We start from the raw sequence: 144,179 nt of genomic DNA on the forward strand, positions 1-144,179 counted from the left end.
GAAGGGCGGTATAGAAATATTATTAAATTAAATTAAATTAAATAATGTGGGTTGGTTAGTTGTGTGAAACCCAACTGCTGAAATGTTTAATCTTGGTTCATGATGGTTTTGAAGAGCCTATCTCAACTTTGGAGTGCTCCAGATGTTTTTACTTCAAGTCCCAGAATTCTTACCAGTGGACATGCTGGTTAAAGAATTCTGGGAAATGAACTCTATACAGAATAACAAGGTTGAAGGAGCCTTGGAGATCTTCTAGTCCAATGCCCTGCTCAAGCAAGAGAATTCATACCATTCTAAACTAATGGCTGTCCAGTTTCTTCTTGAAAACCTCTAGTGATGGAGCATCTGTAGCTTCTGGAGGTAACTCTATTATTAATTGTTTTCATTTCCTTTGTTCTGTGTTGCTTCTCTTTTTGATAGGTTTTCATCCATTACTTCTTGTCCTGCCTTCGGATGTTTTGGAGAATAGGTCAACCCCTCTTCTTTGTAGCAATCATTTAGATATTGGAAGACTGCTTTCATGTCTCCCTATCCTTCTCTTTATTAGACTAGACAAATCTGCAACTGTCTTCATATATTCCTTCAGTCACCCACTAAGTGGCCAGGATCAAAGCCTGACAGCGATATGAAGCTAACATGGTTTTGGCTGAGTCATTACCTCTCAGTCTAGCCTACCTAACCAGATAATATGGGATGTGTCCTTCTGAATTTGATGGTATTTAAGTAGCATTTTCTTCCCCGTAAGCTATTGCAAACAAGAGTGCAAAATATGGAATTACAATGCTTTATTATCAAACCCCAGAAAAGTTCAGTTCAAGTCTACCAAATCTAGGCAGTAGATACTCAGTTAGCCACTAGAGAGCAGCATGGAGATACAGGAAACTCATATTTTTTTCTTGCCCTCTAGTGGCCACTTTATTTATTTTACTTATTTATTTTAAAAAATTATACAGTTGCCCAACTCACAAACTCTGGGCAGCTTACAAAGTTTAAAAACCCACCATAAAAACCTCAACCCAGGCCCCAGTGCAGCAACCACATAAACAAATCAAGCACTTGATCAAGCCTTGGTGGAGCAGTAGGCTAATGCCTCCTTAAGTAACACCAGCTGCCTGCAATTAGTGCAGGTTCGCATCCCACCAGGCTCAAGGTTGACTCAGCCTTCCATCCTTCCCAGGTAAGTAAAATGAGGACCCAGATTGTTGGGGGCAATAAGCTGACTTTGTAATAATGCCGCTTGGGGGGGGGCGAAAGCCCTAATAAGCAGGCATATACATAGAATGAAGGCTATTGCCAGGCACATTGGTTTGTGCTTAAAATTGTAAGTCGCCCTGAGTCTTCGGAGAAGGGTGGGATATAAATGGGATTTAAAAAAAAAAAACTCCATTTGTGGTCCCTAGGACTGCTGAAAAAAAACACAGTTTTAGGGCCTTTTGGAAAAGCAACCGGTTGGGGTCCAACTGTAGCTCAAAGGGAATGATATTTCATAACGAAGGGACCACCACTGAAAAGACCCCTTTTTGTGGTCCCATCAGATCTATATCTCTAGTCGCCAGGACCGGTAACAAGCCCGGCTTTCCCATCCTGGTGGGTTGGGTGGATGTAATGGAGGAGAGGAGATCCTTGAAATAATCTGGCCCAAAGCCATGTAGGGCTTTAAGGGTGATAAGCAGCACCTTGAATTGGACCCAGAAGAAGACAGTTGGGTATCTACCAGCCTAGATCTGATGGGCCTGGCTCAATGGTCACAAGTTCTTGCTGCAACAATTCACTTAAAAACAAAGCCATGTAGTCGTTGAAAACAGCAGAACCATTCCTTTCGTGAACATTTGAAGTTATAACAGCACTGAAAAAAGTGACTTAAGATCGGTTTTCAAACTTACAACTGTTGCAGCATCCCTATGGTCACATGATCAAAATTCGGCACGTGCTCGGTGACTGGCATGTATTTATGACACCTGCAGTGACTCGGAGTCATGCAATCACCTTCCCAGCCAGTTTATGACAAGCAAAGTCAATGGGGAAAGCCAGATTCACTGAACAACTGTGGCAAAAAAGGTCATGAAACGGAACACAACAACTGCCTTGCTTAGCAACGGAAATTTTGGGCTCAGGTGTGGCCCTGTCATATGAAACTATATTATAAGGAAGTACAGATATTCAGAATTATAACCTGCCATTTACTTTTCACAACATTTTTCCTGAAGGACCTTTTCTCCTGTCACACAACACACACAGTATAAAAAGGGGCAGGAATTTGATCATGCCGCTGTGGTTGCCACCTTGGCTTTTCTGCATAGATGCTCACACTACATAGAGCCACATAAAAGGTAAAGGTAAAGGTTCCCCCGCACATGCATGCTAGTCGTTTCCGACTCTAGGGGCCAGTGCTCACCTCCATTTCAAAGCTGAAGAGCCAGCGCTTGTCCGAGGACGTCTCCGTGGTCATGTGGCCGGCATGACTAGACACCAAAGGCGCACGGAATGCTGTTACCTTCCCAGCGTAGTGGTCCCTATTTTTCTACTTGCATTTTTACGTGCTTTCGAACTGCTAGGTTGGCAGAAGCTGGGACGGGTAACAGGCACTCACTCTGCTACGCAGCACTCGGGATTCAACCCACCAAACTGCCGACCTTCTGATCAACAAGCTCAGCGTCCTAACCCACTGAGCCACCGCATCCCTTAGAGCCACATAGCCATCCTCATTTTTAACCCAGACCAGCTGTTCTCTGAATGAAGCCTCTCCTTCCTGAAAGGAGGCTTGCAAGCGCTCTCTGCTAACCCAGCTTTCACCATGGCTCTGCCAGGGAAACTGCATGATGCTAATCTTGAGTTTAGTTGCACCCAGCAAGTTCTGATTGAGTCTGAATCCAGATTTGAACCCAGTTCTCTCTGGTTGATAAAACTTCAGTCTCTCCCATTTGGCTTTGAAATGCAGCTGCTCAAAAAGCAAAGTCTAGCAAGGCACCAAAATAAGACAAAAAAACTTTCTGATGGAATACCAAAACATATTCTTTTCCACCCCTGAATTCCTTCCTAAATCAATCCTGGAGGACTTTACTCTTTTTTTCACTCTTTGCTTCGAAATAAATCAATATATATCCCTTCATTTTTTTAATTCCATATAGTTTGTTAAAATATACATATATTCCCCTCCCCCCCCCCAAAAAAATCAATACTATTTGAGGGAGTATTAGTTATCTAAAATGTGATTTATTGCAGACAAAAATATGTTCATGCATGAAGCAAAAGATGCCAAAAAAATCAAAAGTTTTAGCAAATGTTACAATAAATGTTGCCCTCATTCCCTTTTCTGCACAATTATTGTTCATACCAGAATCTCTTATACTTTATTCAGTACCTAAGTGGATTTCTAACACACAAACACATTAAACGTATACACATATCAAAATTTTTGTTCATGTCCTGCTGTCAAAGTTTGTTTTAAAACCACAAAGCCATACCAGGAGAGAGCTAGACTATGTAGATGTGAGAAAATTAAAAATGCTAACAAGAATAATGAAGACATGAAATATTCAGAGGCTTCCTCAATGTACATTACATTATGTTAAATTATAAAAACATACATAACTTGCAGCTGAAAACTGATTTCTGGGTAATGCAAACATTACGCTTAGCATGTCCACAGATCAGGAGACAGGATCCATTCACTTTTACATCCAAAACTGAACTTAAGCAACATGAAGTTGTCAGACAAGCAGAATGATTAAAGCTATGAAACCATTTTCTTGTGCAAATTGTCATAAAGAACAATAATCTGCATGGGAAGTAATTTGCGTCAGGAAACCAGGCAAGGGGTTAAACTCTCCTATTTAAATATATGAATAAATTCACAGGAGAACAAAATATAGGAGCACTCCAGCTTAGTTCCTGAACTTCAGGAACTCATATTATTCGGTTTACTGGCATTCTCCAGACCGGGAGAATCTGCAGGGAAGGCAATTCCCATAATCCACAGCCATTGTCATCTTTGCTGACTTCTGCTCTATTGGAAGGATCCCAACCAAGGCTGATCTCTTCAGCGCAATGCTGTTGATCTGATCTCAGCAGCAGATTCTGGGCTGCTTCTTCAGTATTGCCTTCATCCTGAAGCTAGTGTTCAGAATGAAGGGATGTCTAAACCATTTTGTTAAAGAACCCTAGATTAAAGTCTGTGGTGCTCCAGGGATCAACTCACCATTTGTGACCCTGGGTGAAATTAACAGAATAACAAAATGACAGGGACCTTGGAGGTGTCCCAGTTCAAACCCTGCTCAACCCCCTTTACCATTTGGGACAAATGGCTGTCCAATCTCTTCTGGAAAACCTCCAGTGTTGGAGCACCCACAACTTCTGGAGGGAAGCTGTTCCACTGATTAATTGTTCGCACTGTCAGAAAGCTCTCCTTAATTCTAAGTTGATTCTCTCCTTGGTAAGTTTCCATCTGTTATTTCTTATCCTGCTCTCAGGGCTTTGGAGAATAGGTTGCTCCCCTCTTCTCTGTGACAGCCTCTCAAATATTGGATTACTGCCATCACCCCTGTTCCTACTCTTCGTTAAACTAGAAATACCCAATTCCAGCAACCATTCATTATGTTTTAGACTCCAGCCCCTTAATCATCTTTGTTGCTCTTCTCTGCACTCTTTCTAGAGTCTCAAGATTGTGTTTTTGCTTTTTTTTTGGGTGGTGTCTAGAACTGGATTCAGTATTCCAAGTAAGGTATAAAAAGACCACACTTGAATTCCTGCATCCAGTTGGCATCCTCAAATATACGGGATGTGCAGATTCTAGGTAGTCTAGCCAGTTATGTAACTTTCAGGAAATCATGAGCAAATACAATGGTTGATATACACATATATATGAGTAACTGTACTTCTCACAGTAGGTTTAATCAACCTATTGTTCAATCAATCAACATCTTCAATATCAACAAAAAAACCTTGCATTTTTTATTTTAGGAGCACCCCAAAATGCAGTCCTACCCATGAAAATTGGTCCTTCTTCACCCTTTAAAATGCACTCTTTCCCCCAAGAAGTCAATTCACACATTCAGTAATCAAGTTAGGAAGAAACAGCTTCTTTCTTTTTGTACCACAGGAAAAGAGGTGGGGGGTAGGGAACTTACCATAGCCCTTAAAGAAATAAAGACTGTATTGAAAATGTATAAGCAAACCCAGAAGGATAACCCATAGTTGGGGCTGAGTGCCAGCCACCATTAAACAATCATGAGGTCACTTAAATTTCTCCATCACTTAAATATTCTCAGTTTTGCAAAGTGCATAAAAAGCTATTAGCCTAGAAGGATTGTTACTAATCTGCCTGGTTATATATTCCCCATTAGCGATTGATAGTACCAAAAACAGGGAGAAGCAGGCTGCTTGCTACAGGCAGCCCTTAGTACTAATTCTATGGAAATCTGGGTACAGTTCCTACCTCAGTCTCGGAGTTTTCAGGGCAATCTTGAGCCAACAGCAATTTTCCTTATCCCCTCAACAAGAAATAAAAATAGGCAAAGTTATTGCGTTTATACTATCTTGAGCAGCTGAAAGAAAGATAGGATCAGCTAAATCAAATAAACCATAAGTTAGATGCTTTGTTCTTTTTTTTACTGCTGTTGGACTCTTCTGAAACGGGGATGAAAAATAAGGAGAAAATTAGTTGCCAATAACTACTCATCTTCCATGCACATTTAATAAATGTATACAGTTACTTTTTCTAGAGTGTATCCCACATCTGTCCTCATTTTATCATCCCAAACATCCTGTGAAGTACATTAGTAAAGGTAAAGGTAAAGGTTCCCCCGCACAGGCGTGCTAGTCGTTTTCGACTCTAGGGGCCGGTGCTCATCTCCGTTTCAAAGCCGAAGAGCCAGCGCTTGTCCGAGGACGTCTCCGTGGTCATGTGGCCGGCATGACTAGACGCCAAAGGCGCACGGAACGCTGTTACCTTCCCACCGGAGTGGTCCCTATTTTTCTACTTGCATTTTTTACGTGCTTTCGAACTGCTAGGTTGGCAGAAGCTGGGACGAGTAACAGGCGCTCACTCTGTTACACAGCACTCGGGATTCGACCCGCCAAACTGCCGACCTTCTGATCGACAAGCTCAGCGTCCTAACCCACTGAGCCACCGCGTCCCCCTGTGAAGTACATTAATCGTGCATAATGGGCCCAGTGAAGTTAATAGCCTGCATGGGAATTTAATCTCATGTTCCTGTCTGGCCGACTAATCATTACGTTGACCTGGGAAGAGGGGTACATGCTGGCAGCAGAGTCATATGATCACAGTGCCAGCTCTGTCCCTTTTGTGTATGCATTTTGATAACAATCGGACACTCAAAGGTAGTGGGAGTTTGTATCGTGACAACTTGACACAGCTTTTGTCAATCTGATAAAAGCTATTGATCCTGAGGATGTCATTAATTAGTTTCCTGTCCAGCTTTGTGATTCCAAACAGCATAATAAACACGCAAACATGTACAAAGAAACACAATCAATGGTTTGGACAGTACTTCTCATTTTTAATTCTTTCTTGGGTACCCCCAAATGTTTTACTCAAGATAAAAGTCATCCTGTTTGCTAAGCATTTGCAAAATGTAAAAAAAAAAGGGGGGGAATGAGAGAGGGATATAAAATAGGGTCCTTATAAAAATGCACATGTAATTATCTCTTAGATTTAGTTCCATGTGAGTCAATATTATTCCTCGCATTAACTCTGACCTGCTAAGTTGAACCAATTCGGGCTCTTCATGCTGAAATCTTTTCATCCGCAGCTCTAAAAATACCTCAACTCCTACCCAGGCCAGTATTTCAGTGTGTAATAAAAACTGGTCATCTAAATAAACAGGGTGGGATGCAAACAGGGTTAGAAAAGGAGGAAGAACAAGAAATAATGAGCGTCATCTTCCAGAATAGGAGTGCAAAAAAGACAGCCAGGATCCAGAGTGGATCAGCCAAAATAAATGGTGTGTTGGGTGGACATTTGGAAACACTTTGGGGAGGTTTGACTCAAAATGGAGGTTCTAAAACCTACACATTAGGAGGCTCTTTTCAACTCTTGAGACTCCTTCTCCAAACTGTCCTGGCTTAACCGAATTTGGAATGTGGCCTGGAAAATGCCACATAAACCTGGCACCTATGGTGCCCCCCCCAGGAAGGAGGGCATCATTTGCTTTGCAAAGGACCTTCAGACGGAGCTTTCCCCTCTTCCAGTCCAGAGTTGCTTTGCTTCAACTTCCCCAGGGGATTAAGAAATTACTTCTTAGTTTTGCAACATGGAGCCAGGAGCATGCACAATTTTGTTCTACTGCCTTATTCCTCCACACCTGGTTGACCTTTGAGCTGTTTACATGTGTGTTTGGTTGTCTGTGTGTGGTTGTTTTTTTTTTTGAATGGATGCTTTATATCCTGCCTTTATAAATGACCCAAGGGGATGAACATACCTGATTCTCTTTCCTTCTCCTGTTTCCTGCAAAATAACCCTTTGAGGTGGGTTAGGCTGAGAGAGAGAACGACTGGCCCAAAGTCACCCAGTTGGCTGTCCTGATTAAGGAAGGACTAGAACTCACCATCTCCTAGGGATTGGTCTAAAGTCCCCCCCCAGCTGGCTTTTTTTTCCCCTAAGGAAGGACTAGAACTAACGCTCTCCTGGTTTCTAAGCCAGTTCTTCTCACCATTACAACACACTGGCTCTCGACTTGCAGCGCCATCTCTATCCAGGCCTAAAACACGGATCAGTTTTTACGTGTTCAGAAACATTGGCCTTCTCTCTCCCCGCCTCCTCCTCCCCACCCCACCCCCACCCCCACTTTCACTTTCATCCAGGCCAATTTAGGACCGGGTCGGGCATAGGCATAGGCTCGTTCGCTCGCTCTCTGGCTTCCGAAGAGACGAAAGCGGGCGAGAGGGTTTCAGCACCAAGGGCAGCGCTCGGGGTTTTAAAAATAAACGAATAGGCGTGCCAGCGACCCACTCTGCCTGCATCATTCTTGAAATATCGTTGAAACTGGACATGTGCCTGTTAAAGACATTTGTGGGTCTGTTTATTTTTAGTGTTGACAAATCCTCTTTGGATCCTGCAGTGTTTATGCCGCTAGAAGCCCTGTCTTTCGGGAGTTACTCATTCCATCTTGCAGGGAATCAGATTGGATCCTTCAGCCTTTAAAAAAAAAAAAACTCGACTCGAGGGAAATAAATAAATAAAAATAAATAAACAAATAATAAATAAATAAATAGGGAGGGGAGGAAGGGTTAAAAAGAAAGCATGAAAAAGCTTAGGCCAAAATGTCCCAGGTTTCTTTCGTTAGACGCTTCTGCTCAAATCATTAAAGTGGGGACGGGGGGGGGGAGGGAGATTCTAAACCTGTTGCTCAGGTTTAACAAAAGGTCAGTCAGGGGTTTGTTCCCTAGTAGCTCAAGAAAATTAAAAAGAATCGGAACTCTTGTTTGCTTCCATCGCGATGGTGCGAGCACTCCGATAGGCTTACGATGCGGAAGGGAAAGGCTCCTCCACCTACATTCACCCCAAAATGGTGATTTGGGTTTTTATGGTACATTATTTTGGAGGAGAGGTAACCTTAACCAGCCTGGATCTCATGGTAGAATTCCAGATTCTGAGTAACAGTCTTTAGAAAAGGAGCAATATATGAATTAAACGTCTTTTGTGGAAGCTGCACAGAAGGCAATATCCCTGAGCTTACGAGGAACAGGGCAGGTATCATTCAATTTTTATTATTTATTTTTCAAAAGTCGTCGATTAAAACCAAATTAAAAATCTCGCCTTCCCTCTCTTCTCTCACGGCAGGTAGCTTCGTCTTTAGAATCCGCTCCACCGACGGGCGAGCGATTCAAACTTGGCCGTCTTGCCAGCCCTAAATTTCTTGTCGGGTTTGGAGATCTGGCGGAGAAAGATCGACAGTGTTCCCTTTTTCCGCCAGTTACCCACGCTTGAACGCTGGTCTTAAATCAGCCCTTTCCCTCTGGGCAAATCAGAAAATTCAGTGGCGCGTTTCCCCCGAAGAGAACCGGCCAGATTAGGAGGCATTAACTTGCCAGTCGCCGGAGCAAACTTTTAAACCGGCCGGGAGACGATCGGGGAACGCGGCGGCGAAGCCCGCTACCCGGGTCTTCCCCGCTCTCCAAGAACAACTCGCTGTCCCCTCCAGGAAGGTTTCCCCTCCTGAGAAAAAAGCCCCGCGCTTACCGCTTTTCTCCACTCCCAAGACAGGCGGACTTCCAGTGGGGTGGGCGACTTTCGCCAATCCGGGCCAATAGTTCCACAGGGCGCTAAGCAGTAAGTCCGCTCACCGCCGCGCTTCTGGCCCTCGGCATGCTGGACGGCGGGTTGCTCTCCTGGTGGGATGCCGAGAGACCAACCGGCTGGCCGTCGGACTGTCTGGCTGCTGGCTCGCCGGCTGGGTCCAAAAAGGGAAGAGAGAGGCGGGGAACTCCTCACGTACCGCCTCCTCCGCGCCGCGCTCTTTCTGCGCCCTGCCCGCCCGCCGCCCCTTCGCAGGGCGCCCCGAGCGCTCCGCCGGCGCTGCAGCTGGGAGGCAGCGGCCTCTGGCGGCCTCTTGCCGCTGGCGCCCGCCCGGCCTGTTTCTCTGCCCCCCACCCCACCCCACCTCTACCCCGCCCCCCAGCTCGCCTGCCTGCCTGCCTGTCTGGCGGGGAGGAGAGAAGAGGAGCAATCCACGCCTAGAAAAACTTTGGAAGCGCCGGGGAGGGGCCGCGCGCGCGCGCGCAAGCGAGCAAAAAAAAGGGGGATCCCCATCCTCGAACAAAGCTGGGCAGCGGGATCGAGCCCGATCTTTGAAGGGGGCGCAGGCTGGGGCTGCCCTCAGCTCGGCAGCTTGACCGGGGAGTCATCGTGCTTGGTCGCCTCTGTGTTTAAGAGAAGCCTTCCCCCCCACACACACACACACACACCTCCCCACCCCTTCCGCGGCTTCTTTTAAGCTCGGAAATCCGGGTGACAGAACCGGGGTGACTGTTCGTCATTTGATCTTAACGTCGCGTTCCGGTCGGTCTGACTGTGATTTAGATGCGCCAATTCTGTGGCCTGCTGAATAAAGAAGGTCAGCCAATCCTGACCTTCTTCTGGATGGCAGCCTTTCAGTTCCAGGTAATACTTGACCTGCAACCATGTGTTTAGCCACTGTTCCAAGTTACAGTAGCGGTGAAACGACTTGGGACCCAACTCACAAAAGTCGCTACATTCCCACAGTCACATGAACAAAATTCCGGGACTGGTAATCAGCACGACAGCTGCAGCTTTCTGGGGCCTGTCATTGCCACTTGTGACCCTCACAGCTGGCTTCTAACAAGCAGAATCAATGGGGCGCGGGACTAGATTCACTTAACAACTGCATTGATTCACTTAGCAACCCTGCCCCAAAGAAAGGTTGTAAAGTTTAGGCACAATTTACTTAACACCCACCTTGCTTAGGAACAGAAATTCTGGTCCCAGTTGCAGTCGGAAGTCAAGGACTACCTGTCCTTGAATAGGACTCTCTTCTCTCTCCACCCCCCACCCCAAAAAAGGCATTCCCAATTCCTTGCTTTTTTTTGCCTCCATAAAATTATTGTCTAAGTTCCCTGAATTTCCTGATTAACCTTCTCTGCACCTGGCCCAGTTTTCTGACTTATTCTCAGGATAATTCTAAACAAAGGAGTCCACAGGTCTTATCAAACCAGAATGAAGTGTGTTTGTGTGTGTGAAAGAGAGTGGGGGGGGTGTGTTTCTTTGTTTTATTTCTTGCACCACGTGCTTTCTATATGGTAGCCAAATTCATTGTTATTGACAGGCATATTTTGTCTGAGTCTGGTAAAGATGAGCAGTCTCAGTCCGAGTTAAGACTTGAACAGCAAAGGAAATCACGAAGAAATGCCACCTGCACTTTGGTCTAGTTGTTAAGATTAGATAGAAGTTGTTGCTAAAGACCAGATGACTGCAAGGAATATAAATCTTTCGATTCTCCACCATTCACTCAGAACTGAAGAAGCTTCTTGGATGAGAAGTGAAAGGCCTTCAAGCAAAAGCAAAAGAAGTCCAGTTGCCTTTTGAAAGAAAACACTTTTGGGACTGCCAGGAATCTACACACACACACACACACACACACACACACACACACACACACACACACATATGGGACGCGGTGGCTCAGTGGGTTAGGACGCTGAGCTTGTCAATCAGAAGGTCGGCAGTTTGGCGGGTCGAATCCCGAGTGCCGCGTAGCAGAGTGAGCGCCTGTTACGCGTCCCAGCTTCTGCCAACCTAGCAGTTCGAAAGCACGTAAAAATGCAAGTAGAAAAATAGGGACCACTACGGTGGGAAGGTAACAGCGTTCCGTGCGTCTTTGGCGTCTAGTCATGCCAGCCACGTGACCACGGAGACGTCCTTGGACAATCGCTGGCTCTTCGGCTTTGAAACGGAGATGAGCACCGGCCCCTAGAGTCGGAAACGACTAGCATGCATGTGCGGGGAACCTTTACCTTTTACATATATATATATATATATATATATATATATATATATATATATATATATATATATATATATATATATATAACCATAAGGATTGGATAAATATAAGTAAATAAAATATATCTGCTTTCTGCTTGAGTAATCAGTAGGCTGGGGTGCATTAGCCCCCTCCTCTTAACCATCTAACCCACCCCTCCCTCACAGGGCTGTTGTAGGAGAAACAGGAGGGGTATTAGATATGCCTGCCTCCTTGAGTTATTTATAAAAATAATAAAGTCAGGAAGCAAGCAAAGAAACAAATACAATTAACAGAACTTGTCTGATCTTGGAAATATAAGCAGACTTAGTCTTTAGACAGAGGGCCATCAGAAAATTCCAAGTCTAATCCTCCCCGAGGTAGGTAATGATAAACAATTTTGCTAAAAAAAAAACACCACCCCTAAATAAGTTGGTATGGGCATCAGAAGCAAAAGGGGGCTAATCGAGATAGGACTGAAAGGTCTTGGTGAATATACTGGTTCCCATGCTAGATTTAAAAACAAAGTGAATTATATAAACCCTTACTTATAATCCCTCATGGGGAAAATCTATGTAGTTGCCAACAGTTGCCAACAACTTGATGGCATATAATCAATCAATCAGTCAATCAGATGTAATCCTGAGCTGAGTTCATCTTACCCTAGATTGCAGCCAAAGGGACTTTTTTTCCCTAAAACTACCAGCTCGCTTTTCATAGGAAAACTAGACTTAACTCAGACAGAAGATAATTTTTTTTTTCAATCTTCTACACCAAATTTGTGGGTAGAAAATATGAACATACAATTTATCTGGGAGGAAAAAGCCATGATAGATAGGTAGGTAGGTAGGTAGATAGATAGATAGATAGATAGATAGATAGATAGATAGATAGATAGATAGATAGATAGATAGACAGACAGACAGACAGACAGACAGACAGACAGACAGACAGACAGACAGACAGACAGACAGACAGACAGACAGACAGACAGCTCCTTTAAAGCATTGTTGGCAATATTATGATGGGAAACATTCCAGGTGCCATTGCCATAAATTTATTTTCTAATTACCGGTAGTTTGTTTCCTTATTTGTTCACAAAGTGTCAGATTTATGTCCCACCTTTAATTCAGGGGCTCAAAATGGCATATGCTCTTTCTTCCTCTTCTTCACCACAAGGTTGATTTGGCCAAGAAAGAGGCTTTAACCCAAAGTCTTCCAAGGAGTTTTTTTGGCTGAGGTGGAACTTGAACATGAAATGCACCAGGGCCAGCCCAATGCCTTCACTATTGCAACATCTTTCTCTTCCTCCTCCTCCTCCTCCTCCTCCTCCTCCTCCACCACCACCACCACCACCACCACCACCACCAACAACAACAACAACAACAACAAAAACAACAACAACAACTGGTGCAAAAATGTGACTACATGGATAATAAACAGTGCTGGCTACACAGCATGGGTAATGCCAATATTCCACAAACTGCATTGGCTGCTGATGTGTTTCCAGGCGCAATGGAAGGGGCTGGTTGTCACTTGTAAAGCCTTGCAGGGATTGGGACCAAGTTACACGAGGGACTGTCTTTTTTCCAAGAGTATCTACCCATCCAATTTGATCCAGCAGATTGGCAATGCTGCAGATCCTATCAGCCAAAGAGTGTTGATTGGTAGGAATGAGAGGGCGGGCCTTGTGCTGAGGCCCCTCCCAGATGGAATACTCTCCTATCAGAGATTAAGGCATTGCTGACCTTTAAAAAGTTGGCTGCCTGTATTTGTGCCTGGGGTTCAGAATGGGGTAAGGGCCCTGTTTCCTGGCTGTAGTACTATTAATTGATTAAGCATTACAGTTGTTGTTTGTTCTTATTTATTTTGTGGATGTTTTTCTGTTGTTTTAATGTTTTTTCATTGTTTTCTAATTTTAGTTTTTAAGCTGCCTAGAACATGGTTCCCCAACCCCTGGTCCATGGGACAGTACCGGGCTGCGGCATGCCAGCAACCGGTCCACGCAAACAAGGAAAGCCCCATCCGTGGGATGTAGGCAGTGCACAAAACCACACCCTCTCCGGTCCGCAGAAAAACCTCTCTCCACTTAACCGGTCCCTGGTGCCCGAAAGGTTGGGGTCCTCTGGCTTAGAATCCCTTGGCTGAGCTGAGCAACTATAGCAACGGAATGGAATGGAAACAAACAAATAAATTTGAACCCCGCAGTTTTTATCCAAATGCAAACCCGGAGAGAGAACGGAACAGCGCAAAATGTCGAGTTCACTTTCACAGGGTGCTAATCAGAGAGCTGCCCCGCCCCGCCAGATAAAAGTTTTGTTTCGTAGCATAAGAGGGGAGGCCAGAAATAAATCATTGGATAATAATAAATCATTTGTGGCACTTCTGGAACAGCTCTCGCCTCCTTCCTTTCTGTTGCTACTTCAAATGCACCTTGTGCTGAAAAATGTGGTACCAAAGAGAGAAACGAAAGCAGGCAAGGTGACCTCTTTCCTTGCTCGCGCGACGTGGCTTGCTTTCTGTTGTTGCGATAAGACGGATGGGGAAACTATAGCCTTCTTTCATGGCATCTCCAGGGAGATATGATACGGTTATTTAAGCCTTATTCTGTTAATTAAAACCCAGGAACAATCTCTCCTCAAGGGATGGTAATGAGCCATTTGTATCGGAGGAGCTAATAAGAGAGATCACCCACATTTGGAGCTGGAAGGGAGCCATCCCACGGCTCCTGCGGTTGACTTGAAGCCAGGGTGACACTCACAAACTGGTGTTTTATTTGTACACCGCCCAGGGCCCCTCTGTGAGGCAGATGGACGGTTTCTAAATGTGATGAATAAATAAGAATAAAATAAATTAGAGGAATTGAGGGAAAAGGCTGTCTATCGTTGGACAAGTCAAGGAGCAACACGGATAGTCCTCAACGTATGACGATAACTGAGCCCAAACTTTCCATTGCTAAGCAAGGCAGTTGTTACATGAGTTTTGCCCCATTTTGCAACCTTTCTTGGCACAATCGTTAAGGGGATGACTGCAGTCGTTAAGTCTGGGACACGGTTGTTAAGTGAATCTGGCTTCCCCATTGATTGTCTGAAGGTCGCCAAACATGATCACATGACCCCGGGGATGCTGCAACTACTAGCTTAACAACTGAATTGATTCATCTAACAACTGTGGCAAGAAGGGTAATAAAAAGGGGCAAAACCCATTTAATTTAATTTAATTTAATTTAATTTAATAATTTGAATTCTATACCGCCCTTCTCCCGAAGGACTCAGGGCGGTGAGCAGGACAATACACAATAAAAATCGAATACAAAAATTAAAAAGCCATTAAACATCATGCCCATAAAATCAATACATATTAAAGTTAAAACTAGTTTTAAAAAACCCAACCCCATCCCGTCAGACCAGGCCAGCTTGTTCGAAAAAGAATGTTTTGAGATCGCGCCGGAAGGAGCGAAGGTCGGGGGCCATCCAGAGCTCAACCGGTAAGCGGTTCCAAAGGTTCCAAAGGTTCCAAAGGTCTGGCGTGCCCACAAAGAACTGTTTAGCTGGGCTGAGGACTCCTTTCAACTAAGGGTGGATGAAAACTTGCCATTCAAATGGTCTTCCAATCTGCAAGGTCACCTATGCTTCATTTACTGCAGATGGGAACTTTAAGATGGGTGGACTTCAACTCCCAGAATTCCCCAGCCAGACTTACTGACTGCAAAATTCTGGGTGTTGAAGTTCACCCATTGTAAAGTTGCCATGTTTGGAAAACACTATTTTACTCTACTTCTTAGGCACAGCTCTGCATGGTAGATCATAATTTTGGCATCCTAACATTCTTCTCAAAGGCTAGGGTTATGCCCAAAGGACAAAATGACTTCCCAGCCGTTCTGAGGATTGACATGGGTCATAAAACGGTCACATACCCTTCCCCCCCAAAAAAAACTTTCAATAATTTTTCTTGTTATTTGCAGAATTGCACAGACCAGAATAGCTTTTGCCCAAAGCAGGTATTCTCCAGATGTGTTGGATGAAACTGCACATCTGGAAATTAGTGTTGGCCTGATTTCCCAAATCTGCTGCCCAATTTATGAAGATTGGCGAAACAAGATTAGCTTCACAGTTAAGGCGATACCGCCCTCTGCTGGCTAAATTGAATATTACCACTTTCTAACAGGTAATAGACTTGAATGGCTGATGTATATATTAACTAGTCCAGGGGTAGGCAACCTTGGCTCTTTTATGACTGGTCGACTTCAACTCCCAGAATTCCTGAGCCAGCATGGCTCAGCTTGGAAACCTCTCCCTTTTCCCTCAGCATGGCTGGCTCAGGAATTCTGGGAGTTGAAGTCCACGAGTCGTAAAAGAGCCAAGGTTGCCTACCCCTGAACTAGTCCATTCAAGAGTCAACTCTATTGTAGCACGTGACGTGTCAAGGGTCAATCAAACATTGCAACCCACACGGTTAATTTAATTATCTTTCGTGCTCCTGGTTATTATTTCTTTTAATCCTCTCTTTTCCCCTTTATCTCTCCACTGGCATCTTTTTCTAAGTTCTCTTTTTTAAATCCCCACTTAAATTCCTGCTTTAATATTATTTTGTTCCATAATACAAATGGGTGTAATCTATTTATCTGTTTCTTACAGACCACCCCTCTTTATAATTTCTTGAGGCTGTGTACATCATTTTTTCCCCCAACCCAACCAGATCTTCCCAACAAGCTCGAGATGAAGGTTTTGTGACTGGTGACGGATTTGACAGCCTAATATTTTGATAAGACCACCGTGATGGCAATCCAGATTAGATAGGAAGGGATCATCAGAGGATGTGGGACAAACACAGGTTTGTGGGTTTGAACTGAATGACAGCCAGGAATGATAGGGTCTCCACCTTCAGCATAGGAGTGGACTAGAAGACCTCTAAGGCAGGGCTTTTCAACCGGTGGTACTGGTGGTACGTGAGCACCTGGCTGGTGGTACGCGACATTGCCTTCCTCCCCCCCCACACCTCCCACACCCGCTCCGCTCCTTCCCAGCTCACTTGCTGCCGGAAAACATGCTGCTTGGCGGCGGCCTGCAGGAGCCCTCCCAAGGGTGCGTGAAGAGCTCAGGTGCAGAGCAAGGCCCCGCCCTCCCTAGGGACTCATTGTGCAGTAAACGGTTCGAACTCTTCTCGTGCAGGATTCGTGTCGTCCTTGCCCCCTCTTCTTACTTCAGAAGCAAGTGCGAGCGTGAAGGGGACAGAGCCATCCACTCCCTCGGCAGGTAGGTGTTTGAGACTACTCGCGTCGCAGCCCTGAGCACCAACCTCACAACCGCCCCTCCTTCTTTTCCCCCTTCTCTCTCTCTCTCTCTCTGTTGCGGCCTCACTTTCTTCCATCTTCTTTTCCTCTCCCCCATCCACGCTCCCGATACCCCTCACGGCCCTCACGTTGCCTCCCGGGGCTCGAGACTTTCCCCCCTCTCTTCTTCCCGAGGTGCCCAGCTTTACGGAGGGGGAAGCAAAGCAGCCAGATGGTGCGCATCCTCCCCGAGGACTCATCCCGCAGCAGCAGGTGGGAATCGAGGCCGTTTGCTTTGCTGATGCGCGCCATGCAAAGCCATCAGAACATGGGTGTGGAGGGGAAAATGCGCCTGCCTAACTCCCTCCCCCCCATTGGCAACACCGTACAGCTGGCCCCGACCTCTGCCAATGGACTCCAGTCCACGGAGAGTTCCTGGCAGGTCGATGCAGCAAGGCTGGTGCATGGGTGCGACACCGTGCGCCCATGAGGCCTCATCCAGGGCCGCCAATCACCTGGCAACTCCGTAGGGCCATCCCCGACCTCTGCCAACGGGCTCCAGTCCACGGAGAGCTTCCGGCAGGAGGAAGGAAGGGACAAAGAGGGAAGGGAGGAAGGAAAGGGAGGGAGGGAGGGAGGAAGGAAGGAAGAGACAAAGAGGGAGGGAAGGAAGGAAGAAAGGAAGGAAAGAAGAAATGAGGAAACCCCAGATGCAGGGCAAGCCAGGGAAAATGTGTGTGGTGAGGGGGGAGAAATCCCAGGCTGCAATTCCTGTGCAAGTTTTCCTGCTTGCAAAAGGAAGGGACAAAGAGGGAGGGAGGGAAGGATGGAGGGAGGGAGGGAGGAAGGGAGGGAGGGAAGGAAGGAAGGAAGGGAGGGAGGGAGGGAGGGAGGGACAATGGGAGGGAGGGAGGGAGGGACAATGGGAGGGAAGGAAGGAAGGGACAATGGGAGAGAGGGAGGGAAGGAGGGCAACCATCCCAGTCCCACCCCCCTCCACCAGAGACCCATGGATTCCCACACACACAGGCACCCTGCAACCTGAGTGATGAGCTGCCCCACACACACCCCAGCCATTGACTTCGCTTGTCAAAAAGTTGCAAAAGGTGATCTGATGACCCTGGGACACTGTGACCGTCATAAGTATGAATCAGTTGCCAAGCATCCAAATGTAAATTACATGAACCTGGGGATGCTGCAACAGTCATAAGTGTGAAAAATGGTCATAAGTCACTTTTTTCAGTGCTGATGTGATGTGACTTTGAACAGTCACTAAGTGAATTGTTGTAAGTTGAGGACTACCTGTACTTTATCATTTTTTTTCCTTTTTTTCTGGTCACGTTTTTGACACCTTGCTGGGCGACTGGTGGTACTCAGATATTGCCTTATCCTAAAAGTGGTACAATGGGTGAAAAGGCTGAAAAGCACTGCTCTAAGGCAGGGCTTTTCAACCAGTGGTACGGGTACCACCTGTGGTACATTGGCATGTGGCAGGTGGTACGCGACTATCCTAGAAAAGTGGTAGCCTGAGCAAGAGACAGTTGGAGCTGCAGGGCTGTCAGGGCTCAGTGGAAGCACCAGGATCAGTGCCAGGATCCAGCTGGCGCTTCTGAGCCCAGAAGAAGCGCTGATCGGCTGGAATGTTGCAGCATCTCCAGGGTCTTGTGATTTACACTCAGATGCTTGGCAACTGATTCATATTTATGACGGTCACAGTGTCCCAGGGTCATGTGAAGTGACCAAAACCTGCTGCAACCACCCAGCAGAGGGGGGGGGAATAAAAACCAAACACCCCCCCACCCCACCCCCGCTACCAATCCTCAACAGAAATGCTCACAACAATGAAACCTCAAACAGGAGGAAGAGCGCTGCCGGGTGGGCAGGCAGGTGTCTTGCTCGGCTGTGGCTTGGGGAGGGGCACTTTTTCAAGTGCCATTGTAACTTCGAACAGTCACTAAGTGAACTGTTGTAAGTCGAGGACTACCTGTACTTCATCACTTTTTTCCTTTTTCGGGGGGTGGTGGTGTCATCCACGTTTTTGACACCTTGCTAGGCGGCTGGTGGTACTCAGATGTTGCCATATCCTAAAAGTGGTACGGTGGGCGAAAAGGTTGAAAAGCCCTGCTCTAAGGTCTGTTCCAACTCTGATTTTCTAGGTTCTATACATTTTATGAATAGGCAGGACACAACTATTTTCCTATCACTGCCCCCAAACCTAGACAAATAGCAAATAAATTATCTAGCGTTCCTTACATTAGACAGAGCAGGACTATCCATGAAGGTTAAAAAAAGTCAAGGTGGTGACCATACTTGTAGGGCTTTTATTACACAGCACAGCTTTTTGACTTCGCTCAGGTTTGTGGTTTTCTGAGCATGAGCACATTTGCATAACCTCTCAGACAAATGCGTACAGGTCAAGGACTATCTCTATATTCACTGCTAATCGTTTTATTGTGCTTCCTAAGCATTCTCGCAATGTTTCTCAAAGCTTTACACATCTCCGTGACTTAATTTTCTGAATAAATCTAGCTCTCAGTGTAAATGCAGCCAAGTGGTTTCACAGGTTAATTATTGCTAATTTTTGTGTATTTGAAAGTTCCGTACATCTCAGTACCACTCCAATTAACAACATGAATAGCTGTTCAGAAAAAGTATTTTTCCCCTCTGTCTTCCTCCAGCATATTTTCTGTCACTGTTTGCCACTTAAAGTTGTGTCACAGTGACCACTTCTTTCTTTTGTGCGTTTCTTTGTCGGATGTTTCAATCTAGCAGCTGAAGATAAAGCCAAACTGCTTTATATCATGTGTTAAGTCGCGGAGCAATGAGATGTGTAGGCGATGGCTGCAACAGAATATTTATTGGATGGCAGGTTGGAATAACACGACTGGGGAACTGGGGTTACCTGGGTCCTCTTATACCTGTCCAGGTGGGCGCTAACCAATAGATTCAAACCTTGGTTTCCCGCCTGGCTGTCAGCCAATAGGTTTCCATGGTTTTCCCGCCAATGCTGCTCCTTACCGGAGCTGTCCAGCAACAGCGCCTCCTGTAGTTCTTGTACTGTAGTCAGCCCCATACATTACACCCCTTCCCCCATAAGAACAGACAATGCCAATCCACTTAAACTTTTCCCCTCCCAACATAACTATTTACACCTTGTTTGTTGACCCCTTGCTTCCCTCACGTCTGCACATAGTCCATGAGGTAGGCCGGGGGCCTGTGCTCCAAGCCTGAATGCCTCAGTGTTCCCCCCGAGTCCTGTGTGGTGTTGTCCACATTGCTGGTTTGACCAGGAGTCTGGGGAAACCCCGGGACAATGGTTGTTTCTGGAGCCCGGTCCCCCTGGCCCTGTTGTTGCCATGTCTGTGTGGGTCTTATTGTCCACAGGTCATTGTCCCCGCTGGTCTCTTCTGTTTCGGGTTGGTCAGGGTGGTTGGAGTGCGTCACTGGGCCCACCCGATGTGTGCTGCCTGGTACGTTATCAGGAGCTCTCCTCCTGACCTGGTCTACATGTCTTCTCCACTGACAGCCCCCCTCCACCCTTACAATGAACGACAATGGCCCCGTCCTTTCAACCACCTCCCCCGGCACCCATGCATGCCCAGGGCCGTAGTTCCTTGTCCAGACCAGTTCTCCATTCTTGAGGTGTCTGGGGGGTTTGGGTTGGTCTGTGTCAGCTGCCACTCTGTCAGGGTGGAGTCTGTCTAGCTTTGTTATGAGTCTTCTGCCCCAACGCAGTTCCGCTGGGCTCTTTCCCATGGATGTACAGGGTGTGGTGTGTTGATGGAGTAAAAATTGTGCTAACCTTTGCTTCCAGTCCCCTTGGATGATGCGTTTCAGAGTTTCTTTGGTTGTGCACACCATACGCTCTGCCATTCCGTTAGATGACGGGTGGAACGGGGCGGCCGTGACGTGTCTAATTCCGTTGGTCTTTGTAAACACCTGGAATTCCGTGGAAGTAAATTGTGGACCGTTGTCAGAGACTAACACGTCAGGGAGGCCATGTGTGGCAAAGAGTTCCCTGAGCACTTGGATCATCCTCCCCATGGTCATGCTACTTACTGGCACCACCTCCAACCACTTCGAGTGGCTGTCCACTACCACTAAGAATGTTTGTTGCTGAAATGGTCCCGCATAGTCAATATGGACTCGGGACCAGGGAGTGTGTGTGGCCTCCCATTTGTGGACTAGTGCATGGGGCTGTTCCGGCCAGGACCTCTGACCGGTGTAACAGCCAGCTACCTGTTCCTCTATAACCTTGTCTAACCCTGGCCACCACAGGTAGCTTCTGGCTAAGGTCTTCATTCTAACAACCCCGGGGTGCCCTTCATGTAGAGATTGTATGACTCTGTCCCTCAACTTCTCTGGGATGATTACACGGCACCCCCATAACAAACAACCCTTGTGTGTAGACAATTCGTGTCACCTGATGAAGTATGCTTGAAACTCCGGCCCCGGGGACTTGTCCTGCCACCCTGTGCTCACCCACATCTGTACCCTTCTCAGTATTTTGTCGGCAGGTGTTGCTGCTGCAATGTCCTTTGCACTGAGAGGGCACTCAGGAAGATCCTGCAATGCTAATATTTGAGATGCGGGAGCTGGATCGGGTTCAGTGCTGGCTAAGGGCAACCTGCTTAACCCGTCAGCATGGCCCATTTCCTTGCCTGGTTTATGGACCCGTTTGCAAGAGTATGCCGACAGGAAAATGGACCACCTGAGCATTCTGGGTGACAGAATCTGGGGGGGGTCTGTTTATTTGTGGTAAAGAGGCCTAGTAGGGGCTTATGGTCAGTGAATATGGTGTATTCTCTGCCATACAAGTAATCATGGAACTTCTTCACTCCAGCAACCATCGCCAGGGCTTCTTTGTCTATCTGGGCATAATTCCGCTCTGCCGCTGACAATGTTCTGGAGTAGTAGGCAATGGGAACTTGTTTCCCTTTGTCTTCTAAATGGCCTAGGACAGCGCCCACTCCGTAAGGGGATGCATCACAAGCAATGCAGATGGGCTTGGATTCTATGAAATGAGTGATTGTGGCATCACTCACTAAGAGGTCCTTTAAAGCCCGGAAACTTTTGTCATGAGCAATTGTCCAGTTCCATGCAGTGTTCTTATCCAGGAGTCTGTGTAAGGGTTCTGCTATGGATGCCTTGTGGGGTAAGAATGCATGGTAGAAATTGAGCAGACCTAAGAAGGCTTGTAGCTCTGCCTTATTTTGGGGGGTGGGAGCTCCTTTAATTGCCCCCACCTTAGATGCTGCAGGGTGGATGTCCTGAGCATCTATCCTGAATCCCAGGAACTCAGTTTCTGTCACCCCAATGCTGCATTTGTCTCTTTTAAGTTTGAGACCTGCAGCCCTGAATCTTCCCAAAACAGCGTTTAAACGCTCAGCCAATACCTCCTCATTGTCCCCTGCAATTAGGATGTCATCAAAGTAAGGGCATACTCCTGGGATGCCCTTGAGCGTTCGCTCCATGACCTCCTGAAAGATGCCTGGAGCTACACTAACTCCAAACTGCAACCGGTCTACCCGGAACGCCCCCTTGTAGGTGACTATGGTCTGTGCATCGGCTGTTTCCCTGTCGACTGGGAGCTGCAGATACGCTTGCGCGAGATCGAGTTTGGCAAAGATGGCACCGTCCTGCAGGGACGTGAGTATGCTGCTGACTGTCGGGACCGGGTAAGCATGCTGATTTAATGCTCAATTTATTGTACATTTATAATTGGCGCAGATCTGCACCTCTCCATTTGCCTTGAGTGGGGTGACTATAGGAGTCTCCCACTCGTCTCTCTCGACTGGTTTTAGGACTCCCTGCGCGACCAGTTTATCTAACTCTTGCTCTATCTTATGCTTCAGGGCAAACGGTACCCTCCGGGGCTTGATTTTAATGGGGAGAACATTGGGGTTTAATTTGAAGGCGATGGGTGGCCCTGTGTATTTCCCTAGAGTCTCATCGAATACGTCTGCAAATGCATTGCAGACGGATTCGATGTTGTGGGCTTGGGTCTTATTGATGCCGGTAATGCCGATGCCTAGGGCCTTGAACCAGTTCAATCCTACGAGGCTAATCCTCTGGCCCTCGACCACCAGGACATCCAATTGCCCCTGGCCCCCCCGTACCACACTGTAAGAGTAGCCTCCCCCCTGATTTTGATCAGTGTTTGTTGGAAGTCAGTTAGCGTGAGACTGGATGGCCTCAAGTTGGCCCTCTGCTTGCTCTGGCTGCATATTTGAGTAAAAGTCTCGTGTGAGATCACCGAGACCACTGAGCCGGAGTCAAGCTCCATTTTACAGAGGACACCTTGTAGCCATATGTCCAGCCTGATTTTTGGGGTTAACGGTCGGCGGGTCCCTGTGCTATAGACGGCCCGCCAGCCTTCGTAACAGTCAATTGCTGTGATCTGTTGTCGGGCCCCAGTACCTGTCGGTTGATGGTCTTCTGCATCCATGTCGTGCAGGCTGTTACGGTTATGGTTCCGGCAGATGGCTGCAATATGGCCAGTCTTGCCACAAGCCCTGCACTTAGCCGTCCGGAACTTGCAGGTGGCCCGGGGGTGGTTGCCACCACACCCGGTGCATTTCTGCTTGGGGACGCAGCAGCTGCATTCGGAGCACTTCCGCTCCTGGTTGGTCGCCGTCGACTGTTGGCCCCTCTGGTTGTCACGCCACGCCGGTGGCTAGCCCTGCTTCGGCTGAATCACGTCCACTTCGACCTGGTCATTGGTGTCGCCGCCTTCCCTGAACACACTTGCCTGGTGAACATCTCCACCAGGGCTGCTGGTGTGGGCTCCGATCTGTTCTGGTCCTTCAGCCATGTCGCAGGCCAGAATTTCATCTTGGACCTCCTGTAGTGTCAGCTTCGGTCGCGCGAAGAGTTTCTGCAACAGTTTTCGGTCCCAGAGACCGAAGATGATCCTGTCCCATAACCTCTCATCCAGGTTATCGAATTTGCACAACCAGGCCGCTTGCCGGACCCCTGCGATGAAGTTAGCGGCCGATTTGCCTGGCTGCTGGTCTCGCTTCACGAACTGGAACCTCCATGCCAGTTCTGACATGCACAGGCTGAAGTGCTGGTTCAGCTTCGCTAGGAGATTGCTGTAAGTGACTTCGTCTGGAGCTGTCGGTGCACACAACCCCACTGCTATGTCATAAATGGCCGAACCACTAGGGCACAGTAGGGCTGCCACCTTTAAGTCATCGTCCTTGATGCGATTTATCTTCATGAATAGTTCGACTTGACCCACGTGTGACTCCCATCGCTCCGGGTGTGTGATGTCGAACGCCGGTATCTGCCCAATTTGTGCCATAGCGTCTGATCCGTCCACGATCCTGCTCCTGGGTTCCAATCCTGCTTCTAGCCTTTGTTGGGGTGACCGGTGAGTGCGGCTGCCGCTGCGGCTGTCTCAGTGTAGATTGAAGCAGGATCCCATCCTCGTCGCCACTGTTAAGTCACGGAGCAATGAGACGCGTAGGCGATGGCTGCAACAGAATCTTTATTGGATGGCAGGTTGGAATAACACGACTGGGGAACTGGGGTTACCTGGGTCCTCTTATACCTGTCCAGGTGGGTGCTAACCAATAGATTCAAACCTTGGTTTCCCGCCTGGCTGTCAGCCAATAGGTTTCTGTGGTTTTCCTGCCAATGCTGCTCCTTACCAGAGCTGTCCAGCAATAGCGCCTCCTGTAGTTCTTGTACTGTAGTCAGCCCCATACATTACATCATGAACTCTATTAAATGTTCTTTGGAAAACAATTAGATCTCTGACTGTAATATATCTGAAAGTAAATCAGATCATAAGCCAGCATATAGAAAGTGGAAATGTGCTTGATAGGGACAAATTGATATCTTAGTGCCTGATTTTGAGGATGGGATAGGCTTTATTCCAAAATCATCACAGTCTAAGATATTGCAGATCAAGTGTCTCCAAACTTGATAACTTAAAGATTTTTGGGCATCAACTCTCCGAATTCCCAGCTAGCATGGCTGACTGAGAAACTCTGGGAGTGTGAATCCACAAGTTAAAGTTGCCCAGTTTGGAGACATCAGCACCAGATGGATCTGTAGCTGGCTGACAAACCATACTCAATAAGTAGTCCACATGGAGAGAAGTAAGCAGTGGGGTACCACTAGGTTCCATCTTAGGCCCAGTACTTTTCACTATCTTCATTAAAGACTTAGATGAAGGAATGAAAGGGGAACTCATCAAATTTGCAGATGACACTAAGCTGCCAGGAGTAGCCAACGCCCCAAAGGAAAAAATCAGGATCCAAAAAGATTTTGACAAACTCAAACAATGCACCCTATCCAACAAAATGAGTTTCAACATGGAGAAAAGCAAAGTCTTACACTTAGGCAGGAAAAACCAAAGGCCCAAATACAGATTGGGTGAGACCTGGCTTAAAAACAGTAAGTGTGTGAGGGACCTTGGAGTCCTAGGGGATGATCACTTGACTATGAGCCCGCAGTGTGCAGCAGCAACCAAAAAAGCTAATACAATCCTGAGTTGTATAAACAGAGGCATAGAGTCAAGATCACGGGAAGTACTAGTACCGCTTTACAAAGCCCTAGTAAGACCACACCTGGAATACTGCAGCCAATTTTGGTCACCATATCACAAAAAAGATGTTGAGAGTTTGGAAAAAATTCAGAGAAGAGCAACAAAGATGATCAAAGGCCTGGAGACTAAAACATATGAAGAACGGCTACGGGATTTGGGTTTGGCTAATCTAAGGAAAAGAAGAAATAGGGGAGACATGATAGCAGTGTTCCAGTATTTAAGGGGCTGCCACAAGGCCTCCAAAAGTTGTGGGTGCTCCATCACTGGAGGCTTTTAAGAAGGGACTGGACAGCCACTTGTCTGAAATGGGGTCAAGGGTCTCCTGCTTGAGCAGGGGGTTGGACTAGAAGACCTCCAAGGTCCCTTCCAACTTTGTTATTCTGTATTCTACTCTGTAGCTAAGATCAAATGATTCTACAGATGTGTGTTGTGTGTCAAAAAGAAGGGGGGAAAGGCAGCAGCTGCAACTATCTGATCCCCTGTTTTTATGAGCATTATAACACTTGGGAGATGGATTTTAACTCACATGGTCAAGGAGATCCTCTTGACATTTTTAACCTCTTGTGAATGTTCCTGACTGAGAACATTCTGCCCATTTTCAGTATTGTGTATTTCCAACTCTTGAATATGCTAATAAAACTCCTAGCAAAATAAATACAACACAGGTAGTTCTCGACTTATGGCCAAAAATGGGGCTGGACTTTTCATGGCTAGGCAAGACAGTTGTTACTGTTTATGACCTCTTTTTTTTGGCCATGGTTCTTGAGTGAATCACTGCAGGGTTTTGTTGTTGTTTTTTTAAAAATTACTTTTAAGTGTCTATGATACCCATCTCATTGATACAGCAATTCTGGGCAGCTTATAATATTGTAGAAAATTAAAAAGTGCTTTAAGAAACCAATTAAAATGAGAAAAACTGAATGTGAGTTGAAGTCTACAAGTCTTAAAGTTCCCAAATTAGGAGACCCCCTGTTGTCACTTTGAGCAATCATTAAACAAAGAGTTGTAAGTCAAGGACTATTTATCTATGGAGATACTCAGTCATCCAGGTCATAGTTATCCCGAAGATGCTTTTTCATGAGGCAACTGGAACAACAAAGTCCAGTTGCCTCGTGAAAAAGCATCTTAGGGATAATCAAGGACTACTTAGATTTAGCTAGTTGGAAGATAATTGGCACTGAAGCAGAAAGAGCACATCTCTACATAGGCTTACTAAGGTTTGTTTGATCTACATCAGGAATTAATAGAATAGAATAGAATAGAATAGAATAGAATAGAATAGAATAGAATAGAATAGAATAGAATAGAATAGAATAGAATAGAATAGAATAGAATAGAATAGAATAGAATAGAATAGAATAGAATAGAATAGAATAGAACAGAACAGAATAGAATAGATATAGAGAACAGAACAGAACAGAATAGAATAGAATAGAATAGAATAGAATAGAATAGAATAGAATAGAATAGAATAGAATAGAATAGAATAGAATAGAATAGAATAGAATAGAATAGAATAGAATAGAATAGAATCTGGAAGGGACCCTAGAGGTCTTCTAGTCCAGCCCCCTGCTCAAGCAGGAGAACCTACACCATCTCGGACAGGTGATTGTCTAGTCTTTTCTTAAAAATCTCCAGTGATGGAGCACCCATGATTTCTGGAGGCAGGTTGTTCCACTGGTTGACTATCCTCACTGTCAGGAAATTTCTCCTTAATTCCAGATTGCTTCTCTCCTTGATCAGTTTCCAACCATTGTTTCTCATCCTTCCCTCTGGTGCTCTGGTGAATACCCTGACCCCCTCTGCCTTTCCGGGGTCTCCACAAGATGCTGAACTTGGCTAGGCAGGATGTTGAGATCCAGCATCTGAGATGCTTAGATTTAGCTAGGCAAGATGTTGGCCATTTTAGTAAGCTGAAATGCAGCATATCTTCTCATGCTATTTTAAGGCCATGCATGGAGGAAAAAATATCCCTTTCCCATTTTTGGATTTCTGTATTGCTTGCTCAAACTTATCAGAAAAGTTTAGAAAGCCTTGAGTTCTGCTTCAGAGCAATATCATTTGCTTCAAACTTTTTATAAATATTAATGTCTGATTTTTAAATGATCACAACAAAGATAAGAACATCACTTTGTCTTCTCTTCAGATGACCTTCCTTGTTTGACAGGAAAAGATTTGTCAAAAGTCCAAAACGACAAAACTTTTCATCAGAGTTAGCTGCATAACCTATTTGTGCCAATTGTCGGCTGTTACTCTGGAGATGGAGAGCATCCCAGCGACTAATCTGCTTCTAATTAATTATTAATTGATTAATTAAATATTAATAATGCAAGTTATGGTGGAATATGGTAGGCTATCAAAGAATGTGGTCCAGAAACATTAGCAGGATATGATTAGGTTGAACCCTAAATTAAAGAAATGTTTGCATGAATTACCAATAGCACTCAGTTGCACATACGTGGAAGTTTTTTGTCTAGCCAGGAAAATAATTGTTTGAGTTTTTCTGCTCTTCACCTCTACTCTGACTTCTGATTCATAGCGAAAGTAGTCCAGACAACCAGTGTCTTGCAGCCCTTTGAAGTTACTACATCCCTGGAAAAAAATATTTATGACCCTTGTAGCATCCCATGGTCACATGATCAATATTCAGACACATCTGGCAGCCAGACATGCATTTACAACAGTTGCAGCATCCCATGTGATCATCATTTATGACCTTGCTGGCTGACTTCTGACCAGGAAAGCAAATGCGGAAAGCCGGATTCACTTACCAGCTGAAGCGATTCGCTTAATAACCACAACAAGAAAGGTCACAGACTTGGGTGAGATTCACTTAACAACTGCCTTGCTTAGCAGTGGAAATTCTGGCTCCAACTGTGTTCACTAGTTGAAGACTACCTGTAGAATCCCAAGTGTTGGGTTATGCACTAGGCATGTGCTGCAGCCGCTAAGAGGGCCAACGCAATCCTAGGCTGCTTTAACAGAGGGAGAGAATCAAGGTCATGTGAAGTACTAATACCACTTTACAAGGCCTTGGTAAGGCCACACTTGGAATGCTGCATCCGGTTTTGGTCACCACCATGGAAAAAAAAATATTGAGACTCTAGAAAGAGTGCAGAGAAGAGCAACAAAGATGATTACAGGGACCAGAGGCTAAAATATATAAAGAACAGTTGCTGGAATTGGGACTGACTAATCTAATGAAGGGAAGGACAAGGGGTGACATGATAGCAGTCTTCCAATATCTCAGGGGCTGCCCCAAAGAAGAGGGAGTCAAGCTATTCTCCAAAGCGTCTGAAGGCAGGACAAGAAGCAATGGAAATGAATCAAGGAGAGAAGCAACCTGGAACTAAGGAGAAATTTCCTGATTGAACAATTAATCAGTGGAACAACCTGCCTCCAGAAGCTGTGTGTTTAGTTCTGATAGACGAGGACTCAGAGTGGTTTAACAAGGAATGAGTTTATTGAATACACAAAGTCAACTGCCAACTGTCAAATGTTGCAACCCTTTTATAGGGAAAGCGTTTGAACTGTAACCAATACAAACAGTCTCTTTTCCCGCTCCTTGGTTGTGGCGTCCAATGATTGCACCTTATTTTCCCGCTTTAAACCTTGCAAAGCTGCACTATGTTTGCAATCTCTTCCAAGGCCTATTGCTAACTATTTACATACATAACACCCCTTACCCCCCAGTTGATGTCATTTTCTTACAAAATCCCTTAGGTATTTTGGTGGCCTATGTAATCTGGACGGGTATCTGTTGCTTTGGCTATTAGGGACCCTTCTTTCTGGTTGACTGCTAGGCTGCAGGTTACTACTGGACCTGGGCTCCGGGTTACTGTCTACAGATGTACTGTCTTGAATAATAGGATGTGTTTGGGATTCAGTGGTCACTGGCCTACTTCGCAGGGGTATTCCCCAATCAATTGGACTGAATTGTTGTTGTTGGGCATCAGGGAATGAGTTATCATGCCCAACCCCCACAACGCTTTCAGGCCTAATGTTGTCTGTACTGTTTCCCCTTACTAATCCTTGGTCCCCCTCAGCAGGCACACACCCACTAGATCTTTTCCTCAGTTGGTCTATGTGTCTTTTACAAATCCTATTCCCTTCCCCCTCAATGATGTAAGATAGGGGACCCAAGATTTCAGTTACCACCCCTGGAATCCATTTGTCCCCTTGGGCGTAGTTCCTGGCCCAAATCAAGTCCCCCACTTCAAATGTTCTGTTAGGAATGTCAAATTCAATGTTTGGTTGGAGTCTGTCAGGATGTAATCTGTCCAACTTGGTCAATATTTTCCTGCCCCACCTCATTTCAGCTGGGCTTTTCCCTGTAGCCGAACAGGGGGTTGTGTGTTGAGCCAACAAGAACTCAGCTAGTCTCTGATGCCAGTCACCTCGAATGATTCTTTTAAGCGCGTCCTTCGTGGTCCTCACATTCCTTTCAGCCAATCCGTTGGTGGAGGGGTGGAAGGGTGCAGAAGTCTTGTGCTTAATCGAGTTGGCCTTGAGGAAATCCTGAAATTCAATAGATGTGAATTGTGGCCCATTATCAGACACTATTAAATCTGGCAACCCATGAGTGGCAAAGAGGCCCCTTAATGCCTGTATTGTTCTGCCTGCCGTTACTGAACTGACCGGTATTACTTCTAGCCATCTAGAGTAACTGTCGACCACTACAAGGAACGTTAACCCCTGGAAAGGTCCCGCGAAATCAATATGAATCCTGGACCAAGGATTCCTAGCTAGCTCCCATTTATGTGTGCGGATGTGTTGTTGTTCAGGCCTGGAGCGTTGGCACAGATGGCAATTGGCAACGCATTCCTCAATGTCGTGGTCCAATCCTGGCCACCACAAGTGACTCCTAGCCAGGGCCTTCATCCTTACTATTCCAGGGTGTCCCTCATGCAATTCAACTAGGATAGCTGATTTGTGGATTTCCGGAATTACTACACGAGTTCCCCAGAGTAAGCACCCCATATGAACTGATAGTTCATCTTTCCTTCTGAAAAATGGACTGTATTTTACGTCCGGGTTGGCGTTGGGCCAACCACTCATGGCCCAAGCCATTACTCTTCTTAAGATGAGGTCCTTATTGGTTGCCTCAGCAATGTCTTTTGCCGTTAATGGCAAATCAGGAATATCCTGTAGGGACATTATTTGTCCCACTGGGGCAGGGTCCTCCTCTGTTGTGCTAAGGGGCAATCTGCTAAGAGCGTCTGCATGACCCATGTCCTTACCTGGCCTGTATTGGAGGGAAAATGAGTATGCTGAGAGGAAAATGGACCACCTCAGCATCCTGGGTGACATAATCTGAGGAGTCTGTTTATCTGTGGTAAACAGTCCCAGCAAGGGTTTGTGGTCAGTCAGTATAGTAAAGTTCCTACCATACAGGTAATCGTGGAACTTCTTAACTCCTGCCACAATAGCTAATGCCTCCCTGTCTATTTGCGCATAGTTCCGCTCTGCCTTGGTTAGTGTGCGGGAGTAGTATGCAATGGGTCTTTGTATTCCACGGTTGTCTAAGTGGCTGATTACCGCCCCTACGCCATAAGGCGAAGCATCGCATGCCAGGAAGATTGGTTTGTTTTCAATAAAGTGAGTCACAGTTGAATTACTGGAAAGGATGTCTTTTAGAGTTTGGAAACTCTCTTTGTGCTTGTTCTGCCATTGCCAAGGGGTCTTCTTATCTAGGAGTCTGTGCAGAGGTTCTGCAATGGCAGCCTTATGTGGCACAAAAGTGTGATAAAAATTTACCAAGCCTAGGAAGGCCTGTAGTTCTGCCTTGTTCCTTGGTTCAGGAGCCCCTTTTATTGCTTTGATTTTTTCAGGGGTAGGATGGACTCCACTATTGTCAATCCTGAACCCCAAAAAATCAGTGGATTTAACCCCTATGCTACATTTTTCCTTTTTTAATTTTAACCCAGCCTTTCTAAATCTGCCCAGTACCTGTTCCAGCCGCTCTACTAACATTCCTTCATCTTTTCCAGCTATTAGGACATCATCAAAGTAAGGGCATACTCCAGGTATGCCCTTTAAGGTCCTCTCCATCACTTCTTGGAAGATGCCTGGAGCTGCTGCAATTCCAAATTGCAGCCTGTGGACTCGGAACGCCCCCTTGTGGGTAACAATTGTTTGTGCCTCTGCAGCCTCCTTGGAAACAGTTAACTGTAAGTACGCATGCGCCAAGTCGAGCTTGGCGAAGATGGCGGCGTCCTGGATCGTGGCGAGGACCTGCTTCACCGTCGGGACCGGGTAAGCATGTTTTTTCATCCCAATGTTGAGGGTGGCTTTATAGTCGGCGCAGATTCTCACATCCCCATTGGGTTTGAGGGGTGTGACAATCGGCGTCTCCCATAAACCGCCCTCAACAGGTTCTAAAACTCCGAGGCCTACAAGCCGGTCGAGCTCGGCCTCGATTTTTTCTTTTAAGGCAAAAGGTACTCTCCGGGCCTTTAGCCTGATCGGGTTTACTGAGGGGTCTAGGTTAAAGTTAATGGGGGGCCCTTTGTACTTGCCTAGAGATCCATCGAATACGTCTGCAAATTCTTTGCAGACGGATTCGAGGGTCTTATTTCTAATCACAGAATTTATTCCCCCTATCCAAATTCCTAGGGCTGGAAACCAATTAAGCCCTATTAAGCTGGTCCTATTCCCCTCCGTAACTACCAAATCTAAGACCCCCTTAAACCCCTTAAAATTTACTTTAAGGCTGGTCTTCCCTTTTACGATTATTGGACTTTTTTGGAAGTCCATTAATTGGATAGTTGTTGGTTTAAGTGGAATTCTTTTTCCACTTAGTTGTTCAATTTTCTCAAGGGTTTCAGTGGAAATTATCGACACTGAAGCCCCTGAGTCGATTTCCATTCTGCAAGGGACCCCTTGCAGAAGGACCGTGATTTTTAATTTTCCGTCCGGAAAATTGTGCCCCCTTCCCCGCCGTCTCCGATTGACGCGGGCCACCTCCCTTAGAGTTGGACTTTCCACCCGGGGTTCAGGGGTCTCCTTGCCACTAGCATTAGGGGTTACCTTACCCTCTGGCCACACATCGACTTCGTTCAGACGGGTGTCCCGACCGCGACTTCTGCAGATGGCCTGGATGTGGCCAGTCTTGCCGCAAGCCCTGCACTTGGCGGTACGAAATCGGCAGGAAGCGCGGGAATGGTTGCCGCCGCAGCTGCCACATCGGTTCTGGGTTTCGTTGTCGCGTGGTCTGGTTGCGGTGTCCCGCCATGGTCGTTGTGCCCCGGTCGGTGGTCTTTGCGGTGTTGCGGTTTGTTGCCGGCGGCCTGGGTCAGGCCCCTCGCTTCTGAGTTGTTTTGGTGCCATCTTTCCGAATCGCCTGGAGACTTCGGCGATCTCTTCCTCCCACTGCTGATCCACCTCCCCGCAGTCCACATAGCCCTCTTGGTTAATTTCGGGTGCTGTCGCCATGCTACTGCGGGGGGGGTCGCGATACCCGGTTGACTCATACGTGAGGAGTTCGTCTAACACTTCCTGTAAATCGCCGGTAGGTTTGGCGATTATTCTATTCTGTAATTGTTCATCGCGTAAACCCAGCACGACTCTGTCCCTAATTCTAATCTCTAAATTGTCGTATTTGCAACGAACTGCTGCTTCCCGGACGGCAGCGACGAATTTCTGTATGGACTCCCCCGGTCTCTGATTCCTCTTCTCGAAGATGCGCCGCCAAAAGAGTTCGGACCTTCGGGGAGTAAAGTGAACTTTTAATTTTGCGAGGAGGTCGGCATAGGGCACGCTGGAGACTGGTTGAGGCTGGCACAGCCCGACAGCAACTCTGTAGACCGGTGTGCCGCAGATTGTCAAGAGTGCCGCCGCTTTTTTCCGGTCGTCGGTGATTCCGTTCACTAACAGGAATCCTTCGACCTGCCCGATGTATTCTTCCCAATCCTCAGGGAAGTTAGGGTCAAATTCCTTCAGTGACCCAATCTGCGCCATTCGGAGAATTTTTTTATTCTGCCGCGGCCGCTCGGTTGACTTGACACGTATTCGAATTCCGCCGCCTTTGCGCGACAATTCTGCCGATTCTCTGGTCTTCTGTCTATCCCACCTTCGTCGCCAGTTGTTTAGTTCTGATAGACGAGGACTCAGAGTGGTTTAACAAGGAATGAGTTTATTGAATACACAAAGTCAACTGCCAACTGTCAAATGTTGCAACCCTTTTATAGGGAAAGCGTTTGAACTGTAACCAATACAAACAGTCTCTTTTCCCGCTCCTTGGTTGTGGCGTCCAATGATTGCACCTTATTTTCCCGCTTTAAACCTTGCAAAGCTGCACTATGTTTGCAATCTCTTCCAAGGCCTATTGCTAACTATTTACATACATAACACTGTGAATGCAGCATTGGCAGTTTTTAAGAAGGGATTGGACAACTATTTGCCTAAAATGGTATAGATTTTTCTGCTTGATCAGTGGGTTAGACTAGAAGACCTCCAAGGTCCCTTCCAGCTCCGTTGTTCTGTGCCTCCATATAAACCCATTAGGATTATTATTTCAGTATTTAAACTGCGCTATATAAAAAAGAAGAAAGCCATTTTAGGAGTCATTTGCCAAACATAGCATATACTGAGAGTAAATCCATACCAGCAACCTTGCACTTTTAGACTTCTGCTAGTAAAAATGCTCAAATTCTTGGAAAAATGTGTTTTAATGGGAAAAAGCACACCAAATCTTTCTGTTGTATTATGAAAAATAATTATTTTCCTTGAAAACATGTTCTAGACTAAACAAAGATCTTCCATATACGTGCAAATTAGTACTATTGCACCTGGTAATTCATACAAACATTTCTTTAGCTAAGATTAGATATCCCACACCATCTACTATTTGCTGATGGAGGCCTTCTCTTAAACTACAAGTAATCTTTGACTTACAACCATTCATTTAGTGACCACCCAGTTACCACAGCACTGGAAAATGTGTCTTATGACCATTTTTCACACTTACGACCCTTGGTCATGTGATCAAAATTCAGACACTTGGCAACTGGCTCATATTTATGGCAATCTCAGTGTCCCCGAGTCATGTGATCCTCTTTTGCAACCTTCTGACAAGCAAAGTCAGTGGGGAAGTCAGATTCACTTAACGACCATTCACTAACTTGTTAGTTGCAGTGATTCACTTAACAACTGTGGCAAGGAAGGTTGTAAACTGAGGCAAAACTCACTTAACAGCTGTCTCACTTAGCAACTGAAGTTTTGTGCTCAATTATGGTCGTAAGTTGAGGATTACCTGTATAACATCCAGAATTTCTGGATACTTGTATGTAAGTCAAATCTAGGATAGGAAAGAACTCAAGGCCTTTTAGGGGAGTTTTAAACAGTGTGAGGAAGTGGAAAGTCTGCACTGTGGGAAAATAGCAAAGAAATTATGCAGAACATTATTTGCTGTAGACAGAATAGCAAATGAGAGACGCACACACAGACCCACATATAAACATTTCATGTGATGTGCTTCAACACGAACAAGCACCTTCTCATACGGCATGCAATTATTCTGAAAAATCCTTCATGTTTCTCTTGATGTTTACCTAGATAATTCAACAATTTTTACAGCAGATGGGTGCATAAGACCTACGTTGCTAATGAGAGAGTCCCACCTGCTGATCAGTGAAGCAGAAACTGGTTCTTAAGGTACAGGGGGGAAAAAACAAAAGGGATGTTAAAAAGAAGGCAGATGTCTACGAAATCTGGCTGACAATTTCTGAACTGTTGCCGAACGGAAAAGCCAGTCAAGGCTCCAGAGAGGAGAGATTAAAAAAAAAACCTTCCATTCCATCAATCTGTGAGTGATTCAATGTATATATTTTTTCTTTATCTTTCCATTTCCAAACTGTTCACAAACCATATAAAATAATGTAATTGTGGAGTGTTTGGTGATCCCAAAGCTTGATTCTTCACTTAGATTCTTATTAGTTTGCTGATGATGCTACCTAGCTGGGTAACGAAATGTCTACAAATAGACAGCTGATCTCAGAGAGCACCAAGGACCCCACAGTTCAACTGTAAACTACAGAAGTTCTCTTCTATTGAAAATAAACAATATGCACCATCCAGGGGCATCATGTGATCTCCATTTTCAACCTTCCCAACCGGGAAGCCAGATTTGCTGAAAGATTGCTTGGTAAATTTTAAAAACCATGGCAAAAAGGTTATAAAATCAGGTGTGTTTCACTTAACAGCTGCCTTGCTTAGCAACAGAAATTCTGGCCCCCAACTGTGGTCATTAAATCAAAGACTGTCAGTGCAAGATAAAACCTGCTTAGCTATCAAAGAAAGTTAAAATAGTATTATTTTTTATTTATTTTTTATTTTAATTCCATTTATATCCCACCCTTCTCCGAAGACTCAGGGCGGCTTACAAACTTAGCAGTAGCCTTCATTCTATGTATATGCCTGCTTATTAGGGCTTTCACACACACACCCAAGCGGCATTATTACAAAGTCAGCTTAATTGCCCCCAACAATCTGGGTCCTCATTTTACCTACCTGGAAAGGATGGAAGGCTGAGTCAACCTTGAGCCTGCAGGCAGCTGGTGTTACTTAAGGAGGCATTAGCCCACTGCTCCACGGAGGCTCTTAAAATATTGAGTTTTTTAAAAAAGCTATTGACTGCTACAAAATGCTTCTGGTGGGTTAGTTTTGTCTACACAATACAAGTTTGATTGTTGGTATGTTTATTGTTTCACAGCAATGGCAGTAACAATACTTGATATACATGCCATGATGATTTAAGATACGTTTGCCATATTAGCCTGTATATTAGCCAGTAGAAGTATCCAATCAGTAAAATCATGCAATCTATATTGGTCATAAAAGGAGAACACTAAAATTAAAATTTGCCTGGGGAAGTTAATTATCATTGATTGATATTTGCTGTTCTGTAAAGAGCCGTTACATTTTATTACCCATATAACATAAAATGAAAATGATCAGAGCAGCAATAATAATGGCAGCATTTTACATATCAATTTTAAATCGGCAATTAGGTTGCAGCGTTGCATAACCGGTAAATGAGGGTCTGGTAAATGAATGGCAAGTCTGTCTGTCCTCTGCTGACTCCATTCAAAATTATTTCAGTTCAGTTCAAAGGATTACTCTTTTAGACTCATTCTGAGATTTAAAAAAAAGCCTTCCAGGGCAGCAACCTGGCTGACCTTAGTTGTCTTCTTGGAGATTCCTTTTTCATACATGTGCCTTTTCCCCAAATTTACTTGTTTTATTGGCAGAATTTATTAGCTGTCAATCTGACCACATAGTTACCACAAATAGATGCAAAAGAAGGACGCTGAGAATTGAGAAGTTTTTTTTTGTTGTCAAAAGAGCAGACGTGGACCTTGTTTTTTTTCCCACTGAAGACAAAAAAAAGTATGGGGAACTATCGTTCAAAACTGTGTAGAACTCAGGTGTCCAAAGGTGGTTATGATAGTCATAGCGTGTGTCTTTCTGTATCAAAACTGTTCCTTGGTTAGGAGTTCCAGAGAGTCATAACTATGAGTCGGAAGCTGATCAGAAATTAAGACATTTGAGAAAGTTCTACGATTGCCAGCCTGATCCATGCTGAACTGAGGTCAAGAAGCTGAGTTTGAGTTCAGGGGTAGGTAGCCAGGAAATTATAACCTCAGCTTGATCACCAGATTCCCAATAGATCAATTAGAAATACGGTTTGTAACATCTTGCTGTCATACTTCCAGAAACCTAATATGGCCAAAAATATTAAATGTTTTAATGTTAGATAAACAACTCTTAGATAACAAGGAGTTCTTCTCAGTATGTGTTCCACCTTATCTTTGTTTTAATACTATGCTCAGAAGTCCTTTTTTAAACACTGGGTTTCTTGCCTTTGTCAGGAAAAAGCTGACCTCTTCTAAGCCTGTCACTCTTAGAAGATTCTGCCGTTTTCTGCTCACTCACTCCCTCGTGGTCTTCACCCTCCTGGTCTCCTGCAACACTGTGGTAAGAGGGAGGGATAGACTCCAAGGATGGCGTTTGAGACTCTTCCAGCTGTCGGATATAAGTTTCATTCATCAAAAGGGCAATGAGGCCTCCCTTTTCTGGAGCGTCCTCTTCCAGGATGTCACCGTCGGAGTTTTGGTGACGGTGTAAGAAGGAGGCCTGCTTCAGGGAACGTTGAAGCAAATGACTTCGAAAGGCTCTCTGGATGACCATAGCTGAAGCTTCCTCATACTTACGTCGGAGGGTGGTAGTGATTGGTTCGTGGGAAGCCCTGGATGGGTTAGCAGCCATGAACTTTTCCTCCATCTGTTGCTTGAGTATGTCCATCTCTCCGGAGTCCCCCAGAACCCTTTTGGTAAAAGCAAAGAGAATGTCCAAGCAGTGGATTCTGTCTTCACTGACCATGGGGAGATCCATTGCAATCAACTCAAGTCTGTTTGGCTTAGGGATGCGCAAGGGATCCACTAAAGCGTGTGCAAAGTCGGACAGCTCGGAATATGAAATAAATTGGGTTGCCTTGGGGTCAAACTTCTCCCATACCTCGTAAAATATTTCAAAGTCATCGTCCCCTAAAGGCTCCGTGCTTTCTTCTGTGGCCACGTTGAAGTTCTCCAGAATGACAGCGATGTACATGTTCACAACAATGAGAAAAGATATAATGATGTAAGTCACGAAGAAGATGATCCCCATTGCAGGGTTTCCACAATCTCCTTTGGAAGACGTTGAAGGAACGTTGAGCTTTGGATTACAAAATGGCGGTCCGGTGTTCAAAATGGGGCTGAGGAGCCCATCCCAGCCAGCAGAAGTTGTGATCTGGAAGAGGCAGAGCATGCTGTTCCCAAAAGTTTCAAAGTTAAACATGTCATCAATCCCAGCTTCTCTGACGACGTACGCGAAGTTGGCCATGCCAAAAATGGCATAAATGAACATCACCAGAAAAAGCAGGAGGCCAATGTTGAACAGGGCAGGGAGAGACATCATCAGGGCAAAAAGGAGGGTACGGATTCCTCGAGCAGATCGAATAAGCCGAAGGATTCGTCCAATCCGTACTAAACGGATCACCCGGAAAAGCGTGGGCGAGAAAGAGACTACAATCCCAGACAGTACATTACCTGAAAGGAAGACAGAAGGGATCAGATCCTTCCTCAGTGGGTGTTGACATAGGGAAAGAAAGAAAGAAAGAAAGAAAGAAAGAAAGAAAGAAAGAAAGAAAGAAAGAAAGAAAGAAAGAAAGAAAGAAAGAAAGAAAGAAAGAAAGAAAGAAAGAAAGAGAGAGAGAGAGAAAGAGAGAAAGAGAGAAAGAAAAAGAAACAAAGAGAAAGAGAGAAAGAAAGAAAAAGAGAGGAAGGAAGGAAGGAAGGAAGGAAGGAGAAGAAAGAAAGAAAAAGACAGAGAAAGCAAGAGGAGAGAGAAAGAGAGAAAGAAAGTGAGAGAAAGAGAGAGAGAGAAAAAGAAAGAAAAAAAGAAATAAAGGAAGGAAGGAAGGAAGGAAGGAAGAAAGAAAGAAAGAAAGAAAGAAAGAAAGAAAGAAAGAAAGAAAGAAAGAAAGAAAGAAAGAATCCTACAACTCTCTCTCCCTCTCTCTCTCTCTCTCTCTCTCTCAGAGACAGAGAGATTTTTATCTATCTATCTATCTATCTATCTATCTATCTATCTATCTATCTATCTATCTATCATCTATCTATCTATCTATCTAATTATCTATCTATCTATCTATCTATCTAATTATCTATCTATCTATCTATCTATCTATCTATCTATCTATCTATCTATCTATCTATCTATCTATCTATCTATCATCTATCTATCCACCATCTATCTATTTCCAGCGTAACCTACAACACTGAGAAGTCTCTTGTGCAAATACTAACAAGACCAAAACCGCATCTGATCCCATAGAACAGGGGTCTTCAAACTCAGCCCTTTTATGACTCATGGACTCTCAGAATTCCTCAGCCAGACATTAAAGGGCTGAGTTTGCCATAGAACAGGGGTAGGCAACCTCGGCTCTTTTATGACTCATGGACTTCAATTCCCAGAATTCCTGAGTCAGCAGAGCATAGCTGACTCAGGAATTCTAGGAGTTGAAGTCCATGAGTCATAAAAGAGACGAGGTTGCCTACCCCTGCCATAGAAGGCCATCCCAGTTCTACCACTAATGGGGAGCTTTATCTGCTTCCTTTGACTAAGTGTTGGGGACATCTTTGGGTCTTTGAAGAAGTCTTTGCAGGGTTTGGACCACAGCACCAGGTGCTACTGTCTCCTGTCTCGTTGGGAGAGAAGTGGACATCAAAATGCCTTTGAAGGTATATGGCTTACGTTGTCCAGTTGGGCACAGTGAAGAGCTGCAATAGAGATGTTTATTTAACTCTTGACACCACTGATTTCAGTAGGCACAATTTAGCAGGGGACTTGAAAGGTTTTTAGTGCTTGATTCTAGCTGGCATGCCAATAATAATAATAATAATAATAATAATAATAATAATAATAATAATAATAATAATAATAATAATAATAATAATAATAATAATAATAACAACAACAACAACAACAACAACAACAACAACAATAATAATAATAATAATAATAATAATAATAATAATATAAGATCAACCTACCTACAATTGACATGATCACAACCACCAGATCAAAAATATTCCATCCATTGATAAAATAGTAATGTCTCAAGGCCATCAGCTTCATGACACACTCAGTTGTGAACAGAGTGATAAAGAGGATGTTGATCTTGTTCAGCACATAGATCTTCTCCTGAGACTGCTCGTCCGCCTCCACCATCATTGTGACCATATTAAGGCAGATAAGAGTCATGATGGCAATATCGAACACTTGGTGAGTCACAATATCAAAAAGGAAGCCTTGGTACTTGTTCTAGAGGCCAGGGGAAGAAGAAGAGAAGCAAGCTTGCTCAGAATTTAGTGTAAAATTATTTGTCAACAGAAGTTCAGGAGTTGAACTGTGGAAGTCTTGGTGCTCTCTGAGTTTGGTTGGGGTTTTTTACAGACATTTTATGACCTAACTAGATAACATCATCAGTGGTAGAAGGGAATGGGGTTTTGCAGAGAGGAGGAGGAGGAGGAGGAGGAGGAGGAGGAGGAGGAGGAGGAGGAGGAGAAGAAGAAGAAGAAGAAGAAGAAGAAGAAGAAGAAGAAGAAGAAGAAGAAGAAGAAGAAGAAGAAGAAGAAGAAGAAGAAGAAGAAGAAGAAGAAGAAGAAGAAGAAGAAGAAGAAGAAGAAGAAGTTGTTATTGACCTACTCAAGACTGTGAGGTCCTTGGTGCTCTCTGAGCTTGATTGCTTGCTTGCAGATATTTGATGATGTTACCTAATTGGGTAATGTAATGTCTTCAGGCAAACAACCAAGCTCAGAGAGCACCAAGGACCCCACGGATTAGCTTGGAATAGGGCAGTGCCCACCAGAAATACATTTGGGGGGAAAAAGTGCATTGGACTTTGCACAAACCCAAATCATACAAAGCACTTTTCTAACTTTCCTTAGAAATAGTCTTTCATTTTTCCGTCTCGCAGAACAAAAAATAGTTGCGACTACTTTAATAACTCTGCTCATTAAAATCATGCTGAAAATGCTTTAATGATAGCACCGGCCCTCTGTGGTTTGTGCAACACCCAAAATAATTTTTTCATATTCTTTCCAAAGCAAGCACAGCTGCACTCATTATTTTCCAAAACCGACCCCCAATAATTTATGTTACAAATGAATGCAATCAGGGAATAAACTCTTGGTGCTTCTAGTGTTACTTTCTTATCTGTGTAACAAAGAACAGTTCTATACAGGTAGTCCTCAACTTATGACCACAATTGAGCCCAACAATTCTATTGCTCAGGGAGATATTTGGTGGAGCAGTGGGCTAATGCCTCCTTAAGTAACACCAGCTGCCTGCAATTAGTGCAGGTTCGAGTCCCACCAGGCTCAAGGTTGACTCAGCCTTCCATCCTTCCAAGGTAGGTAAAATGAGGACCCAGATTGTTGGGGGCAATTAAGCTGACTTTGTAATAATGCCGCTTGGGGTGTGTGTGTGAAAGCCCTAATAAGCAGGCATATACATAGAATGAAGGCTACTGCTAAGCTTGTAAGCCGCCCTGAGTCTTCGGAGAAGGGCGGCATATAAATGGAATTAAAATAATAAAAAAAATATTTATTGAGTGAGTGCCCCATTTTACGACCTTTCTTGCCACAGTTTTTAAGTGAATCACTGCAGTTCTTAAGTTAGTCAGACGGTTGTTAAGTGAATCTGGCTTTCCCATTGACTTTGCTTGTCAGAAGGTCGCAAAAGGGCATGACCCCAACATACTGCAACCGTTATAAATATGATCCAGTTGCCACGCATCTGAATTTTGAACATATGACCACGGGGATGCTGCAGCAGTTGTAAGTGTGAAAAATGGTCATAAGTTACTTTTTTAAGCGCCGTTGTTACTTTGAACTGTCACTAAATGAAATTTGTTTGTTGAGGACTACTTGTTATGATGCAAAAGAAAAAAAAACCCCACTGTTCTTCCTTAGGGCAAATCATCCCTCTAAATGCAGCCTTGGAAAAATGTCTCCTGAATTGCTTGCTGATGATAAACTTGATTATCCTGTCTGTACTGAAATTTCTGCCGCTTCTAATGTATAGTCTTAACCCTAAGATTCATTGGTTACTTCCCATCTAGATTACTGCAATGCGCTCTGCATTGGGCTGTCCTTGAAGACTACCCAGGAAGTTTAACTTTCACAGCAGGGGCACCTAGGTTTGCCCATGTAACGTCTATGTTGCGTGAGCTGCACTGATTTGAGGTTTTAAGGCTTAGGATTTTGTGATTATAGAAATGGCTTCAAATTTTGTGAAATGTAAAGCAAAAGGTGGAGCTTGCATTATCTTTGTAATCTACTGCACCCAAAAAAAAACCCCAAACCCCTGAGTAATCATTTTTTCTCTCTCTCCTCACCCTTTTCTCTTTCCGTTTCTTATTTTGCTAACTCGTATTTCTTCAATATTTTTAGCTTATAATGATAATTAATAAAAAAGTATTTAAAAATATATCTCTACCAGTCCATTAAATATGAATAATAATGATAAAATTATACTAATAAATATAATAGAACACAATAACAGAATAACAGAGTTGGAAGGGACTTTGGAGATCTTCTAGTCCAACCCCTTGCTCAAGCAGAAGAACCTATACCAGGGGTAGGCAACCTTGGCTCCTTCATGACTTGGGGACTTCAACTCCCAGAATTCCTGAGCCAGCATGTCTCAGCTTGGAAACTTCTCTCTTTCCCCTCAGCATGGCTGGCTCAGGAATTCTGGGAGTTGAAGTCCATGGGTCATAAACCGGCCTAGGCCTAAGCCAGAGGTAGGTAACCTCGGTTCTTTTATGACTCGTGGACTTCGACTCCCAGAATTCCTGAACCAGCGTGACTCAGCTAGGAAACCTCTCCCTTTCCCCTCAGCATGGCTGGCTCAAGAATTCTGGGAGTTGAAGTCCATGAGTCATAAACCGGCCTAGGCCTAAGCCAGAGGTAGGTAACCTCGGTTCTTTTATGACTCATGGACTTTAACTCCCAGAATTCCTGAACCAGCATGGCTCAGCTAGGAAACCTCTCCCTTTCCCCTCAGCATGGCTGGCTCAGGAATTCTGGGAGTTGAAGTCCACGAGTCATGAAGGGGCCAAGGTGGCCTACCCCTGGCCTATACCATTTCAGGTAAAGTAGGCTGATTTGAAGTGGGCAGCCTTATGCATTTTTGCAAGGGTATTCTAATGGTAATCCTTTGGAGAGTATTCTTACCGTTGGCCTTGGTATAGGCTTTTGAGGTTTCTTTGATCCCAGTTTTTTCATAGCATTATAGTACTTTTTTTGTTCTTCTGTCATAAAGATGTCTTGTCCACCAAAGTACAAGGAGAAAACACAACAAATATTACTGACAGTGCATTTTGCCATTGTTTCAAAGCCCACAGTCTATTTTTGAAACATCACTCATGTTTCCTTTCCTCTGAAGTCATGCCGAATTATTACAAACAAATCAAAAACTCTTTGCTGACCATATCGAAATCCTTAAGTTGTCCTAAAGCTAAGTTGCTCATTGCTCCAGAATTGCTATTTTGAAAACTAAGAATTAAAAACATGAAAATGTTTTCATCCCAATAGGGTTTGCCTCCTGGTATACATGTCCCAATTTTACTGCTCTACAATAGAATTGAAATTTTCCCATTTCCCCAAGCCCTGCCCCCCCCCCCGCAAAAGAGAACAAAACTGAGAAGATTTTCTCCTCTGATATTCACAGAAAACTGAGCATTTTCCAAAACTTATTGCAAAACTGTGGAGGAAGAATCTGCATGTACTGTATATATAAAAAAACTAAGTTCCTTTCTGCTAACAGGATAAAAAATGAATATAAATTGATACCTTCCACCTACAGAAGGTCACTCAGGGGTGGCACCCTACTAACTCTTGAAATTCTCTTTCCCGTTCAGCGAGCACAAAGCGAGACAAGAAACGTGGCTACTTATCTTTTTCTTTTGTTGATTAAAATTGTCAATAATGACCCCCACAAAAAGATTCAGAGTGAAAAAAGAGCCAAAGATGATGAAAATCACAAAGTAGATGTACATATATTTGCTGTACTCCCATTTTGGCTGACGCTCAACCTGCAAAAAATGAAGGACAGAGATGTGGCTTTTAGACTGGGTTTTTTTTAAAAAAAAAAATCCTCTTTATAGCTAGTCAAGAGCTGTGCTGGCTAGAGAAAAATCTCTTGGTGCAATCCAATATATGAACCAATACAGATATTAATATTTTTTCCACAGGTTGCAGTTACATAAAGATGAGTGCTGTCTCTCATTGTGAAACATCTAGAGGCGAGAACCAAACACTTCAACAGTTCCAGGGGTATCAAACTCAATTTCACTGAGGGCCGCATCAGCATTGTGGTTACCCTCAGGGGGCCAGGTGGGCGTGGCCAGGGTGGGCGTGGCCAGAGTGCGTATGGCCTACTGGGTGGGCGTGGCCAGCTCTGCATCGTTCGCATCAAGGTTGCCTATGAGGGCCTGGGCAGGAGTGGGACAGATCTGAGGGTCTCTGGGCCAGGGCCAAGGCAGTGGGGGGGCGTTCCCTCACTGTTTCCAGGATGGCTTCGGGGGCCGCATGAAACCACTTTGCGGGGCGGATCCGGCCCCCGGGCCTTGTGTTTGACATGTCTGCCCTACAGTTAGTCCTCGGCTTACGACTGATTGCTTAACACTGTACAGAGTTATGATGGACTCCCCCAAAAGATACTGATCATCCAGATTCAAAGTTCCAACATCTGGACCCCCACATCCCTGCTCTCATGTGACTGCACATTTGCTGCACATTTCTGCAGTCATATGACCATGATTTGCTATGTTTTTTTGCAGGAAACGGCCACTTACTTCAAATTTCTGGCAAAAATCTTCCCATTGAGTTCAATGGGTCCACTTAACGACCATGGTATTTAATGACCACAAATATAGTTAACAATGTTGTCAAGTTGGGTTGGTCATATGATGACCCACTTGATAAATTCCTAACAATGAGGACAATTAACCAGTGGAACAGCTTGCCTCCAGAAATCGTGGGTACTCCATCACTGGATGTTTTTAAGAAGAGACTAAACAGTCACTTGTCTGAGATGGTATAAGTTCTCCTGCTTGAGGAAGGGGTTGGACTAGAAGACCTCCAGGGTCCCTTCCAGCTCTATTCTATTCTAATAACAGACGTAACTTATGATTGCAATTCCAGATTCAATTTTACAGTCTTAAGTAGAGGACCATCTGTACCCCCTTGCCATTGTTCCAGGAAATTAGACACAATAAGTTTGGTTAGATCTCCTTGTTCCTGCAGAATACAAGAATAACTTATATTAAATCCAAAATGCTTCACTTCAAAAACAGAGATGTGCTTTATATTTTCCATTAGACTACACGACAACAGCTTCTTTCAATAGCATCTTTTTCAACTCACAAATTTTATTCAAAATTCAAGCTCCCGAAATTATGGTGAGACAGTAATTCAGTCTCAGTTTGAAGAGGAAGAATCTGCAAGTGGGTAATTACTGTGTAATTATTCAATTACTGTAAGGAAGGCTAGCAATGTCAAACTAATTTTAAAAAATTAGCAAGCCCTACATAATAACTTGAATTTCTACTTTGGCTTATCTGAAGCCTTCAGCTTTTCCATTAAGCTTCTCTCAATTGGCTCTTTTATTTCAACCATCTGAACATCATATACACATCTCTGTGATATCAGCTAATCTGGGAAGTTGGAAGAGTTGGGGAAACAACCCAAAATAAAGCAATAGCAAATCATTTCCATATTTCACCAAGTAAAAGACACGGACGTGTCCATGTGAATGGAGATCAGCTCATAGGTGGCATTACTTTACTGAGTTCTAGTTCTGTCTTAGGCATAAAAATGCCTGTGGGACTTTGAGCCAGTCATCAGGAGATTGTGAATTCTAGTTCCAACTTCGAAATGAAATCCAGCTGGGTGATTTTGGACCAATCACAAGGAGGAGGAGTAGTTCTAATCCAGATGACTTTCGCTCATTGACCAGGTGAGATATAGTTCTGCCTTAGGCATGAAAAACCATTTGGTTAACTTTGGACCAGTCCTTCTCTCTCAGTCCAATCTGCCTCATAGTGTTGTTATTGTGGAAAATAGGATGAGGAAGGTATTTTGAACAGGCGTCCTTGAGTTATTTGTAAAAATAATAAAGATGGGGTAGAAATAAACAAAGGAGCAGTTTGGCTTTAGTAACGCTTTGTTTATCTTGGATTCCCACATCACTCTCAACTTGGCTAGTAAGGCTGAAACTGAAGAAGCAGATGTACAGGGATCCAGAATCTCTGCCTTCCTCCAGTTCTCCTTCCAATTGCATTTATGGTGCTGGAGTTTCTGTCATCTGGGCACGGCTTCCAGATGACATATCCAGCCCGTGGGCTGGCAGTTTGACACCCCTGCACCAGGGGCTGAAGAACAGAGATATGCTGGCTTAGTTGTTATGCAGGCAGGAACCAAGTAAAAAGCAGCAAAAAAAAAGTTCTGGCTTTTCAAACCCTTGTTTAGAAACCCAGTGAAGATTCAAGGATGGGGGCATCTCCAGGAAATCCCAGGGTCTGCTTGGTGCATACCCCTTTCCTGAGCCTTCCTAGGACCAAGCACTTCTCCTGGCTGGCTCGCCTAAAATGTTATGCAGGATCTGAGGTGTGGCTTGGTAACAAATGCAAGAAATCAGAAGTTGCCTTTAAGCTTATGTGTTTATTCAGCTGAAGAAAAACGGGCCCCTCTAAAAGAGAGGAAGCCAGCCCAGGATGACAATAAATCCTTGCATTTATACTTTTTGATTACATAAGCAACCCACCCGGCAAGGCTAGCACACATAAAGAATTTACCCAGAAAGGCTGGCACACTATAGATAAGGTAAGGAAGAACAGAAATAGCTAAAGATGTTCTTTTGGGTGTTTCCCTAAGGGCACTGGGTGTTCTTGGGTGTCTTGGTACATTGGGTGTTCCCTTGGGGATCTTCCATGGCCCTGAAGTACCCAGAGATAGTGGGGCCATTTGCACATACAGTATATACTGTTATGTATGGGGTTTAAGCAACAGCTTGGCAAATACCACCAGGTGGCGCTGTACCATTACCATACTGGCTGCTTAGCTTTCGGCGGGAGATTCAGATGAACGGATTGGCCAAGAGCGTACCTGGCAAGGTATATAAGGGGTACAGGTAACCCCCTTTGTTCAGTTCAGTACTACCCACAATAAAGAGCTGTTGCTGTACTCATCTGCCTGCTGTCTTCCATGCAGTCCAGAACCCACTACACAATATATACAATCTATGCTTCCTCCGGATGCTTGGTCAACACAGTGGTAAAAGAAACTATGCTTGGCAGTTGGAAAGCTGACAGGCCAGGTTCAAGACTTGAGTATGACACAGGAGGGTGAGCTCCTGTAACTCGCCCCAGCCCCAGTTCAAAAGCTGCAAATGCGAGTAGATAAATAGGTACCACTTTGGTGGGAAGGCAACAATGTTCTATGTGGTTGGCACATAGTCATGTTGTCCACATGACCATGGACAATGCTGGCTCCCTCAGCTAGGAAAAGGAGATGAGCACCCAGCCCCTAGAGTCAGACACAACTAGACAGAAGAAACTTATTTTTACCTTTACACAGGAGCCATGGAACTTCAACCTTTGACAACTACACTGCCAGTAACTGTAATGGGATATGGAAATAACCTTGAGAGATCAGGCTAAGATGCTACCTAGAAAATGGTCAGATAATAGAGAGCATAGCCCATAGCTGCATAGTGGACAACGCAAGAAGCTCAAGAAGATCCCTCACAAAGGCTTTACTATAAACCAGAATTAGCTTACATGGCCATGCTTCCTGCTTGGTCTACCTGGCAGTTGTTGTGGGTTGTCTATATGGCAATATTTGTAATGGGATGAAGTTGAGGGAAAACAAACTAACTGGGTTCCCACAACAATGTACCACAAACTCTCATACCCTGTTTTAGTCTGCATGTTAGTCACATGTTTTGGCAGTGTGAGAAATTTAATTGTAAATTGCACGGGTTTAGAATGGTTTACCTAAACTACATATTTTCTTTCTCACCGTACATACTGGTAGTTATGTACATACAGTGTGAAGATAGCTTTAGAAAGCATCTAGATATGACTATCCTCCACAGAACCAAGAAACAGCCTCATACTTCATCTGACATTCACAGTGGCTGTGAACAGATTTTTTTTTATTTGATTTACTTTTTAATATCCCATCTTTATTATTTTTGTAAATAACTCACGCTGACAAACATACTCCTTTCTCCCCCTATTTGGGCTAAGAAGAGTGACTGGCCCAAAGTCACTCAGTGTCTTTCATGGCTAAGGTAGGACTAGAACTCACAGTCTCCTGGTGATTGGCCCAAATTCTCCTAGCCAGCTTCCATGCCTAAGGCGGGACTGGAACTCACAGTCTCCTGGTGATTGGCCCAGTCACCCAGCCAGCTTCCATGCCTAAGGCGGGACTGGAACTCACAGTCTCCTGGTGATTGGCCCAAAGTCACCCAGCCAGCTTTCATGCCTAAGGTGACACTAAAAGTCACCATCTAAAAGTCACCATTTCTATCCTGGTGCCTGAACCAATTAGCTCTTGAAAGATGCCTTATAAAAGATGCCCTACATTCCAATTGGATGGAGAAGGATAGTGTTGATTTAACACAAGAAGTAGAAAATAAATTTGTCCAAGACTTACTCCTGTTGAATCAACTGCTGCATACATTATGTCCATCCAACCTTTAAAAGTTGCCTAAAAGAAAACAAGAAAAACATGATGAAATAATTGATGCAGTGTAAAGAAGCTGTTGGACAACAGGCAAATAATAAAAGAGCTGGAGGTTTGCATTAGTCTCCATTCAGGACATCTTGGAGATAATCACACAAGTGGCCTCTTTTTCCTCTTAATATTTTTAAACCATTTTTTTATTATTCAAAACATTAAAATACAAACTCCAAAAGGGGAAAAAAGCATAAAAGCAAAGCAAGGCTATTAAACACACACACATAAATACAGTTAAAAAGAAAAAGACAGATATGGAGAGAGAGAGAGAGAGAGAGAGAGAGAGAGAGAGACCTATATAAACGTACATATTATAAAAAATGAAATAAAATAAATAAAATAAAATAAAAAATAAATATTTATTGGTTAAAAATTAGACACCTGTGGTTTTGAATTAAAAGATATGTCCATAAGTTATGTTTGTCTTCTGAAGATTTGCTTAAGAGTTTATGGTTGCCTTCTAGGATTCTTTTTAATTTCCCAGGCAAATCTACATTTTTTGAGATTCCCAGGCAGGATCTCAACTAAGTACTAACCCAAACTAAACCTACTTAGCTTCTGAGCCCAAAGCCTAGAAGATGCTGACCTTTTAGCTTAGATCAGGGCTGCCCCAGCTTGGCAATGTTAAGACCTGTGGAGTTCAGTTCCCAGAATTTTGATCACATGACCCTTGGGAATGCTGCAGGATCCAGGATCACCACAAAGAATATTGGTGTATGAAGAAAATCTTTTTAGGACTTTCGTGCTATTGGTTGACCAGCTCATCTACTTCTAAAACTTGTGTGAACAATGGAAAGCAGAGCACGAGTTAAATAAGCATGGAACTAAATTATGGCTGAGAAAGGAGGATAAATCTGCAAGAGGCCAGGTAGGATGGGGTAGTTATGTGCGTGTGTATAAAAGGGAGAAAAACCACACAAATTCTCAAACCTACCACTTGAAGAAGAGCCAAATAGCCCAAGCCAACGTTATCAAAGTTCACTTTAACGGTGGTCCAATACAGTTGTCCGGTGCTGTTTTTATTCTTGCAGTCTGACTTCCGCAAAATAATACTCTCATTGATAAAGCTATTTGTTTCAGTCCGGTTAATGCATTTTCCAAATTTTCCGGCAAACAAGCTGACTCCAACAATGCTAAAGATGAGCCAAAAAATCAGGCAGACAAGCAGCACATTCATAATGGAAGGAATGGCTCCAAGCAAGGCGTTGACCACCACCTGCAATGCGGAGGGAGGGAGGGAGGGAGGAAGGGAGGGAGGGAAGAAGGAAGGGAGGGAGGGAGGGAAGAAGGAAGGAAGGGAGGGAGGGAGGGAGGGAGGGAGAAAGAGAGGAAGGAAGGAAGGAAGGAAGGAAGGAAGGAAGGAAGGAAGGAAGGAAGGGAGGGAGGGAGGGAGGGAGGGAGGGAGGGAGGGAAGAAGGAAGGGAGGAAGGGAGGGAGAAAGAGAGGAAGGAAGGAAGGAAGGAAGGAAGGAAGGAAGGAAGGAAGGAAGGGAGGGAGGGAGGGAGGGAGGAAGGAAGAAAGGGAAGAAAGGGAGGGAGGGAGGGAGGGAGGAAGGAAGGAAGGAAGGAAGGAAGGAAGGAAGGAAGGAAATTTGATTTTTTAAAATTGATGCATCTTTTAGTTGCAGTAGCTGTAAATCTAAATCCTCTATTACCAAGATTTATTTATTTTTTTAAATGTTATTCAAATCCAGCTTAAAATTTTTTTTTAAAAAATTCCTATTCATCATTCTTTTAAAGATGTAGGTGTCATTAACTTGTAGTTTTATATAAATAAATATATTTTACAGGTATATTTACAGCAAACATGATAGTCAGGAAAACAGAGACATCATGAGGTAAATCGCAGAACACAGAGAAGAAAAAAGGTGTGTGGGGGGAGGGAAACTGCCCCTCCACACCCACAGAGACCAATCACAGCGCAGGTTGCCTCAGATGGGAGCCCGCCCTCTCCAATCAATCAACTCTAACTGTGTGTTCTGGTTGACTGCACAACCTCACTGCTCCAGCTACTAAATTTGAATTAAATTTCTTAAGAACCTTCCAAATGTAACATCCCAAAACTCTTTTCACTTTCACCACCGGTCGCATAGCGACTGTTGGAAGTTATGACAGATTTCCCCTCCCCCTCCTCCCCATCAAAGTTAGTTCTGATCCAGTTCCAGAGTTCCGATAGCCGGGTTCCCCATCTCACATTCACAGGACCTCATGTCAGCCCTCAGCAACTGGCCCACATTTACAGTCATTTGCAGCATCCTGTGGTCATGTGACCTTTTTTTGTGTGTGTGCCAAAAACTGACGTTTACTTCTGGTTTTCAGTAAAAAAAAACACGCCTCACAGCAAACAGTGGATTTACCTAACAACTTTGGCATTTACATAATGGCCACTACCAAAAAACATCATAAAATCGAATCAGTCACTTGGACAACTGGGTTTATCACCATCACAACTTATTACTGTAACGGGCAGGCTCCATTACTGTCACAAGTCAAGGACTATCTGTACTGCAGTGTTTCTCAGCTGAGGCAATTTTATGCTGTGTAAACTTCGACTCACAGAATTTCCTCTCAGCATGTTGGGAAATCCACCTGTTGATTTAGCATTGTTCTATTTTACCTCTGTATATGCCTCGTGGGTCTGAATGTTGCTCCCTAATGACACAAGTAAAAAGTTCACAGTTGTAGTGATAGCTTGCTTTCTTTACTGGATGCCCCTGAGCTCTTAGGAATCATCTGTCAGGACCATATTTGGCAGCCTTTGTTTAAAATAAAAGCTAAATGGGATCAGGAGATCCCTGGGGAAACCGGTTCTCAGGACTTGTGTTTGTGTTTGTATGTTGTAGCAGTAGAAGGAGGGTGGGCATCACCTCTCTTGTCTGGGAGTAGCTGCATTGGCCACAGTAAGAACCATAATACAGGTAGTCCTCGACTTACAGTCATAACTAAGCCCAAAATTTGTCTGACTAAATGAGTTTTGCCCTGTTTTACAACCTTTCTTGCCACAGTCGTTAAGTGAATCACCGCAGATATTGAGTTAGTAACATGGTTGTTAAGTGAATCTGGCTTCCCCATTGACTTCACTTGTCAGAAGGTCACAAAAGAGGACCATGTGACCCCAGGACAGTGCAACCGTCATAATCATGAGTCAGTTGCCAATTGTCCAAAATTTGATCATGTGACCACGGGGATGCTGCAACGGTCATAAGTGCACAAAATAGTCAAAAGTCACTTTTCCCAGTGCCGTTGTAACTTCAAACAGTCATTAAATGAACTGTTGTAAGTTGAGGACTACCTATACAGGTCTCTGATGGGCTTGGCCTGGTCTAGTGCAGGTAGACCTTAAGTAAATATAATTCTTCTCTTGATAGGACCAAACTAGCATTTTTCAACGTTGGCAACTTTTAAGATGTGTGGACTTTAATTCCCAGAATTCTCCAGCCAGCATCAATGAAGTCTCCACATCTTAATACTGGCAATTTTTGAAAAACTCTGGATTAATCCATGAATGGGGGAAGATCACCTAGTGTTGGAGGATTGCCTCAATTTGAACAAGAGGTTCAAACACATGTCAGAATCATCACTAATTTCAGTGCTTTGATAGAAAGGGTACATTAACTTTTCTGTACTCAAATATTATACAGAGGATCATCTCTGAAGTAGCCTCATTGTCCAGACTACTTTAAAATAATTACTTTAAGGATTGCAGCCTTTAGTTTTTTCCATTTGCAACATCATTTACTCTGACAGAGTTCATAATCTCTGTTAGCACCTTTGATTCTCTGCTGTTTTTCGGGCTAAATTGCTTTAGCTCAGTTATTATATACATGAACATGATCTCGTATCCATCAAACCAGGGTGACCTGTGAGGCCAAGGGCTCCCAATTAAGTATAAAATAATTTAAGGTATCATGATGAGCTTTAAAATTTCTCTGTGGTTTATTTATTTAAATTATCCATTGAATAAACACTGATGAAATGATACTATCTTTTATACAGATGGTATAATTTACTGGAAAGCTGTTTAACACAAGAGAAAAATTAAATGAGGTAGTCCTCATTTAATGACCACTTGTTCAATGACCATTCAATGTTACGATGGTCCTGAACGATGGGATTTATGACCACATCCGAACGTTGCAGTTGTCACAGTGTCCCTATGGTGACATGATGGTGATTGAGGTGCTTGCCAACCAGCACACAACTACAATGGTCCCATCATTTCCAACCTTTACCGCCAGCATCTAACAAGTAAAGCCCTATCATTGGGGAAGCCAGCAGGAAGTTTCAAGCTATGGTCACCACGACATTGTACTTAACAATGATTGCAGCAGGGACTGCCATTATAAGTCAGTATGATGGTTTTTTTCAATTTCCAACCATGTTACTTAGCAACAAAACTGTGGTCAGTGAGAGAGGACTACCTGTGGCTTATTCATTGCATTTTAGAGAGCTGTGGTGGCACAGTGGTTAGAATGTAGTATTGCAGACTAATACTGCTGACTGCCACCAGTTCAATTCTCACCGGCTCAAGGTTGACTCAGCCTTCCATCCTTCCAAGGTCAGTAAAATGAGGGCCCCAGATTTGGGGGGGCAATAGGCTGACTCTATAAACAGCTTAGAGAGGGCTATAGAGCACTGTGAAGTGGTATATAAGTTTAAATGCTGTTGCTATTTTATCAACAGTAGGGAAAAATAACTTGTGGCAATGCAGTATGATTTGAACATCTTTCCAAGTTCAGTTATGGATTTAGTATGCATATTCACCATCACTGCTTTTACCCATTTGTAAGTAAACTATTACAGTATATAAGAGCAGGATCAGCAAGGTATATCTAGAATGGAAAATTCACCTGTTAACCAGTATTATCATCCTTGTTAATGCCATGGTGATTTGTTAGGGGCGTTCTGATATATTGGGATATATCCGAGGCATATCCTCTTAGCAATTTGGAATCAAACTATTAAACACTTAAGTAATCAAAACAGCTCCTTGGAACATATGTCAAAAGCAACAGTAAACTAGGAGAGATAAAGGAAAATCACTCCAAGATTCTGTTGCTGATCTCTATGCTGATGATCTGATGCCATTTTTATCCATGGTTTTAATCAGTCTCGTGTTCACCATCTCCTGACCTGGAAAATATTCAAAATATGCAAAGTAATTGGAAGAAAATGGATGGAGTACTGAAGATTTCAGTTCCTCAGAACTGGAGAAGCTTCTTGGATGAGAAGCAGAAATTCTTCAAGGAAAAGCAAAGGAAATCCAGTTGCCTTTTGAAAAAGCACCTTTGGGACCAGCAAAACCTCTTGCTCACCTTATCTCTGCGTGAATTAGGGAATTTGTCTGAGATGTTTTCTCATGTTACTATCTTGCTGCTCTTTATTCCCTACTACTCCATAGTTCTGATGTCAATCATCTGCTATACATACAGTATATTTGCTGATGCTCTACTTAAACTTACACTTGTGTTTGTATGTATGATGTACTTTTTTAGTGTTGTTTGTCAGTGATCTCTGTAGATGACATATACTAAAAAAACAAACCTGCTATCTACCCTAAAGCTATTAATCCAGGGGGTCCTAGAGCATAACCAAAAAAATAACAGAACAGAGTGATCAAAGCTCTATTCATTTTTTTATGTGTGCTGCATTTGTAAGATTAATCGCACTTTAGGGAAATCTCTGCTCTGATCCTCTGATCATCTCACATTGGTGGCAATAATTCTGAAGCTGCTTGAAAAGCAGCACACTTCATTCTTCTTACCCGCATCCCTTCAAATCGAGATAGGGCTCTTAGCGGCCGCAAAGCTCGCAACGTACGAAGAGATTTCATGGGGCCCATCTCCGATTTTCCAAGCAAAGGTGCTATAAGAGTTATCAAGGAGATCTAAAACAGAAAGTAGGAAGATTAATTTAAAGGCATTACTGCGTGCCTTTAAATACCATGCATTTTGCCTCCTTCTGTGCTAAACATACACCCACCAATTAATTTTCTGCGTAACTTTTAAAAGAGGGCATCAAGAAATGGTACAGTAGGATTTGACTTTACAAAAATTTGGAGAATGGACCAGCGAGAGATTATTTAGTATTTCTCTAATCTTGCACTAGTAATTTAGCATTAATATTCAGATTTTTAAGTATTCTGCTGTACAGATAAATTTCGATTTTCGCCCACAATTATTTCTGTTGTTCAGCAAGATTGTTAAGTCTTACCCATTTTTTTAGCCATGATTATTAAGAAAACAACTGCAGTTGTTGTGAATAATGCGGTCGTTAAGCAACTCCAGCTTTCCCCATTGACTTTGCTTGTCAAAAGCTGACTGGAAAGATCACAAATGGTGATCGCCTGATCCTTGGGACATTGCAACCATGATAAATATGTACTGGTTGCCAAGCACCCAACTTCAAGTTTCGAAGCATGCTTTTTTTTCTGCTGCAACAGTTATTGCTTCTCAGCTTGCCAATGAACTCAGGGGAGAGGAAATCGGACTGGAATGCAGACTTCAAAGATTAAGGAAGCGGACCATGCAAACCAAGGACGTTTACCAGGTGTCTGGCCAGACCCAGAGATACTTTCTCATAACAATATTGCTGCATCCAATTGGGCATCGTGACCTGATCCAGAGGGAGAATTCCATGCTTTCACTATGTAGGGCTTGGGTGGGGTTTTGCCATAGCTGGTTCTGCTTTCATCAGTGCGGAAATAACATACTCAATAAAGTTTTACATTAAGAGATCGCAATGTCTCAAAGGTGTTTGCTTGGTTGGGTTCGTCAGTCAGAACCTGGTCAGTCAAATTTTGATCGTGTGACCGTGGGTATGCTACCCCAGTTCTAAGTGTAAAGACTGGTTGTAACTTTTTTCAGTGCTCTTGTAACTTCGAACAGTCACTAAACAAATGACTGTTTATGGGTCAAGGGGCATTTGTATTCTATTACCCAGTTGGTCAGCTTTTTCATGTTTGACCTCCAGCAGTCCAGATCCACAAAATAGGTGAAAGATACCCTAATCTCAAGCTTGGCTTGAGTGGTTTCAGTAGAGAATTCAGCCAAGTGTCCATGTTAATGAATAGGTGGTCAGAATTCACAATTCTGTTATTCTTCCCCTGGTGGGAATTTCAATCATCTTGGGCCCCATGGCCAAAGAAAGAACCAGATTCTTTCTGAGTCTTCTTTCTGAAGGTCAGGAAAGTTGGGGCAAGATCGTCCCATGGATGAGGTGCTACAGTGGAAGAGACATGCCTCCTGGTTGCCACCAGATGGCGCCCTTCCTCCTTTCTTCATGTCAGAAATCATTTTTGTACAGTACCTCTTTATTCATCTCAATCACTCTCAGCCAATTGCCTTTCTTCAAATTTAAGCCGTCCCAAACCTGTAAAAATGTTCCTTCTCCTTCTCCTCCTCCTCCTCTTCCTCCTCCTTCTCCTCCCCCTCCCCCTTCTTCTTTTTCTACAATTATTGAAGTAAAACAGAATTTCATCAGAGACCATTGGATCTTTTCAGGGATTGAGCTGCAGAGAAGTTTAAAAAAGGAAGACATTTTGTACATTCTCAAACAAAGTTTAAAGGGTGGCCCATCAGGAACACTTAAATGAGTAGGTCAATAAATCCTTCTCCTTCTCCTCTCAAACCAGAGCTTTTTTTCTCATAGAACGCCCAGAACGGAGTTCCGGCACCTTTTTTGGATGGAACCTTGTAGGGTAGGCAAGGCAGGTTGTATGACATGTGTGAGTTCCAGCACCTTTTTCTTTTACAAAAAAAGCACTGTCTCAAACTATACAGAGAATTCCAAACAAGGTTGCATCATAGATGTGTATCAGGGCATTACAATCTGGGTAATCTTATTTCTGATCCCTTTTCATCCATCCCATGAAATTATCTTTTTTTCCAGATCTATGCTCTGAGTCCCTTAAGCATGGATATGAATGTGCTGTGGTTTAGCATGAATATATATGCCATCTAAGCCAAAACCCTCCGCTGTGTTGTCTCCGTTGTGCCAGCTGATTTTGGCAATCAGCTCACGCTCGCTTGGAAAATCAATGAGACCCATTCCATTTCAGCTGCGATACTTACATCTACAATCAGGAAATCAAGCCAGCACCAAGCGCTGGTGAAGTATTTGTGGAATCCATAAGCCACCCATTTCAGCAGCATCTCTAAGACAAATATGTAGGTGAAGATTTTGTCAGCATACTCCAGCATGGTTTTAATATTCTGCCTTTCGCTCAAGTAAATGTCTTCAAAGGCCTGAGATAAGAATGAACATACAAGTATTACATCTCTAGAATATTTTTACATTTATGATTAAGTTTCCTATTTTTCTTATACATCTCCCTCTTTCTTTCCTTTTCCCCCTCTCTCTCTCTCCCTTTCCCTTTTCTATCCTCCTCTTTCTCTTGCAAGGGACACGGTGGCTCAGTGGGTTAGGATGCTGAGCTTGTCGATCAGAAGGTCGGCAGTTTGGCGGGTCGAATCCCGAGTGCCGCGTAGCAGAGTGAGCGCCTGTTACGCGTCCCAGCTTCTGCCAACCTAGCAGTTCGAAAGCACGTAAAAATGCAAGTAGAAAAATAGGGACCACTACGGTGGGAAGGTAACAGCGTTCCGTGCGCCTTTGGCGTCTAGTCATGCCGGCCACATGACCACGGAGACGTCCTCGGACAAGCGCTGGCTCTTTGGCTTTGAAACAGAGATGAGCACCGGCCCCTAGAGTCGGAAACGACTAGCACGCATGTGCGGGGGAACCTTTACCTTTACCTTCCTCTTCCACTCCCTGTCAAACTTTACTTTTTTTTAATAAACCTCCTTTATTATGCTTTCCTCTGACCACAGCAATCCTTTCTCTTTTCTGTTGCTTTAGCTACCATTTTAACACACTTTCCTTTTCCATTCTATCTCTCAATGTTCTCAGGCCATCAAGAATTTCATAACACGTATGATGATGTCACAAAACCAATCAAATTTGACTAACGACTTAAGTCTAGAATTACTGATGACCGTAACATTCTCTGAGTCTAATTTACTCCCCAATACAGATAGTCCTCAACTTATGGCCCCATTTGGATTGGAATTTCAGTGCCTAAATCTGGGGTGTCAAACTGCAGGCCCACGGGCCGGTTGCATCATGCAGAGGCCATGCTCACCCCAGCTCCAGGAATGCGAAAAAAGTTGCCATATGTCACGACACGTCACATGATGCAGCGTGTTTGACACCCATGGCCTAAATCAGGGGTCTTCAAACCTGGCCCTTTTATGACTTGTGGACTTCAACTCCCAGAATTCCTCAGCCAGGCACGCTGGCGGAGGAATTCTGGGAGTTGAAGTCCACAAGTCATAAAAGGGCCAAGTTTGAAGACCCCTGGCCTAAGAGATGCGGTTGTTAAGGAAATTTTGCAACTGCTAAGTCTATTATGCAGTCATTAAGTGAATCAGGCAGTTCCCCCTTGTCAGCTGGGAAAATCACAAACTGTAATCACATGGACCCTGGATGCTGCAGCTGTTGTAAATATAAGCCAAGTGCCAAGTGCCCACATTGCCATTGTTTGAGCATGGGAATGCTGCAATAGTTGTAACTTAGAGGAAGGGTAATATGTCCCTTTTTTCAGCACCTCCAAACTATTGTTAAATAAATGGTCATAAGTCAAGGACTATCTCTACTGTTTTATTATCTTTCTATGTTTGCAGAAAGATTCTATTCTGCTGTTAAAGATGGGGCAATCTGCTTTTTTTTTACACACCATTCATATTATAGGCATGGTTTTCAGAACCATGAAGAATGAATTATTCAAGACAGGTGCAAGTTTTCAGTTGCATTTAACATTCGTTTTTTCCCCCCCATTGACAATTAATAAGGTGCTGAAGCAAATCCTGAACACTGATGAGATGAAAAAAGTTCATTTTGATATGATGGTGCCTTCAAATTAGTGAAAGAACAAAAAACTCAGATTTAAAAGCAGACTACGAAGGAAGCAGGTATATCAGTGGTTTTCCATGAAAACCTGATGAGACAACCAGATCCCCAAAACAATGAGCTTTGTTTTGAAAGGATCATAGAATGGGTAGATCAATGACAGATCAGATTTTTAACAAAGCTAACTACCTTCCTTTTGTTGTCAGGTAGTCCACAAGTGAGCTCAAAATTTATGTTGCTAAATGAGACAGTTGTTAAGTGGGTTTTGTCCCATTTTATGACCTTTCTTGCCACAGTTGTTAAGTGAATCACTGCAGTTTTAAAGTGAGTAACACATTTGTTAAGTGAATCTGGCTTCCCCATTGACTTTGCTTGTCTGAAGGTCACAAAAGGTGATCACATGACCTTGGGACATTGCTATGATCAAAAATATGAATCAGTTGCCAAGCATCTAAGTTTTGGTCACATGGCCATGGGGATGTTGCAATGTATGAAAAAAAAAGTCATAACTCACTTTTTCCAGTGACGTAACTTTGATCGATTACTAAACAAAATGTTGTAGATTGGGAGCTATCCGTATTTGTCTACATCAGCGTTTCTCAGTTTCAGCATCTTTAAGATGCATGGACTTCAAATCCCAGAATTTCCCAGCTAGCCTGGGAAATTTTAAAGCTGTCAAGATTGAGAAACCATGTTCTACATTATTCCTTCCTGGAAATGACACTGTACTTCCCTTTCTTCTGCTTCAATTAATGTTAAAGAAAAAAGAGTTGACATACCAACGCTCCACTACTCAACAAAATCATGAACACAATGAAGCTTTCAAACCAGTTGTGTTCCACAATTTGGTAACATGTCTTTCTTAAATTCCACCAGGTTTTCCCTGGAAACTTAGTAGTATTCACGGAACACCAAGGATAACGGTGAACACATCCTGAAAGAGACATTGAAGTCACAAGGAACAAAATTAATGCACAAAGACAATTCTTGTGAACAGGTTAATATATATATATATATTAATATATATATATATATATTTAGCTCTGCATCCTGTCTTTCAAGAGGCTTGCTGAACCTCTCTGGGAAGACACCACTAATCCAGTTGGCCATCCTGTCTGGGATGATGAAAAGTTTTGACCATCCTTTCTGAATGAAGAAATGTTCAAAATGTTCAAAAGCAATTGTAGCTTGAATTGATCGAGGAGGGGAAAAATGATAAAATTCATAAAAGTACGGGTGGTCCTGGACTTACAACTGACTTCCCATTGCTAAGCAAGACAGTTGTTAAGTGAGCTTTGCCCCAGTTTATGACATTTTCCCCACATTTATTAAGTAAATGATGCGATCCTTAAGCCAATTTGGTTTCTACCATTGACTTTGCTTATTGGAAGCTGGTTGTGAAAGCTGCAAATGACCCCAGGACTGGCATAAACACACAGCAATTGTCAATTTTGATCATTTGACCATGGAGTACATATATATTACCTTACTATAGCAACAAAAGTTGTACAAAGTCAAATATTTATCTTCAGGAAAGTTTATTAGATGGGGAAAAAAGGTGGGAAAAATTGGATTGGTGATATACTTATGAGCTTAGGTCATCCCAAAGAGGCTTTTTCAAGAGGCAACGAGAGGTTGTTTGTTTGTTTTCCTTGAAGACATTTTGCTTCTCATCCAAGAAGCTTCTTCAGTCCTGTCTTCAAGGAAAAAGAAAAACAGTCCAGTTGCCTCTTGAAAAAACACTTTAGTGACAGCCATGATCTGGATGACCAAGAGTCTCCATAGACATCTACCAATTTATGGTTAGAAGTAAGGAGAACCATGTAAATTGAGTCAAGGACTAAATAGTGTTAAGATGTATTAAAGGCTTGTTGAAAAGAAGCAAGTCAGTTGCTATACATTCTCAACTTTTAAAGTCAGAACTTCTCTCATCCCATCTAAAATGCATGGACTGAGATGTGTTTGAGTATTAGTTGAAGATGCATGGATCTTTGGACTGTTAGAAGACAAATCAGCTGGGCAGTCCTTGAAGAAAATTGGATACAGTTTTCAGAGAACCATACTTTAAAAAAAAGTCAAAGTGGGCCATTTTGGTGATGCTCTGATACGTCTGTGAGTCCGTATATCAAAACCTGCATGGTGGTGGGTATGGCATCATGAAGCCTTGCTCCTTAAAATGTAGGTAAACCATCATGGAGTCTTGCCCATCACCGTCATAGTAATCACAGAATGGGTTGTCATGTGACCAGATTTGTTTTTACGACCTTTTTTTCTTGCGGAGGTCACCACAGATCACCACAGACCTAAAGTGACCACCTCAGTTGTTAACTGAACGTTGCAGTCGTCAAGGAAACCGATTATTTGCTATCAGAAGCTTTTTGGCAAAAAACAGAAGTAAATACCAATATTGTAGAACATAGTCACATGACCGTGGGGCATTGCAAATAGGTATAAATCTGGGCCAGTTATCAAAACGCTTGAAATATGGCCACCCTGAGTCCTTCGGGAGATAGGGCGGGATATAAATCCCATCAATAAATAAATAAATAATAAATATTACTGGTGGCGGGAGGGGGGGCAGCCATCAGAACTTCAGAAAGGTTTGTTTTAACTTCAAGAGATTGCAGGCATCCAATCATAAGCTGACCACTTTACATCTGCAGATACATGAGGGGGATGACGCTTCAGTTATAAATGTCATGGCCACCATCTGGTAGATTCTGACCCACAGACCCACAGATATCTCTCGGGACATCCTTATGAATATAAAATCATATACATCTGTCAAGGGGCTCCTTACGTTTTGGGAAACAATCCTCTGGCTGCTTGAAATGCTCATCAAGCTCAGAGATGTTCTTCAGGAATTCATCTGGGTCTGTCAGATCCACAGTGCTGCCTTCTGAACAGCTGGTGGAGTCTGCATTCTACAAAACAAAAAAGTCAGGCCAGATGTTTCTACAGGATCAGCTGTCCCTTGGCATTCCTAGAGTAAATGCTGAGAGAAGACAGCACCATTTTTTTAAACATGGAGTGGAAGCGTTGGGCTTCTGCATGATCTGAACTCAAATGGCAAAAGTAGTTTGAAGAAGGTAACACTGAGGCCATTACCGGATCACAGAACACACCCATGGGTGTGTTAAGCAGATTTTGATCTCTGCACATTCTTAGTTAACACAGGCAGTCCTTGATTTACAGCAGTTCATTTAGTGACCATTCCAAGTTACAACGGCACTGAAAAAAGTGACTTATGATTCTTTTCCACGCTTACAGCCGTTGCAGCATCCCCGTGATTGTGTGATCAGAATTCGGATGCTTGGTAACTGACACCCATATTTGTTACGTACTGACATTCTCCCGGCCGCAGAAGAACAGGGAAACTCCTCGCGGCCGCACTTGACAGTTGACAGCTGTCAAAAGGTCGTCGGAACCAAACTCACATGCGCGCCAGCAGCCGCTGACACTGACAGCTGTCAGAAAGCCGCGCAGGCGCATTACCCAACAGACTGACCGCCGCGAGCTGTCAGAATGCCGGCCGAGGATGCACGCGCTACTCAGCTGGTGCGCCAGCCAGCTGACGGATTCCCCCCGGCCGAGCTGTGCATGCGCCATCACCAGGGAGCTGTCAAAGCTGCCAGCTGGCCATTGGACGCGGGTCTCGCGGCAGGAGAATACGAGTTCCTGATTTGTTGTTGACGTTTACAGTTTACTATATAAAGGCATGTTTTACCGCTTGTCAGCTCGTCCGGAGCTGAAGCGAATAAATCGTTAAACCCAAGCCGGCCGTCTCTTTCTGATCCTTGTCCGAGATAGTTCAATATTTATGACGGTTTCAGTGTCCCAGTCACATGATTCCCTTTTGTGACCTTCTGACAAACGAAGTCAATGAGGAACTCAGCTTCACTTAATAACCGTGTTACTAACTTGAGAACTGCAGTGATTCAGTTAGCCGCTGTAGCAAGAAAAGGAAAGTAAAATGGGGCAAAATTCACTTAATCTCTGCCTCAACCTTGTAACAGAAGTTTTGGGCTCAATTCTGGTCATATGTTGAGTGTAAGTGTGAAAAATTATCATATGCCAGTTTTTTCAGTGCTGTTGTAACTTCGAACAGTCATTAAATGAATTGTTGTAAGTCGAGGACGTACAGGTAGATAACTTGGGCTGAGAAAGATTGAGCGGCTATGTTCCCCAGAGAATCCCCATATGGGAGGGTGAAAGATTAGGTCCACACATGTGAAGGCTCAATTAAACTGATTTAAGCCTATGCCAGGGGTAGGCAACCTTGACTCTTTTATGACGCGTGGACTTCAACTCCCAGAATTCCTGAGCCAGCCATGCTGAGGGAAAAGGGAGAGGTTTCCAAGCTGAGCCATGATGGCTCAGGAATTCTGGGAGTTGAAGTCCACCAGTCATAAAAGAGCCAAGGTTGCCTACCTCTGGCCTAGGCCTAGGAATCTTCTCAGTACATGCTACAAGTTAAATCTGAACTTCACTCACAGATCACTTTGGTAACATTTTTCCTTGCTGTAGATTGGGGAGTGGTATTTACCTCTTTTCCCTTGGACAGCGAGGATCCGACTTTCCCTTTGGGAATAGAAATTTCTGACGTCCGGCTCCAGACTTCACAGCTTTTGGCCTTTTCTCCCCTCAAGCGCAACTGGTTTTCTTGCTGAAAATCACAATAGCTGGGATTCAAAATGAGTTTGCTAAGCACTGGTTGCCTTGGCTACCAATATGCCAGCCACAATCAGCTGATCCAGGCCTTACCTCTCTTTTGTGGGTGCCAACCCTACAGATGCCCCTGCCCAGAGTTTAAAAATCAGGATTCTGGCTAAATTTATTTTTCTTCTTTTCCATATACAGGTAGTCCTCAACTTACAACCATTTGTTTAGTAACCATTTCAAGTTACAGCGGCACTCAAAAAGTGACTTGTGAGCATTTTTCATGCTTACAACTGTTTCAGCATCCCCATGGTCACATGACCAAAATTCATAGGCTTGGCAACTGGCATGTACTTACGACGGTTGCAGTGTCCTGGGACCACATTTTGCAACCTTCTGACAAGCAAAGTCAATGGGGAAGCCAGATTCACTTAACAACCCTGTCACTAACTTAACAAATGCAGTGATTCACTTAACCACTGTGTCAGGAAAGGTCATAAAATGGGGCAAAGCTCATTTAACTGTCTTGCTTAGCAATGAAAATTTTGGGGTCTCAATTGTGGTTGTAAGTCGAGGACTACCTGTACCATTTTCCAACAAATATCCTCGCACCTAAACCTCCTGTCCAGGGATATTCACACACAAAAATCCACAAAAAAGGAGTTGAAGCTTTGACCCCATGGTTGTGGCTGCGTTTTTACTTTTCTCAACACTCCAGCAGATAGGTTGCTGTTGTTTATCCAAGAAAGAAGAATTTTTATTTATTACATTTATATGCCATCCATCTCACTAATTATACTCCCCCTGAGAGGCCTGCAAAATGATTAAAGGATGATGCAAAATATTATGTGCATCTTCCTAGAATTTATTTATCAGCATTTCTGCCTACAGACTTAAGTAGATATTCTCATAGAAAGAGAAGGTGAAGGGAAATAGTATACACTTTAACCTTTAACCTTTTGCCAGATTTGCAATTTCTGACAAAAATTTGGTTCCTAGGTAAGCAACAAAACCAGGACATCTTGATGAACCAGTACTGGTCCTCTCTAAGGCACCTGTTTTTCAACATCAAGATGTTTGGACTTCAACTCCCAGAATTCCCCATACAACCTGCTGGCTGGGGAATTCTGGGAGTTTAAGTCAAGACACCTTAGAGCTGCCGAGGTTGAGAAACACCGCTCTAAGGGAAATAACTGATGAACAATAGCTCCTTGGAATCAAGTTCAATCCTGGTGCTTTCATGGACTCATAATAGCTGTTCTCACATGGTTAGCCACTGTCTTCTTCAAAGATGTAGTTTCAACCTAGAGCACAGGTCTGCAACCCGCGGCTCCGGAGCCGCATGCAGCTCTTTCAGCCATCTCCTGCGGCTCCCAGTCCTCTGCCATGTGCAGTCCAAAAAAAAAAGAAAGGTGCGACTAAAAAAGTTCAACCAATCAATTCAAATATGCAGGGTAGATGCATATCTCGCCTTGGCTCCACTCTTCAGTCAAACCCTGTTCTGCGCATGTGCACACATTTTTTGTGGCTCCCAGTTTTTCCTTTGGGGAGGGAACCGGTTCCGAGTGGCTCTTTCACTGTTTCAGGTTGCTGACCCCTGACCTAGAGCGTCCTGCAGGTCTCCTACTGACCCAACCCGACTTTGTGACCAGCTGACCCAAATCTAGCTCCTAACCTGCTTTGTACACTCTGTCTCCATGACCGAGCCCAGATCTTCTGAGGCGTCGCTATCACTTTCCACATGAGCAATCGGAACACAGATAAACACGCTGGGGTTGGAGATAAAGTCATCTTGGTTGCTCTTCTCGCTTGCCCAAGGGCTGCTGTGACCCTCTTTGGAATTATGAATGTGGCTTCTCATTTCTACCTCACTTTTCTCCAAGTCACACTTTACTTTCTTGGAGGTTGCTTTCCTCTTCCACCCCAAAACTCGGAAGAAAATGGTCAACACAGCCTGTTTTGTAACGTGAAGTCCTCTGTGGATCCTAGCGAAGGCAATCTTCAAGTTGTTGGTTTCCCTGTCCTCTTCTGGCTGCTGAGTGAGGTTATCGGTACTGAAGGAATTCAGCAGAAGGGCAATGAACAGGTTGAGAACCTCAGAGGAAGGACAAAACGAAAGATTAATAACAGATGCGAATTATTATTAGATTTGCTTAGAACAGATTTATTATTATTATTATTATTATCATTTGGAATACTAATGCGGAGACAGAGGTCGTTTACAAGAGGTGTCAAACTCAATTTCATTGAGAGCCTCATCAGCATTGTGGTTGCCCTCAAGGGGCCGGGTGGGTATGGCCAGGGTGGGCGTGGCCTGCTGGGTGGGCGTGGCTAGAGTGTGTATGGCCTACTGGGTGGGCGTGGCCAGCTCTACATCATTGGCATCAAGGGTAACTGTGGGGGCCTGGGCAGGAGTGGGACAGATCTGAGGGTCTCTGGCGGAAGGAGGGTCTCTGGGCCAGGGCCAAGGCAGTGGGGGCCGTTCCCTCCCTGTTTCCAGGATGGCTTCGCGGGCCGCATGAAACCACTTCGCGGGCCGGATCCGGCCCCTGGGCCTTGTGTTTGACATGTCTGGCATATTTGAACAATGTGTTGGCTCTTTTCTAATCTGCAAAAAGTTCATCTCCTGGTGATTTCATAGATACAGGTAGTCTTCAAATTGCAACCTTTCCTTTAGTGGCCGGTTCAAAGTTAAAATGACACTGAAAATAGAGTGTATAGAAAACAGAGAGGTAAATAGAGACAGACAGACAGACAATAAACCCAATAGACCCAGATTGTTGGGGGCAATAAGCTGACTTTGTAATAATGCCGCTTGGGGGGGGGAGGTGTGTGAAAGCCCTAATAAGCAGGCCATATACATAGAATGAAGGCTACTGCTAAGCTTGTAAGCCGCCCTGAGTCTTCGGAGAAGGGCGGGATATAAATGGAATTAAAATAAAATAAATAAAAAAATAAAAAATAAAGAGAAGAAAGAAGCTCAAGGACACTCACCACTAAATTCCCAATCACCATCACCAGCATGAAGACCAGCAGGCACAGCGACCGCTCAGCCACCACCATGCAGTGCCACATGGTCTCAATCCACTCCCCGCACAGGATTCGGAAGATAATGAGAAAAGAATGGAAAAAGTCCTCCATGTGCCAGCGTACTTTGCAAGTGGGATCTAACTTCTTGCAAGAGATTTTATAACTGTTCCCAAACAGCTGCATCCCAAATACAGCAAAAATAAAGACGATAATGGCCAGGACCAGGGTCAAGTTGCCAAGAGCATCCACTGAATTTAAGATGATTTTTATGAGGGTATTTAAGGTGGGCCAAGACTTTGCCAGCTTGAAGACTCTCATCTGTTGAAGACGAGAAGATCAAATCAGTTTCAAATCGATTTTAACAATGGCAGAATAATACAGTATGTCAAGTACCATGTTCAAAGATAACTATTATTTATTTATTTATTTATTTTATTAAACTTATATACCGCCCTTCTCCCGTAGGACTCAGGGCAGTTCACAAGGTTTTTTAAAAAACAATGCAACAAGTTACAAAAATTAAAAACAATTAAAATAATTACACTAACCTTGAAATATAACCCAATTACAATTAAAAAATACAATTAAAACCCCAGTTAATACTCTCAGTCCAGGCCAGAGAGCTCAAAGAGCCAGGTCTTCAGGTCCCGGCGGAATGAGTGAAGGTCAGGGGCAGTCCTAAGCTCTACAGGCAGCTGGTTCCAAAGGGCCGGCGCACCCACAGAGAAGGCCCTCCCCTTGGGTATTGTCCGCCGGCAATCTTTTACCGGCGGTACCCTGAGGAGACCCTCCTTGTGGGAGCGCACAGAACGAAGGGAGCTTGATGCCGGCAGCAGGTGTTCCCTCAGATATCCCGGACCCAAGCCGTTCAGGGCTTTATAGGTCATCACCAGCACCTTGAATCTCACCCGGAGGGCAACCGGAAGCCAATGCAGCTCACGGAGCAGAGGTGTTTCATGGGAGTATCGGGAACCCCCCACCACAACCCACGCGGCTGCATTCTGCACCAGTTGAAGCCTCCAAGTGGTCCTCAAGGGCAGCCCCATGTAGAGAGCGTTGCAGTAGTCCAATCGGGAGGTCACGAGCGCATGAGTGACTGTGTGTAGGGCATCTCGGTCCAGGTAGGGCCGCAACTGGCACACCAGGCGAACCTGGGCAAAAGCCCCCCTGGTCACGGCTCCTATATGATCTTCAAAACTGAGCCGCGAATCCAGGAGGACGTAAGAAGGAAGTAAGAGGTCAAAAAAGTTGAGACAATCGCGACTCCCTTTCTTAAACATTCAAGCCATCTCTGTCAGCGATCCATAAATTTAAAAAATATTGTCCATTTACTGATAGCCCTCAAACTACAACAATTCATTTAGTGACCGTTCAAAGTTACAACGGCACTGAAAAAAAGTGACTTATGACCATTTGCAACATTCCCCCGTGGTCACATGATCAAAATTCAGATGCTTGGCAACTGACTCGTATTTATGACAGTTGCAGTGCCCCGGGGTCACGTGATCCCCTTTGGCGACCTTCTGACAAGCAAAATCAATTGGGAAGCCGGATTCACTTAACAGCCATGTTACTAACTTAAGAACTGCATTGATTCACTTAACAACTGAGGCAAGAAAGGTCGTCAAATGGGGTAAACCTCACTTAACAAATGTCTCACTTAACGACAGAAATTTTGGGCTCAGTTGTGGTGGTGCGTCGAGGACCACCTGTAGCTCCAAAGCCACAGAACAAACAGTTACCAGCCTCAAGGTTCGCAGCACAGAGAAGCTGCCCTTTTTCCCTCCTTTTTTCCCTTTCCTGTCCTCTTTGGCCTCGCTAGACGTGCTCAGTTCAATTATGCTGATCAGGACAATCACGCTGTCAAAGATGTTTGAGCGCTGCTGAAAATAATGGTAAGGGTCCATGGCGATGATTTTCAGGATCATTTCTGCCGTGAAAATTGCTGTGAAAATCTGTCAGATTCAGAGAAAGAAAAAAAAATAGCAGAGTCAGTCCTGAGGAAGATGAGGGCTACTTCATGTTTGTTTCTTTATTAGATTTTTTTTAGAATCCTGCCTTCATTACTTTATAAGTAACTCAAGATGGTGAAAATACCCAGTACTCCTTTTTTCCCCACTTCAAGAACCCTGTGAGGTGGTTGGGCTGAGAGAGTGACTGGATTATCCAGCTGGCTTTCATGCCTAAGGCAAGACTAGAACTCACAGCCTCCTGGTGACTGGCCCAAAGTCATCCAGTCAGCTTTCATAGCTAAGGCAGGACTAGAACTCACAGCCTCCTGGTGATTGGCCCAAAGCCATCTAGTCGGCTTTCATAGTTAAAGCAGCACTAGAATTCACAGCCTCCTGGTGATTGGCCCAAAGCCATCCAGTCAGCTTTCATAGCTAAGGCAGGACTAGAACTCACCGTCTCCTGGTGATTGGCCCAAAGCCATCCAGTCAGCTTTCATAGCTAAGGCAGGACTAGAACTCACCATCTCCTGGTGATTGGCCCAAGTCATCCAGTTGGCTTTCATAGTTAAAGCAGGGCTAGAACTCACAGCCTCCTGGGCCTTCACCACTTGACTAAACTGACTCTCTCTTAGTCTTCCATATATTCAGTTCAATTTTTGTTAATGTTATGTGATCCTTGATTGGTTGTTTTATTATTATCAATTCAAACAAAGAGGAGAATCAACAGGAAGGTTTAAAAAAATCAAGATGGCAGCCAAGACCACACAATCAAAGACTTGCCCTATTTTGATCAGTACAGGTAGTCCTCGACTTACAGCAGTTCATTTAGTGACTGTTCAAAGTTACAATGGCACTTTAAAAAGTGACATACAGTAACTATTTTTCACACTTACAGCCTTTAGAGCATCCCCATGATCATGTGATCAAAATTCAGTTGCTTGGCAACTGGCTCATATTTATGACTGTTGCTGTGTCTCAAAGTCATGTGATCCCCTTTTGGGACCTTTTGACAAGCAGTCAATGGGGAAGCCAGATCCACTTAACAACCGTGTGACTAACTTAAGAACTGCAGTGATTCACTTAACAACTGTGGCAAGAAATGTCACAAAATGGGGAAAAAGTCACTTAACAAATTTCTCACTTAGCAACAGAAATTTTGGGCTCAATTGTGGCCATAAGTCGTGGACTCCCTGTATAGCATCAGGTTTAATATTTTTAAACAAGTCACATCTTTCCACCTTGAAGTACAACCTTGATCATCTGACAGTAAATTAAAACTATCAAAAATAATTAGCAAAGAAGTTGCAACAGCAATCAGTATATCACATGCCAAAGATCTCCTTCTGGTTTTCAAATCAAGAAGAAAAAGAAATCTATAGGGATCCCCTAACACTTCAGCCAAAGGGATCAACCAAATTTTTAGCATTTTATGAATGTAAAACAGGGGTAGATTCTCTTCTGCTTCAGCATTTGCTTACTGTTGTGTAGCTGGTTCTTTGCAGGCAATAAGCGAGATGGAAGGTTGCAAACAGGAACATTGCTTTATTGAGGCAAACAGGAACAGAACTGAAACAGTGGCTGCTGCGCAGCTACTTATACGGTTGGCCACTAGGCGGCGGCCAATAGGTTTAAAGGAACCCATTCCTACCCCAAATCAACCAATGATGTTCTTGGAGACAGGTCTGGCTTAGTCAGTGACCATTACACAGACACACCATTGAGCAACCTTTAAGCAGCATTCAAACAGATACGTGAATCACTACAAGTAAAAATCCCAATACATTACACTTACCATGTTACCACTCGAAAGAGCTTGCTCAAACTCGGGGGTCATTTTGTAGTGGTCCAAGGCCATAAAAAGAGTGTTCATCACAATGCAAAGTGTGATGATGAGATCAGTAAAGGGGTCCATTACAATCACACCCACTTTCTTCTTTATTTTCTGCCACAGAGGGCAACAGTTCCAGATAAAATACTTGCGGGCTAACTTGTTCAAGAAGCCAGGCCATTTTCGATCTGATTCTTCGAGCTCTAAACAAGGGGAAAAGGAGGATGGGGAGAAGAAGGGGGAGGGGGAGGAGAAAGACAAGGAGGAGGGGAAGGAGGAGGGGGAGGGGAAGGGGAAGGAGAAAGAAAAGGAGGAGGAGGAGGAGGAGGAGGAGGAGGAGGAGGAGGAGGAGGAGGAGGAGGAGGAGGAGGAGGAGAAGAAGAAGAAGAAGAAGAAGAAGAAGAAGAAGAAGAAGAAGAAGAAGAAGAAGAAGAAGAAGAAGAAGAAGAAGAAGAAGAAGAAGAAGTTGTTGTTATTGACCTACTCGTTTAAGATTTTTTATGGCCTATCCTTCTAACTTTGGTTGAGAATGTACAAAATGTACAAAACTTCTCTGCAGTTCATTCCCGGAAAAAACACAACGGTCTCTGATGAAATTCAGACATTAGATAAAACATGTTTTACTTCGATAATTGTAGGAATCTGAATGGTTAGGAAAAGGTGTTTTATTTTTCAGCCACTGCTCTTTATGTTTTTTAAGAAACACTTTTGGTTGCAAATTCCATACAACAGAAAGTTGGCATGCAAGCATTTGTAAAAATTTCAAAATAACAGACCATAAACAAATACAGTGGCCCAGAATCACCTTACAGGGGAGATGGGTAGCATAAAAATTTAATAAATACAATAAAAACATTGAAAAATATGACAGATTTTCCTAATTTACAATTTCTACTGGAAAGGAATTGCTACTGTAGTAATCCTTGGCAGCTATTCATTTAGTGACAGCTCAAAGATACAACAGCCATGAAAAAAGTAACTTAGGGCTGACCCTTGCACCCATGATCAAGATTCGGGTGCTTGGCAACTGGCATGTACCTATGACAGTTGCACTGTCCCACGATCATGTGATCACCACTTATAATCTTCCCAGCCCACTTCCGAAAAGCTAAGTCCAGGGGGAAAATTGGATTCACTTAAAAAAACAACACAATTCACTTAACATTGTTCTCAAAAAGGTCGTAAAATTGTCAGGACTCACTAGGCCGCAGGGGTAGGCAACCTTGACTCTTTTATGACTGGTGGACTTCAACTCCCAGAATTCCTGAGCCAGCCATGCTGAGGGGAAAGGGAGAGGTTTTCATGATAAGCCATGCTGGCTCAGGAATTCTGGGAGTTGAAGTCCACCAGTCATAAAGCAGCCTACGCCTAGGCCAGGGGTAGGCAACCTTGGCTCTTTTATGACTCTTGGACTTCAACTCCCAAAATTCCTGAGCCAGCATGACTCAGCTTGGAAACTTCTCCCTTTTCCCTCAGCATGGCTGGCTCAGGAATTCTGGGAGTTGAAGTCCACCAGTCATAAAAGAGCCAAGGTGGCCTACCCCTGTCCTAGACCATCCCCTTGTTTAGGAACAAAAGTTCTGCAAAAGAAAACCTGTACCTTCAAGGACGCTGGTAATAATGCTGACCACACTCGCTGCCCGCTGTCTCTGAAGTGGCTGGTTGTAATAATCAACTGACAGTTGATGAACTTGGACCATCTTGTTAGCTTCATCATACAGAGACATCTGTTTAAAGATGTATGCAGTAGGTTTACTTATAAATATTCCTGCTCTTTGGACAGAAATATGACAATTTATACACCAGGCAAGTCAAAGGATTCTTAAAACTGAAATATGAGTCCTATACAGGTAGTCTGTATGAGAGCAGAGAAGAGTGCAGAGAAGAGCAACAAAGATGATCAGGGGACTGGAGGCTAAAACATATAGGGAACAGTTGCTGGAATTGGGTATGTCTAGTTTAATGAAGAGAAGGACGAGGGATGGCATGATAGTCTTCTAATATCTCAGGGGCTGCCCCAAAGAAGAGGAAGTCAAGCTGTTCTCCATTGTACTGGATTAAACAATCATGTCTAGTGTAATGTCTAGTCTAATGAAGAGAAGGACGAGGGGAGACATGATAGCAGTCTTCCAATATCTCAGGGGCTGCCCCAAAGAAGAGGGAGTCAAGCTGTTCTCCATTGTACTGGATTAAACAACCATGTCTAGTTTAATGTCTAGTCTAATGAAGAGAAGGACGATGGGTAACATGATAGCAGTCTTCCAATATCTCAGGGGCTGCCCCAAAGAAGAGGGAGTCAAGCTGCTTTCTTGAGCTACTGCTTTTCTGAAGCACAGAGCAACTTGACTGAAGTAGAATTTAAACCGAAAATGTCCACATTGCAAAGTGCAAATGTGATTTTTAATGTACAATTCAAGTAGTCCTCAACATACAACTGCTTGAAGTTACAACTCCCCTGGGAAAAGGAAGTTATGAACCTGGTTCAAAAGTTCTGACAGTCACCCACCCCACCCCACCCCCGGTGACTTTGGGTGCTCAGCAACATGGCTGCATTTACAGTGATTTCCAGCATCCTGTGGTCACATGACCTCATTTTATGGCATTTTTGATGAAAAGCAGAAGTTTTTACAAAACCGCATGGTAGCATACAAGGGATTCACTTAACAACTGTGCAATTTATTTTACTACAGTATTCATTGTATGACAACAGCATTTGCTTAACAACTGTTGCAAAATAATAATAATAAAATCAGGCTGATCACATGACTGACCCTGTTTATGACGGCAATGTCCAAGCTCCATTACAGTCGCATGTAAAGGACTACCAGTATTACAGTTGTTAATTGATAGGTGTTTGCAATCTGTCTCATATTAAATCTACATTTGCACAACCAGCTTTTCTTCCTTCCTTCCCTCCCAGTTCCCCCCAACTTAAGTCCTAAATTAGTCAAATTACTCTATGCATATAAAGAAAGCACCTGCAGTTCATTTGTTAGTCATAAAAGTGCTACCAGACTCCCTCTGACATTCAGACTAAAATAATTATAAGAAACACCTCTGAAATTAACAAGAGAAATAGTTATACCACTTCAGTGAGGTTCACACAATGAGTAGCTTTTTTAAAACATGTCTTACGAATTGTAGAAACTGCTTAGTTAAAGATGTAGCCTATAAATAAATTCATTAAATAAATATAATTCATTATAATCATAAAATCTACCTAACAGTGTGGTCCATAAAAGTTGAAAATGACTCACTATTGTTCACTTACCCAATTCACTCTCACTCACTCAATCAAATGATTATAATATACAGATAGTCCTTGATTTACGACCATTTTTAGTGACCATTTGAAGTTACAACAGTACTGAAAAAGGTGACTTATGGCCAGTTTTCACACTTACAACTGTTGCAGCAACCCCATGGTCACGTGATCAAAATTCAGAGGCTTGGCAACTGGTTCGTATTTATGACAGTCGCAGGGCCCCAGGGTCACATGATCCCCTTTTGCGACCTTCTGACAAGCAGAGTCAATGGGGAAGCCAGATTCACTTAATAACCATGTTACTAACTTAACAGCTGCTGAGATTTATTTAACAATGGTGACAAGTAAGGTTGTAAAATGGGACAAAACTCACTTAACAACTGTCTTGGTTAGCGACAGAAATTTTTGGCTCAATTGTCATAAGTTGGGGACTACTTGTATGCTACGAAGTATAATTGATATACTCACACAGAAACTACCTCCTTTTATGAAAATATTAGGCTGTGTTATCCCAAAGGACAATTAGCCTGTGCTCCTTATTTTGGGGTCCTTCAGAAAACATCCCTATCCAATATACAACAATGTATACTACTAATGTATACTAACTACATCTGCATCATGAACAGCCTATGAAGCGTAACCCCCTTTCTTGAAAGAGCAAATAATTGCCAATATTTTCAACCCACCTGGTTACTCATGTTGGGATTTTCCATAACAGGAGGAAGCAACAAGGCTTCTCCTGCAAGAGGTTCCATGTTCAACGACCTCATTCCACCAGGTCCCACCAAGGAGATCAACCCGTTGCAATCATCTCCGGCGTTCCATCTATTGGACTGTATGTAGTTAGGAGTTGCTGGATGAGACCCATAGCTGGCTTGACTCTGGGTGCTTGGACGCCTGACTATGCGCGTAGGCAAAACACAACTACGATGGAGCTCCGTTTCCCCAAAACCGTCGGAATCTTCATCTCCAAATTCAGTCTTGGATCCCGTCTCTTTCCCTGACAGGTAGAAATTGAAGACGCTGCCATGACTTGGTCTCCGTTTTGCTGGGTTTGAAGAAGGTCCATAGCCATAGCTGAAGATCTACAGAGTACAAGGAGGGGAAAAACGAAATGCAACACAATATTGGCATGTGTTGGTTTCCATCAGCTAGGGAAGTTCTTCAAATAAATTGGCAAAAGAGACTGTATAGCTCAGGATTGAACGGAGGGGTCCTTGGTGTTCTCTGAGTTTGGTTGTTTTCTTGCAGACAGTCCATTAGCACTGATGATGTTACCTAATTTGGGTAATGAAATGTCTGCAAGAAAACAACCAAGCTCATATATACCAAGGGCCCTCAAATAAAATTATGGACTGTGAATCTATTGCCCAATGCAGAAAAAATATGAATGTTTTGAGCTCCCTGTCAATAAAGAAAGTTATTTATGATTTATTTCTGCAACTTACTTTAGGGGCATATCTATAGAGATTCTCAATCATTCAGTCATGGTTGTCCCAAATTTGCTTTTCCAGAAGTCAATGGACGTTTTTGGTTTTTCTTTGAAAACATTTCGCTTCTTATCCAGCTTCTGAACTTCAGTTGAACTAAAGAAGCTTCTTGGATGAGAAGCAAAATATTTTCAAGGAAAAAAAATAAGGAAGTTCAGTTGCTTTTTTTAAAAGCACCCTTGGGGCAACCATGAGCCAGATGATTGAGAATCTCCATAGAGGCTTTCAAAGAAAGAAACAAGGAACAACAAGAAACACTGATAGCAGTCTTCCAATATCTCAGGGGCTGCCCCAAAGAAGAGGCAGTCAAGCTATTCTCCAAAGCACCTGAAGGCAGGACAAGAAGCAACGGATGGAAACTAACCAAGGAGAGAAGCAACCTGGAACTAAGGAGGAATTTCCTGACAGTGAGAACAATTAGCCTCCAGAAGTTGTGAATGCTCCAACACTGGAAGTTTTTAAGAAGAGACTGGACAGCCATTTGCCTGAAATGGTATAGGGTTTCCTGCCTGAGCATGAGGTTGGACTGGATGACCTCTAAAGTCCCTTCCATCATCATCACCATCATCATCATCATCATTATTTCCAGTTGTCTTTTGGAAAAACACTTTTAGGGGTTTACTTTGGGGACCTGGCTTTGGGGAAAATATTTTTTTTTATATTTTTTTTTACAAAAATGGAATATCAGATTGCACAGTGTAGTTGACTGCTTTCCTAGGTCACAGAAAAAAAATATCTTGAAAGTCACTTTTTGAAGGTATAAATTTACTAAAAACTTCCATGCAAGGATTTTTGGGTCACCAACTGGTGATTACGGATTGCATATTGCAGTCAGGTTTTTTTCCCCAATTGGTACATTTCCCCCCCACACACACTTTTAAGATTCCAGTTTTGCAAGAGTTGTTAGGTTAGCGACACGGTTGTTAAGTGAATCTGGCTTCCCCCATTGACTTTGCTTGTCAGAAGGTCGCAAAAGGGGATCACATGACCCCTGGGACACTACAACTGTCATAAATATGAACCAACTGCCAGGCATCTCAATTTTGATCACGTGACCATGGTGATGCTGCAACGGTTCTAAGTGTGAAAAATGTCCATAAGTCACTTTTTTTCCAGTGCCGTTTTAACTTTGAACAGTCACTAAATGAAGCATTGTAAGTTGAGAAATGTCTGTACTGTATATTATCATACTGTTTTCCGATGACTGTCATTTGAGGCTGGGCCCGAATCTTCCATTTCTAAGGAAAGTTTCTTCATTCTGTTGCTTCGTTCTTTGTCTTCCTTAGATGCTGGAGACACTTCAAAAGAGCTATGAGACATACTGTCATTTTCTCTGGCGTTTAATTCCTAGATTGTGGAAAGAGCAAAAGGGAACTATACAATTCTATTTTCACATACCTTTTTTTAAAAATAAAGATTACTATTTAAAAGGACAGCTTCCCTCTTACAGCTGCCGGTTTACCTCAACTGTCTAAAAGATTCCCAGGCAATTGCAGTCTTTTCTCAATTGTAATATTTTCAATATATCTCCTTTAAAAATACGTCTGGCATATCTTTGCAAATCCAAACTATATAACCTTCAAAAGCATAACAGAACAGTAGTCCTTCATCACCTTCCCTAGCATTGTCTCCAAATATATTTATCTGAATTTTCTATCCTATTTTTCATGCAGGAGGTTCAAGGCCACATACATCATGTTCCCTCCTTAAAAAACTGAGTCATTTCCTTCTTCCTTTTTTTCCTGGCACACATATAGTATATGTCCTTAGTCTCACTTCCTGGTAAGGTTTAGTTAGACTTGTTATCTCTATCAGAATTTCCTATAAATAAATCTCCTTTCTGTTGTAGTCACCAAACTTGCTTTAACTAGTTAAGCTAGATGATGTGATAAAAGTATTGTATAGGAATCATGGTGGCGCAGTGGTCAGAATGCAGTATTGCAGGCTAACTCTACATTCCCACAGCCAGGAGTTCGATCCTGACTGGCTCAAGGTTGACTCAGCCTTCCATCCTTCCGTGGTGGGTAAAATGAGGACCTAGACTGTTGGGGGCAATAGGTTGAGTCTGTAAGCAGCTTAGAGAGGGCTTTAAAGTGGTACACAAGTGTAAGACCTGTGGGAAGAATCCAGAGAAAGAAATATTTTGGGAAATATTAAAATGGCAGAATATATTTCCCCAAAGGATTTTAAAGGCAGAAACCAACCCCAGCCACCCCCAGTCTCTCTGCCCCAAACAGAAAAAAGGGCTGCAGAAATGCAGATATGATAATCTTGTCAGAAAGATTGGAGCCAGGAAGATGGGATTAGAAAGACAAAGATCCCTAGAGTCAACAATCCCTCACACCAAAAATCCAATCGTCATCAGCCACAGCCCCAGGGAAGCAGGATATGACCTTTGGAACATAATAGGATTAACCCACCACTCCCTGCTACATGTAGTCAGTTTTTCCAGAGCCATCTTTCTGTCTGGCTCTCCTCTTCAATAAACTACAACCTTCTTTCTAAAGCAGTCTCCATGTTGTTTAATCCCAGCTTGGACTGGATCCTGATGAAGATTTACCTTTCAACAGAGCTATTGCTATCATTGCTATGCAAGTCCAGGAAAGCCTGTGAAGGGCCTCATCAAAAAAAAAAAAGTCAATATGGCAGCCACAAACATACAATTGAAGCCTCTCCCTATTTTCTGCACATCATGAAGCATGTAAAAAATGGGAGGGGCTTCAGTTATATGGTTTAAACAGCCAACTTAATTTTTTGGAATTGCTCTGCACAGGCTTATCCTGTCTGTCAGAAGCGGAGGTTGTGATGATGTAGCGGCACAGTGTTCATTTTAATGAAAGCAACCAGTTATAGACACCTCTTGCTCTTTTTTTAGCATTTCCATGGTTTCCCGGAATTTTCTCTCTTTGGCCTCTGTTTCAGCAATGGTGGCTTTGCTCTGTTCTTCATAAGCCATGGTAACCACCGCTAAGATTAGATTGACCAGATAAAATGAGCCCAGAAAAATGACCAGCACGAAAAACAGCATGTAGATCTTCCCAGATGCTCTTAGTGTCTGAAATTAGAAGAATATATTAACCAGTTGTGAGAAATTTTATATGAAAATATATTTTATTCTTTATACTGTTTCCATCTTCCCTTTAAACATCAGCAGAATCCACAACGGTCTGAGAATCAGCATCTCCACTAAATAATTGTCAGTCAAGCTGAAACAAATAAAAACAGCAAATGGGGGAAAATCCTTTACCCAAACTTCCTCAAACAGCCAAATAAATTATCTAGACCTAATCCACATATCAAAGGATAAGGTCTGGAAACACAGATAGAGTTAATTAAAATAGGTCTCCCAGTGGAACTGTATGTTTACAAGAATAAACCTCATACACACACACACACACACACACACACACACACACACACACACACCCCTCAAGTGTCACATAGACACTTCCATACCAGGATAAGCTCCACTATAAAAGTCTGTAGCTGTACCCCATTTCTCTGTAGCTGTCCCTAAAGGCCAACTGTTTACCTTTAGGAATAAATATTTCTTCTTTCCTCATAGCTGTCTGAATCTCATTTTTATTTAACCTTGTGCAATCCTGGCTTGAGTTGGAAACCCAAATTATTCTTCTGGTGCAATCTTTGATTAGCATTTACAGAATTACAGAGTTGGAAGGAACCCTAGCGGATGTCTAGTCTGACCCCTGCTCAATCAGGAGACCCTACCATTTCAGACAAATGGCCATCAAATCTTTTCTTAAAAAAGGCCGAGTGCCAAAGAATTGAGGCCTTTGAACTATGGTGCTGGAGAAGACTCCTGCGAGTCCCTTGGACTGCAAGGCGATCAAACCGGTCAGTCCTAGAGGAGATCAACCCTGACTGCTCTTTAGAAGGCCAGATCCTGAAGCTAAAACTCAAATACTTTGGCCACCTAATGAGAAGGAAGGACTCACTGGAGAAGAGCCTAATGCTGGGAAAGATTGAGGGCAAGAGAAGAAGGGGACGACAGAGAATGAGGTGGCTGGATGGAGTCACTGAAGCAGTAGGCGTGAGCTTAAATGGACTCCAGAAGATGGTAGAGGACAGGAAGGCCTGGAGGAACGTTGTCCATAGGGTCGCGATGGGTCGGACACGACTTCGCAGCTAACAACAACAAAAAACCTCCTGTGATGGAGCACCCACAATTTCTGGAGGCAAGCTGTTCCACTGATTAATTGTTCTCATTGTCAAGAAATTTCTCCTTAATTCTAGGTTGGTTCTCTCTCTCCAGCACTTACTTTTTGTCCTGCCTTCAGGTGCTTCAATTTTAACTGTTCACTCCTACTTATTCCTATTCAAAAGCTGCATGGTATCCATCAGTGGAAACTCACACTCTGCTAAAAGGTGTAATCATTTTGATAAATGTGCACTCAAGATTTATGGTGGATTGAGAAACCAGCAAGCTGGGAATCGGTTTTTTTTAATATTGGTGATTAAATTTTATAATTAACGTCTTGAAATAACAACTGGTGGAGACATTAATAAAGTTTTAGCTCCTTTATGAAATCAAAGATTACTTCAATAAGTCCTGCTGTGCTGCCTCATCGTGTGGGTGGTGGGATCACTGAGCACCAAGGAATAGAGTGCGTGAAGATGACATTTTCTATCGCAGGGGTGTCAAACTGCCGGCCTGCAGGCCAGATGCATCATAGCAAAACCCCAATGGGAAAAAAGTCAGGATATGTTGCGACACGTCATGTGACATTGCGAGTTTGACACCCCTGCTCTATAGGATCTTTACCCAAGGTGCAAAGGCTATCCTAGATAGCCAGCTAAAGCAAGCAAGCAACTATATTTGTACATCTGTCTCTGAGGGAGAAAGATAGGTTTTCGATTTTGATAAATAAATATTGGGCAGCAGAGATATTGGAAGATGCTGAAGGCAGAGGTTGGTTTTATTCGATCAGAATTGAGCTGCAAGGGATCTTGGAGGTCTTCTAGTCCAGCCCCCTCCCCAAACAGGAGACCCTACCATTTCAAACAAGTGGGTCTCCAGTCTTTTCTTAAAATGCCCCAGTGATGGAGCATCCATTCCACTAGTTAATTGTCCTCACTTTTAGGAAGCTTCTCCTTAATTCCAAGCTGATTCTCTGCTTGATTAGTTTCCATCCATTGCTTCTCATCCTGCCTTCTGGCGCTTTGGAGAAGAGGCTGATACACACACACACACACACACACACACGTCTTCTTTGTGGCTATCCCCCAAATACTAGAATACTGCTATCATGATACCTCTAGTCCCTTTTTTAACTCCAGACTAGCTATATCCGTTCTTCATGTTACCAACAATGATCAAGGGATCATTTCACATTGCATGAGAGAAGGCAAAGGGACACTCTCTCTGCGTTTCACTAAGAAAGCCACATGGATAGACAAGTTAGGGGTGTGACCAAAGGAAGTTATTTGATTAGGTCAACTGGGCCAAGCTGTGGATCACCCTCAGGAAAACAGCAATCTAGAATGTTTCATTGTCCTTACGAAAACGTATATGTCTCTCAGGAAGCCACAATATGAGAAAAATATGGTGAAACAGACTAGTTCTACTCAGGGCTTTTTTTCTCATAGAACGTTCAGAACGGCGTTCTGGCACCTTTTTTTCAATGGATTTTTCCAACTTTTGCACAAGCTGTGCTACTCCCTCTATTGGCTTTCGAAAGCCAATAGGGTCTTTCTTTGTTCTCCTTCCGGAGAGGTTAGCAGGTGTGAAGGAAGAGGGCCTGGGGGGAGGGGGAGGCCCATTAAAGGTCCTATGAATTACGACACTGGCTGTGCCTGTCCGTTGCCGTATCCCTGCGTTTAGGTAGGTAGCAGGCTGGTGCTGGCTGTTAGTTTGCGCCAGAGCATGATTACATCGGCGCAATCTAATTTTAGAAGCATGCAAGATTAGCAAGGTAAAGTTGGAATTGATTGATTGAACTTTTAGTCCCACCCAGTCTGCCGTTACCACTGCAGACACGCCCACCCAATGGGCCACACCCACCCAATGGGCCACACCCACCTGGTACCCGATGATACATAAGTGGGTTTTGGGTTGCAGTTTGGGCACTCAGTCTCTAAACGTTTCGCCCTCACTGTTCTATATCATTGTTAAAATACACTGGGCAATTATGGACATATTCATTCATATTCATAAATAAATTGTAACACTTTCCCTCTCACCTAAGCCTGTTCTCTTGTGTGTATAATTTGAATATAGCCAGGCCATTTTTTATCAGCAGTTGTAAAGAAATAGAAACAAAATGTTTAACTTATGTATTAATAACAAGTTCTTTGCAATTCATTATCTTGTCAGTAACATGACTCCATCAGTTAAGCACATATATGTTGAAGGCCGCATATGCACTTGTATTAGACATCTATTATCTCCCACTGCTAGTACTTCCAAAAGGAACTCAATATATGTCATACTATATATGCAAAAGTTGTCTCCTCCTCTATTAAAGTGCAACACATCATTTTCCAAGTAGACAAAAAAAAATTCCATCTTTTCTATACCCATCCTGCAGTATATAAACATGGGGGAGCTATCCCACAATTTTTCACCCCTATTAATTTGGTGCAGAATGCAGCCGCACGAGTTGTGATGGGAGTCTCCCAATACTCCCATGTAACACCTCTTCTCCGCGAGCTGCATTGGCTTCCAGTTGCCCTCCGGGTGAGATTCAAGGTGCTGGTGATGACCTATAAATCCCTAAATGGCATGGGCCCAGATTATCTGAGGGAGCACCTGCTGCCAGCATCAATTTCCCATCGTCCTGTGCGCTCCCACAGGGAGGGCCTCCTAAGGGTACCGCCAGTCAAGGATTGCCGACAGGCGATCCCCAGGGGGAGGGCGTTCTCTGTGGGTGCACCTGCCCTATGGAATCAACTGCCAACGGAACTCCGGACTGCCCCTGACCTTCGTTCATTTCGCCGGGACCTAAAAACCTGGCTCTTTGAGCTATCTGGTCTGGACTGAGGGGTTTTAATGTTTTTAAATTGTGATTTTAATGTTTTGGGGCTACACTTAATTTAATTTTAATTTTAATTTTATATTGTATTGTTTTTAAATTTTGCCTTGTAAACCGCCCTGAGTCCTTTGGGAGTAGGGCAGTATATAAACCAAATTAATAATAATAATAAAAATAAAATTATATAAATAAAAGATTAACAAGATGAGAGTTCTGGCACCTTTTTTTTAGAAAAACAGCACTGGTTCAGTACAGGAGGAAGACAAGGGTGCACACTCCTTAGCTATATAGGATAATAAAGATAAATAAATCTTTGAGCTAGATCAGATCATGTCTAGATCTGCAAGCATTCTTTCCCAGTAATGGAATGTGCTTTGCATTATACGTAGTCTATGGTACTTTAACAAACAGTTCTGGAGTTGTTGTGACTCAGGGCCAGCCTGTGGGCCCGGCAGCCGGCACAGATGTATCGGATGACTCAGATGAGGGGGAGGAGGGAGACGAACTGGATGATGATGGCTTGGAGGCTTGGCAGAGCTCCCAGCCGGGGCCCTCTTCTCAGCTGCGTGAGCCCGATAGTGCGGAGGATGATGACCCACAGCTGGCCCTGTTCAAGGACGCCCGACGCAGGAGGCAGTCGAGCAGGACTAAGCAGAAAAAGGCTGCGGGTCTCCTCGGGAGGAGGCACAGGGAGACCACGCCCTGAACTCTAAATAAAAGGAGTGTTTGGGGAGGGGCTGGTTGCTGAAAGCAACCCTTCCGCTTGAGGATTCAAGTTCCTGTGCTTTTGGTTTCTTGTTCTGTTGTTTTGCTTGTGAATTAAACTTGGCAGACGCTTTGCAGCCTCAGACGCTCTCCAGTCTCTACTGCTTGAACAGGGGTTTGCCTTATTACAAGGCCGGTAGTTGGCTGGTTCAGAACAGGAGTATTTGGAGCCGGTGGGGCAATTATGTGCAAGGACTCTGGATTAAATTCATTTGTTCAACTTCTTTTAGGCCACCCTCCACTTCAAAAGCCCCCTGGCTGTCTTAGGGCCTAACAGCTTCACAGGGTTTTTGTTATGGTGAGAGAAAAAATGGAGGAAGGAATGCTATATTCACTACATTGAGATAATGAATGAATGAATGAATGAATGAATGAATGAATGAATGAATGAATGAATGAACGAACAAACAAACAAACCAGGCTAGAAATCAGAATGGCACAAAAGCCAACTGGGTGCTTTGGGCCAATAACCAGGAGTAGCTGAATTCTATTCTGGCCTTAAGCACGAAAGCCAGCTGGGTGACTTTGGGTCAATCAACAGGAGATGGTGAGTTCTAATTCTGCCTTAGGCACAAAAGTTGGCTGGGTGACTTTAGTCCAATCACTCTGTCTCAACCCAACCCATCTCACAGGGTTGTTGTCTTTATTGGGAAAATAGGAGAAGGAAGGAGATATATTTGCATCCTGGAGTTGTTTATAAAAAATAATAAAGGTGGGATATAAATGAAATGATCTTGGGACTATTCATTAAAGCCTTGTACTCTTGCCTGATTAAGGCCAACCAGCAGACAAAAAATGTCTGGCCCTATTCATTACTGTCCTGTTCCTTAAGTGGAGAGATAAGTCCACCTTTGCAACACCCCAAATCTGAAGGTAGAGTCTAACAGTAGGACTGACCCAAGCTATCCTACAACTTTAGGTGTTCAAAATCAGGGGTACAAAAACTGTGCAATGAACATCAGATTATATGTAAAACTTTTGATCAGCATTCTTTCCAAAACTCCAAAATAAGAGGAACTGGGCAAAACTACAAGTTGTAGACACTAAACATTCTCTCCATTAAAATTTTCAGGGTATTTTCCACAATTTCACATTGCCTGCATGTCTAGCCACTTCTCAAGCTGTAGGGATTCCCCCCAATCTATGGGAGATTTCCCAGTGTGGATCCATTGACACCATGTAGTTTAATCTGTTTATCATTCTCAGAATAAGAACAGGGAAAAAGTTTTCAGCCTGTGAACACACCAGCACTTCCGGCTGTGGGTCGTCACCATAATTAAAAATACTCCCCTGTGTTAAAAATACTCATGCACCCTTCTGTTACTTTAGCTTGCTTGGGGGGCAGAGATGGTATGTAAACATTTTATTAAATCAGTAAATAAACTCTGCAATCAGGGCGATAAAGAACAAATACCAGCAGCCAAGCAGGGAACTTGGCAATAGGTATCATCTGACAGAATAGTTTTTGCACAGAGAGCTTTGTATGAGTAAATGTCTACAGAACTTCTCCGTCATCCAGATCATGGTTGTCCCAAAGATGTTTTTCCAAAAGGCAACTGGACGTGTTTGATTTCCCCCCACACACACACTTGAAAACAGTCCTTTCAGCAGCTCCGAGACGACTCCACACCCATTTGCGCTCTGTTTCAGCTGGCACTGAAGATACAGATATACCCCTCAATGATTCTCATAGTGCTAATGAGCAGAGGACTGCAAAGAATATAAATCCTTCTATTCTCCACCATTGAGTCAGAACTGAAGAAGCTTTTTGAGTGAGAAGAGAAATGTTTGCAAGGGAAAAACCCATTTGCATTTTGCAAAAGCAGCCTTGGGGCTTTGCCTAAATGAAAGCAACTTTAGCAGGCTGCAAAGCAATAAACCAAGGGCAACTTCCGGTTTGCCACACAGCTACTCTCAACGGCTGGGAGACTTGCTCTCTCTCCCCAGTCCAGTTTTGCATAGCTGGGGGGCTCTGAAAAGGGCCGAAAGTTGCCCCAAAGAGGTGACCAGCAAGGAGGAGCACTCGCTGGATTGCAGGAGAGCCACAACTCTCCCATTAGATCTGGCGATCCCTCCAAACCGACGGATGAAAGGACCGGCCATTATGGCTTGTCCCTAGGCCATGAACAGCCGGTCACATTTTCCACCAGGCAACTCTTAAAGCAGCATGGAAGAGACTGGGTGAGATCTACCTCTTTTACACCTTAATTACTTTCTGTACCTCCTTAAGCTGCTAAGCACTTTCCCCCCTGTGGTGAGGGAAGGGGAACTTTAGCCCTCCCTCCAGAAAGAGCAGTGACTAAATACCCAGGGGTGTTTTAAACATTGAAAAAGTAACTGAATCCCAACTGGAACTTTATTTCTTAAAGCATGTGGACTGAAAGATTTTTTATTTCTAATTTTTCATTATTTACTTCTGTTGGAAATCTGTGTTTCTTCTTATGAAAAAAAAGAAAAACTGAAAAGATTAAGATAATTTTGGGACTCAAAGGGAAACTTTAAAAGGGGCCTGGCTGACTGCCCAGGGAAATAGATAAGATATATAACCTTGAGAGCTCTGAAACAACAGCTGTGAAAGGCTCTGTGTTCCCTAACTGGAAAAAAAAATATCTCTCTTGTATTGTCTAAGTGTAAAGCCTTTAGTTTAAAATATCAATATGGAAGAAGGCCAGGAACAAAATTTCTTTATAGATGAAGATCAACAAACTCTCGCTATGTTGAAAACACTAATTCAAGCCCTGAAGACCAACCGAAATGGCGAAGGTCAAAAAGCTGGAAGAATTTGACATTGCTCACCCAGAAAGATGGTCTTCGTATCTATCCAGGATCGAGAACTACCTCCGTGCCAATCACGTCGCCAAGGATGGCCTGAAGGCCGCTACACTCCTGTGTGTTTGCAGCCCAGCCACATTCGACATCGCAGAGAACTTGTTCGCACCGACACCATTGGAGTCTGTAACGTTCATGGACTTGGAGAAACGGCTTGGCGACCATTTCCAGCCCAAGCTGTCGGTAATCACTTGGCACCATGCATTCGAACAGAGGGTTCAACAGCCGGGTGAAATAGCATTCGAATTCATCATGGCATTGAGGCAGGCCACATGCCTGTGCCAGTTCTCCGACGTAGAGGAGAGGCTCCGGGACCAACTCGTCTATGGCCTCTGGAATCAAGAGTTGCAACAAAAGCTCTTCGCTAAAGAGACTCGGGGCCGTACAAGCCATGTGGCCTGCCAAAACAGCACAGCACAAGGAGGCCGTCCCCCATGAGGACGCCGAACAGGCAGAAGACCCCAAAGACAACACAGAACTTGACAAGCTCCAAAGGCACGATGACCAACAACGTCGCAGCAACAAGCAACAAGGGACGACTTACAAGGCAGATCCCTTCCTTAGGTGCCCAGGATGTGGCGGCTGCCACCAACGTCTGGACTGTAGGTTCCGGACAGCCACGTGCCGGGCCTGCAGGAAGACCAGCCACATTGCGTCCATCTGCAGAGGTCACCAGAGGGACCGGCAATCAAATCACCAGTCGGACATTCCAATCAGGAGAGATACCGGGACCCTGGAGCAGTTTAGCATAGGGTTTGCTCCAGCCGCAGAAGCATTTGCCGCACAGGAGCTCACCGCCCCATTAAGCCGAAATTTCAGGTCGAGTTGCAAGGGGTCCCTTGCAAGATGGAGCTCAGCAGTGTCCATTATATCATTTGAAACATTTAACTTCATCTGCAATCGCAGCAAAAGATGGGCCAAGCTCAGGCCATCCGACATTATACTGACCAACTTCCAGAATGCCAGAATCGCAGTCAAGGGCGAGGCCACACTGGCCATCAAATTTAAGGGGTTTTCTGGGCACCTGGACATTGTAGTAGGGGATCAGCAAACGAGCCTGATCGGGCTTGATTGGTTTGATGCATTAGGCATCCAGGTAACTGGTATCAACTGGACGCAAGTCGCGAGTCTAGCGACAGTATGCAGATGTGTTTGACTCAGGTCTAGGGACTTACACGAGCCTGCCAATAACATTTAAACTAGATCCTACTGTAATGCCGGTCAGGATTAAACCTCATAGAGTGCCATTTGCTCTTAAACACAAGATAGACGCTGAATTGGATAAGCTACTTGAACAGGGGATACTACAGCCCGTAGATAGGGTTGAATGGGAAACCCCGATCATCACACCACTAAAAGCCAATGGAGAGGTCAGAATTTGCCCTGATTACAAGTGCACAATTAATCGTGCACTCAAACAGCATGCGTACCCGGTGCCAGTAGTGAGCCACATGCTGGCATCACTGCAAGGGGGAACAGTTTTCACAAAGTTAGATCTGGTGCAGGCGTACCATGGGCATGGGCATGGGAACTTGTGGGTGCCAGGTAAAATCACTAAAATATCAGGCCCTCTCTCATACAAAGTGGCTCTAGATGGCGGGCAAGTCGTTCGCCACCATATTGATCAACTGAGGAAGCGGTTTCCAGAATGGCCACAAAGTGAGGACTTCATTCCCGGTCCAATCCATGGACCTGAAACCGGCAGCCAGGCTGAACAATTCACATACTCTGATGACCCTAGCAGTCAGAGTAATGGGGAGGTGGTCGTAGAAGGGCAAAGCCCAGGAGTGCAACATGGGTCCCCTGACAGGGAAAGTCAACCTGAACAATACAACCACTGTGCTAATTCTGCACAAACAATGGACTCTGGGGTGGGCCAACCTGGAATGGCTAGCCAGAGAAATTCGAGTCAGCCAGACTCTATTGGACTCAAGGACCGTGGTTTACCCAGCCCAGCAGGCAAGCTGGTAGACCGGGAGCTGCCGGGATCCCCCAGGCGATCTACAAGAGTTTGCAAGCCTCCTGCGTACTTACAGGATTTTTTCCTAAAGTAATTGTGCTGTATAGGGACGCGGTGGCTCAGTGGGTTAGGACGCTGAGCTTGTTAATCAGAAGGTCAGCAGTTTGGCAGGTCGAATCCTGAGTGCCGCGTAACAGAGTGAGGAACTGTTACTCATCCCAGCTTCTGCCAACCTAGCAGTTCGAAAGCACGTAAAAATGCAAGTAGAAAAATAGGGACCACTACAGTGGGAAGGTAACAGCGTTCCGTGCGCCTTTGGCGTCTAGTCATGCCGGCCACATGACCACAGAGACATCCTCGGACAAGCACTGGCTCTACGGCTTTGAAACGGAGATGAGCACCGGCCCCTAGAGTCAGAAACGACTAGCACGCGTGTGCGGGGGAATCTTTACCTTTACCTAATTGTGCTGTAATGTTGTGTTGTCACTGAAATTGCTGCTAACTCAGGAAACCCTGTGTAGTAGTGAAAATGTGAAATAATACTGTATTCATGCATACTACTATTTTGTATTCTTGTAAACTCTATAATTGCTGTACTTATTTTTTTGTTGCTATAATGTGTGTACATTCTAGGGGGGAAAGGTGTGATGTATTGTGCTTTGTTTTACTAAGTGTATTACGTGGGTTTAACTGCTGGAAGGTTGTTTAAGCAGGGAGCTAGCTAACGGCTCCCAGCTCCTCAGACAACCCGTCTCCAGCGCCGCCATTGGCTGCTTCTAGGGCGGCAATAGGTTGCTTTAAATCTATTGGCCGCCACCTAGAGGCCAGGGTATAAATAGCTGCATTCGCAGCCCTGTTCCCCAGTTCGGTTCCTGCAAGCCAATAAAGAATGTTCCTGACTGAACTCACTTGCCTCGTCTCTTCACTCAAGCAAAGAACCCAGTACACAACAGAATGATAAATATCAAACGTTAAATCTAAATGTTAGTGGAAATTAAAATTGAAAAATTTATTAGGTCATGGATTGTCTAAAAGATTGTAAGTTAAAACAATTAGAATATGTGTAAACCAAAAACTGTGGATATATGTAAGAAAGTTATTTTTTATGTGATTGATAGGATAAAACTTGTCTTTAAATTCACAAATAGACAGTACATAGGAAGGGAAAAAGAGAGGGAATGTTTATGGTAGCAGTCTGAAATCTGTACTAATGATATTTGTAGGTAATTGAATTACTACTACCCAGCCACCACGCTGCTTTTCAAATATGTAAATGTAATATTAGAAAATCAATAAAATTTGTAAAAAAAAAGAGAGAGAGAGAAAGATAAAGGTTCCATACACACCTGTTGGTAGAGGCGTTCCCAGTAGTCTTGTGTCATAAGGCGGAACAAGGAAAGAAAAGCCCAGCCAAAAGTATCAAAGCTGGTGAAACCATAATCAGGATTTTCTCCGACTTTCAGACACACGTATTGTGGTGGACAGGAGCTAAAAGAGACAATGGTTTCATTTAAATTAGAGTACAGGTACGTAATCCTCTCTTAACGACTGGAATTAGGACCAACAATTCTATCTCTAAGTCAGGGGTCTTCAAACTTGGCCCTTTTAGGACTTGTGGACTTCAACTCCCAGAATTCCTCAGCCAGGCACGCTGGCTGAGGAATTCTGGGAGTTGAAGTCCACTAGTCCTAAAAGGGCCAAGTTTAAAGACCCCCTGCTCTAAGTCATGTGGTCATTAAGAGATGACTCTGCTTGCAGTTCTGACAACCCCAATTGTGGTTGTTCAGTGAATCCCATATGGTGGTTAGTTCAGGACCTAGAGCAGACATGTCAAACACAAGGCCCGGGGTCCAGATCCGGCCCGTGAAGTGGTTTCATGCAGCCCGCAAAGCCATCCTGGAAACAGTGAGGGAACGGCCCCCACTGCCTTGGCCCTGGCCCAGAGACCCTCCTCCTGCCAGAGACTCTCAGATCTCTCCCACTCCTGCCCAGGCCCCCATAGGCACCCTTGATGCAAACGATGTAGAGCTGGCCACGCCCACCCAGCAGGCCATACGGACTTTAGCCACGCCCACCAAGGCCACACCCACCCGGCCCCCTGAGGGCAACCGCAATGCTGATGCGGCCCTCAATGAAATTAAGTTTGACACCCCTGACCTAGAGGGATCCAAGATAATTCTGGAAAATGCCCCCCCCCCCACATCACAGTTAGAGCCTGGCCTAAATGTGACTTCACACCAGCTAAGAAAAAAAATCTCTGCTATCAGTAGCTGAGTTTCCTAAATGAAAGGACTGTATTTTGCAATAAATGTTTTTTATGTTCTTCTTTATGCACTTACTGCTTGTAGGATACTGTGAAACTCTTCATCTGCTCTACTTTTGATTCTCTAGATTTGACTTTTGTATTCAAGTAAATAAGTGTTTTGGCTTTGTGGCCTTACGGGGGAGGATGCTAGTCCTCATGTTTCTCTTACAACTCTTTGAATTAGAGACTCCTACGTAGGATGGTTTTAAGCACCAAACTAAAGGTGGGTTTGTAGGCTGTTTGGGCAGTTAAAATTTATATCATGCAGGCTTTTAATGCTTTTTTCCTGGTGCTCTTGACTACTATAACCAGCAGTTTTATTTGTCCTCTATTGGGATTTTATTTTTTTATAGTTAGCTGCTCTCTCGTAATGGTTCAGTTGCAGAATCCAAATTTAATGAATATAGCTAGTCCTCAATTTACAACCATTTATATAGTGACCAATCGAAGTTACAACAGCACTTAAAAAAGTGACTTATGACCATTTTTCACACCTATAACCGTTGTAGCACGCCCTGATCACATGATCAAAATTCAAACACTTGGCAACTGGCATGTACCTACGACGGTTGCAGCGTCCCGGGGTCACGTGATCCACTTTTGCGACCTTCCAACAAACAAAGTCAAATGGGGAAGCCATTTGAAGCCCTTAACAACTGTGTGACTAACTTAACAACCGAGTGATTCACTTAACAACTGTGGCAAGAAAGGTCATAAAATGGGACATAACTCACAGCTGTCTTGCATAGCGATAGAAATTTTGCGCTCAATTGAGGTCGTAAGTGGAGGACTACCTGTGGTCTCAGCTGAAGCAGTTTTTTCAAGATTCTTATCCGGTTGAAATGCAGACTGTCAGCAATTCTTAGCTTCCAAATCAAGGAGGAAATTTTCAAACAAATAATAGCTAGATCCACTTACCCTCCATCTGAGCCATTGCGACATAGCAAAAAGTCTTCAGTGCCATTTTTCAGTTGGTAATTTTCTGCAAAATCAGAAAGACCAGCTCTATAAATAATGGAAGAGCTTCTCGGGCACAAGCTTTTTGATTGTGAAAATATTAGGATGTCCTGAAAACAAAGCAGCCCTGTTTTTTCCAAACTTACTTCCCTTCCATCCTCTCCCGATTCTTCTGAAGCATCTTTCTCCTCAGCCAAAAATACATCTTTGTCCCTCTGTCTTGGATATGTTATGTTTTTAAATCCAAAATTCCTAGTGTACATTGATGCAGGAAAGTAGCTTTCTGCAGCATACCCTGAATGCAATCCTTTTCTTCTTTAGAACAAGTAAAAGTAAAGGTTCCCCCGCACATGCGTGCTAGTCGTTTTCGACTCTAGGGGCCGGTGCTCATCTCCATTTCATAGCTGAAAAGCCAGCGCTTGTCCAAGGACGTCTCCGTGATCATGTGGCTGGCATGAGTAGACGCCAAAGGCGCACGGAACGCTGTTACCTTCCCACCGTAGTGGTCCCTATTTTTCTACTTGCATTTTTACGTGCTTTCGAACTGCTAGGTTGGCAGAAGCTGGGACGAGTAACAGGCGCTCACTCTGCTACGCGGCACTCGGGATTCAACCCACCAAACTGCCGATCTTCTGATCGACAAGCTCAGCATCCTAACCCACTGAGCCACCACGTCCCTTTAGAACAAGTACATTGTTTTAAATAAAAAGCTCATGACAGACTCCAGCCAATCTCCCTACATCCTGAAGTTTTCTAAGTCCCAAATATGGAATTGAATTCTTAATGCTTTATTCTGGGACATTTTTTCGACTTTCCATACATAGCCCAAACAGGAGGCCCAAATATATAATGATTAATCATCATGGCAGAAGTCAAGTCTCACCTTCAGTGTTGGTGAAAATCTCATAGGAAATATTACTTATGCTCTGATTGATAAATTCCGTATAATTCCTGACACATTTATGTTTCAGATGTCCCTTGAAGAGTTGGAGGCCAATGAGGGCAAAGACGCTCAAGCAGAAAACGGTCAAGATCATCACATCTGTGAGTTTCTTCACCGACTGGATCAAAGCTCCCACAATGACCTTCAGACCTGCGTAGAGGCACAAGAATGAAAGAAAAGCCAAAGTCATAACAGCTGGAGAACATCAGGGCTAGTGATGTTGCCTAGTTTGGGTAATGGAATGTCTTCAAGAAAACAACCAAGCTCAGAGGGCAACAGGGACCCATCAAACGTGGGCTCATTTAATCTCAATATAAAAAAAGATGTTGAGACTCTAGAAAGAGTGCAGAGAAGAGCAACAAAGATGATTATGGGGCTGGAGGCAAAAACATATGAAGAACAGTTGCAGGAATTGGGTAACACTAGTCTAGTGAAAGTAAGGTCTGGAGGCAAAAACATATGAAGAACAGTTGCAGGAATTGGGTAACACTAGTCTAGTGAAAGTAAGGTCTAGAGGTCACATGATAGCAGTCTTCCAATGTCTAAGGGTGTGCCTTAGAAGAAAGAAAGTGGGTGTCAGCTTATTCTCCAAAGTACCTGAAGGCGGGACAAGAAGCAACTGATGGAAACTAATCAAGGAGAGAAGCAACCTAGATCTAAGGAGAAACTTCCAGACAGTTAGAACAATTACGGTAACCAGTGGAACAACCTGCCTCCAGAAGTTGTGAATGCTCCAAAGGAGATGTTTAAGAAGAGACTGGAGAACCATTTGTCTGAAATGGTTTAGGGCAAGGATAGGCAACCTTGGCTCTTTTATGACTTGTGGACTTCAACTCCCAGAACTGAGTTGGCTGGCTCAGGAATTCTGGGAGTTGAAGTCCACAAGTCATAAAAGAGCCAAAGTTGCCTACCCCTGGTCTAGGGTCTCCTGCTTGAGCAGAGGGTTAATAATAATAATAATAATAATAATAATAATAATAATAATAATAATAATAATAATAATAATAATAATAATAATAATAATAATAATAATAATAAGAAGAAGAAGAAGAAGAAGAAGAAGAAGAAGAAGAAGAAGAAGAAGAAGAAGAAGAAGAAGAAGAAGAAGAAGAAGAAGAAGAAGAAGAAGAAGAAGAAGTTGGAAGGGACCTTGGAGGTCATCTAGTCCAACCACCAGATGACCTCCAACAATTCTGTTATTCTTATAACCATGAGAAATTATTCCAAAAGTTTCATACCTGGGATAATAGAAATTGTTTTCAAAGCTCTCAACACTCGGAACATCCGAAGAACAGAGACGTTTCCCAGGTCAATAAAGTCTCCTATGTATCTGTAATGTCAACACAGGGCGAATGTCAGTGTTAACGCCATCTCTAGAACTGGGTGTGGCGGTTGACTCTAGCTTTGTTTAAACTCCCATTAAACATCACTAGTCAGTGGGGAAAAACATTTTTCAGGAATTGGGCAAATCCAACCTCTGTGCAGGCCAGCAACAAAATTATTATTATTAAGTCTGTCACCCAGTCAGCCAGATTTACAGCCTGGATTTGGCATTTTTGTCAACCTGTTGAGTCCTTCCCAAGGACCTGGGATAGGCAGAGGCTGCCATTTAATAATACTAAATCAGGTATCGTCGTATGATGTAAACTGTTCCAAGTAAAGCTGCCTATTGCAATTATTATTAAATTTATTTGCTGCCTATCTTATCATGGGGACACTCTAGGCAGCAAATTTAATAATAATAATGGAACTGGTATTTTTGCAAAATAAACAAATGCAAAAAACAAATGCAAAACTAAGAAATGAAAACAAATGCAAAAACTAGAGACAAGTGGAAATTTTGACATCTGGGGATTAATTGCTCACAGAGACTCATAATTGCCTCTTTAGTTTCCTTTCAGGAGGGTTTATGGACTTAAAATGTGACGCTTTTTGTCAGAAATTCAAAATATTGATCCGTTTTTCTTCCTTGACATGAAAATGCAGGCTTGGGAACATTTCCATATTGGTGGGGGCGGGGGGGAAGGGGCTAATAGCCAGGCTGCCACGCTCTTAAAAACTTGGAAAATTGCCAGAAAGGATGACAATTCCATTGTCAGATTTTAGTGGCATATACATCCGTATTTCTCAATCTTGGGTGGACTTCAACTACCAGAATTTCCCCAGCCAGACGCAGAGAACAAATGGAACCACATTTACTGATTGGTCATCTTGGATTACGAAGAGACTATAGTATAGTCCTCAACTTACAACTACAGATAATCCTCAACTTACAACAGTTCATTTAATGACCAAAGTGACAACTGCTGAAAAAAGTGACTTATGACCATTTTTCATACTACTCTTGCAGAATTGCCCGGTCGTGGTCAAAATTCAGATGCTTGGCAACCAGTTGATGTTTATGATGGTTGCAGTGTCCCAGGTCATGTGATCCCCTTTTGCGACCTGACAAGCAAGGTCAATGGGGAAGCCAGATTCACTTAACAACCGTGTTACTAACTTAAGAGCTGCAATGATTCATTTAACAACTGTGGCAAGAAAGGTTGTAAAATGGGACAAAACCCACTTAACAGCTGTCTCATTTAGCAACATAAATTTTGGGTTCACCTGTGGTCGTAAGTTGAGGACTACCTGTATTTATTTAGTGACTGTTTGAAATTTCAACGGCATTAAAAAATAATAATAATAATAATAATAATAATTTTATTTATATACCGCCCTTCTCCCGGAAAAAAGGTGACTTATGACCGTTTTTCACACAATCGTTGCAGAATCCTCCTGATTATATGATCAAACTTCAGGCACTTGGCAAATGACTTGCATTTATGACGGTTGCAGAGTCCCAGGGTCATGTGATCACTACTTGTAACCAAGGGTGTTCCCTGCATGAAATTCAATGAGGGAAGCTGCATTTGGTTAATGACTGATTCACTTAAGAACTGCAATAATTTGCTTAAGAACTGTGCCCCCCCCCAAAAGATCATAAAATTGGGGGCAATTCACTTAACAACTGTGTTACTTAGCAGTTAAAATTCTGGTCCCAATTGTGATTGTAAGTCAAGGACTGCTTGTATTTCTTAATTCCCTTTCCTGAGTGATAAATCCACCCATGTGTTATGAAAAGTTCTACCTAATTGTGCAAAACGTATACAAGCAGGAAGAGTTTACCTCTTTTATTTTTCTGTTTATCTATTAAATTGTTTGCTTTAGTCCCACCTTCATTTTTACAATATTATTTGCAATATCAGTAGAAAGGTTGATGACGCAAGTCATTCTTCTCCGTTTTCTTCAGCCAAGAAGATGTATTTGCTTGATGAAGGTTCAGAACACAAATTAATTTTTTGGCTCAGCCTCTTCGAATCTGCTTCTTGACAACCATGCCTAGGACCACAAGCCCTATCATCCCCTGCTAACATTCATGCAAAGCATTTAATGGTACCGTATTATTGAAAACTACATCAAGCAATTTCCCCTCTGATCAGCCAGCATTTTGGAGACACCCCGATACATTTAGCTCAATAATTCTTTATTACAGTATTACAAGTACTAGATACAGTACAGGCAGCCCTTGACATATGACCACAATTGAACCCAACATTTTGTTGTTAAGTGAAAGATTTGCGAGTTTTGCACCATTTTATGATTTTTCTTGCCACAGTTGTTAAGTGAGTAACTAACTTGTTAAGTTAGTAACCAGGTTGTTAAGTGAATTTGGCTTCCCCCATTGACTTTGCTTGCCAGAAGATCGCAAAAGGGGATCACGTAACCCTAGGACACAGCAACCGTCATAAATATGAGTCAGTTCCCAAGCATCGGAATTTTGATCACATGACCATGGGGATGCTACAATGGTCATAAGTATGAAAAATGGTTATCAGTCACTTTTTTCAATCCTTTTGTAACTTCGAACGTTCACTAAATAAATTGCCATAAGTCGAGGTCTACCTGTATTAAGAGTTTTCCTATTAAATGCTGGCAGACTGTTTGACCAACCATATTGTTATTGTTGTCGTTATAATATTTTTCAGTAATGTTGTTATTACAGTGGCACCTTGGTACTCATTATTAATTGTTTCCGGGAGACACAGTAAGTATCCAAAATGATAAGCACTGAACAAATTTTTTCCATAAGGAATAATGTTGTGAGTCACAAGGCAGTTGACACCAATAGGTTTTAGCTCCGTGGTGGTGAACCTATGTCACTCATGCCACAGGTGGCACACAGAGCCCTCTCTGTGGGCACGTGTGCCATCATCCCAGTCCTAGGCCTTTAGCTGGGTTTTATAAAACCTTTTCACTTTAGGCCTCCGCCGCCATGTGCAAAAAAAAAGAGAAAGGTTCAATCAATCAATCAATTTCAACTTCTCACAAGAAAAAAAAAAGATCTCGCAAAGTTGGAATTGATTGAGCTGTTTAGTCCCACCCAGTCTGCCGTTACCACCGCAGCCACGCCTACCCAATGGGCCATGCCCACCCAATAGGCCACGCCCACCCAGACCCAATAAGTGGGTTTTGGGTTGCAGTTTGGGCATTTGGTCTCTAAAAGGTTCGCCATCACTGGTCTAGCTTGTGTGTTGCGTACCAAACAAACAATGAGCACTGGGACAAAATTCTCATGTCAAAATGCATTGAGTACCAAATTCGATGAGTTTCAAAGCAGCTGAGTGCCAAGGTACCCCTGTATTTTGTTCTCTATTTTATTTTACCATTTATACCAATAAGACTGGAGAGATAAAGAACTCCCATTAAACAAACAAACGAACGAACAAACAATAAATACTGTCTACTCTTGAAGAAAAAGATAAAACCCCAAAGGGCCTCAATGGCTCTCAGAGAGAGTGCTAATGACGAGATGACTGCAAATAAATATGATCCTTTCATTCCCCCCACCTTCCGCTTCATCCTGTCAGAACCTATCCTTTCATCCCCCGCCCCACCATTCCGTCAGAATGGATGAAGCTTCCTGGATGAGAAGCAAAATGTTTTCTTCTTCTTCCTCAAGGATAAAGAGTCCAGTTGCCTTTTGAAAAGGATCTTTGAAATCACTGTGACCTGGATGACTGAGAATCTCCTAACACATCCTGAGGGGGAAAAATTAAGGAGCCCAGTTCAATTAACTGTAGGCTAATCAAAGGAGAAGAATGCCGCTTACGCCATTAGAATCACACTGAAATCCAGCCAGTTCCATGGGTCCCGGAGGAAAGTGAACTCATTCAGGCAGAAGCCTCTGGCCAGAATCTTGATTAGACATTCAAAAGTATAAATGCCAGTGAAAGTATACCTGAGTAGAGGAAAAACAGGTCAACACAGGTGCGGAAAACAGAAATATTGGCTATTGTTCTTTTTATGCAAAGTTGAGGCCCAGGTAAACCGAATCAGGCCTCATGGACAAAGTATTGAACCAAAGTCTGTGCTATGCTTAACTTTGTATTTTATTTAATATGATTTTGCTAAGCTTGTTGTTTCAAATATATTTAGAACATAAGGACTGGAACAGTAAGAAACAGGGAACTGAAAGTCTCCGATGGATACGGGTTCTAATGTACACGGGCATAGGTGGAAAGTTATGTTCAGCAGGAGGTCGGTAAAAAGCCTGCAAAAGTCAGCGGACCATCTGACTACAGTCTTAGAACGAGAAAGGGTATAAAAGGTTGGGACTGGACCTCATTGATTTGCCATTGGCCTATAGCTGTCCTTTTGGAATCTGCTATGCCATATGGTCCTCATTGCAATGGGTTATTAATGTAAGTGATGTTGTGTTATTATGCTTGCTATGTTCCAAATCATTAGCAAAATAAACCTCTGAATCTTAAAGTAATTGTTTTGTGTTGCTGTCTCTTTTCTTTTTCCATTGGGTTTTTCCACAACACAGAGCAGGATCAGCAGATCTTGGGTGCTCCTGCCCATAAGAAAATTTTGTGAGAATGCCAGATCTCACCTAGAGAGCTTGGTGGAATTCTCCTGGGAACCTCACGTTTATGCCTACAAGTAGATCTCAATATTCATTCAGCAATCCAGCCTTACCCAGCCCCTCAGGCACCCCATGCTCTGCATATTGACCGCAATAGAGACAGCAGGGATTGCATGGATGCCTTGCTTAATGACAGCAACAACTTAATGTCCGTTATTCTGGTTGTAAGTCAAGGATTGCTTGTACTTTTGTTGTCTTGCAATATACCTCTCTCCAGGAAGTAGTAGAAAACTTTGGGTTGGTTCAGCAAAAGGATACAATTCTGATATAAGATGAGGCAATTTTTTCCCGATAAAATGGGAACCTCCATTGCATTCACTGTTACAGTGGTTGTTTTTCTAACTGCAAATTTATCTCTTCTCCATTTCTTCATCAGCTAATAAATTCAGCAAAAAAGAGTTCTGCAAGAGCATCTGTGCATTTTCTAGCATGCTTGCCCAGCACACACATGCACAATTTTCCCTGGCGTGCATATTTTTCATAATAAATGTTTATTTACAGGTACTCCCCCAACTTAAAACCATAACGGAGCCTGCCCCTTATGTCATAATTCCTGACACATGTCAGTTAGGTGGTCACCTTACCGACCCACTTCAAGATCTTTTTTTTTGTTTTTTGTGGCAGTTGTTAAGCAAATGCCATAGGTGTTAAGTGAAGAGATTGTTCACTGTGAGGTGAGCTTTGTCAGAAACTATTAGTAAATAGTCTCTAAAAAGCAGAGACATCACCCTGTCAACAAATGTGCGTATAGTCAAGGCTATGGTCTTCCCAGTTGCAATGTATGGCAGTGAAAGTTGGACCATAAGAAAGGCTGAGCGCCAAAGAATTGAGGTCTTTGAACTATGGTGCTGGAGAAGACTCCTGCTAGTCCCTTGGACTGCAAGGTGATCAAACCGGTCGGTCCTAGAGGAGATCAACCCTGACTGCTTTTTAGAAGGCCAGATCCTGAAGCTAAAACTCAAATACTTTGGCCACCTAATGAGAAGGAAGGACTCACTGGAGAAGAGCCCAATGCTGGGAAAGGTTGAGGGCAAGAGAAGAAGGGGACGACAGAGAATGAGGTGGCTGGATGGAGTCACTGAAGCAGTAGGGGTGAACCTAAATGGACTCCAGAAGATGGTAGAAGACAGGAAGGCCTGGAGGAACTTTGTCCATAGGGTTGCGATGAGTCAGACACGACTTCGCAGCTAACAACTACAATTAGTAAATGCTGGTTTTCAGAAAAATGTTGTAATTTGCAGGCTGGTTGCCCAGTGCCCAGAAACTGGTCACTTGAGGACGGAGGATGGGATGGCTGTCAAAACTTTGGAATTAGGTCATAAGTACCTTTTGGGTGGGGGAACCGCTGTAACTTTGAAAGGTCACTAAATGACTGTTCGTAAATCAAGAACCGCCTCTAATGTGTTTGCTTTATTATTTTGAAATCATATCACAGCTTCCAAAAAATGCAGGTGTTGGTCTGCAAATATTGCTTGGTGTGCCTATAGAAGGTGTGGTTTTATATGCAAATAAATACTTAGGCAAAATATTGAGTGCCAGTCCTCTCTCACACACACATATGCATACACACGTACACAATTTCTGGATAAAGGCACACTAATTTAAAACAAACTAAGACAAGACGCCTCTCTGTCTGTTGTTACTCTTTGAACATTCTTAAAGTTTATAGAACATTTAGAGGTGAATACATATATTTTATCTATCTTTATGGAATAGTGGGAGGTGTGATGGCCCAATGATTAAGATGCTTGTGAGATGGAAAGCTGATAGCCCTGGTTCAAGCCCTGCGTATTATATTTTGTTACGAATTGAGGCAAGGGAAATCCTGGTTACTCAAAGCCTGAAAATTATAAATATCAAAGGTTAAATTGGAATACTGATGAGAAACTAAAAATGGAGTAAAAGTTAATAACAGGATATGGACTGTTTATGAAGATTGAATGTAATTAAGACATATATAAGCTAATATCTATTGATAAATGTAATAATGATGTTTTTATTGAGCTGATATAACTAGAACTGTACTAGCTTGAATACGAGACAGTAAATGTTAAGGGGAAAAGAGAAGAAATATCTGATGTTGTAACCTGAGATTTGCACTAAAGATTTTGCTATCAAACTATTGATTAACCCAGTCACCATGTTGCTTTTTAAATACCCAAATGTCAAATTGGAAAATTAATAAATTATTATTTTTTAAAAAAGACTCAACTCACAATAGGGTGAGTTCCCGTTCCATGATGGAATGGGTTCCCATTGCTCCAGCTCCTGCCAACCTGGCAGTTCAAAAGCTTACAAATGCAAGTAGATAAATAGGTACCACTTTGATGGGAAGGTAACAGCGCTCCATGATGTTATACTGGCTATATGACTGCAGAAATGTCTTCAGACAGTGCTGGCTCAATAGCCTTGAAACAGAGATGAGCAGCGCTCCCGAGAGTTGGCAACAACTAGCGGAATAAAATCCGCAGAGACTCTTTTACTTTTTTTACCCTTTTTTATGGAATAATGCATTATAATGAAAGTGAAATAATAGTGCTAAAGCTACTTACTCAACATATTTGCTTGAAGAGTTCTCTTTGTTGTTTGTTTGCGATGAATCCGAAAGAGCCATGAACACGCAATTAGTTAAAATAGTGAGCATGATAAACCAAGTAAACAATGTGAATTATAGGAGTTCAGGAAAATGATGTTTTGGGAACATGACACTAGTCCTCAGTATCCATAGCCTACAAATATTGTCCACATAAAATTGTTGCTCTTGGATAGATCCCCATTCCTGATTTATTTAAAAGAGATACAAATTAATAGCTCTGAACTATTTGGGGGATAAATTGTTTAATCTCTAGACACTAAGCATTTTCTTGCATTTCTCCTAGAGAACGTAGGTACTTTCTCATAAAAAAATGCCAGAATGAAAATAGAGGAGGAAAAAAAGCAATTATGTAAAGGATATGAATGAATTAAAACTTTAATTGTCATCCGCCTGATTCGGTGGAAAGGACTCAAGATGTACAAAGCATTTGTGGCAGTAAATCGAAAGATTGTTTTTCCTTTGTTCAAGACCATAAATGTCTGCAGAAGAAAAGTAAGAAATTACTAGACTCTCCTAAAACCCTCTTGCTCCCCAAGTATGTCATTTTATAAACAGCGCCATCTACAGGCAGTCCCTCATTATGACCACAGTGGAGACCAGAATTTCTCCTGGTAAACGATGCAATCATTAAGTCTGTATTGCCTGATTTTGTGACTTCTTTTGCTGAATTTGTTAAGCAAATCACTGCATTAAGTGAATCCAGCTTCTCCCATTGACTTTGCTTGTCGGAAGCCAGCCGAGGGAGTTGCAAATAGCGATTGTGTGACTGTGGAAGACAACTAGGCTGAGCCCAAGAGAGGGGTCAAAAGTGTCATCAGTCTCGAGTCACAAAAGATCTAAGCCCAGCCCATCTTGAATTCCATTCATTCTTATCTACCCACCAATTCTCTTTGACTTTTAATAGTTCAGATTCTTGTAGAGAGCATAAACTTGCAATAAACCTTTATATTCATTCAAACTTCCTGATTTTAGAAGAGGCGTGGGGGCACAGTGGTTAGAATGCAGAATTGCAGACTAACTCTGCCAAATGCCAGCAGTTCAATCCTAACTGGGTCAAGGTTGACTCAGCCTTCCATCCTTCCGAGGTCTGGAAAATGAGGACCCGAGATTGTTGGGAGGGGGCAATATGCTGACTCTATAAAGCAATGCCACTGAACTTAAAAAAAAATTAAACTGGGTTCTCAAACTTTGCAGAAACCTCAACAATCCACCAAGGTCTGGCAGAAACAAAGTGATGAACAATGCTCAGATTGGGTTCCTCTTGCTTTGTCTGTGAGGACTGGATTAAAACTTGTGCCCGCCTCCCCCTCCCTAATTTCTGATGACTCCACAGAGGGACCCAGCCAGCGGTGGGATTCAAATAATTTAACAACCGGTCCTCTCCAGAGGGGGAGGCAGGGAGGGAGGCGTGGGGGTTGCTGCCAATAGGCAGGTGGGGGAGGGGGAGCTGCCCCATGCACCCCACAACTGCTTACTGTGCCAAAGGGCCCCCGCAGCCAGGACTACCATGCCCCAATACCCATTGCGCCTCGCCTGTTCGGTGGTGACTTCTCCCACTTTCTTTGAACAGTCCTTCACTCCCATTGCTGCTTTTTCAGTCCCGGAGTTTTACCCGGAGCCTGTGCAGAGGGTCTTTGAAAATGAAGCCCCGCAGTAATCGGTTGGGGTAGGAACCATTCCCTTCGCTTCTGGACCGGCTCTGAGATGCCCTGGAAGGAGCGGCCCAAGGACTCCAACCTGGCTTTGCAGCAAGCAAGGGGATTGGAGGCATGTGAATGCACGCTAGTCTGGTGTCTCAAAAAACCAGGGTTTTTTTCCCCTGTTGGATTTTCACTGTGATACTGTTTAACTTTCTTTAAAGTTTACTTGATGCAGAATGGGCAAATTTTAAAGTTAAACAGTATGGCAGCGAAAATCCAGCATGGGGAAGAAAAAAAAACCCTGGTCTCACATAGGGGGAAGGATTTTTGCCGGCAGACTGTTTAACTTTCTTCAAAGTTTACTTGATGCAGAATGCGGATCCTTCCCCCTTGCAGAAAGGAGGAGGAGGAGGAGGAGGAGGAGGAGGAGGAGGAGGAGGAGGAGGAGGAGGACTGTGGAATTTTTGGTGCTCTCTGAACTTGATTGTTTGCTTGCAGATGCTTCATTTTCCAAAGCACCCGTGATGTTACCATGTTTGCATAATGGAACATCTGCAAGAAAACGACCAAGCTCAGAGAGCACCAAAAACTCCTTAGTCCCTCCTCCTCCTCCTCCTCCCCCTCCTCCTCCTTCTTTCTGCAAACTCCACTCCCTTCCAGTACTGATGGTGTTACCTAGTTTGAGTAATGGAACATCTGCAAGAAAACAGCCAAGCTGAGGGAACACCAAGAACTCCTCATAGAAATGGTTTGCTATTTTCTGGGTAGCAATGTTCCTGATGTCCCAGTCACATCTGAGCCTTCCTAGTGGTCTCCCTTCCAAGGCCTATTGAGAATTGACCCTGATTAACTTTCTGAGATCAATAAAGTTTGCATAGATGCAGGCTAGGTAAGAATTTCAAGCAGGCATTGACAAGCTAGTCTTATTTTTCTCTAAGAGCATCATCGCAACATACATGTGTTTTTCTTATGACACTAATGCTCCCGTTGATTCACAATAAAGCCACTGTACCTTGTGATCATGATAATAGGGGTCAAGATCTTCCAAGGGTTCTCCAATAAGTTCCACAGGAGGGTTTCCATAAAGGGCAGGGACTTTCTGGCAAGCCTGAAGATCAAGCTGAGGCCTCAGCTTCTCTGACGGTGGCAAGTCTCTCTTGGCCATGATACATTTCTTGATGGTGGCCAAAGACTCAGGAGTGAATCGGCGGAAGTTTTCTGCACCCAACAATCCTCCAGTAGCCATTTTTGCATCGTTCTTGTTATGGAATGATAACATAAAAAGATGGGTAGATTAGCCACTCAGAGGCCACATGCCCTGTGACGGGCGTAATGAGAAAGCAAAGTGAAAAAGCACACAAGGAAACCAATCAATATCATAAATATATACTGAAACAGGACTACAGCAGAGGCCCGCAACCTTTTGGGCACCAGGGACCAGTTCTATGGAGAAAGGTTTTTCCGCGGACCAGAGGGGTTGTGGTTTCGTATACTGCCTGCATCCTGCTGATGGGGCTTTGCTTGTTTGCGCAGATCAGATGTTGGCATGCTGCAGCTCGGTGCTGGTCCACGGACTGGGGGTTGGGGACCCCTGGACTATAGTACAGATTGCCTTTGATTTAAAATGACAATTGAGCCAAACTTTCCCTCATAAAGTGAGTCATGCCCCATATATATAAGTCTAATAAAGATAATAAAGATAAAGATTTTATGACCTATTTTCCATGGTTGTTAAGTGAAAATCTACAATTATTAAGCGAATCACGTGGTACTTAAATGAATCTGGCTTGCTCCATTGACTTTGCTTGCTGGACGTTTCCTGGTAGGTTGCAAGTGAAAATTCCAAGGACACACAGATGCTGCCACCCTCATAAACACAACCCAACTTGCCAAGCTCTGAAGTCTGATCACAGGACTCTGGAGATGCCGTAACAGACATAAGTTTGAGAACTGGTCATGTCACTTTTTAAAGTGCAGTTGTAACTTTGAATGGTTGCTAAATGAATAGTTTCTAATTTCTGATTGACTGGGATGGGAAGTCCTGGAGTAAAGATACCAATTTTTGAAATACAGATTGTCCTCAGACTTACGAGCACAACTGTGCCCAAAATTTCTGTTGCTAAGCGAAACAGTTCATTTCATTTCATTTATTAAATTTATATACCGCCCTTCTCCCGAAGGACTCAGGGCGGTGAACAGGGCATATATAAATAGAAAATACAAAAATTAAAAGTGAATTAAATAATTGCTCAGATAAAACAGTAACAGTATAAAAACCCATTAAAAACCCTAACATTCCCCCATCAGGCCAGGCCAGCTTGTTCAAATAAATGGGTCTTCAGACCGCGCCGGAAGGAGCGAAGGTCCGGTGCTGTCTGGAGCTCAACAGGCAGTTGGTTCCATAAAGCCGGAGTGCCCACAGAGAAGGCCCTCCCCCTGGGGGCCACCAGCCGGCATTCTCTGACCGGAGGCACCCTGAGGAGGCCCTCTCTGTGGGAACGCACAGGGCGGAGGGAAGTTGACGCCAGCAGCAGGTGGTCCCCGAGGTACTCCGGACCCATGCCATGTAAGGACTTAAAGACCATAACCAAAACCTTGAATCTCACCCGGAAGACAACTGGTAACCAATGCAGCTCGCGGAGCAAAGGTGTAACATGGGAGTACCGGGAAACTCCCAAGACAACTCTCGCGGCCGCATTCTGTACCAGTTGGAGCCTCCGAGTGGTCTTCAAGGGGAGCCCCATGTAAAGAGCATTGCAGTAGTCCAGGTGGGAGGTCACGAGCGCATGAGTGACTGTACACAGGGCATCCCGGTCCAGATAGGGCCGCAACTGGTGCACCAGGCGAACCTGGGCGAAAGCCCCCCTAGTCACAGCTACTATATGGTCTTCCAGGGTAAGCCGTGAATCTAGGAGGACTCCCAAGTTGCGAGCCCTATCCACGGGGGGTAAAAACTCACCCCCCATAGAAAGAGGTGGAACATTTTGAATGTCCCGGGATGCCGGAATGCACAGCCACTCAGTCTTGTCAGGGTTGAGCTGAAGTCTGTTCCTCCCCATCCAGACCCGAACCGCCTCCAGGCAACGGGACATCACATCGAGGGCATCACTGGGGTGGTTTGGGGTCGAAATGAAAAGCTGCATATCATCGGCGTACTGATGATACCCAACTCCAAAACCACGAATGATCTCACCCAGTTGATAAGTGAGTTCTGCCCATTTTATGATCTTTCTTGCTACAGTTATTTAGTAACACGATTGTTAGGTGAATCTGGCTTCCCCATTGACTTTGCTTGTCAGAAGGTCGCAAAAGGGGATCACATGACTCTGGGACGCTGTGACCGTCCAGTTGCCAAGTGCCTGAATTTTGATCCTGTGACCATGGGGATGCTATAGCAGTCATACGTGTGAAAAATAGTCATGCCAGTTTTTCAGTGCCTTTGTACTGTAACTTCAGATGGTCACTAAACAAAGGTTATAAGTCGAGGATTATACAAAACAGTGACATGAAAATGTTTGGGAAACATGATCCCACGAGCCTCACACATAGTCATTGAATTCTTCCCTTTCAACATGTTATGAAGACTACAGGAGACAGAAACAACAAACTAAAGATAATAAATTTATGAAGCAAGAAATAAACAAATATCTAGCTTACACCAACTTTCTTCACTATACCTCTCCACAACTTTCCATCCTGGCTTCCATCATGCTTCACTTTATACACTGATTTTTCTGGAATTCTTGGTGGTCTCTAAGCTTGGTTGTTTTCTTGCAGACATTCCAGTACCCTACTTGTTAGCATCATCAGTACAAGGGAGCGTGGGCTTTGCTACCTATTTTTGCCCTCATAATGTTACCTACTTCTGTAATGAAACATCTACAAGCGAAAGAAAAACAGGTCAGAGAGTACCAAAGATTTCACAGTTCACAGTATTTTTTCTTCTATTGATTTTTATTCTCTAAATTTCACTTTTCAAGATCTCCTCAGCTTCACCCAATCATGTTTTTCTGTCTTTCCATACCAATCTGATTCATTCATTCTTCCTTCAAATATTTATTTTGAGATTCAGTCCTTATTCCTTCCCTCAGCATGGCCAAACCATACAGTATTTGCAGACTGATTCTGAACAAGAAGCAACGGATGGAAACTAATCAAGGAGAGAAGAAACCCAGAACTAAGGAGGAATTTCCCGACAGTGAGAACAATAAACCGGTGGAACAGCTTGCCTCCAGAAATTGTGGGTGCTCCATCACTGGAAGTTTTAAAAAAGAGAATGGACTGATGTTTGTCCAGAATGGTCTAGGCCAGTGGTAGGCAACCTTGGCTCTTTTATGATTCATGGACTTCAATTCCCAGAATTCCTGAGCCAGCCATGCTGAGGGGAAAGGGAGAGGTTTCCAAGCTGAGCCATGCTGGCTCAGGAATTCTGGGAGTTGAAGTCCACAAGTCATAAAAGAGCCAAGGTTGCTTAGCCCTGGTATAGGCCTAGGTCAGAGGTAGGCAACCTTGGCTCTTTTATGACTTGTGGACTTCAACTCCCAGAATTCCTGAGCCAGCATGGCTCAGCATGGAAACCTCTCCCTTTCCCCTCAGCATGGCTGGCTCAGGAATTCTGGGAGTTGAAGTCCACCAGTCATAAAAGAGCCAAGGTTGCCTACCCCTGGCCTAGGGTCTCCTGCTTGAGCAATGGGTTGGACTAAAAGACCCCCAAAGTCAACCTTTTCTCCAAAGCACCTGAAGGCATGAAAAGAAGCAACGGATGTAAACTAATCAAGGAGAGATTCAACCTAGAACTAAGAAGCAATTTCCTGACAGCAAGAACAATTAATCAATGGAACGACTTGCCTCCAGAGGTTATAAGTGAGCACTGAATATTTCTGAGAAGAGATTGGACAGCCATTTGCCTGAAATGGTATAGGGTTTTCTGCCTGAGCAGAGGGTTGGACTAGAAGACCTCCAAAGTCCCTTTCAACTCTGATATTCTGTTTTACCAATCACTAGTAAATTATTTTTTTACTAGTCACTAATCTTTACTATTATTATTTTATTATTATTAAATTTATTTGCCATTCATCACATGGTTCAATGTGACTCCAAGCTGCTTAATTCAATCTACATTCATCCAGAATTATAAAACACAATTGTAATAATATGTCATCATTTATAAAGATCTTCTAAAAACCATGGGGTGTGGGTCCTATACAGTTCCTTGAGAATTAAAGTGTTTCAAAGTTAAGAAACTAATGTTGGATTTTTTAAATTTTTTCATTCATTTGCACAGAATAACAGCCTTTTTTTAATCATCAGCTTAGATGCTGTTTACACATGCATGTCAAATAAGTCACCACTTCATAAGTAAATTATATCCATATTTTAACATTTCTCCCGGTACACTTGCAGCCTATCAAGGCAGAGACATTTTCAACATAGTACTGAAAACATCCTAGTCCAATTCAGTCCATTGCATGTACTTCCTTTTTGGTGGGATGTAGGCAATCACACAGACTCACAATTTTAGCTTGTATAGAATAACACATGATATTTAGGGAATATTTGGCAGAATGTGTGACATGTACACAAAATGCAACAGTATTATTCTTACTCTCAACAGGAAATGTTGCAGGTAGCTTGACTGGTGAGTTAGCCTCTAGATAGCCTCTTACTAAAAAAAATGGGTTGCAACTATTTATTTCCTAGATTTGTTTCCTTTACACTTTATTTCTTCTCATTCTTTTTTTTTTAAATGAAGAATACAACTGACCTGAATGTATTCTCTTCCAAATGCAACCAATAAACCTCATTCAAGATTTACTGCTGTTTTTATTGCTCAAGATAAATGGGATGATGTGACAAGGGTAATTGGAAAAGCTAGGTTTGAATTATGTATGCCTTGATATCACTCTTAGATCAGGCAACGAGGGAATACTGTAATGGCTCAAGTCTCCCCTTTGCCAAACTGCAGACACCCATTAGTTAGTAGCTGTGATGATCTGACCAAATGATGCCTAGTAATAATAATTATAATTATGCCTCATAATAATCCAGCAATTTGGGCAAAAGTTTGTTTTGCTCCAGATGTCCATGTTGATGTCCATGCAAGGATGGAGGTGAAGGGTTTTAGCATCACATTGTTGGACACATCTCCACACCAGTGCACAGGTGGTCCTCAAGTTACAACCACAATTGGGATCAGAATTTCCAGTTGCCAAGCACCCAAATTTTGATCACAAGGACCAGTTTTAACTCACTTTTTTCTGTGCCATTGTAACTCCGAATGGTGGCCAAATAAATGAGTCAAGGACTACCTGGAAAATACCAATGTGACCTATTTAAAGCATTGAGATCACTGATGGAGATTCTCCTATTTTAAAAACATAGAGAAATATCTACCAGATTTGACTGAAATCATTTTTTCCACGGAAGTAAATAGGGGCCTCTGTGAAACATATAGTCAAGCCTATGGTCTTCCCAGTTGCAATGTATGGCAGTGAAAGTTGGACCATAAGAAAGGCTGAGTGCCAAAGAATTGAACTATGGTGCTAGAGAAAACTCCTGCGAGTCCCTTGGACTGCAAGGCGATCAAACCTAGAGGAGATCAACCCTGACTGCTCTTTAGATGGCCAGATCCTGAAGTTGAAACTCAGATACTTTGGCCACCTAATGAGAAGGAAGGACTCACTGGAGAAGAGCCTCATGCTGGGAAAGATTGAGGGCAAGAGAAGAAGGGGACGACAGAGAATGAGGTGGCTGGATGGAGTCACTGAAGCAGTAGGCGTGAGCTTAAATGGACTCCAGAAGATGGTAGAGGACAGGAAGGCCTGGAGGAATGTTGTCCATAGGGTCGCGATGGGTTGGACACAACTTCGCAACTAACAACAACAACAACGTGAAGCCCACAAGGAGACACAAAATGCAGAAGGATACTGTTCAGAGCTTCTCCCGTCTCCACTCCTGTTCCCCATACATGTAGCCCTCAACTTGTGACCACAATTGAGCCCAAAATGTCTGCTGTTAAGTGAAACATTTCTTAAGTGAGTCTTGCCCCACTTTACAATTTTTCTTGCCATAGTTGTTATCTGAATCACTGCAGTTGTTAAGTGAGTAACATGGTTGTTAAATGAATCTGGTTTTCCCATTGCTTGTCAGAAGGTCACAAAAGGGGTTCACATGACCCTGAGATACTGCAACCATCATAAATGTGAATCAGTTGCCAAGCATCTGAATTTTGATCATGGAACCGTGAGGATGCTGCAACGATTGTAAATTTGGGGAGGGGGGGGAATTCAATGCCCAACAGTCATTAAATGAACTTTTGTAAGTTGAGGATTATCTTTTATCTGAAAGGTCCCCCTTTAAAGATGTTTTCAGGGAAGCCATTAAAATTTGGTTGTCCATCAGGCTTTGAAGGCTGGAAAGTTATGGTCCTTGATCCCTCTGGCACTGAACAGTCTCTTTCTAACTACTTGAAGTCTTTATTAATGTTCCCAGCGCCATATAGATGTTGATTATAATAGGGTGGGGTGAAGAACCAGAACAGACAGGATTATAAGCCAACATGAGCAAAGAGATTGAGAATTCTGAGATGTTTGCAGACATTTTTATGTAACTACAGATAGTTCTTGACGTAGCCATTTGTTTAGTAACCGGTCCTCACATTTATGACCGTCATGGTATCGCTATGGTCACATGATCAAAATATGGTTGCTTGGCAATCTGCAAGAATTTGCAGTGGTTTGCAACATTCTGAGGTCATGTGATAATGATAGGCAGGGCTTTTTTTGTCATAGAACACTCAGAATGGAGTTCCGGCACCTTTTTTGGATGGAACCTTGTAGGGTAGGCAAGGCGGGTTGTATGACATGTGTGAGTTCCGGCACCTTTTTCTTTTACAAAAAAAGCACTGATGATAGGTGACCTTTCCAGTTGACCTCTGACCAATAAAGGCAACGGGGAAAGCAAGATTGGGTCAACAGCCGCATGATTCACTTAGCAACTGCATTGATTCACTTAACAACATAACAAAAAAGGTCGTAAAATCATGTGCAACTTAGGACTCGCTTTGCTTAGCAACAAAATTTCTGCTCCCAATTATGCTCATAAATTCAAAACTGCCGACAGCAAGTTACATGAAAATAAAGTCTCCACACATTTTATACTCCTACCAAGAATATATACAAGTTCTTGGTGCGAAGAGAGAAAACATGGCATTTAGATTATATCATTAAACACCAATTTTTACATAGATTTTTTTTAAAGACATCTCAGCTTAATGTGAAAACAGGACAACTAGAGTTATGAGTGAAATCATATGAAATAGACACAGGTCAAAAACAGACTGATATTTTTATCCTTACTTACAGCCATAAAACCGGGTAGTTGTAAAAGAAGCAAATATAACATATAGCAATAAACACCCTTACAACTTCAAACAGCTAAAGCAGCAGATGCAGCATTGAAGAAATTAATTGTCTTGCTAAAAACTACCACAGAACGATCTTCAAAAATAGTTCAGATGTTCTTTCTAAAAAGTTAAAAGACATGCAGTATGAAACTTCAAACTTAGGACTGATACAACATCTTACGAAGGCCACACTTGAAATATTGCATCCAGTTTTGGTTGCCATCATATAAAAAGGGATGTTAATACTCTAGATTGAAAGAGTGCAGAGAAGAACAACAAATTTGATTAGGGGGCTGGAGGCTAAAACATATGAAGAACGGTTGCTGGAATTGGGAGTGTCTAGTTTAAAGGAGAGAAGGACGAGAGGTGACATGATAGCAGTCAGTGTTCCAGTATCTCAGGGGCTGCCCCAAAGAAGAGGGAGTCAAGCTATTCTCCAAAGCACCTGAAAGCAGGACAAGAAGTTACAGATGGAGAGAAGCAACCTGGAACTAAGGAGAAACTTCCTGACAGTTAGAACAATTAACCAGTGGAACTACCTGCCTCCAGAAGTTGAGGTTTTTAAGAAGAGACTGGACAGCCATTTCTCTGAAATGTTATAGATTTTCCTCCTTGATCAGGAGGTAGGACTAGAGACCTCATTTATTCCGTTAATTTCTACAAGGGTCCTACAGCAGATTTAAGTTATTAGGATCTCTAACAGACAGATAGAAAAGAGATATATGTTTGTCACTTAAGCATAATGATATCACCCTGTTATTTCCACAGTGTCTACCAATGAAACCTAATGCTAAATTACAAGGCAATGAGCTGAATCACCCAGCTGCTTTCTTCTTGTTGTTCTAAGAGATTTTTCCCCTATAAACCGGCAATAGAATCAGCATCTGCCATCCTGTAAAGTAAGTGTTGCAGATGAAACTTTCTCAGCATTTCTTATTGATCAGTGCTTGCTAGAACATATAGTATCTCCACCCCTGGCTACAGGGCTTTCAATGTTGCTAAACAAACTTAAAAAAAAATAAACAAAATCAAACTTTCAGCACCACGGAGAGCACCAGTTAATTTAAATAGCTTTAATGAAAATGTGCCAAAATATGGATTGTGGGTTTTTTTTCCCATCACCAACAGTAATGTGTGTTCTTTTTGTACATCAATAACCAGGTGGCTCAAAATAATTTCGTGGGTTCAAGACTGGGCATCCACCTGTCTAGACTGGACATCCACCTCTCTGAGACAATATAGGTTCTCCTGCTTGAGCAGGGGGCTGGACTAGAAGACCTCCAAGGTCCCTTCCACCTCTATTCTATTCTATTCTATTCTATTCTATTCTATTCTATTCTATTCTATTCTATTCTATTCTATTCTATTCTATTCTATTCTATTCCAGATTTTCTATTCTATTCTATTCTATTCTATTCTATTCTATTCTATTCTATTCTATTCTATTCTATTCTATTCTATTCTATTCCATTCCATTCCATTCCATTCCATTTTCTATTCTATTCTATTCTATTCTATTCTATTCTATTCTATTCTATTCTATTCTATTCTATTCTATTCTACTCCAGATTTTCTATTCTATTCTATTCTATTCTATTCTATTCTATTCTATTCCATTCCATTCCATCCTATTCCATTCCATTCCATTCCATTCTATTCTATTCTATTCTATTCTATTCTATTCTATTCTATTCTATTCTATTCTATTCCATTCCATTCCATTCCATTTTCTATTCTATTCTATCTATTCTATTCTATTCTATTCTATTCTATTCTATTCTATTCTATTCTATTCTATTCTATTCTATTCTATTCTATTCTATTAAGACTGGGCACTTTCTAGTTCATGAAATATATGCCAATTACACTGTAGCATTGGCAATAGGAGAGATATTATTGAGGCTGATACCCATCAAATCTCCCGTTTTCTTTCTTTCAGGGAGGTGCTTGAAATGGGAATCTCCAGTCAGTGGGTACATTGGCTTTAAATTTTCAATAACTACCTGCCAGCTTTTGACAAGAGGTTATTTTGATAGGTTGAGCCCAATCAGGGGTTTGGATTTAAGCCAAATGAGGTTAATGAACAAGGAATTTACAATTGTCATGAAATTTGAAGTTCAGCACTTCATTAATTAATTGAGCGTGCAGAACTGAATACATTGCAGCATATTAATTGTTGACCATCAAGCTATAAATATTTTAATGCGGCCGAATGTCAGCAAAACCAATCATCGTTTTTTCTGCCTTTTTCTTACTTCCTTATTATAGAAATCCCTTATTTCTTAATGAATACTTTTTTGATTTTCAACTTGTGGTTAATGTCTTTTTAGATCTTCATCAAATTTATATTTTTCATCAGCAAGCTCCATCATATAAATCTTAGCAAAAAAAAAAGCTACAATCAAATCTTACACTCAGATTTCACTGCAGGTTTTATATTGTCCTACGTTATTATAAAGACATACATAAGCTAAAATGGGTAAATTACGGAAAATGACATTATAAAACCACTTCCTGCTAACTTTTTGGAGTGCTCCAATAAATAGTTTGATTAGCAGAACATTTTGAGTAGCTCTTCTATAAATATATGCTAAGAAATCATAATGGCTGTAGAATATCCAGCTTGGTCCTTTTCAGACTGTTAAACTGGGCTGACATAAACATTGTTTATTTCTCCCACAAAACTATGCACTACAAAATGTGTAAACACATCATCAAGGACTTAGCGATGACTTTGACGAATTGCAAATAATGTTAAATTACCAGTAAGATCTATCATCAAAAAAAGTAGCAAAATCTCCATACAAAAAGTCAAATGACATTCAAGGAAAGAAAAAAATGCCAGAATCTGTCTGAGAAACAAAATATCTTAATTTCCCACGTAGATTGTTAACCTGTGACCTTTTTGTAACAGCAATTACAAAATTGTTTCATTTACTCATTTATTAATAATATTAGTACTATATAAAGGCAATGAAAAAAATCACAATTACCAGTAATTAGGGAAACTGATTAATGACCATATATGCACAATGTCATTCTATAAATCTCTGGTGTCATGTTGGGCCATCTATATATTTTTATTTTTAATTGGAAGAATTAACATTTTTCTGATTGTTGCTAGGAAGAGTGGGGATGTAATCACCCAATGAAATCAGATGCAACAATATTTTCACGTTGTTAACAGCCTAAAAGTGTCAAATGAATGGTGATCATGTGAGATTGTTCCAGATTGTTTGGAGCAACTCATTTATCCACCCATTTTCTTGACTGAAATAATCAGTCAAAGACATTCCTCTCAGTGTTAATAGTTCTGCTTGTTATTCTTCATCTCTGCTTATCTAAAAATCACTGGAAATCAAAGGCACCACACACAAAGCAAAGCATGTCTCACTTCTCTTCTCTGCTGCCCCATCAAGCCTACACATCATATTCTTTTTTTTCCCTTTTTTCCCTTTTTTTGGAGTGGGCACTTTCCAATTCTCCTTCTTCCTCTCCTTTTGGTGAATGCATCCAAGACGTGAGTTTAACTTCTGAAAAAGCTATTAAAGTCACCACCGTTAAATATTAACACTCCGCCTTGGGAGAAATGAAAAGAGCAGGGAAGTTATAAAAACCTACAAATGAGACTTACTTGCGCTTCCTGGATTTCTAAAAAGAAGTTTCTAGGTTGATTTTCGTTACATCCAAAAAGAGACTCAGCTCCTCCAAGTGGCTCTCCCGACGAAGAGAAGGAGCGTGGGAGAGAATAACCCTATTCATTTTTCATATAAATCATTTCCCTGGGAGATTTCTTCCCTGCTCAGTACAGCGAGAGCATTAATTTAGAAGTGGTGTGTGTGCAGGAAAAGGCAGGGCAGCTTGGGAAAAAGGGTGTGTGCCTCTCTCTCTCTCTCTCTCTCTCTCTCTCTCTCTCTCTCTCTCTGTGTGTGTGTGTGTGTGTGTGTGTGTGTGTGTGTGTGTCTGTCCGTGTGTGACTACAATCTCAAAGTAAACGGCTAATGTGGTTTTGGGTAACCTCTTGGGGGAAGCTGTGAAGTGAGTGAACAGCTTTGGAAAACTTCCCTCTCTCTGTTCTCGCCACCTGTGCCTTCCAGATGTCGTTCCCATCATCCCCAGCTAACAGGAACGGGAGGGCACAGAATTCTCTCGTGTTCTTCTCCTTTTAGAGGTAGAGTTTGGGGGAAAGAAAAGGTTGCACTCTGGAGATGACAGGATATTCTGTGGCTTTTTTGTAAGCCCCAAAGCCAAAGTGGTTCAGAGGAGGCTTAAAACGCTCCGCTGCTTCACCACTCCAAGTAAACTTTTTTGCAGCCATTGTCTGTTTTATTAGCCGCTTCTTAAAGCGTAAATATCAGCAAGCCCTAGTTGCTTGTGCCTAAAATTCTCTTAGACTGCCAAATTTATTTATTTGTTTGTTTACTTGCATGTTTGAATTTTATCCTGTATTTACTACTTTACAGGAAACTCAAGATGGTAAACATTAATATTCCTTCCTCCCCCCCATTTTCCCCGATAACAACAACCCTGTGAGATGAATTAGACTGAGAGAGAAAGACTGGCCCAAAGTCACTCCTACAGCGGGACTAGAACTCATGGCCTCCTGCTATATGGTCCAAAGTCACCCAGCCAGCTTTTGTGCCTAAGATGGGATTAGAATTCACAATCTCCTGGTGACTGGTCACCCAGCCAGCTTTCATAAGCCAGGGCTAGAACTCACAATTTCCTGGTTTCTAGGCCAGCAGCTTAACCACTACCAAGGGTAGGCAACCTTGGCTCTTTTATGACTCGTGGACTTCAACTCCCAGAATTCCTGAGACAGCATGACTCAGCTTGGAAACTCTCCCTTTCCCCTCAGCATGGCTGGCTCAGGAATTCTGGGAGCTGAAATCCACGAGTCATAAAAGAGCCAAGGTTACCTACAGTTGCACTAGACCAGGGGTGTCAAACTCAATTTCATTGAGGGCTGCATCAGCATTGCTGTTACCCTCAGGGGGATGGGTGGACATGGCCTACTCGGTGGGCATGGCTAGAGTGCGTATGGCCTACTGGGTGGGCATGGCCAGATCTACATCGTTCGCATCAAGGGTGCCTATGGGGGCCTGGGCAGGAGTGGGACAGATCTGAGGGTCTCTGGCAGAAGGAGGGTCTCTGGGCCAGGGCCAAGGCAGTGGGGGCCGTTCCCTCACTGTTTCCAGGATGGCTTCGCGGGCCGCATGAAACCACTTTGCGGGCTGGATCTGGGCCTTGTGTCTGACATGTCTGCACTAGACTAAATTGGTCCTCTTTATTCGTGAATGTATTCTAAATTTATATAAAACTCAGGAGATTGGGAAAACCAGTCTGAGGTCTGTTGGTGAAGCTGGCAGGGCAGAAAGTTATGCAAACCAGCACTGGGTCTAATGTTGTCTTCTATCATAAATAGTTTTCAGACGTTCTGCTGACCAATGGCTGAGAATCCCAGAAAGGTGTACAGAGTCCCTTTAAGGCTGGGATGTAAGACCTGAACACACCCTGGCCCATAAGTGTGGTAAATTGGGCTACCTGGAGGAAAGTGGGCTGGTCCAGGCATGTATCAACCCTGCATGATAGAGCAGTAGAAATTCCATTCCAAGGTGATTGTTAATCAAACTGCACGTGGTTTTACAGCCTATTTTGCCAAGGTTGTTAATCAAAGCCTTGGTGGAGCAGTGGGCTAATGCCTCCTTGAGTAACACCAGCTGCCTGCAATTAGTGCAGGTTCGAGTCCCACCAGGCTCAAGGTTGACTCAGCCTTCCATCCTTCCGAGGTAGGTAAAATGAGGACCCAGATTGTTGGGGGCAATTAAGCTGACTTTGTATTAATGCCGCTTGGGGGGGCCTGAAAGCCCTAATAATCAGGCATATACATAGAATGAAGGCTACTGCTAAGCTTGTAAAGCCGCCCTGAGTCTTCGGAGAAGGGCGGGATATAAATGGAATTAAAATAAAAATAAAAATAAAAAAATCACTGCAGTTGTTGAATGAATCGTGTGGCCGTGATTTAAGCACATCCAGCTTCTCCCGTTGACTTTCTCTGTAGGAACCAACTGGGAAGGTCACAAGTGGTGATTGTGTGATTTCTGGAGGCTGCCACTGTCGTAAATTCATGCCGGTGGCCAAGTGCCTGGTTTTCAGTCACATGACCGTGGAAAAATGGTGACGATCGTAAGTGCAAGGACTGTTTGTAAGTCACTTTTTCCAGTGCTCTTTTCCACTGCCTTTGTAACTTCAAAAGGCCACTAAACAAATGGTTGTAAGTTGAGGACTGGCTTGAGTAGGGTCTGTAGATGGGATTGTTATGGACTCAGTCTGGAAGAGGAGGAGCAACACACCCAGAGAAACAAGATTTATTGCAACGATGGTTGTATTTTCTGCTTCTGCTGTCCTGAAGGCAGACGAGAAGCAACGGATGGCAACTAACCAAGGAGCCAAATTAGAATTAAGGAGAAATTTCCTAACAGTGTGAACAATTAACCAGTGGAACAACCCGCCTCCAGAAGTTGTGGGTGCTCCAACACTGGAGGTTTTTAAGAAGAGACCGGACAATCACTTGTCTGAAATGGTATAGAGCAGACATGTCAAACACAAGGCCCGGGGGACGGATGCGGCCCGCGAAGTGGTTTCATGCGGCCCCCGAAGCCATCCTGGAAACAATGAGGGAACAGCCCCCACTGCCTTGGCCCTGGCCCAGAGACCCTCCTTCTGCCAGAGAGCCTCAGATCTATCCCACTCCTGCCCAGGCCCCCACAGGCACCCTTGATGCGAACGATGTAGAGCTGGCCACGCCCACCCAGTAGGCCATACCCACTCTAGCCACGCCCACCCAGCAGGCCACACCCACCCAGGCCACACCCACCTGCCCCCCTGAGGGCAACCGCAATGCTGATGCGGCCCTCAATGAAATTGAGTTTGACACCCCTGATGTAGACATAGTACCATTAAGAACTATTCAATGAGTACAGTTCGTCAGCCAGTTGCAAATCCATCTGATGCTAATGCTGTCTATCCCACTTTTTTCTAGCTTTCCAAGAAGTAGGTTGTAATCTACTTTGTTGAATGCTTTGCTGAAGTCTACGTATACTATATCCACAGCATTTTACTGGTCTACTAATTTAGTTGCTTGGTCAAAGAATGAAATAAGATTGTTTTGGCATGACTTGTTTTTAACAAACTCGTGCTAATTGAGGGGGCGCTACAAAAAGGAAAGGGTCAAGCTACTCTCCAAAGCACCTGAAGGCAGGACAAGAAGCAATGGATGAAAACTAAACAAGGAGAGAAGCAGCCTAGAACCCAGGAGGAATTTCCTAAGACTGAGAAAAATTAACAAGGGGAGTTTCTTCCCTCCAGAAGCTGTGGGTGTTCCATCACGGGAGGTTTTGAAGAAGAGACTGGACAACCACTTGTCTGAGATGGTATAGGTCAGGGGTAGGCAACCTCGGCTCTTTTATGATTTGTGGACTTCAATTCCCAGAATTCCTGAGCCAGCCATGCTGAGGGGAAAGGGAGAAGTTTCCATGCTGAGCCATGGTGGCTCAGGAATTCTGGGAGTTGAAGTCCACGAGTCATAAAAGAGCCAAGGCTGCCTACCCCTGGCCTAGGCCTAGGCCTCTTTATGACTGGTGGACTTCAACTCCCAGAATTCCTAAGCCAGCCACGCTGAGAGGAAAGGGAGAGGTTTCCAAGCTGAGCCATGGTGGCTCAGGAATTCTGGGAGTTGAAGTCCACGAGTCATAAAAGAGCCGAGGTTGCCTACCTCTGGCCTAGGCCTAGGCCGCTTTATGACTGGTGGACTTCAACTCCCAGAATTCCTGAGCCAGCCATGCTGAGGGGAAAGGGAGAAGTTTCCATGCTGAGCCATGGTGGCTCAGGAATTCTGGGAGTTGAAGTCCACGAGTCATAAAAGAGCCAAGGCTGCCTACCCCTGGCCTAGGCCTAGGTCGCTTTATGACTGGTGGACTTCAACTCCCAGAATTCCTGAGCCAGCCATGCTGAGGGGAAAGGGAGAGGTTTCCAAGCTGAGCCATGGTGGCTCAGTAATTCTGGGAGTTGAAGTCCACGAGTCATAAAAGAGCCGAGGTTGCCTACCCCTGGCCTAGGCCTAGGTCGCTTTATGACTGGTGGACTTCAACTCCCAGAATTCCTGAGCCAGCCATGCTGAGGGGAAAGGGAGAGGTTTCCAAGCTGAGCCATGCTGGCTCAGGAATTCTGGGAGTTGAAGTCCACGAGTCATAAAAGAGCCGAGGTTGCCTACCCCTGGTCCATAGGTCTATGTAAATTCTCAGTCATCCAGGTCATAGTTATCCCAAAGATACTTTTTCACGAGGCAACTGGACATTCTTGTTTTTCTTTGAAGATGTTTCGCTGAAGCTTCTTCAGCTCTAACAGGATGGTGGGAAACGGAAAGGTTTATACTCCTGCAGACAGCTGTTCATTTGCACTCTTTTACCAAGTTGTTTCCCTTCCACACCCTCCAGTCAGAGCTGAAGAAGCTTCTTGGATGAGAAGCGAAACGTCTTCAAAGAAAAACAAGGAAGTCCAGTTGCCTCATGGAAAAGCGTCTTTGGGAAATGGCATAGGGTCTCCTGCTTGAGCAGGGGGTTAGACTAGAAGACTTCCAAGGTCCCTTCCAACTCTGTTATTCTGTTAGTCTGTTAAATTCCTTTGCTGGTCTTATACTTTATTTATTTATTCAGTTTCTGTAGTTGCCCATGTCAGTCATGACTCTGCACGGTTTACATCTCCAAAGCTACAAAAACAATTAAAATAATAAAAAGCATTTTTAAAAAACATAAAATCGTCCAAAATAAATATACACAGCAGCCAAGAGAGTTAGTCAATTAACAGTAAAGCTAATTAATGGGGCCCTTAACACATTCTGAAGGGACGCGGTGGCTCAGTGGGTTAGGACGCTGAGCTTGTCGATCAGAAGGTCGGCAGTTTGGCGGGTCGAATCCCGAGTGCCGCGTAACAGAGTGAGCGCCTGTTACTCGTCCCAGCTTCTGCCAACCTAGCAGTTCAAAAGCACGTAAAAATGCAAGTAGAAAAATAGGGACCACTACGGTGGGAAGGTAACAGCGTTCCGTGCGCCTTTGGCATCTAGTCATGCCGGCCACATGACCATGGAGACGTCCTCGGAGAAGCGCTGGCTCTTCAGCTTTGAAACGGAGATGAGCACCGGCCCCTAGAGTCGGAAACGACTAGCACGCATGTGCGGGGGAACCTTTACCTTTACCTTTACCTTTACCTTAGAGCAGAGAAGGCCCATCCTCTCATTCACACCAGTCTTTCAGTATTGCTTGATCGGATTAGACGAGTAGAAACTTGGAAAAAACACAGTCCCTCAGGTAATCTGGTCCCGAACCATATAGATCTTTAAAGGGGACAACCAGCATCTTGAATTGCACCCTGAAACATACCAGTAACAAATGTAAAGTCTGACACCCATTCTTCTTCTTCTTTTGTAAGTCATTGTCAGTTGTGTTGCTTGTGCTTCACTGCTATGCGGTGACAGTGCCCTGGGCTGTGGAGAGGGGAAAGGAGTGGGGGAATGCTTGGGAAATTGAAAGTAAGTGCTGTACCTCCTCCAGATGCCACCTCAAGGTCACCCAGCTGGAAGAAGGAGGGGGCCGCATACAAACTACACTTGGATTGACCATTATAAAGACATCTTGCCTGAACCTGATTGGTTATACTGGGGTGGCCAATGAGAGACGGTTAAGGGAAGGGAAAGTAGGGATTTTGGCGCGTGGTTTTCAGTTCTGGCTTTGCACTAGCCCAGTACACTTGACCCCCTAATAAGCTATACCTTTCTCAGAAAATGGAGCTAAGGATCATTTTTATTTGGAGGTTTAAGCTGTTGCAGGTCTGACAGTCACACAGATTGTCCTCGACTTACAACCATTCATTTATTGATCATTTGAAGTTACAACAAGAGACTTATGACCATTTTTCACACTTACAACCATTGCAGCATCCCCACGATCAAAATTCAGACACTTGGCAACTGACTCGCATTTGTGATGTTTGCGTTGTCCTGGGATTATGCGATTCCCCTTTTGTGACCTTCTGACAAATAAAGCCAAGGGGGAAGCTAGTTTCACTTAACAACCATATTGCTAACTTAATAACCACACTGAATCACTTAACAACTTGTGGCAAGAAAGGTTGTAAAATGGGGCCAAACTCATTTAACAATGCTTCTTGCTTAGCCAGAGAAATTTTGGGCTCAATTGTGGTCATAAATTGAAGACCATACCTGTATTTTATTACTGGGTAATTCGTAATCATGCAAGTCCACACATCTTAAAGTTGCCAAGTTTCAAAAACACAGCACAACTAGAGCATATCTGGTTGATGACATCCAGGTTCTGATTCAAATCTCCCAACAAAAGGAAACATTTGAGAGTCTGTTCCACTGGCTCAAAGCTTACACCACCAGGAATTTTTCCTTGAAGTCTAGCCTGAATCTCCTTCTTTATAGCATTAAATTACTAGTTCTTGCCCTGCCCTTTGCAGCCATAGAAGACAAATAACTTATTTATCCTATCAAACAGCCATTCTGATTTTGCAAGACTGCTGTCACATCTCCCCTTTGTCATTTCAACAATTTTCCTTTGTAAAGCAGAATTACAGAGTTGGAAGTGACCTTAGAGGTCTTCTAGTCCACCCCCCCTGCTCAAGCAGGAAACTATACCAGGGGTGTCAGACTCAATTTCATTGAGGGCCGCATCAGCATTGCGGTTGCCCTCAGGGGGCCGGGTGGGTATGGCCAGGGTGGGCATGGCCTACTGGGTGGGTGTGGCTAGAGTGCGTATGGCCTACTGGGTGGGCGTGGCCAGCTCTACATCGTTCGCATCAAGGGTGCCTATGGGGGCCTGGGCAGGAGTGGGACAGATCAGAGGGTCTCTGGCAGGAGGAGGGTCTCTGGGCCAGGGCCAAGGCAGTGGGGGCTGTTCCCTCACTGTTTCCAGGATGGAAAGAAGAGGGGATCAACCTATTTTCCAAAGCACCTGAAGACCAGACAAGGAATAATGGTTGGAAACTGATCAAGGAGAGATTCAACCTAGAAATAAGAAGAAATTTTCTGACAGTGAGAACAATCAATCAATAGAACAGTTTGCTTTCAGATGCTTTCAAGAAGAGACTGGATTGCCATCTGTCAGAAATACTTGGGTGGGGGCTGGACTAGATGACCTACAAGATTCCTTCCAAATCCTTCTTATTCTAATTCTAATATTTAAGGAATTTAAGACTCACCATTCACGTTTCTCCCTCTACCCCAAATAAAACTGACATCGTATCTGAGTTATTACATGGAATTGTTATTCAGTACAAATAGGAGGAATCTGATTCGGGATGTCTTCTGGGAAAGATATTTATTTCCTTCTTTTTTTTTAATCCAGAGAGAACCTCATGGGTGCACTGTAGTAATACCTCTGTTCCAAGTGATACACTTTGCATAAAGAACAAACGTGTGCAAATGAGATAAATCACAGCAGAAATGTGATCTACTGCACAAAAAAGACATAGCAGGGAGGCCCATTAAAATTGGTTTTCCCTAATCTTTGGTATTTAAATTAATTCTCTGTCTGTTTATATCCTATTCTGCCCAGTCCAATTAAAAAAATGTTTCTAGGACTATTTTTCATGTATTTGAATTATTAATGGAATATAATAAAAATAAAGAAAAATTAAACTATAAACAAAGGAGAAAGGAGGGGAGAGAGAGAGAGAGAAAGAGAGAGAGAAAGACTACAGCATTATGTATCAGAGCCATAAAACCAGGGTCTACCACACTACTCAGGGTCCAAGATGCAGACTATGCAGAGAGGCCTCAGAGCCAGCCCAATGCATAGTGGGAGGGTGTAAGTTGCAGGCAGCAACAGCACACATTGAACCCCACCACCAAGTAGCTGGTGTTGTGTACAGAGACATCTACATGGTGCATGGTGAGACCCTCCTAAGTCCAGATGGGAGATCTACTGAAGGTCGTGGAGAATAAGAATAAGATCCTGTGGAATTTCCAGATCTAGATGGACAGGCCAGTCCTGACCAATCAACCAAACATTGTTGTAATGCACAAAGACCAGAGCACTGTGGTGATGCTAGATACAGTGGTGCCAAGTGACAGCAGCATCACAAAGAAGGAGGATGAGAAACTGGAGAAGTAGCAGGGCCCGAAGGAGGAACTGGAGAAGATGTAGAAAGTCAAAGCCAAAGTGGTAGGAATATTTTGTGCTGCAATTCCTAAGCTGGGAAAGGGGCTGCCATTGTGCTATGTACTGGGCTCTCGTGATACACCACGTGGGTTGCTGGAGCAGCTAACGGCTCTCCAGCAACCCAGACTGCCAGTCTCCTGTGCTGAATTTGGCTATCCCCAGGCGGCAATGGTTGATTCAAACCTATTAGTTGCCGCCTAGGGGCTAGACTATATATTGCAGCTGGTTGCAGCATTTGCCTCAGTACAGTTCCAGCAAGAATAAAAGTATGAGTTATCCTGTACTCAGCTTCGTGTCTTCATTCCTGAACCAAAGAACCCACTATTTAACACATTGATTCCAGGAATAATATCAGATCTCTCTGTCCAGAAGAGGGCAGGGCTAGGAACAGCTGAGGTACAGCGCAGAACCCTCAAACTCCCTGGCAGATTGAGGAAGACATGCACCATCCATAAGAGAAGGGGATTTTAAACATCTGTGAGCACATGCATGTGTAGTATATAGTAGACAATTAGACTATATTATATACAAGTGTGTGTATGAGTCCATGTATGCATATGAGCTTAAATGGACTCCAGAAGATGGTAGAGGACAGGAAGGCCTGGAGGAATGTTGTCCATAGGGTTGCGATGGGTCGGACACGACTTCGCAGCTAACAACAACAACAATGCATATGGGTCCTACGGGAGAAGGGAGGTTATATATATATATATATATATATATATATATATATATATATATATGTAAATTTTAAATTGCTAACAAAGAATTAAGGGAGACTGATATGCATTTCAAACTTATTAGTTTTCATCAGTCAGCCATACCCTTCTGAGAGTGCAACCTGGGCTGATTGCACATTAGGCAGTTGTTTTCGCCTCTAAGCCACAGGATCTCTCTCGCTTTGTTAGCTGAGAAGCAAGGGGAGATATATGTCAAATGCTTGTTAACTATTTTTAGATTACCTTGCTAGGCCCCAAACATGGGACAAATCTTTATTTCCTGTGTCAGCCTAACCTGAAGGCCATCGACAGGCAGTAGTCACACCGGTGACAGCTCATATTTGTGTAAATTTTAAATTGCTAACAAAGAATTAAGGGAGACTGATATGCATTTCAAACTTATTAGTTTTCATCAGTCAGCCATACCCTTCTGAGAGTGCAACCTGGGCTGATTGCACATTAGGCAGTTGTTTTCGCCTCTAAGCCACAGGATCTCTCTCGCTTTGTTAGCTGAGAAGCAAGGGGAGATATATGTCAAATGCTTGTTAACTATTTTTAGATTACCTTGCTAGGCCCCAAACATGGGACAAATCTTTATTTCCTGTGTCAGCCTAACCTGAAGGCCATCGACAGGCAGTAGTCACACCGGTGACAGCTCATATTTGTGTAAATTTTAAATTGCTAACAAAGAATTAAGGGAGACTGATATGCATTTCAAACTTATTAGTTTTCATCAGTCAGCCATACCCTTCTGAGAGTGCAACCTGGGCTGATTGCACATTAGGCAGTTGTTTTCGCCTCTAAGCCACAGGATCTCTCTCGCTTTGTTAGCTGAGAAGCAAGGGGAGATATATGTCAAATGCTTGTTAACTATTTTTAGATTACCTTGCTAGGCCCCAAACATGGGACAAATCTTTATTTCCTGTGTCAGCCTAACCTGAAGGCCATCGACAGGCAGTAGTCACACCGGTGACAGCTCATATTTGTGTAAATTTTAAATTGCTAACAAAGAATTAAGGGAGACTGATATGCATTTCAAACTTATTAGTTTTCATCAGTCAGCCATACCCTTCTGAGAGTGCAACCTGGGCTGATTGCACATTAGGCAGTTGTTTTCGCCTCTAAGCCACAGGATCTCTCTCGCTTTGTTAGCTGAGAAGCAAGGGGAGATATATGTCAAATGCTTGTTAACTATTTTTAGATTACCTTGCTAGGCCCCAAACATGGGACAAATCTTTATTTCCTGTGTCAGCCTAACCTGAAGGCCATCGACAGGCAGTAGTCACACCGGTGACAGCTCATATTTGTGTAAATTTTAAATTGCTAACAAAGAATTAAGGGAGACTGATATGCATTTCAAACTTATTAGTTTTCATCAGTCAGCCATACCCTTCTGAGAGTGCAACCTGGGCTGATTGCACATTAGGCAGTTGTTTTCGCCTCTAAGCCACAGGATCTCTCTCGCTTTGTTAGCTGAGAAGCAAGGGGAGATATATGTCAAATGCTTGTTAACTATTTTTAGATTACCTTGCTAGGCCCCAAACATGGGACAAATCTTTATTTCCTGTGTCAGCCTAACCTGAAGGCCATCGACAGGCAGTAGTCACACCGGTGACAGCTCATATTTGTGTAAATTTTAAATTGCTAACAAAGAATTAAGGGAGACTGATATGCATTTCAAACTTATTAGTTTTCATCAGTCAGCCATACCCTTCTGAGAGTGCAACCTGGGCTGATTGCACATTAGGCAGTTGTTTTCGCCTCTAAGCCACAGGATCTCTCTCGCTTTGTTAGCTGAGAAGCAAGGGGAGATATATGTCAAATGCTTGTTAACTATTTTTAGATTACCTTGCTAGGCCCCAAACATGGGACAAATCTTTATTTCCTGTGTCAGCCTAACCTGAAGGCCATCGACAGGCAGTAGTCACACCGGTGACAGCTCATATTTGTGTAAATTTTAAATTGCTAACAAAGAATTAAGGGAGACTGATATGCATTTCAAACTTATTAGTTTTCATCAGTCAGCCATACCCTTCTGAGAGTGCAACCTGGGCTGATTGCACATTAGGCAGTTGTTTTCGCCTCTAAGCCACAGGATCTCTCTCGCTTTGTTAGCTGAGAAGCAAGGGGAGATATATGTCAAATGCTTGTTAACTATTTTTAGATTACCTTGCTAGGCCCCAAACATGGGACAAATCTTTATTTCCTGTGTCAGCCTAACCTGAAGGCCATCGACAGGCAGTAGTCACACCGGTGACAGCTCATATTTGTGTAAATTTTAAATTGCTAACAAAGAATTAAGGGAGACTGATATGCATTTCAAACTTATTAGTTTTCATCAGTCAGCCATACCCTTCTGAGAGTGCAACCTGGGCTGATTGCACATTAGGCAGTTGTTTTCGCCTCTAAGCCACAGGATCTCTCTCGCTTTGTTAGCTGAGAAGCAAGGGGAGATATATGTCAAATGCTTGTTAACTATTTTTAGATTACCTTGCTAGGCCCCAAACATGGGACAAATCTTTATTTCCTGTGTCAGCCTAACCTGAAGGCCATCGACAGGCAGTAGTCACACCGGTGACAGCTCATATTTGTGTAAATTTTAAATTGCTAACAAAGAATTAAGGGAGACTGATATGCATTTCAAACTTATTAGTTTTCATCAGTCAGCCATACCCTTCTGAGAGTGCAACCTGGGCTGATTGCACATTAGGCAGTTGTTTTCGCCTCTAAGCCACAGGATCTCTCTCGCTTTGTTAGCTGAGAAAATTTGTAAAATTTGTAAAATTTACACAAATATGAGCTGTCACCGGTGTGACTACTGCCTGTCGATGGCCTTCAGGTTAGGCTGACACAGGAAATAAAGATTTGTCCCATGTTTGGGGCCTAGCAAGGTAATCTAAAAATAGTTAACAAGCATTTGACATATATCTCCCCTTGCTTCTCAGCTAACAAAGCGAGAGAGATCCTGTGGCTTAGAGGCGAAAACAACTGCCTAATGTGCAATCAGCCCAGGTTGCACTCTCAGAAGGGTATGGCTGACTGATGAAAACTAATAAGTTTGAAATGCATATCAGTCTCCCTTAATTCTTTGTTAGCAATTTAAAATTTACACAAATATGAGCTGTCACCGGTGTGACTACTGCCTGTCGATGGCCTTCAGGTTAGGCTGACACAGGAAATAAAGATTTGTCCCATGTTTGGGGCCTAGCAAGGTAATCTAAAAATAGTTAACAAGCATTTGACATATATCTCCCCTTGCTTCTCAGCTAACAAAGCGAGAGAGATCCTGTGGCTTAGAGGCGAAAACAACTGCCTAATGTGCAATCAGCCCAGGTTGCACTCTCAGAAGGGTATGGCTGACTGATGAAAACTAATAAGTTTGAAATGCATATCAGTCTCCCTTAATTCTTTGTTAGCAATTTAAAATTTACACAAATATGAGCTGTCACCGGTGTGACTACTGCCTGTCGATGGCCTTCAGGTTAGGCTGACACAGGAAATAAAGATTTGTCCCATGTTTGGGGCCTAGCAAGGTAATCTAAAAATAGTTAACAAGCATTTGACATATATCTCCCCTTGCTTCTCAGCTAACAAAGCGAGAGAGATCCTGTGGCTTAGAGGCGAAAACAACTGCCTAATGTGCAATCAGCCCAGGTTGCACTCTCAGAAGGGTATGGCTGACTGATGAAAACTAATAAGTTTGAAATGCATATCAGTCTCCCTTAATTCTTTGTTAGCAATTTAAAATTTACACAAATATGAGCTGTCACCGGTGTGACTACTGCCTGTCGATGGCCTTCAGGTTAGGCTGACACAGGAAATAAAGATTTGTCCCATGTTTGGGGCCTAGCAAGGTAATCTAAAAATAGTTAACAAGCATTTGACATATATCTCCCCTTGCTTCTCAGCTAACAAAGCGAGAGAGATCCTGTGGCTTAGAGGCGAAAACAACTGCCTAATGTGCAATCAGCCCAGGTTGCACTCTCAGAAGGGTATGGCTGACTGATGAAAACTAATAAGTTTGAAATGCATATCAGTCTCCCTTAATTCTTTGTTAGCAATTTAAAATTTACACAAATATGAGCTGTCACCGGTGTGACTACTGCCTGTCGATGGCCTTCAGGTTAGGCTGACACAGGAAATAAAGATTTGTCCCATGTTTGGGGCCTAGCAAGGTAATCTAAAAATAGTTAACAAGCATTTGACATATATCTCCCCTTGCTTCTCAGCTAACAAAGCGAGAGAGATCCTGTGGCTTAGAGGCGAAAACAACTGCCTAATGTGCAATCAGCCCAGGTTGCACTCTCAGAAGGGTATGGCTGACTGATGAAAACTAATAAGTTTGAAATGCATATCAGTCTCCCTTAATTCTTTGTTAGCAATTTAAAATTTACACAAATATGAGCTGTCACCGGTGTGACTACTGCCTGTCGATGGCCTTCAGGTTAGGCTGACACAGGAAATAAAGATTTGTCCCATGTTTGGGGCCTAGCAAGGTAATCTAAAAATAGTTAACAAGCATTTGACATATATCTCCCCTTGCTTCTCAGCTAACAAAGCGAGAGAGATCCTGTGGCTTAGAGGCGAAAACAACTGCCTAATGTGCAATCAGCCCAGGTTGCACTCTCAGAAGGGTATGGCTGACTGATGAAAACTAATAAGTTTGAAATGCATATCAGTCTCCCTTAATTCTTTGTTAGCAATTTAAAATTTACACAAATATGAGCTGTCACCGGTGTGACTACTGCCTGTCGATGGCCTTCAGGTTAGGCTGACACAGGAAATAAAGATTTGTCCCATGTTTGGGGCCTAGCAAGGTAATCTAAAAATAGTTAACAAGCATTTGACATATATCTCCCCTTGCTTCTCAGCTAACAAAGCGAGAGAGATCCTGTGGCTTAGAGGCGAAAACAACTGCCTAATGTGCAATCAGCCCAGGTTGCACTCTCAGAAGGGTATGGCTGACTGATGAAAACTAATAAGTTTGAAATGCATATCAGTCTCCCTTAATTCTTTGTTAGCAATTTAAAATTTACACAAATATGAGCTGTCACCGGTGTGACTACTGCCTGTCGATGGCCTTCAGGTTAGGCTGACACAGGAAATAAAGATTTGTCCCATGTTTGGGGCCTAGCAAGGTAATCTAAAAATAGTTAACAAGCATTTGACATATATCTCCCCTTGCTTCTCAGCTAACAAAGCGAGAGAGATCCTGTGGCTTAGAGGCGAAAACAACTGCCTAATGTGCAATCAGCCCAGGTTGCACTCTCAGAAGGGTATGGCTGACTGATGAAAACTAATAAGTTTGAAATGCATATCAGTCTCCCTTAATTCTTTGTTAGCAATTTAAAATTTACACAAATATGAGCTGTCACCGGTGTGACTACTGCCTGTCGATGGCCTTCAGGTTAGGCTGACACAGGAAATAAAGATTTGTCCCATGTTTGGGGCCTAGCAAGGTAATCTAAAAATAGTTAACAAGCATTTGACATATATCTCCCCTTGCTTCTCAGCTAACAAAGCGAGAGAGATCCTGTGGCTTAGAGGCGAAAACAACTGCCTAATGTGCAATCAGCCCAGGTTGCACTCTCAGAAGGGTATGGCTGACTGATGAAAACTAATAAGTTTGAAATGCATATCAGTCTCCCTTAATTCTTTGTTAGCAATTTAAAATTTACACAAATATGAGCTGTCACCGGTGTGACTACTGCCTGTCGATGGCCTTCAGGTTAGGCTGACACAGGAAATAAAGATTTGTCCCATGTTTGGGGCCTAGCAAGGTAATCTAAAAATAGTTAACAAGCATTTGACATATATCTCCCCTTGCTTCTCAGCTAACAAAGCGAGAGAGATCCTGTGGCTTAGAGGCGAAAACAACTGCCTAATGTGCAATCAGCCCAGGTTGCACTCTCAGAAGGGTATGGCTGACTGATGAAAACTAATAAGTTTGAAATGCATATCAGTCTCCCTTAATTCTTTGTTAGCAATTTAAAATTTACACAAATATGAGCTGTCACCGGTGTGACTACTGCCTGTCGATGGCCTTCAGGTTAGGCTGACACAGGAAATAAAGATTTGTCCCATGTTTGGGGCCTAGCAAGGTAATCTAAAAATAGTTAACAAGCATTTGACATATATCTCCCCTTGCTTCTCAGCTAACAAAGCGAGAGAGATCCTGTGGCTTAGAGGCGAAAACAACTGCCTAATGTGCAATCAGCCCAGGTTGCACTCTCAGAAGGGTATGGCTGACTGATGAAAACTAATAAGTTTGAAATGCATATCAGTCTCCCTTAATTCTTTGTTAGCAATTTAAAATTTACACAAATATGAGCTGTCACCGGTGTGACTACTGCCTGTCGATGGCCTTCAGGTTAGGCTGACACAGGAAATAAAGATTTGTCCCATGTTTGGGGCCTAGCAAGGTAATCTAAAAATAGTTAACAAGCATTTGACATATATCTCCCCTTGCTTCTCAGCTAACAAAGCGAGAGAGATCCTGTGGCTTAGAGGCGAAAACAACTGCCTAATGTGCAATCAGCCCAGGTTGCACTCTCAGAAGGGTATGGCTGACTGATGAAAACTAATAAGTTTGAAATGCATATCAGTCTCCCTTAATTCTTTGTTAGCAATTTAAAATTTACACAAATATGAGCTGTCACCGGTGTGACTACTGCCTGTCGATGGCCTTCAGGTTAGGCTGACACAGGAAATAAAGATTTGTCCCATGTTTGGGGCCTAGCAAGGTAATCTAAAAATAGTTAACAAGCATTTGACATATATCTCCCCTTGCTTCTCAGCTAACAAAGCGAGAGAGATCCTGTGGCTTAGAGGCGAAAACAACTGCCTAATGTGCAATCAGCCCAGGTTGCACTCTCAGAAGGGTATGGCTGACTGATGAAAACTAATAAGTTTGAAATGCATATCAGTCTCCCTTAATTCTTTGTTAGCAATTTAAAATTTACACAAATATGAGCTGTCACCGGTGTGACTACTGCCTGTCGATGGCCTTCAGGTTAGGCTGACACAGGAAATAAAGATTTGTCCCATGTTTGGGGCCTAGCAAGGTAATCTAAAAATAGTTAACAAGCATTTGACATATATCTCCCCTTGCTTCTCAGCTAACAAAGCGAGAGAGATCCTGTGGCTTAGAGGCGAAAACAACTGCCTAATGTGCAATCAGCCCAGGTTGCACTCTCAGAAGGGTATGGCTGACTGATGAAAACTAATAAGTTTGAAATGCATATCAGTCTCCCTTAATTCTTTGTTAGCAATTTAAAATTTACACAAATATGAGCTGTCACCGGTGTGACTACTGCCTGTCGATGGCCTTCAGGTTAGGCTGACACAGGAAATAAAGATTTGTCCCATGTTTGGGGCCTAGCAAGGTAATCTAAAAATAGTTAACAAGCATTTGACATATATCTCCCCTTGCTTCTCAGCTAACAAAGCGAGAGAGATCCTGTGGCTTAGAGGCGAAAACAACTGCCTAATGTGCAATCAGCCCAGGTTGCACTCTCAGAAGGGTATGGCTGACTGATGAAAACTAATAAGTTTGAAATGCATATCAGTCTCCCTTAATTCTTTGTTAGCAATTTAAAATTTACACAAATATGAGCTGTCACCGGTGTGACTACTGCCTGTCGATGGCCTTCAGGTTAGGCTGACACAGGAAATAAAGATTTGTCCCATGTTTGGGGCCTAGCAAGGTAATCTAAAAATAGTTAACAAGCATTTGACATATATCTCCCCTTGCTTCTCAGCTAACAAAGCGAGAGAGATCCTGTGGCTTAGAGGCGAAAACAACTGCCTAATGTGCAATCAGCCCAGGTTGCACTCTCAGAAGGGTATGGCTGACTGATGAAAACTAATAAGTTTGAAATGCATATCAGTCTCCCTTAATTCTTTGTTAGCAATTTAAAATTTACACAAATATGAGCTGTCACCGGTGTGACTACTGCCTGTCGATGGCCTTCAGGTTAGGCTGACACAGGAAATAAAGATTTGTCCCATGTTTGGGGCCTAGCAAGGTAATCTAAAAATAGTTAACAAGCATTTGACATATATCTCCCCTTGCTTCTCAGCTAACAAAGCGAGAGAGATCCTGTGGCTTAGAGGCGAAAACAACTGCCTAATGTGCAATCAGCCCAGGTTGCACTCTCAGAAGGGTATGGCTGACTGATGAAAACTAATAAGTTTGAAATGCATATCAGTCTCCCTTAATTCTTTGTTAGCAATTTAAAATTTACACAAATATGAGCTGTCACCGGTGTGACTACTGCCTGTCGATGGCCTTCAGGTTAGGCTGACACAGGAAATAAAGATTTGTCCCATGTTTGGGGCCTAGCAAGGTAATCTAAAAATAGTTAACAAGCATTTGACATATATCTCCCCTTGCTTCTCAGCTAACAAAGCGAGAGAGATCCTGTGGCTTAGAGGCGAAAACAACTGCCTAATGTGCAATCAGCCCAGGTTGCACTCTCAGAAGGGTATGGCTGACTGATGAAAACTAATAAGTTTGAAATGCATATCAGTCTCCCTTAATTCTTTGTTAGCAATTTAAAATTTACACAAATATGAGCTGTCACCGGTGTGACTACTGCCTGTCGATGGCCTTCAGGTTAGGCTGACACAGGAAATAAAGATTTGTCCCATGTTTGGGGCCTAGCAAGGTAATCTAAAAATAGTTAACAAGCATTTGACATATATCTCCCCTTGCTTCTCAGCTAACAAAGCGAGAGAGATCCTGTGGCTTAGAGGCGAAAACAACTGCCTAATGTGCAATCAGCCCAGGTTGCACTCTCAGAAGGGTATGGCTGACTGATGAAAACTAATAAGTTTGAAATGCATATCAGTCTCCCTTAATTCTTTGTTAGCAATTTAAAATTTACACAAATATGAGCTGTCACCGGTGTGACTACTGCCTGTCGATGGCCTTCAGGTTAGGCTGACACAGGAAATAAAGATTTGTCCCATGTTTGGGGCCTAGCAAGGTAATCTAAAAATAGTTAACAAGCATTTGACATATATCTCCCCTTGCTTCTCAGCTAACAAAGCGAGAGAGATCCTGTGGCTTAGAGGCGAAAACAACTGCCTAATGTGCAATCAGCCCAGGTTGCACTCTCAGAAGGGTATGGCTGACTGATGAAAACTAATAAGTTTGAAATGCATATCAGTCTCCCTTAATTCTTTGTTAGCAATTTAAAATTTACACAAATATGAGCTGTCACCGGTGTGACTACTGCCTGTCGATGGCCTTCAGGTTAGGCTGACACAGGAAATAAAGATTTGTCCCATGTTTGGGGCCTAGCAAGGTAATCTAAAAATAGTTAACAAGCATTTGACATATATCTCCCCTTGCTTCTCAGCTAACAAAGCGAGAGAGATCCTGTGGCTTAGAGGCGAAAACAACTGCCTAATGTGCAATCAGCCCAGGTTGCACTCTCAGAAGGGTATGGCTGACTGATGAAAACTAATAAGTTTGAAATGCATATCAGTCTCCCTTAATTCTTTGTTAGCAATTTAAAATTTACACAAATATGAGCTGTCACCGGTGTGACTACTGCCTGTCGATGGCCTTCAGGTTAGGCTGACACAGGAAATAAAGATTTGTCCCATGTTTGGGGCCTAGCAAGGTAATCTAAAAATAGTTAACAAGCATTTGACATATATCTCCCCTTGCTTCTCAGCTAACAAAGCGAGAGAGATCCTGTGGCTTAGAGGCGAAAACAACTGCCTAATGTGCAATCAGCCCAGGTTGCACTCTCAGAAGGGTATGGCTGACTGATGAAAACTAATAAGTTTGAAATGCATATCAGTCTCCCTTAATTCTTTGTTAGCAATTTAAAATTTACACAAATATGAGCTGTCACCGGTGTGACTACTGCCTGTCGATGGCCTTCAGGTTAGGCTGACACAGGAAATAAAGATTTGTCCCATGTTTGGGGCCTAGCAAGGTAATCTAAAAATAGTTAACAAGCATTTGACATATATCTCCCCTTGCTTCTCAGCTAACAAAGCGAGAGAGATCCTGTGGCTTAGAGGCGAAAACAACTGCCTAATGTGCAATCAGCCCAGGTTGCACTCTCAGAAGGGTATGGCTGACTGATGAAAACTAATAAGTTTGAAATGCATATCAGTCTCCCTTAATTCTTTGTTAGCAATTTAAAATTTACACAAATATGAGCTGTCACCGGTGTGACTACTGCCTGTCGATGGCCTTCAGGTTAGGCTGACACAGGAAATAAAGATTTGTCCCATGTTTGGGGCCTAGCAAGGTAATCTAAAAATAGTTAACAAGCATTTGACATATATCTCCCCTTGCTTCTCAGCTAACAAAGCGAGAGAGATCCTGTGGCTTAGAGGCGAAAACAACTGCCTAATGTGCAATCAGCCCAGGTTGCACTCTCAGAAGGGTATGGCTGACTGATGAAAACTAATAAGTTTGAAATGCATATCAGTCTCCCTTAATTCTTTGTTAGCAATTTAAAATTTACACAAATATGAGCTGTCACCGGTGTGACTACTGCCTGTCGATGGCCTTCAGGTTAGGCTGACACAGGAAATAAAGATTTGTCCCATGTTTGGGGCCTAGCAAGGTAATCTAAAAATAGTTAACAAGCATTTGACATATATCTCCCCTTGCTTCTCAGCTAACAAAGCGAGAGAGATCCTGTGGCTTAGAGGCGAAAACAACTGCCTAATGTGCAATCAGCCCAGGTTGCACTCTCAGAAGGGTATGGCTGACTGATGAAAACTAATAAGTTTGAAATGCATATCAGTCTCCCTTAATTCTTTGTTAGCAATTTAAAATTTACACAAATATGAGCTGTCACCGGTGTGACTACTGCCTGTCGATGGCCTTCAGGTTAGGCTGACACAGGAAATAAAGATTTGTCCCATGTTTGGGGCCTAGCAAGGTAATCTAAAAATAGTTAACAAGCATTTGACATATATCTCCCCTTGCTTCTCAGCTAACAAAGCGAGAGAGATCCTGTGGCTTAGAGGCGAAAACAACTGCCTAATGTGCAATCAGCCCAGGTTGCACTCTCAGAAGGGTATGGCTGACTGATGAAAACTAATAAGTTTGAAATGCATATCAGTCTCCCTTAATTCTTTGTTAGCAATTTAAAATTTACACAAATATGAGCTGTCACCGGTGTGACTACTGCCTGTCGATGGCCTTCAGGTTAGGCTGACACAGGAAATAAAGATTTGTCCCATGTTTGGGGCCTAGCAAGGTAATCTAAAAATAGTTAACAAGCATTTGACATATATCTCCCCTTGCTTCTCAGCTAACAAAGCGAGAGAGATCCTGTGGCTTAGAGGCGAAAACAACTGCCTAATGTGCAATCAGCCCAGGTTGCACTCTCAGAAGGGTATGGCTGACTGATGAAAACTAATAAGTTTGAAATGCATATCAGTCTCCCTTAATTCTTTGTTAGCAATTTAAAATTTACACAAATATGAGCTGTCACCGGTGTGACTACTGCCTGTCGATGGCCTTCAGGTTAGGCTGACACAGGAAATAAAGATTTGTCCCATGTTTGGGGCCTAGCAAGGTAATCTAAAAATAGTTAACAAGCATTTGACATATATATATATATATATATATATTTGTGTAGTATGCGTATATTTGTGTGTATAAATAAATATTACATAAATATTTCATCCATATTTCATCCGACTCATCTATAGGTAATCTAATAGTGTCAGGTAATTAGTTTGTATGTTACCAGTAACATTAACTCTGCAAACCAATAAGTAGCTTGGAACAGGCATTTATCCTTCTAATTTTGAAGGTAAAGAGGACTTACATTCTTTGTCTAGATGTCAGTTTGCAATAGAATAGAATAGAATAGAATAGAATAGAATAGAATAGAATAGAATAGAATAGAATAGAATATGGAATGGAATATAGAATAGAATAGAATAGAATAGAATAGAATAGAATAGAATAGAATAGAATAGAATAGAATAGAATAGAATAGAATAGAATAGAATAGAATAGAATAGAATAGAATAGAATAGAGGATGGGATGGGATGGGATGGGATGGGATGGGATGGGATGGGATGGGATGGGATAGAATAGAATAGAATAGAATAGAATAGAATAGAATAGAATAGAATAGAATAGAATAGAATAGAATAGAATAGAATAGAATAGAATAGAATAGAATAGAATAGAATAGAATAGAATAGAATAGAATATGGAATGGAATATAGAATAGAATAGAATAGAATGGAATAGAATAGAATAGAATAGAATAGAATAGAATAGAATAGAATAGAATAGAATAGAATAGAATAGAATAGAATAGAATAGAATAGAATAGAATAGAATAGAATAGAATAGAATAGAATAGAATAAAGAATGGAATGGATTTCTTTATTGGCCAAGTGTGATTGAACATACAAGGAATTTGTCTCCGGTGTATAAGCTCTCAGCCTACACATAAACAGTAAGTTATAGGTCATAATCATAGTTACAATCATTAACCATAGGTTACAAAGAACAATCGATACATCATAAGAGACCGATAGGAGAAGGCAATAGGGAAGATGAGAAGATGAGAAACGAGACAGTGTTGTGGGAATTAAGTGTTCAGCAGAGTGATGGCACAGGGGAAAGCATCCTGAGAGGAGAAGTTGAAATAGATTATAGGAATATATAGGAGTAGAGTTCAAAAGAATATGATTACATGAAAGCATTCCTTTTTGTCTGAAAGTTACGTTTTGCAGGCATTTGGGCCGAATGATTGAAGAATCTCCTTGGTTGGTTGTTAGTGACTGAAAATGAGACAGGGTTTTTCCTTCACTCTGAGGCATGTTATATATTATGGGTTGTTTGCACATTGTTTTACATGTATTCTGTTCTTTTTTTACATATATAGATATTTTATTGGTTTCTAACTATAACAATCTCCAGTGCCTGGTGTACAGCATGTTGTCTTGGTTTATATTTTAACAACAAAAAAGGACAATAATAATTAATTAACAGTCAATAATGATTAAATTTGATAATTCCATAATTAATATATTAATTAATGATACATTTCTTTGATCTTCCCTTCTCCCATTTGTATTCTCCTTTTTCACCTTTAGCCAAGACATAATTCTTAATATTTTCACTATATAAATAATTTAGGTATAGGCATTTTTTATATTTATACAAATAATAATAATCTCTGTATGTAATATTTTTTCAGCTTATATTATTCTCATAACCATCATCTCATTAGTTCAGCATACATCCTATTTTTATAATTTTTGTTTGCTTAAATTCCCTTATATTCAATCCAATTCTTATCAGTCATAATTTCTTCATATTGGTCATCCTGTCTAAATTTTCCCATTTACATACATCATACCAATATTTTATGTCATGCATTATAAAAATACTATACTTTTTATCTGTCTTATAGTAACTAACTATAACATCCTTTTTAATCTCTTTATATTTTACTTATATATTAATAAAAGTTACATCAACCTACTATTTTAACATTTAATATATTATAAAACATACTATATTACTTAAATCTCATTATCCTTCTTGTTATAAGGCCCCTTTACATTCAAAATTCTCTGTTCTTTTAGCCATACTCAAACAAATGTTTATTCACGTAATAGTCCATCTGGTAGGGTGAGTCAAATCTCTTCTATCTGTCTCTGATCTTCTTCTTTTGTCAAGTAATTTTCCAAGTTAATGTAATCCGCTTACCCAACCGTTCCTGTATTTTTACAAATGTTGTTGGGAATACAAAAGATGAAGTAAGTAAGATAAATTCTTTCTGTCTCCGAAACTTTGATGGTTCTCCTGATAATTCCATTTTTCTTATTGTATCAGAACATTATAGATTTTTTTCCTCTCTATGTCAAATTGTAATTCTTTTCCTTTGTTATTTCATCAACTTGATCATACTCTTCTAATTTGTAATCTGCTGTCCAATTTGTTTGTTCCTTTGATGTTATTTCCTGGGTATTTTTAATTGTAGATTTAGATTGGAAATATGTTCATTTAAATCCTCAAAGTTGTTTCGAATTTCGTTGTGGTTTGAGTCTATTGTCATTTGTATTTGTCCTAATATTATATATATTTCCTCCGGGAAAGTATTTATCTTGCCTTGAAGTATTGCTTCTGGAGGCCCTTGATTTTCCAGGCTAACTCCTTCAGGAGAAAATATTGAATGTGGCATCCTGTCATTCTTTGATACGTATGTGATATCCATGTTGTCTCCCCACTTCAAATAATCTTTCATCAATGTTTTAATTCAAAAGTCAATTTATCAGTCAGTCAAAATTACAGATTCAGTATATTAAGCCACTTTAAATCCTGCAAATGCTCCCCTAAAAGATTAGCCAAAAAGCCAAGTTTTTTCCCCATAAAAAAGTTCTTAGGTTTAAGCAACAGTCCAGGTGTTTGTCTGTTTTTCTTTCAAACACTTTTTAATCTTATAGCTGGCTCTTCCTTTGTTCCCAGCTGTCTTCAAGGTTATTTGCAATTCAAAGGAATAACTTTTTCTTTGTTTCTAGGCATTTGGCCAGTTTCTGAGTCCTTATTGTTAGTGTTCTATTCTCTGATTCTCCACTAGATGTCAGCAGTTATTTCTTTTTTCAGTTTTTCTTTCAATCAAAAAGTTATTTTTGTTATATATTTTTATAATTCCATGAGAAATTTTTTAAGGTTTAATCCTGACAGTTTTTTAGTTCCTAGATTTGTCCATACTGAAATATTTTAAATCAAATTTTAGTATATATCTTTCCACCTTTTATATTAATTTGCCACTTCCATCTGTAAGGGAATGGGAATATAGTCCCCTCCCTTCACTTCTGGAGGTTTTCTTGCTTTGGGGATCTTTTCAAGGATTTAAATAGTAGACGGAAGAAAGAAGATCAATACTCTCACCAGTTCCAAGCATGCTGTTCACCAATGTTTAGGTTTATGCTCTGGCCCCTTGGCTGCGAGCAGCTTGGGCTAAATGCTGATCTCATGCTAGCCTGTCTCCTGTCAGATTTGGAGGGCTTTCCCCAGATCAAACGAAGTGATTGCTGTTGCTTCATGATCAACGGGGCACCCCTCCTTCACAGTCACCCCTCCAGGGCAACTTCGGACCCATCTAGGGTCCCCCAAGCAGGAATAAACTAGCTGTGGGGAGCGGAGGTCCGCTTTCGTATGGCCATGCGCTGCGGGTACAAAACTGAAAGTCCTATTCTGTTCTTTTGTAGAATTTCTAGCACATTCAGTGCTTGGTTGTTTTGCTTGCGGACATTTCCTTACCCCACTAGGTAACATCATCAGTATACACTGATTTACCAAAGCCACTCCTCAATTTACAACCGTTCATTTAGCAACTGTTCAAAGTTACAAGGACATTGAAAAAAAGTGACCACAGCATTCCCATGGCCACATGATCAAAATTTATGTGCCTGGCAGCCAGCATATTTATGACAGTTGCAGCATCCTGGGGTTATCCAATCAGTATTTGCAATCTTCCCAGCCAGCTCCTGACAAGCAAAGACACTAGGGAAGTTGGATTTGCTTAATGACCCTGTGATTCATTTAACAACTGCTGTGATTCACTTAACCACTGTGGCAAAAAGGTTGTAAAATTGTAAAGTCACAATTCACTTAACAAGCCCCTTGATAGGCAGTTGGTCACAAGACAGGGACTATCTGTATGGTGAGATAGGTGGATGGATGGATGGATGGATGGATGGACAGATGGACACATATAATAACTTCCTCTACAAAGCACCCATTATACAATATAAATATACATATATATGTATGGTGAGATAGGTGAATGGATAGATAGATGGATGGATGGATGGATGGATGGATGGACAGACAGACAAATGGACAGACAGATGGACAGACAGACAGACACATATAATAACTTCCTCTACAAAGGACCCATTATACAATATAAATATATGTATGTATGGTGAGATAGGTGAATGGATAGATGGATGGATGGACGGATGGACAGACAGACAGACACATATTCCTCTACAAAGGACCCATTATACAATATAAATATATATCTGAATGAAACATTACCCTCATTGCTTTTCAAGATTTTTCTATATTAGCACTCTAGCACTTTAATCTTTGAACTGGGGTGAACTGGCATTTTTGTACATCTGTCTCACCCCACCCCACCCCATCCTGGGAAAACCCACTCACTTCTGTAACATGATCAGGAAGTTTTCCACGGAGCCAAACGGAATTAAATGACACTAAAAGGCTGAGCATTACTCTTAATGCTGCATATGGCAGGGATAGCAGTAGCTTTAAGCAAAATGGACAGCGTAAATGATAATGGAGCCACAGCAGGAGAATGAATTTAAGATGGGAAACCTTTCTGTATTGTGTGTACACTTATTACTTGCAAAGGAACAGGACTCATTAAAGCTAATGTATTTACAACGAAGACTTTTGGAAGGCAAGGAGGGAGATCTACTAAAGTCTTCAGAGCAGTTTTTGACAAACTTAAGATTTTATTTCCATGCAGAATTATTGCTAAAAAAAACAACAACCCCAAAAGGCATACAGAAATTTTAGCAATTCAATTTATTTTTTATTTTTTATTTTATTTTATTTTAATCCCATTTATATCCCGCCCTTCTCCGAAGACTCAGGGCGGCTTACAATTTAAGCACAAACCAATGTGCTTAGCAATTTAGTGCCAAAGTCCATCAAAGCCAACATGGTTTTTCAAGCAGTAGCCATACAGCTGTTTCTGGGGACAATTGAAAAAGTCTTCCTGTTGTTAAATTAGGAGAACAAGTTAAGGAGGAAGAATTGAACACCCTTCATGGCAAGCATTGCTATCTGATTCAAGGGGGAGATCTATAAGTAGAAGCCTCAGTTCTCAGTTCTGTTCCTGTTACTTCAATAAAGCAATGTTCCCGTTTGCAACCTCTCGTCTTACTTCCTGCCTCCAAAGAACTCACTACACAACATACCCCACCCAAACTCTAAGACAGGACACAATAGGATTAACCCACAGATGCCAAAGGGCACACCCAGACTCAGGTCAGAATACATGACACAGGAAATACAAAGCCTCAAACAGGAACAGGAAGCAACTCCAAAAAAAGGCTCCAGAGGGTATAAAACCCCACTCCCTACATGTGCTCACTCTCTTTTCTACCAGAGCCATCTTCTTGTCTGGCTCTCCTCTTCAATAAACTGCAAACTTCTTTCTAAAGCAGTTGCCATGCTGTTTATTCCCAGCTTGGACTGAACCCTGATGAAGACTTTTCCTTCAACAAAACAATGGATCAGCTGCCTCCCAAGATTGTGGGTGTTCCATTACTGGAGGTTTTTAAGAAAAGATTGGACAACCATTTGACTGGGATGGTATAAGGTCTCCTGGGTTAGACTAGAAGACCTCCCAGGTCCCTTCCAGCCCTTTGATTCTATAAACCTTGGAAATGGTTTCCAAGCCATGAAAATAATCTCAGTTGGGTTGCATTTGGCTTGCTGGAATGGCAACAGAAACCTTACTGGTAGACAGAGCCCTTATAAATGAGTGCACAAGAGGAAGAACCTGTTTGGAAATGGGCTGCTGAGAAGAAGAAGAAAACCCTGAAAACCTGTCAGCCATTTTGTAACATTCTCTAAATAGAGGAAAAATTCCCCCAAAGCTTTTATGCAACTGCAGTTTGTCTTTCAGAAAGTAGTTTTCTTTTCCACATAAAAGGGGGAAATCCTGCAGCTGAACTGTCTCAACATTACACAGTTCCCTTCAGTGAGTCACTTCCTGAAAGACCTATTGCAGGGGTAGGCAACCTCGGCTCTTTTATGACTCATGGACTTCAACTCCCAGAATTCCTGAGCCAGGTATGCTGAGGGGAAAGGGAGAGATTTCCATGCTGAACCAAGCTGACTCAGGAGTTGAAGTCCACCAGTCATAAAAGAGCCGAGGTTGCCTACCCCTGTCCTAGGCCTAGGCCACTTTATGACTCGTGGACTTCAACTCCCAGAATTCCTGAGCCAGGATGGCTCAACATGGAAACCTCTCCCTTTCACCTCAGCATAGCTGACTCAGGAATTCTGGGAGTTGAAGTCCATGAGTCATAAAAGAGCCGAGGTTGCCTACCCCTGACCCATTGGAACAACCAGAATGAAATTGTATAAGGCCATTAAGCAATGCTTTTATCCAGCAGAGAACTGATACGTGGGAATCCCATTTCCTTGTCTTAAATGAGAGCATGGAAAGAGAAGGCCAAAAAAAAAAAAAGAACAGCATCCCCCTACCCCAAGAAACCCCTTACCCTGACAATGTCTAAGACAGGGGTCTTCAAACTTGGCTCTTTTATGACTTGTGGACTTCAACTCCCAGAATTCCTCAGCCAGCGTGGAATTCTGAGGAATTCTGGGAGTTGAAGTCCACAAGTCATAAAAAGGCCAAGTTTGAAGACCCCTGGTCTAAGAAGTCTTTGGAAACTTTTGCTTTTTCACATCTTTAGTTAAGGCAGGTAGGATTGCCTCTATTAGTTGGAATATTTTCTATTTATGTATATTATTCTTCCTTTAGCTTTTTGTGCTTACTGTTTTCTATGCTGTATACTGCCACCAAGAATATTTTTGTAGCTAGATGGTAGTCTTTCTCCTCCTCCTCCTCCTCCTCCTCCTCCTCCTCCTCCTCCTCCTCCTCCTCCTCCTCTTCTTCTTCTTCTTCTTCTTCTTCTTCTTCTTCTTCTTCTTCTTCTTCTTCTTCTTCTTCTTCTTCTTCTTCTTCTTCTTCTTCTTCTTCTTCCCCATTTTGCCGAGCATTCTCATCGAGAAGCTGACTGACTTGAAATTCTCCCCTGCCATCTGCGATTGGATTCAAGACTTTCTTAGGGATCGGTTACAAACAGTAAGGGTCGGGTCTGCTTTGTCCACCCCCCTGAAGCTTTGCACCGGCATGCCACAGGGCTGTGTGCTTAGCCCCTAACTGTACTCTGTATACACTTATGATTGTGTATCATGTGACCCATCCACTGCGATAATCAAGTTCGCAGATGATACAACTGTGGTGGGTCTTATTACAGGTGGGGATGAGACAGCATATAGGGCGGAGGTACAAAAACTATCCATATGGTGTAGTAACAACAACTTGCACCTAAACATTGGCAAGTCTAATTTTAGACTTCCGGAGAAAAAAGGAGGAACCTGCCCCACTTTACATCGGGGAGGACTGTGTGGAGAGAGTTTCCTCCTTTAAATTTCTGGGAGTCTACCTCTGCGAAGATCTGACCTGGAAAGTTAATACAACCTAGGTGGCCAGAAAGGCCCAACAGAGACTTCACTTTCTCAGGGTCTTGTGGAAGAACAGGGTAGAACAACGGCTAATAACCCTCTTTTACCAGTCTACTACAGAGAGCGTCCTCTCGTATGGTATTGTGGTTTGGTATGCTGGTCTAACAGCCGCGGACAGGAAAGTATTACAGAGGGTAGTGAGCACAGCACAAGACATTGTGGGCTGTCCCCTGACACCACTGCATGACCTCGCCAGGACTCGTTGCCTTGGAAGAGTGAGGAAGATTCTCAGGGATGACTCACACCCTGGACGGTATCTCTTTACTCTCCTACCATCCGGTAGGAGATATAGGAATATAGCCAGCCGTACCAACAGGCTGAAAAATAGCTTTTATCCGTGGGCTGTTAGGCTTTTAAATGGGACATAACCTCTGTGAACTTATGCAGAATTGACTTGGGAGGCCGGTGTGTGGTGTAGTTGGTTCACATGGTGTGGTAGGATGGAGGGTTTGTTGTCACTGTGTGTTGGGGGGAGAGCACGGGGGGAGGCTCAGCTAATCTAAAATGTACACATGTTGTACTTTGACAATAAAGGTTTCTTCTTCTTCTTCTTCTTCTTCTTCTTCTTCTTCTTCTTCTTCTTCTTCTTCTTCTTCTTCTTCTTCTTCTTCTTCTCTTCCTCCTCCTCCTCGTCCTCTTTTTCTTCTTTCACTCTCCTCCTCCTCCTCCTCCTCTTCTCCTCCCTCTCCTCCTCCTCCTCCTTCTCCTCCTCCCCCTCCCTCTCCCCTCCTCCCTGACAATATTTATCTTTTTCTCTGCTTTTCAAGCAGCCCAGCTCATCTTCTAGAAGACATTTCACATGTCAAATAAAACCAAAGTGGTTGCATTTATCAACACTTGTCTATTACTGCAACAATCTTTTTAAACCTTTAAAATAATTCAGTTTCAATGAATTGATTTGGACAAGTATTATTTTCATTCCTAATGGCATAGGCTAACAAGAACTCAGACTTCAGAGTAACAGGAAATGCAAACATAAACTCACAATAAGTAATTTGGCTACAAGGGAAATGCTTAGTACTTTAATGGCCTTGTGACCGCTGAAACGATACCAGGTAATTTGTTCACAATCTATTTAAGCAGAAGGCTACAGAGATGAGGTTTTTTTTCATTTGAGTCTGATAAAGCAATATATTTCAGCATGAAGAATAACCAGAGATTCATTAATAAATATATTAAGCCAATACATGATTCGTTACAGTTAAAAATATTCCAGTAAATAATATTCAAATTCTCCAACTATCATTGGTCTGTTGAGTTAATTTGCCTTGCATGTTCTTTGAAGTAGAGTATAAAAATATCATCGCTGGAGAAATTCAAACCATTCAAACATTTGCAAATGAGGTTAGGTTAGGAAAATAGAAATTGCCAGTGGGTGGGCATAGGAGAAATTCAGTCATTCTGACTTTTGATGCAAGTATGCCATTTTTCCGCTTCACAACAGACTGAAAGGTCAAAACCTGCTCTTCTCCAGCTACACAGTTTACACAGTGGTGGGATTCAAACAGTTGAACAACCGGTTCTCTGTGTGGATGCCACTTCCGGAAGTCCAGTCTGGGCCTGGGCAACAAAAGATTAGCTACTGGTTCTGTCGAACTGGTGCGAAACGGCTGAATCCCACCACTGAGTTTACAACTCAAAGACTAGATGCACATCTACCTAGAGGTAGTCATTAAACTAGCACCCATTCATTTAGCATTCAGTTACAACAGCATTGGGGGAAAAAAATGACTTAC

The 144,179-nt window shown here is 42.9% G+C and overlaps 2 protein-coding genes across 2 annotated transcripts in view; both read right to left on the minus strand.

Moving 5' to 3' along the window:
* LOC308678418 (sodium channel protein type 5 subunit alpha-like) overlaps window positions 1–9,403 on the minus strand; it is a gene marked incomplete at its 3' end in the record, with an annotated part of 408,240 nt that extends 398,837 nt beyond the window's left edge. Inside the window, exon 1 of the mRNA XM_081345599.1 lies at window positions 9,200–9,403. The remainder of the gene's footprint in view (window positions 1–9,199) is intronic.
* Window positions 9,404–37,168: 27,765 nt separating this feature from the next.
* On the minus strand, window positions 37,169–100,607 carry LOC308679050 (sodium channel protein type 5 subunit alpha-like; the record flags this gene model as incomplete). The annotated part of the gene is made up of 26 exons (XM_081346285.1): window positions 100,489–100,607; window positions 100,085–100,195; window positions 96,714–96,842; window positions 92,800–92,891; window positions 91,502–91,711; window positions 90,580–90,643; window positions 88,703–88,844; window positions 77,668–77,865; window positions 76,002–76,157; window positions 74,007–74,405; window positions 71,656–71,782; window positions 70,020–70,258; window positions 68,018–68,230; window positions 66,240–66,593; window positions 64,921–65,340; window positions 63,133–63,252; window positions 61,387–61,507; window positions 59,366–59,520; window positions 56,753–56,926; window positions 54,445–54,567; window positions 49,616–49,897; window positions 48,598–48,651; window positions 43,833–43,970; window positions 43,111–43,215; window positions 39,922–40,192; window positions 37,169–38,415 (listed from the first exon to the last, which is right to left on the minus strand). Exons 1-26 carry the CDS (start codon window positions 100,599–100,601, stop codon window positions 37,169–37,171), a joined length of 5,757 nt encoding a protein of 1,918 aa, XP_081202411.1. The 5' UTR covers window positions 100,602–100,607.
* Between the last annotated feature and the right edge of the window lie 43,572 nt (window positions 100,608–144,179).

This window comes from Vipera berus (assembly GCF_964194415.1).
Source record: "Vipera berus genome assembly, chromosome: Z".
Lineage (NCBI taxonomy): Eukaryota > Metazoa > Chordata > Lepidosauria > Squamata > Viperidae > Vipera > Vipera berus.